Source organism: Peromyscus californicus, unplaced genomic scaffold (assembly GCF_007827085.1).
Source record: "Peromyscus californicus insignis strain IS unplaced genomic scaffold, ASM782708v3 Scaffold_12__1_contigs__length_115047231, whole genome shotgun sequence".
Taxonomy (NCBI): Eukaryota; Metazoa; Chordata; class Mammalia; order Rodentia; family Cricetidae; genus Peromyscus; species Peromyscus californicus.
The window spans coordinates 69104036-69210133 of NW_026294413.1; the positions used below are offsets into that span (position 1 = coordinate 69104036).

Genomic DNA, 106098 nt, shown 5'->3' on the forward strand with positions numbered 1-106098 from the left:
AGTCAGGATCTCTGAGTCCATCTCTCTCTTCTTCTCTCATCTCATCATCTTCCTGCCTGTCCGGCTGCACCTCTGTGGTGCCTCGTTCCAGCTGTGGTTCAAATTCTTCAGGATTCTCTGTGAAAAGCTTAGCCAGGTAAGAATGCCCGCGGTTTCCCCTGCAGACAGCAGGTCATGATTCTTCCGGAAGCCAGGCTGCCAGACCCTCTCTTTCTTCCCCCAGCGGCTCAGTACCTTCCCTTAGCAAACTCTAGCAACCCCAGCTTTGGGAAAGGGGTCAGGGTGGAGCCACCTGTAGTGGCAACTAAGGAGCCTGAGAAGAGGGTTCTGTTGCAGAGAACCTCCTTCAGATGACTTCAGAGTCAAGGAAAGCGGAACTCTTCAGGGTCGGGGAGGCAGGCACTTTACATGGAGCTATGGTGGGAGAGCCGTAGGAGCTGGTATAGAAGAGGCAGGGCAGGGGTCGGGGAGAAAAGAGGAGGCTGAACACAGAAGCCTGGGCCCACACCAGGAATGACAGGTCCCTCCTATCCCCCTCGTCAGAGTTTAAGAGTGACAAGATGACGGATGCCCAGATGGCTGACTTCGGGGCAGCGGCCCAATACCTCCGCAAGTCCGAGAAGGAGCGCCTGGAGGCCCAGACTCGGCCCTTTGACATCCGCACAGAGTGCTTTGTGCCTGACGACAAGGAGGAGTATGTCAAGGCCAAGATCGTGTCCCGGGAGGGGGGCAAGGTCACGGCCGAGACTGAAAATGGCAAGGTGTGTGCAAGATGGCGGCGGGGTGGGGGTGGGGGTGGGGGACGGGGGGGGCAGCTTTGGGAAAGGGGCCGGGTGGAACCACCTGTAGTGGGAACTAAGAGCCTGAGAAGAGGGTGAGAACACCAAGGTATGCTCCCTTGGGAACCTCAGCATCAGAACCCTCTCAGGGGACCTAAGCAGGTGCACCAAAGTGTCACCCAAGAGATGCTGTCTTGCCAGAAAGGAGACCTGCACGGATGCTGTCTTCCTCCTCAGGGAGGGCTGTAGATGAAGGACACAAGCTCAGCATTAAAGGCAGCTCCCCTTTCTGGCAGCTACACCCCTCTTGTCCGTGCCTCAGTTTCCCCCAAGAGTTCACTTTCTCAAATTCCCTTCCCCTAAACCAAGAGCAAATTCAGACCCAGATGAATATAAAGGGCAGAACTTTAGAGCTGAGAGCTGTGTCCTGAGGCCAGCATGCACCCAAACGCCTCTTTTCCCTTGGTCTACCCATGAGACTCACCCCCTGTCACCAGTAGGGTTCAGAGCTGTGTGTCTCACAGGTTTGCTGCCCGGATGTTGCTTCCCAAGGATGTGTGGATCGACAGCTACAACCCACAAAGGTTTCTAAGCAGTCCTGGTTCAGCCAGCTCTGGTCACTATGAAGGCACATCATTGAGCTGTTAAGAGCCACCACCGATCACTGTAAAAACACTTGAATCCCGGTGGCCAGATGGTATTGGCATCAAGGCATAGCAAACCTATGCCAACTGAACCCCAACTATGACTGATGAAGAGCACAGAGTTGGGGTGTTCAGGAGACAACTAGAGTAGCTAGAGTTTTCCTGCCTGGCCCACAGTCAGGACAAATCTCTCTCACCTGCCAGTCCCACAGCCGCTCAGACTCAACCAAGCAAACACAGAGACTTATATTGGTTACAAACTGTATGGCCATGGCAGGCTTCTTGCTAACTGTTCTTACAGCTTAAATTAATCCATTTCTATAAATCTTTACCTTGCCACGTGGCTTGTGGCTTACCGGCATCTTCACATGCTGTTTGTCATCGTGGCGGCTGGCAGTGTCCCTGACTCAGCCTTCTACTTCCCAGCTTTATTCTCCTCCTTGTCCTGCCTACACTTCCTGCCTGGCCACTGGCCAATCAGTGATTTATTTATTGACCAATCAGCAACAAACTTGACATACAGACCATCCCACCAGTACCCAAGAGTCACACACCACACAGTGTACACAGATTCTGGAGCTGCTAGTCCTCAGCTTTGCCTTTATATATTTAAAACATGGGCGCAGAAAAGAAACGATCACTGGGCAGGGTCGGAAGCTGGCAAGAGGAAGGAACCCTAGAATATCTTTAGAGCACGGGCAGGAAAATCACCTGGGACTGGGATCCTTGTCACTTAATAACTCTGCGAAAGATGCCAACTCAGGACTGTGTCCTGGGAAGAGAAAGAGCACAAGGCTGGCAGACGGGATCTGACAAGAGCCCACGGGACAGTGGTCACCCATCCTATCACCCGCTCCCCTTCTCTAGACAGTGACCGTAAAAGAGGACCAGGTGATGCAGCAGAACCCGCCCAAGTTCGACAAGATCGAGGACATGGCCATGCTCACCTTCCTGCATGAACCAGCTGTTCTGTACAACCTCAAGGAGCGCTACGCAGCCTGGATGATCTACGTGAGTGGCTGCTGCACGCTGCAGAGGCCTCCACAGGCCAGGGGACTCACAAAAACAGGGGGTAGAAAAGCTCCCAAAAGGCCCATTCTCCTCTCACCCTGACCGCCCCCTTAAGCTGCAGAGTGAAGGGAGCCAGCTGACGCGGCGGCGGGGATGCCTCTGACGGCCCCGACTGCCAGTCCTAGGCTCCCCTTATCAACCACACACCGGCTTTGTCTTCTGCCCAGACCTACTCAGGCCTCTTCTGCGTCACCGTCAACCCCTACAAGTGGCTGCCAGTGTACAATGCTGAAGTGGTGGCTGCCTACCGGGGCAAGAAGAGGAGCGAGGCCCCGCCCCACATCTTCTCCATCTCTGATAACGCCTATCAGTACATGCTGACGGGTGAGCCGGTGCCCAGGCCTGGGTCCCCTCTTCCCTAGCCTCTGCCTAGTCCCAACCCATTGCCTCTCCTCTGCTCTCTTCCAGATCGGGAGAACCAGTCCATCCTCATCACGTGAGCAAGCACTATGCCTCCACAGGGGTTGTGGGTGGGGATGCCCAGGCTGACCCCTGGGGTACAGGTGGAAAGGAGAGCTTTCCAGGGTATAACTGCAAGAGTATGGGGAACCGGGCTTTTTTTAGAAGGCAAATCTCAGGGGGTGCTGGGCTCTGGTGGCCTGAACTAGGAAAGGAAGAGTGTGGAGAAGTTTGTGTGAACAATAGTGTGGGATTCCCGGGTTCTGATTGTCCCTTGTTGCCTCAAGTGGAGAATCCGGAGCGGGGAAGACGGTGAACACGAAGCGCGTCATCCAGTACTTCGCCAGCATTGCAGCCATTGGGGACCGTAAGAAGGACAATCCCAATGCGAACAAGGTGAGTGTGGGTCACAGGCTCGGCAGAGGAGACGCAGGGGGCAGAGCAGGGCTTGTGAGTGTCAGATCCTCCTGGCAGGACACACGTGCTCTGAGATCTGTGTGTAGAACAGGGCTTGTGTGTCTCTACAGATCCTCCCGGCAGGACACGCGTGCCTGTGTGTCCTGAGATCTGTGTGTGGTCTGAAGACTCACCACCCATCCAGCCCCATCCACTCCTGGGGATCAGAGTAGGCATCCAGCCAATCAAAACCTTCTAGAAGTGAATAGTAGATGAACCCCTCGAACTTCTGCTCCTTCTACAGGGTACCCTGGAGGACCAGATTATCCAGGCTAACCCCGCTCTGGAGGCCTTTGGCAACGCCAAGACTGTCAGGAATGACAACTCCTCCAGATTTGTGAGTGATCCTGGACCACTACCAGATGGTCTCATCCAAACTTGTCAGGAAAATGGGAGTTTTGTCCTGCCAACAATCAACATATTTGGTTGATTGTGTCACCCCTGAATTTGGATATCATTAAGCACATGTGTATGCACAGACACATACATACACACACACACACACACACACACACACACACACAGAGAGAGCAAACCCTTCTGATCCAACCTGGCTCCTTGAGTTCTGGGAACCTAGGAAAGAGATCCAAACTGTCCACAGATGTGGCAGAGTTGATTTGGGCCATATTTGAAATCTCTGATGAGCATTTCCCAAATGTTTTCACTTTGGTCTTGAGAGGAAAGACACACTCTGGGGCCAAAAGCCTGAATTTCTACAGGCTGAGCAAGTCACCAACCTCCCTGAGCCCAAGCCCTTCCCTTGTGAAACAGGGGTAACGGCTCCTACCCCACAGAACACTGCCAGGTGAAGTGGGACGAGGTGACAGAGGTGACAGGCACAAACCAGGCTTTGACACGGACTCAGCCTGGCTGCTGCTCTTCCTTCAGCCTCTCACTGGTATCTGGGAGTGAGCTGTCTCTTCTTAGTTTTACTGATGCTAAACTACAACGCCAAATAAGACCATTTACTTCTAGAATCATCCATTTACATCCCAATCATCCATTCTGGGTTGGGCTAAAGTCCCAGATGTGATTCCATGTTTCTGCGCAGTTCCTTCACTCTGTCTGGTCTACCCACAGGGGAAGTTCATCAGGATCCACTTCGGAGCCACTGGGAAGCTGGCTTCTGCAGACATAGAGACCTGTGAGTACCCTCCACGGCTGCTCCCTTCCCGCTGCACGGCCCCTTCTCCTCTCTCCCCGGTCTTCTGCCTCGATCTCTGCCTGCTCGTGGTGGCTTCAGTCTTCTTTACTGAAACCAGCCTCTCCTGGGTTTCCTCACCACGACGTGGGGGCCTCTTGCTCTGATCCCTACCCTTTTGCTGACTCACCTCTTTCCTCTCACCTGCCTACCCTCCTCTTTTCCTCAGACCTTCTGGAGAAGTCTCGGGTGATCTTCCAGCTCAAGGCTGAGAGGAACTACCACATCTTCTACCAGATCCTGTCCAACAAGAAGCCGGAGCTGCTGGGTAAGGCCAGCCTGACCACTGCCCATATCCTCCCCCAAGCCTGCCCATGGGGCTCCTCCCCGGCTCTCTCCAACCTTTCTTTCCCCTCTTTCCTCTGCCCCTCTCTTTCCCTCCCTCCTCCCTGCTGGTCTGCCCTCTCTTTCCCTCCCTCCTCCCTGCTGGTCTGCCCTCTCTTTCCCTCCCTCCTCCCTGCTGGTCTGCCCTCTCTTTCCCTCCCTCCTCCCTGCTGGTCTGCCCCTCTCTTTCCCTCCCTCCTCCCTGCTGGTCTGCCCTCTCTTCCTCCTCCCTCCTCCCTGCTGGTCTGCCCTCTCTTCCTCCTCCCTCCTCCCTGCTGGTCTGCCCTCTTTTCCTCCTCCCTCCTCCCTGCTGGTCTGCCCTCTCTTTCCCTCCCTCCTCCCTGTTGGTCTGCCCTCTCTTTCCCTCCCTCCTCCCTGCTGGTCTGCCCCTCTCTTCCTCCTCCCTCCTCCCTGCTGGTCTGCCCCTCTCTTTCCCTCCCTCCTCCCTGCTGGTCTGCCCCTCTCTTTCCCTCCCTCCTCCCTGCTGGTCTGCCCTCTCTTTCCTTCCCTCCTCCCTGCTGGTCTGCCCTCTCTTTCCCTCCCTCCTCCCTGCTGGTCTGTCCTCTCTTCCTCCTCCCTCTTCCCTGCTGGTCTGCCCTCTCTTTCCCTCCCTCCTCCCTGCTGGTCTGCCCTCTCTTCCTCCTCCCTCCTCCCTGCTGGTCTGCCCTCTCTTCCTCCTCCCTCCTCCCTGCTGGTCTGCCCTCTCTTTCCCTCCCTCCTCCCTGCTGGTCTGCCCTCTCTTTCCCTCCCTCCTCCCTGCTGGTCTGCCCCTCTCTTTCCCTCCCTCCTCCCTGCTGGTCTGCCCCTCTCTTTCCCTCCCTCCTCCCTGCTGGTCTGCCCTCTCTTCCTCCTCCCTCTTCCCTGCTGGTCTGCCCCTCTCTTTCCCTCCCTCCTCCCTGCTGGTCTGCCCCTCTCTTTCCCTCCCTCCTCCCTGCTGGTCTGCCCTCTCTTCCTCCTCCCTCCTCCCTGCTGGTCTGCCCTCTCTTCCTCCTCCCTCCTCCCTGCTGGTCTGTCCCTCTCTTCCTCCTTCCCTCCTCCCTGCTGGTCTGCCCTCTCTTTCCCTCCCTCCTCCCTGCTGGTCTGTCCTCTCTTCCTCCTCCCTCTTCCCTGCTGGTCTGCCCTCTCTTTCCCTCCCTCCTCCCTGCTGGTCTGCCCTCTCTTCCTCCTCCCTCCTCCCTGCTGGTCTGCCCTCTCTTCCTCCTCCCTCCTCCCTGCTGGTCTGCCCTCTCTTTCCCTCCCTCCTCCCTGCTGGTCTGCCCCTCTCTTTCCCTCCCTCCTCCCTGCTGGTCTGCCCTCTCTTCCTCCTCCCTCTTCCCTGCTGGTCTGCCCCTCTCTTTCCCTCCCTCCTCCCTGCTGGTCTGCCCCTCTCTTTCCCTCCCTCCTCCCTGCTGGTCTGCCCCTCTCTTTCCCTCCCTCCTCCCTGCTGGTCTGCCCTCTCTTCCTCCTCCCTCTTCCCTGCTGGTCTGCCCCTCTCTTTCCCTCCCTCCTCCCTGCTGGTCTGCCCCTCTCTTTCCCTCCCTCCTCCCTGCTGGTCTGCCCTCTCTTCCTCCTCCCTCCTCCCTGCTGGTCTGCCCTCTCTTTCCCTCCCTCCTCCCTGCTGGTCTGCCCCTCTCTTTCCCTCCCTCCTCCCTGCTGGTCTGCCCTCTCTTCCTCCTCCCTCTTCCCTGCTGGTCTGCCCCTCTCTTTCCCTCCCTCCTCCCTGCTGGTCTGCCCTCTCTTCCTCCTCCCTCCTCCCTGCTGGTCTGCCCTCTCTTCCTCCTCCCTCCTCCCTGCTGGTCTGCCCTCTCTTTCCCTCCCTCCTCCCTGCTGGTCTGCCCCTCTCTTTCCCTCCCTCCTCCCTGCTGGTCTGCCCTCTCTTTCCCTCCCTCCTCCCTGCTGGTCTGCCCTCTCTTTCCCTCCCTCCTCCCTGCTGGTCTGCCCCTCTCTTTCCCTCCCTCCTCCCTGCTGGTCTGCCCTCTCTTCCTCCTCCCTCTTCCCTGCTGGTCTGCCCCTCTCTTTCCCTCCCTCCTCCCTGCTGGTCTGCCCTCTCTTCCTCCTCCCTCCTCCCTGCTGGTCTGCCCTCTCTTCCTCCTCCCTCCTCCCTGCTGGTCTGTCCCTCTCTTCCTCTTCCCTCCTCCCTGCTGGTCTGTTCCTCTCTTGATGACTGTCAAGTACCTTGCTCCTTACTTGGGTCTTCGCTCTCTTCAGCCTTTTCTCTCCTCCCGCTTTTCTCCCTTCTTCTCTTCACACACTTCTTGTCCCACATTCTCCTTCTTCCTTTTTACTGGGGCCTGGGGGGCTTCTTCCCTGGTGCCTCCCGCCCCGTGTTTTCAATTCTTTTGTATTGGCTCACTGGCGCTCACTGACGGTCCTCTTCCCCACCTCCTCCCTGTCCTGTGTTTCTCCACTCTTCCTCCATTCTCCCCTCCTTCCCCTTCTCTACCTCCTTCTCCCCCATCCCCACCTTGCCCTCCCTGCTTGGCACAGACATGCTGCTGGTCACCAACAACCCCTACGACTACGCCTTCGTGTCTCAGGGAGAGGTGTCTGTGGCCTCCATCGATGACTCCGAGGAGCTTTTGGCCACTGATGTGAGTGAGGAGGCTGGAGATGCCTTTGGGGGTTCTGGAGAGCTCCTGGATTACCCTCCACCCACCCTCCACGTCTCTCCCTCTGTCCCAGAGCGCCTTTGACGTGCTGAGCTTCACGGCGGAGGAGAAGGCGGGTGTCTACAAGCTGACAGGCGCCATCATGCACTATGGAAACATGAAGTTCAAGCAGAAGCAGCGTGAGGAGCAGGCGGAGCCGGACGGCACCGAAGGTGTGGAGGAGGTGCAGGGCTGAGGGGACCCTGGGTGCTGCATGGGCTGAAGAGGCCTGTTGACCTCACATGCTGAAGACAGTCGCTAGGGACAAGACTCCCAGGCTGTGCCCAGCAGTTCTTTCAACAAGCCTTAAGGAATTGGGTTGGCAACAAAATTGTTTGGACCATCATACAGAAAGTGGGAGGAAACTGGGAAGAATATGAGAAGCAGTTGGTCAATGTCTTCACCCAGGCAGGCTGGAGAAACTGAGGCTCGTGGGATAGAGAGAGGGAGTGGGGGATAGGGTGGGACAAGGCCTTGGCAAGTGGACCCACATACCAATCAGAAGTTGGTTGGGACTAGGAAGGGAGGTATTGAAAGCACTTCCACTCTCCCTGTCACTCAGATGCTGACAAGTCCGCCTACCTCATGGGGCTGAACTCAGCCGACCTGCTCAAGGGGCTGTGCCACCCTCGGGTGAAAGTGGGTAATGAGTATGTCACCAAGGGGCAGAGCGTACAGCAGGTGTACTACTCCATCGGGGCACTGGCCAAGTCAGTGTACGAGAAGATGTTCAACTGGATGGTGACACGCATCAACGCAACCCTGGAGACCAAGCAGCCACGCCAGTACTTCATAGGTGTCCTGGACATCGCCGGCTTTGAGATCTTCGATGTGAGTCTGGCAGCCCTGGCCTGGGACCCCACTGGTCCCTCACCCACTCACTCACACCTTCAGTCCCACGTGGAGGGCCAGCCGTGGGCCAGGCATGGGGCGGCAGTGGGGATCGTGGAGTGACAGCCAATTCCTGTCCCTGCCCTCAGGAGAGGCTCTCCTTTCCCTGTCATGACCTGGGAGGGGACCAGCCACGGCTGTGCTGGGCTTGGGCAGGTGTGTGGCACAGCCCTACGCTGAGCCTGAGGACCACTCGGACCCTCAGTCAGCCTGCCTGACCGGCTGCCACACCCTCCAGTTCAACAGCTTCGAGCAGCTGTGCATCAACTTCACCAATGAGAAGCTGCAACAGTTTTTCAACCACCACATGTTCGTGCTGGAGCAGGAGGAGTACAAGAAAGAAGGCATCGAGTGGGAATTCATCGACTTCGGCATGGACCTGCAGGCCTGCATCGACCTCATTGAGAAGGTGTGTCCGGTCTCCACTAACCAAGCTCCCTTCTCTGCCAACCCAGACAAAGTAGTGGGTCCAACCTTTCTACCTTCAGGAAACTACAGTCCCCAGAATCCCAAGCTGCTCCCCAGCCGAGCTTCACCCACTGTGGCAAGGTCACGGGTACCCAAGGTCACGGGCACCCACAAGTGCTGTCCTCTTTCCTCAGACTTTGAGGAAAGCTTGTTTTCTTGTTCCACTATATGACAGTCACCTCCCAGGGACTCCTGACCCTTCTCTATCACATAAGGAACATCATTCATGGAAAGATCCTAGACAGAAACTGGAAATGTCTGCTCTTCTTGCTTGCTGAGAAATAACCAATTTCCAACCGGTCTCCTCCGGAGACGAGTGTCCCCTGTGCCATGATGATTTCCTGCAGTGTGCCTTGCCCTTTGCTACAGGCCAGAGCCCAGTATCTGACCTGCATTCAGTTGGCCACTAGCCACTGAAAATGGGAACGTCCCACAAGCTGAGTCATTACTTGAATTCTAGACCAAGGCTCTCATCTTCCAGAGACCACAGAATCCCCTAAACTGTGGGAGAGGCATATGCATCTTTCTAGAGAAGGGGTCTCCAACTTCACCAAATTCTTAAAAGAATTCTAGTCTCAGAACCTAGACACCACCACCCCCCCCCCCAAGCCAACCCTTGAATTGACAGGGGTCTGGCTGCCTCTGTAGCCTACCTAGTTCTGTGGACACACATCTGTCCCTAAGGGGAGTGATTAGGAATGCATAGCTATTTTGCTATTGGGGGAAAGAATTATGTGGGGTAGCACCAGATGCAATGGGATATAGGTTAATTAAGAATATTATCAGCTGGGCAGTGGTGGCGCACGCCTGTAATCCCAGCACTCGGGAGGCAGAGGCAGAAGGAGCTCTGTGAGTTCGAGGCCAGCCTGGTCTAGAGAGTAAGTTCTAGGACAGCCAGGTCTGTTAACACAGAGAAACCCTGTCTCAAGAAACCAAAAAAAGAAAGAAAAGAAAAGAATACATCTTCCTATCCTGCTGAGTCTTCTTGGCAGAGTGTGGGAGTGTAAACAGGGATTCTTTCTCTCCTTGGCCTACGCTGTCAGCCCATGGGCATCATGTCCATCCTGGAGGAGGAGTGCATGTTCCCCAAGGCCTCAGACATGACCTTCAAGGCCAAGCTGTATGACAACCACCTGGGCAAGTCCAACAACTTCCAGAAGCCTCGCAACGTCAAGGGGAAGCAGGAAGCCCACTTCTCGTTGGTGCACTATGCTGGCACCGTGGACTACAACATCATGGGCTGGCTGGAAAAGAACAAGGACCCCCTCAATGAGACCGTGGTGGGCTTGTACCAGAAGTCCTCCCTCAAGCTCATGGCCACACTCTTCTCCACCTATGCTTCTGCTGATACTGGTAAGGGGGCAACCCCTACGGTGGCCTGGGGTCCACAGGTGTGGGGCCCAGAGGCAGCAGCCGAGCCCAGCCCGTCCATCTCCACTCCCCTGTACCATTCCCTACCTTGTGCCATGGATACTGGCACACATGTCTGTCTCCCGAAGGCTGAGAGAGCCTGGCGGTCAGCAAGGGTGGCACACACATTTCTGTAGATGCCCAGCACAGAGCAATACACAAAGGAGTTTTTAACGCACACGGAGAAGGTCATTGAACAAAGGGTAGGGCAGATGAGCCCCCGGTTCAGAGAACAGAGAAAACAGGTGTGGTTTGAAATGACTAGGGTGAAGTTGAAAAAGAGAAAATGGAAAGAGCGTGAAGGTGGGGTTAGGAGAGGTTAGGAGAGGGGAAGAACAGGGCCGTGATAGTGTTTTCTGAACTCCAGGTGAGCTGTCTTATAGGCTTATCTTAGCCAGTACTCTCCCTAGCTTTTAGAGGTGGTTACTGCCACCCTCATGGAAAACAGTTGGCCCAAAGTCACACAGCCCTTGAGGACCTTGCCCCTGGCCTGCCTGTGCCCTGCCCCTGCCCCTGCCCCTGCCCCTGCCCTGCCCCTGCCCCTGCCCAGGAGTGCCTGTGTTTTTAAGTTCTTATTCATTGGTCCTTCTCGTGTTCTTAGGCGACAGTGGTAAAGGCAAAGGAGGCAAGAAGAAAGGTTCGTCCTTCCAGACAGTGTCTGCTCTCCACCGGGTAAGAAGGGCCCAGAGATTCCAGAACACCTGTAGCAGGGAGGCTCGGGGCCTTTAGGCTGTAACTCTCTCCTGATGCTCTGTGTGTGGGAAGGAAAGAAGCTAGTTACATGATCATTTTCTTGGTATTTAAACACTGTATGAGACTGAACTCACCCTGCTTCCTTGGGTGGTTCTGTTGATGGGGCATCTGGAGCCCAGTGCTCAGGGGCCCAAGGTCCTCCTGGCCCCTGACTCCCCGGACTCTACTCCCATCCAGGAAAATCTGAACAAGCTGATGACAAACCTGAGGACCACCCACCCTCACTTTGTGCGCTGCATCATCCCCAATGAGCGGAAGGCTCCAGGTGAGCCACGGGAAGGGAAGGTTTTAGTCAAGGGAGGCTGCCTGCCGTCCACGGACCTGGAGGCTGATTCCCTTCTCCCCTGCTGCCCCAGGGGTGATGGACAACCCCCTGGTCATGCACCAGCTGCGATGCAACGGTGTGCTGGAGGGCATCCGCATCTGCAGGAAGGGCTTCCCCAACCGAATTCTTTATGGGGACTTCCGACAGAGGTGGGTAAGGGGTGCCCCAAGGCTCAAGGAGCCAGGGGTGGGCTGACTTGGTGGGTGTAGGGGGTCTATGGTGGCCCTGGAATTCTGTAGGCAGAGCAGACCCACACAGAATGCAAATGACTCTGAGAACTTCCCTCCCCAGGTACCGCATCCTGAACCCAGCAGCCATCCCTGAGGGCCAATTCATTGACAGCAGGAAAGGGGCTGAGAAGCTGCTGGGCTCCCTGGACATTGACCACAACCAGTACAAGTTTGGTCACACCAAGGTGAGTCTGGAGCTCCACATAATGGTTGCAGAGCAGGTAGCCATGCTGAGTGGCACAGCTGAGACTTTTGCATCCCCACAGTCAGACCCCGAATGCACAGGTGACAGGTCCCCGGGAGCTCACTGGGGACAGTCTTTCCCTCAGCTCTACTCTGGTCACCCTCCTCTGAGGCTGCGCCCCCAGGCTGGTTCTACCCACTTGCCCACAGGTGTTCTTCAAGGCGGGGCTGCTGGGGCTGCTGGAGGAGATGCGTGATGAGAGGCTGAGCCGCATCATCACCAGAATCCAGGCTCAGGCCCGAGGCCAGCTCATGCGCATTGAGTTCAAGAAGATAGTGGAACGCAGGTGAGGCAGGAGGGAAGGGAAAGGTGTCAGGGGAGAGGCAGGCAGGCAGTGCCGAGTAGAAGACCTGGGTTCAGACCCTGGCTCCGCCGCTTGCTAGTGATGTGGCCGAGCAACGCTACTGTAATAGGTTTCATTTGGAACCGTTGTTTTAAAGGCTCCAAAGACACTTCAAAACACTGGCTTAACTAAGAAGTCTGTAGATGTATAAACTAGCACAGGATGTTGAAAAACGTTTTATTATTCTCTCTTTAACATACTTAGTTTTTTTTTTTGGTTGTTGTTGTTTTTTGTTGTTGTTGTTGTTTTTTCGAGACAGGGTTTCTCTGTGTAGCTTTGCGCCTTTCCTGGAACTCACTTGGTAGCCCAGGCTGGCCTCGAACTCACAGAGATCCGCCAGCCTCTGCCTCCCGAGTGCTGGGATTAAAGGCGTGCGCCACCACCGCCCGGCCTAGTTTTTTTTTTTTAATTAGATTCATTTATTTATTGGGGAGATGCCATATCACATATATAAAAGTCGGAGGACAGCCCAGAGTTGGGTGTCTCGTTCTACTGTTTGGGTCCAAGGACTCAAACGACTCAGGTCTTCAAGTTTGCAGCTTTCCTTTTTTTTTTTCTCTCTCTCTCTTTCTTTCTGGGTTTTTTTTTTTGGAGACGGGGTCTCTCCGTGTAACAGCCCTGGCTGTCATGGAACTCGCTTTGTAGACCAGGCTGGCCTCGAACTCACAGAGATCCTCTTGCCTCTGCCTCTCGAGTGCTAGGATTAAAAGCATGCACCACCATGCCCTGCTCAGAAATGCATTGTTTAAAGTTACTTTTGCATTGTTAAAATATTTTCTCTGAAGAAATAAGGAGATGAGGAGCTGGAGAAATGACTCAGGAAGCGTTTACTGTGCAAACATGAGTACATCTCCAGCAGCCACACGAAAAGCCAGGTGTGGTTGCATAAACCTGGGACCCCAGAGATGTGGGGTGCAGAGACAGGAGTCTCACCAGGACTTGCTGGAGACCAGCCTAACTGAACCGGCAAATCCCAGGTTCAGTGTCCCGAGGGAATAAGGCAGAGAGTGACAGAGACACCTAATGTCCTCCTCTGGCCTCGAGGCACACCTGGACATGCACACTCACACACATGTGTCTGTATACAACACGTGCACAAATTTTAAAAAATGGAGACCATGTCTTACTATGTATCCAGGGCTGGCTTGGTACTCACTATGTAGACCAGGCTGACCTCCACAGCAATCCACCCGCTTCTGCCTCCTAAGCACTAGGATAAAAGGTATGCACTACCACACTCAGAAAAAAAAATTTAAGAAAATGAAAACCAAGATGGACAGCAGCAATGGCTGCTTCTAGTAGAGGCCCAGGCAAGGCAGAGGGTGGAGCACACTGCTAGCTCAGTATCTGGAGGCTCCATCTCCTACTCAGGGGGTGGGTTCACAAGCAGTCATCTTGTTTTTATACTTCATGCCATGCATGTCACAGGCATGCTGAGATGTGAAGTGCTGCATAGTCTGTAGCTTATCTGAAGGTCTCCTGAAAATGAAGCGGTGAGCACAGGAGACACTCTCTGCTCCTGCCCCAGTAGGGGAGTGCACACCACCCTTTCATTGACGTCACTAAGTCATGAATCCCCATTCAGTGTAGAGATCCTGCCTTGGAAGGACACATGGGCTACAATGCCCTTGTCCTTGCTGCCTACAAACCTGCTTAGGTGGAGGAGGAGGCCAGTGCAACTGACAGAATGACTGAGGAGACTTCTTTCCAGCGTTCTTCCTGATTCCACACTTTGTTGTCAGGGATGCCCTGCTGGTAATCCAGTGGAACATCCGGGCCTTCATGGGGGTCAAGAATTGGCCATGGATGAAGCTCTACTTCAAGATCAAGCCACTGCTGAAGAGCGCAGAAACGGAGAAGGAGATGGCCAATATGAAGGAAGAGTTTGGACGAGTCAAAGAATCGCTGGAGAAGTCTGAGGCTCGGCGCAAGGAGCTGGAGGAGAAGATGGTGTCCCTGCTGCAGGAAAAGAATGACCTGCAGCTCCAAGTGCAGGCGGTGAGGCCACACGGCTTTCTCTTCCCTCTTTCTCTCTGTCTCCTGGATTATTGCCCATCTCATCTCCAGAGTCTAGGAATCCAGAAGCTCCAGGCCTCTGAAAGACCCTGCATCTTTCCTCTCTTTAATCATTACTTCTCCTCCTCCTCTTCCCCCAGGAACAAGACAACCTCAATGATGCAGAGGAGCGCTGCGACCAGCTGATCAAGAACAAGATCCAGCTGGAGGCCAAGGTGAAGGAGATGACCGAGAGGCTGGAGGACGAGGAGGAGATGAATGCAGAGCTCACTGCCAAGAAACGCAAGCTGGAAGATGAGTGCTCGGAGCTCAAGAAGGACATTGACGACCTGGAGCTGACACTGGCCAAGGTGGAGAAGGAGAAGCATGCCACAGAGAACAAGGTGAGTCCAGCTTCCTCGGGTTCAGCCCAGGTCTCCTGAAGGTTTCCAGACCAGAGCGTGGGCCTAGCTGGTAGCATCTTTATAGGTGTCTCTGGGATGATATCCTTTGACCCTAAAAGCAATGTGATGGGTTTTTTATTAATTTATTTTTTTGGGCAGGTTAAAAATCTAACAGAGGAGATGGCTGGGCTGGACGAGATTATCGCCAAGCTGACCAAAGAGAAGAAAGCTCTGCAAGAGGCCCACCAGCAGGCCCTGGATGACCTTCAGGCCGAGGAAGACAAGGTCAACACTCTGACCAAGTCTAAAGTCAAGCTGGAGCAGCAGGTGGATGATGTAAGTAGTAAGAGCCATGCTCCACCTCTCTCAGATCGAGACTTTGTAGTCAGTGCCTAGAGGTGAGTAATTCTCCCCTCCCCATCCAAGGACCCCAGGGGCTCTTCTGTTCTCTGTGCCTCCTCATCAGGCATATCGCTGAGTCCTTTGTGTTTCCAGAAAGTTCTGTGCAGGCTTGAGTACCCACCCCCACTGGATCCCAAATTTAAGACATACACTGTGGATTTCGGCCTTTCCAGTATTTATTTGTTTTATTTTCTCCACCAGCTGGAGGGATCCCTGGAGCAGGAGAAGAAGGTGCGCATGGACCTGGAGCGAGCAAAGCGGAAGCTGGAGGGTGACCTGAAGCTGACCCAGGAGAGCATCATGGACCTGGAGAATGACAAGCTTCAGCTGGAAGAAAAACTCAAGAAGTATGACCCGTGGTGGGCAGGAGGGGCTGAGGAGGGGAGCTGGCCTGGTAACCATGGTGACCCGTGGTGGGCAGAAGGGGCTGAGGAGGGAAGCTGGCCTGGTAACCACGGCACAGAGTGCTGGATTTCCACTGGCTTGGCTGCCCTGAGCACAGGGGAAGTGAGAGCCATCAGGCCTCCCCCCCCCCCCTCCCCGTCACTGTCAGGGCCAGGATTTCAGGGGGCTGGTTTTGGCATAAAGCAATAAAAGAAAACAGGCCCGGAGGAAAAAAGATCATCAGTCACATGTCCCTTCCACTCCAGGAAAGAGTTCGACATTAATCAGCAGAACAGTAAAATTGAGGATGAGCAGGCCTTGGCTCTTCAGCTGCAGAAGAAACTGAAGGAAAACCAGGTGACCTTATCCCTGTGTGACCAAAGGGGGTCAGAGCCTGGAGGCTGTGGGGGCTGTTTAAGGTTCTAGACAACATTTGGGACTCCAGGCGGTCTAAGACCCAAGCATTCCTCAATACAGGAACACTAGCCCTCCCATCATTGAGCAAGAATGTGTCGTCTTCTTGGCAAAACTGTTTTGAGGGAGAGTCATACCTAGAAATAGGGCTTCTTTTTCCCAAGATGCACTCTGCCTGATGGACTTTCTGCTCTGGAATAACTGAGAGGACTCAATTCTCCCCTGATCCTCTCTGCTCCCCTCTGCACGGGGTGAGACAAACCCTCACGAAGCCCCTTCCCATAGGCAGCTCTGCTCACAATCCTCGGGTACTAACCCCAAGCTCTGACACAGGCTGAGAACCCATAGGCATCCCTGAAGTGAAGTTCACTCCTACCTCCTGGAGTAAGTCACCTACCCTCCCTTCTACTCAGTGTTCGTCTCACTGTACAAAGGCAGTAAGGCTGTAAACGAAGGCTTACCCACATCCGTGTGTGGTTTGTCCCCCAATCTTCTTGGATACACCTTCCTGGTTTTAGCCAGAAGATTGAGCCATCCTCGGGGTCTTCTGCCACAAGTCTGGGCAAGTGGTTTGGCCTCTTGGAGACAATAATGCTGTTACCCTCTCCAGGTCTTGGCACTGGGGTACAGCGTCTCCTTCTCTGCTCAAGTTCAACCTTCTCCATCTTGAGAGTAGGGGTGTAGATCTCCTCTCTCCTACCCAGGGTCCACTCCTGTTCATTTAAGTTGTCCATCACACCAAATACTGGGGTCCCACAAATCTTCCCTACAGAGACAAAGGGCCAAAATGCGAGGTGGGGCACTCTCCAAATCTAGTCAAGACCAAGACGAAGGCTACAGCAGTGAGGTGGGGTATGGAGAAGAGGGCACCTTGTGGGCACATACCTGGCTTGGAAAGGGCCAGTCGGGCTAAGCTCAGGCCTGAGCATAACTAAGGAATCCACGAAGAGCAAGGAGTTCATTTGATTAGACATCATGGTTGACTCAGACAATTACAACAGTATTTGATTGTTCTTGAGGGAGCTTGCTGCAAACGTTTGTAAAAACATGAGCACTTACTTCCCTGCCTTACGGTTAGTGGAGCAGAGTCAGACGAAGCTGGATTCTTTGAGGTTCATAATCTCATGAGATCCCCCCCACCCCAAACACCGGTCCTCAGTGCTTAGGATGCAGGTGCTCAAACTGAGTCTCGGGTGCTTTTAGGAAATCCTCAAAAGTTGGGCATCAGCCGAATTCCTAATGGCGGCCAGTTCATTCTAGGGTGTTTAGCAGCACCCCTTGATTCTACCTGCAACTGCCATAGTATCCTCTACCAAGTCTACACAATTAAAAATGGCTCTAGGCTCCAGGCAGTGGTGGCACACGCCTTTAATCCCAGCACTCGAGAGGCAGAGACAGGAGGATCTCTGAGTTTGAGGGCAGCCTGGGCTACAGAGCGAGATCCAGGACTGCCAGCTATATCCAATGGCTGAAAACCAGTGCTAGAGATTTAGTACCTGGGCCTTTTAGAGCCCTGGGGTGGGGGACCTCCATGGAGGGGTCCAGGAAGCAGGTCTGAACCTCCGTGTCCCCGGCCAGGCCCGCATCGAGGAGCTGGAGGAGGAACTGGAGGCCGAGCGCACAGCCAGGGCCAAGGTGGAGAAGCTGCGCTCAGACCTGTCCCGAGAGCTGGAGGAGATCAGCGAGAGGCTGGAGGAGGCCGGCGGGGCCACGTCTGTGCAGATCGAGATGAACAAGAAGCGCGAGGCCGAGTTCCAGAAGATGAGGCGGGACCTGGAGGAGGCCACCCTGCAGCACGAGGCCACAGCCGCGGCCCTGCGCAAGAAGCACGCTGACAGTGTGGCCGAGCTGGGGGAGCAGATCGACAACCTGCAGCGAGTGAAGCAGAAGCTGGAGAAGGAGAAGAGCGAGTTCAAGCTGGAGCTGGATGACGTCACCTCCAACATGGAGCAGATCATCAAGGCCAAGGTGGGCCTTCTCGGCTGCCTCCCCCTCCCCCTCACAGCGGGGCCTTCCTGTCCTCTCTGCCCTCTCTTGTCATTCCATTCCCCTTTATTCCCCGTTGGCCTTCACCTCCTGTCTGCCCTGCCTCTCCATAGCCTTCACCTACGTTTTTCTACTCATCTTCCCTCGATCCAGGTCCCCTCCTCAGACTGAGTCCCTTCTGCTCTGACTGTGTCACCCTCCTGCTTGTCCTCTGTGCTCTCTCCATTTCTTTTCTTCCTCTGCTCTGGGTCCACACAACCCCTCCTCCCTGCCAGTCCTGGCCCTTCCCACATTCACCTTTCCTCTGCTCCTTACTGCCCGCAGGCAAACCTGGAGAAAGTGTCTCGGACCCTGGAGGACCAGGCCAATGAATACCGCGTAAAGCTGGAGGAATCCCAGCGCTCGCTCAACGACTTCACCACTCAGCGAGCCAAGCTGCAGACGGAGAATGGTGGGTCCCCCTGACGATGCCCTAGCCTCGCCCTAGCCTGCCCTCGGCAGGGCTTTGCTTGCCCCATTCCATGACCCAAGAGCCCCTCATTCTACCTCCAGGAGAATTGGCGAGGCAGCTGGAAGAGAAGGAGGCGCTGATTTCCCAGCTGACCCGAGGCAAGCTCTCCTACACCCAGCAGATGGAGGACCTCAAGAGGCAACTGGAGGAGGAAGGCAAGGTGAGGCCCCGTTGACGACAGTGTCACAGGCTTGATGGCATCCCTGGATGTGATGTTAACTCCAGAAATGCACCTGGAAGCCAGAGATAGCCTATTAACCTATCTCCCTGCTAACTGACCCTCAAGGTCACTTAAGGACATCTTATTTGTAAGGGAGAAAGGTAGGCAAATGAAAATCACTCAAAGACGTCGAGAATCCACTTCCTTTGGGCGAGTCTGGGCCTCGACTGACGTCAGTAGACATAAGATCTAGAGAGTGGGGGCGCTGGGTTTGCCCCACTTCCTTGGTGCCCACCTCTTCCCAGGCCAAGAATGCCCTGGCCCACGCACTGCAGTCAGCCCGGCATGATTGTGACCTGCTGCGGGAACAGTATGAAGAGGAAATGGAGGCCAAGGCCGAGCTACAGCGTGTCCTGTCCAAGGCCAACTCAGAGGTGGCCCAGTGGAGGACCAAGTACGAGACGGACGCCATCCAGAGGACCGAGGAGCTGGAGGAAGCCAAGTGAGTCCACTGTGACTCCCACCTGGATTTGCAAAGAGGAAGGAGCAGAGCGTCTGATATGATGGCAGGCAGAGTCGATGCAGGAAAGAGCTTTGGGGTGGGAGAACAGACAAATGGGGAGGCCTGGTGAGCAATGGAGGCACTTGGTGGAAAAGCCTCACTCCTGCAACCCGTAACGGACGTACATCCGGCTGGCCCTGATTTGTTTCCTTTGACGGGTGAGCTTTTGGCCCGGGTTATACCTGATACTCACGTATAAGACGAGCAAAAAGCTTGTTAGTCAGAGGAGCTACCATCATTCAGCCTGGGGGTATTCAGCTTTGGGGGTGGGGGTAGGCACTGCCACCCAGATTGCTGTGTGTATAGGGGAGCCTGGGCAGCCTATGCTAGAAGATTCTAGGCACCAGCAGCCTCACCTCCTCTAGGCTGGGGTTCCAACATCTCAGGGAGCTGTGGGGAGAAACTGGGTCTTTTTTTCATCAAAACTGGGAAGAAGGGGATCATCTCAAGGCCTTGTTGCTCCAAGTACAGTCACATACATTCCCCTGGACAGGAAGAAGCTGGCCCAGCGGCTTCAGGATGCCGAGGAGGCCGTGGAGGCCGTCAATGCCAAGTGCTCCTCACTGGAGAAGACCAAGCACAGGCTGCAGAATGAGATCGAGGACCTGATGGTGGACGTGGAGCGCTCCAATGCCGCCGCCGCTGCCCTGGACAAGAAGCAGAGGAACTTCGACAAGGTAGCCTCAGGGTGGGGCTGTGGGCAGTGTGCATGGTGATGGTGGGGTCTGTGCCAGCTCAAGGCCAGAGCATTCTCCTTGGAGGCAGGGGAGGGAGGGCCTGGGGCTGCTCTGGCCAGTGTGCCCCTCCCCTACAGATCCTGGCAGAGTGGAAGCAGAAGTATGAGGAGTCCCAGTCAGAGCTGGAGTCTTCCCAGAAGGAGGCGCGCTCCCTGAGCACAGAGCTCTTCAAGCTCAAGAATGCCTATGAGGAGTCATTGGAGCACCTGGAGACCTTTAAGAGAGAGAACAAGAACCTTCAGGGTGTGTGAGCTGAGGGGCAGGGAAGGGCCACAGGGAAAGGTGGACCAAGTGGGATCAGGCAGCACTGGAATACTGATCTTTCTGGTCCTCTGATCCTCAGAGGAGATCTCAGACCTGACTGAACAGCTGGGAGAAGGGGGAAAAAATGTGCACGAGCTGGAGAAGATCCGCAAGCAGCTGGAGGTGGAGAAACTAGAGCTGCAGTCGGCCCTGGAGGAGGCTGAGGTGAGGGTTTAACTCTCTCTGCACTCTCCAGTCTGTCCTACTGTGCCCTACCTTACAGGAGTCACCCTGACGCACAGACAAAAATCTATTGGCTCCCGTTCTTAGTAGAAGATCATGTACCCAGTAACCATGACTGCCTCCAAAGCTAAGGCTTTCACATCGGACAATGCCACGGTCCGATTTCAGGGCAGAAGGCTTGCTTCCCAGTTGGAATCTGGCCATCATAATGACAGCTCACACAGCCTGGGAGGAACATAGGCTCCAGGGTCAGAGGACCTGGATTTGAACCCTGGCATGAGACCGTCCGTGTGCTTTGCTGTCCTTCTGTGAGGTGGAATTAATAACACACCTCATAAGATTGTTTGGATGATTGTTGTTATGAAGGTGAAGCGAGATAACACAGTCAAGAAGTTGTTAAATATTAGCCTCTGTTACTGTGCATTGCTAAGAAGCTGGGACAGTCCCAGACTGGGGCTACAGAAACTTAAACCTTTTCTTTTTTTTTTTTTTAATTTATGTGCATTGGTATTCTGCCTGCATGTGTGTCTGTGTGAGGATGCCGAATTCCCTGGAACAGGAGTTAACAGTTTTGAGCTGCCATGTGGGTGCTGGGAACTGAACCTGGATCCTCTGGAAGAGCAGCCAGTACTCTTAACCACTGAGCTATCTCTCCAGCCCCAACTTAAACCTTTTCTATGATTGTTTTTTCTTGGTGGGTCAGGAACTCCTGCTGTGTTAGTCCCAAAGGTCTGGTGACTGAGAAGTCAAATTCTTTCCTTTTCAGAGTTAGGTCCTGTAGCTGGAGTTTTCCTGCCTTGCCCACAGTCAGGACAAATCTCTGACACCCGCCAGTCCCACAGCCGTCAGACCCAACCAAGAAAACACAGAGACTTATATTGGTTTCAAACTGTATGGCCGTGGCAGGCTTCTTGCTAACTGTTCTTACAGCTTAAATTAATCCATTTCTATTAATCTATACCTTGCCACGTGGCTTGTGGCTTACCGGTACTTTACATCTTCCTTATCCTGATGGCGGCTGGCAGTGTCTCCTGACTCAGCCTTCCACTTCCCAGCTCTATTCTCCTCCTTGTCCCGCCTATACTTCCTGCCTGGCCACGGACCAATCAGTGATTTATTTACTGACCAATCAGCAACACATTTGACATACAGACCATCCCACAGCACCTCCCCTTTTCTTTTCTTAAAAAGGAAGGTTTTAACCTTTACACATCTCCAAAGTCAGCTTGGTATATTTGGGAATTTGGGCGTAGCTTCTCTTACTACTTCCTGCTGGAGGGGGGCGCTGTATCTTTTGGGGAAACAAAGAAAATTTTAGGGTTATGGAGTAGTCCATGAGGGTGTATCGTCTGAGCTAGTTGCCTTGAAATGGTTCTGGATGTTGGATCATCTGGGCCATGGTGTCATCAGAGACCTTTCAGGGGGTCTTGGCTGGTCAAACCTGATGTATCTTAATCTGGAACAAATCCATAGCCTCTGGCTTTCTGTGGAAACAAAAGCAGAGTCTCCTTTCCAAAGTAACAAGGTCCAGAAGTCAGGAGGCCCTAGGCGTCCAGTACTTCCTCTCCCACAGCAGTCTGGGTACAGGGCCTGTTACCACAGCTCCTTTCTTGGCCACCGCCTGGTGAAAGTCTGTCATCCTCTCATCCCCGACATCCCACCTAATTCAGCCCTGATTACCCACTTTTGACTCCTCCCCACTTTCCAGGCCTCCCTGGAGCACGAGGAGGGCAAGATCCTCCGCGCCCAGCTGGAGTTCAACCAGATCAAGGCAGAGATCGAAAGGAAGCTGGCAGAGAAGGATGAGGAGATGGAGCAGGCCAAGCGCAACCACCTGCGGGTGGTGGACTCCCTGCAGACCTCCCTGGATGCAGAGACACGCAGCCGCAATGAGGCCCTGCGGGTGAAGAAGAAGATGGAGGGCGACCTCAATGAGATGGAGATCCAGCTCAGCCAGGCCAATAGAATAGCCTCAGAGGCCCAGAAGCACCTGAAGAATTCCCAAGCCCACTTGAAGGTAACAGGAGCCAGGGGTCTCAGAGGTAGTGAGTACGAGTGTCCAGAATGATGCTAAAGGTCTAGGACCATATCATTCTGACCCAATCTTGTCCGATCTTGGAAGCTAAGCAGGGCTGGGCTTGGTTCACACTTGAATGAGAGAGAGTAAAGGACAGGGAATCACAAATACAAGAAAGTAGGAGCCGCATACCTCCTGGATTCGTAGGTGTGAGGAACAGTGCGCTCTGGACCAGTCTAGCCTAGGACTAGAGAATAATGAGATAGGTACTTATCTTTCTGTTAACAAGAGGCTGTTGGATGGGGTGAGATGGGAATGTGCCAGACCCAAAATGGGAGATTCTGATGGCATGAAGTCTAGGTCCTTTCCCTTCACACTTTCTCCATAGGACACACAGCTCCAGCTGGATGATGCCCTCCACGCCAATGACGACCTGAAGGAGAACATCGCCATCGTAGAGCGGCGCAACACCCTGCTGCAGGCGGAACTGGAGGAGCTTCGGGCTGTGGTGGAGCAGACAGAGCGATCCAGGAAGCTGGCAGAGCAGGAGCTGATTGAGACCAGTGAGCGGGTGCAGCTGCTGCACTCTCAGGTGACAGAGCTCGGGACCCTGTGCAGAAACCCACTGGGTGTCGGAGCCCAGGATAATTTTAGAGCAAGCCAAGCAGGACTGCAAAGTATCTCACTTCTTGGGTCAACTCTCATCTGTTAGTAGCAGCTAAGAGAACTAGAATCTTGAAGAGGAATAGACTCAGAAACGAAGTACGTCGTGACTGAGCGGTGATGCCTGAGAGTCACAAATCTGGGGGCCATGGACTGCATTTTGTCACCTGATGTTCTTGATCAAGAAGGCAGCCTCCAGCTTGATTTGTAAAGACAGGAGCTCAGGATTTTTTGTTTTGTATTGTTTTGTTTTGTTTTTTTGAGACAGGGTTTCTCTGTGTAGCTTTGCGCCTTTCCTGGATCTCACTCTGTAGACCAGGCTGGCCTCGAACTCACAGAGATCCGCCTGCCTCTGCCTCCCGAGTGCTGGGATTAAAGGCTTGTGCCACCACCGCCCGGCGAGCTAGGGAATTTAAAGATGTGTAGCTGGGGCTGAAGAGATGGCTTAGCAGTCAAGTGTGTTTACTGCTCTTTTGCAAGACCCAAATTTGGTCCCCAGCACCCAAGTCAGGTAGCTCACAATGTCCTATAACTCTGACTCCAGAAGACCTGATGTTTTTGGCCTCTGTAGGCACCTGTACTCACATGTGTATATTCACACATGCACACACATATATCCAGATTTAAAAAAAAAAAAAAAACATTTTGAAGAGCCATAACTCATCTTCCTGCCAGGCAAACTGTGGAGGGGACACCACTTTATACACTCCCATTGTATCTGGTTCTACTCGAAATGAGTGTGCCGAACTATTGCAGTGTCTTGTGAGTGTGATTTTTGTTCCATAATTCAGCATATGTGTAAATGACACCATCCACTGACTGTGTCCTGTTCTTTAGTCAAGTACACTTTTCTCTAATTATAATCATTTCTAGTTATTTTTCCTTAAAATCTTTCCATTTCCCCTGGAACACTGCCCTGTCCCGATACACAAACATATTACTAAAGCACTCAAGGGTGAAACTCCAGACCTTGGGCTGTTTGGAGCCTTTCTTCAGAGCTGAGTAATTTCCTGGACCATATCCATCCCCATAAGGAAAGGGAAAGTACGGAATATCCTGAAAGCTAGGCTTGTTTAATTTTTACTTGTGCGGTATACGCATGTTCTTGTGTGCACGTGTGTAGAGGCCGGGGGTCAAGAATGGGCGTCTTCCTCTATGGTTCTCCACCTTATCTTTTGAGATAAGGGAGAGCTGGCCCGACTGGCTGATGAACTTCATCTGTCTCTAAGCTCCCCGCACTGGACTTACAGATGTGTGCCACTGCCACGCCAGCTTCCACATGGCTTCTGGGATCTAAACTTAGGTCCTTATGTTTGTGTGGCAGGTGCTGCACTGAGACACCTCCCCAGCCTTAGGCGGTGGCGGCGGCTGCTCCCCCTTCTTTAACTTCTTCTCTTTTCAATGACCCCTTCTAATTTTCTCTGAACAAAAATATGGAACCAAGCAATAAAGTATGTAGAGACCCACAGAGGTTTCCTAGTGAGAACTTACTCAGGATTTGCTTTACCCAGCAGGGCTGCATAAAGGCTTGAGTTGACCATGGGCGTGGTTACCAGGTGTTTGGAAGGGTCTGCACTTGACTGTGCAGTGTGCTTTGATCTAGCAAAGGGGAGGTCTTTTGCCCTGCCCCTTGGCATTGTTATAAAAAGCCCTTTTGATGAGGCAGAAGGGACCATTGGATTTTGATCTAGGTCCTCCTGAAGCTATCCTGTGTTTCTGTCTTTCTTCTCTCCACCATCTACAAGTTTCTTATTCCTCTCTCCTCTTAGGAACCCTTTAAAAGGTGGGAGCTGGCCTCCCGCAAAAGTGTGTATTTGATACTTTTCTCTATTCATATCTAGAACACCAGCCTCATCAACCAGAAGAAGAAGATGGACGCAGACCTGTCCCAGCTCCAGACTGAGGTGGAAGAGACGGTGCAGGAGTGTAGGAACGCAGAGGAGAAGGCCAAGAAGGCCGTCACAGATGTGAGTCCCCTACCCTGCCTACCCACTCCAGGCCAGCATCTCCCCAGCCTGCACAGTGAGCCCACGAGGACCTGAGCAGACCACGTGCCCTCCTCTCCCATGCACAGGCCGCCATGATGGCAGAGGAGCTGAAGAAGGAGCAGGACACCAGCACCCACCTGGAGCGCATGAAGAAGAACATGGAGCAGACCATCAAGGACCTGCAGCACCGGCTGGACGAAGCAGAGCAGATCGCCCTCAAGGGCGGCAAGAAGCAGCTGCAGAAGCTGGAGGCCCGGGTTCGGGAGCTGGAGAACGAGCTGGAGGCTGAGCAGAAGCGCAATGCAGAGTCTGTGAAGGGCATGAGGAAGAGTGAGCGCCGCATCAAGGAGCTCACCTACCAGGTTGGCAGGACGGATCAGGACTGAGCAATGGTTTTACCGGCCCACCTCTGGGCTCAAACAGGGCCCTGCTGCGCTGGGCCCTCACTCATTAATGCCAGGCACCACTTCTCACCAGTACCTTTAGATGCTCTCTGCAGTTTATCTGACAGGTTCTAGAGGCAGTTCAGCTTGAGCCCAGGAATTTTTGCAGTAAATGGAGACCCCCCTACTTCCCCAAAACTATTTCACTCCACGTTTCCTCAGTTTTTTCAGTATTTCAAAGTGCTACAATGAAAACTTCCAACTAGTCCAAAGAGTCCCTCTACCCTCTGCCAGCCAGACACCAAGAAACGCCATATGGCACTTTAGGAACAAGAGTCAGTTCACGGGAGAAAACAGAGATCTTCTGTGGAACTATGGGGAGAACCAAGGGAAGCCAAGGCCTTAGAGCAGCATCTCGGAGTGTCTGAACTCCATCTGCACAGTTGAGGTTGACCATTGACCTGCTAGTCTCAATTTCTGGGAAGAGAATGCTAAGGAGATGGGTAGATTGGTCCATTTAAGAAGGGGATACAAGAGGCACAGGGTAAAGACTGATTACCTATTGTGGACAAAAGTGTGGTGGCATCCTAGAACATCAAATGACATGGAGACAGGAATGACCAAGGGTCACTGGAGCCGCTGATCTTGCTGCCCAAATTCTGGCTCTGGAGAATGTGCTGGAATAACGGGCTGTGTTAATTAGGATAATCTAGACAATGATAACCCTAGCTTTTCCTTTGCTTTCTTTACTGTTCCTCTAACCACTGGCCAAAAGTGCCCATGTTGCTGCAAGGGGAACTCTGTTCACCAGATGGAGGCCAGATAGACCCTAACCCTCCATACGACCACACAAGGAAGTTCCCTGTGGCTCTGAGAACCTTCCCTCACAGCACCCCAACACTCATTAATTTGTGGGTCCCCGACTAAAATTCCCTTTGAGCTACAAAGAGAGACCGCACCCCCTTGACAGCTACTGGAGGGAGAAGCAGCTGAGGCCTGAGGAGAAGACTAGGCTGAGGGAGGAGGGGATGATGATCGCATTTGCTCCTCTCCCCCAAAGCTGGCTTTTCCTTCCCACCCACCTCCAGACAGAGGAGGACAAGAAGAACCTGCTGAGGCTGCAGGACCTGGTGGACAAGCTGCAGCTGAAGGTGAAGGCCTACAAGCGCCAGGCTGAGGAGGCGGTGAGTGGATAGTTTGCTCTCCCTCTTTTATCAACACACCTACTAGTGAGAGCCAGCGAGCAGCTGCCGCCGCCGTGGGGCCCAAACAAGGGTCTGCTCTAACCGACAGCTCAGACGTGTCTTCTGCATGTCTGGTACAATCAGAGCTGTATTTAGTACCCCAGGTTCAAAACACCAGTGCTGTGTGTGTCCTGCCTACGTCTGCCCGCTAGCTGCTTACAGTCCACATATGTAAGACCAAGTGAGGGAGCGGGGACAGCGCAGAGGACAGGAAAGGGCCAAGCGTTGGAACCGGGGCTGAAAGGGAACCTAACTAGACACAAAGCAAAAGAGAAGAGGTCTGGGCAGACAGAAACCTGTGGGTGCGGTGTGGATGAGCCCAGCTGTGCAGAAAACTCCCAGCTCTACAGGCATCTGTCTGAGGCACAACCGGAATAGATGCCGTGAATCTGGATTCTGAGCGGGGATGCCAGGCGAGGGTACCAAGCAGGACATCCCTGGGAGGGCTGCCACAGGAAGTGAGGAGTGGCTCAGGGACAGGGACCGTGAGATTCTGGGGGTCCATGGCTCTTCTCACCCCATCCTCGCATCCCTTTTATCCTCTCATAGGAGGAGCAGGCCAACACCAACCTCTCCAAGTTCCGCAAGGTGCAGCATGAACTGGATGAGGCAGAGGAGAGAGCGGACATCGCCGAGTCCCAGGTCAACAAGCTGCGGGCCAAGAGCCGCGACATTGGTGCCAAGGTGGGCCCCTCCCCTGAATTTGCTAGTCACGCTCTCACCAGGATGTCCCTGCATGCATGATGTTCTGAACAGCTATGTGTATATCCCATATACATCTAGACATGGAGAACAGGCAATATGCACAACCTGAGGGTCTCACAGACACCTAAGCCTGAGAATCCACTCTCCCTCTCACACACTCACAGCAGCCCTAGATCTGTTTTCCAAACAACCAGCATCCCTATCATGAGACTTCAAGATCCTCGAGGTTTAAACGCCCCCCTTTCCAAGGGCGTCTTCCTAAAGCCACTGAAAGCTCTAGGGATTCTTCCTCAGACCACTTTGCCCATTGCCCTCATGCCTCTTATTCCTGTCTCAGCAGAAAATGCACGATGAGGAATGATGTGGCCTGAAGAACCTTGCTGTTGCTAGCCCACAATAAACACAAATACCTGATCCTCCCTGTCCCCTTCGTCCTTTCTACCAGCTGTCCATCTGAGGTGGGAATTTGGGTGGCCCCAGAGGAGGGTGGCCACGGCCTTAGTGTCAGAGCTGTGGGATCAAAAGCACCCCGGATCTGTGGCGGAAGAGACCACGAGAGGAGTGAGGTGCCCCGTCTCAGTAGTACCAGCTCTGTGTTGTCAGCTGCACAAGTCAAGAAACGGAAAAATTTTCAAAAGTGGGAGAAACGAAAGCCGGGTGCCATGACCCAAGCCTATAGTCTCAGCAGGCCATAGGAGGTGGAAGCAAGAGGCAGCCTCCGCTAGAAAGCAAGTTCAAAGCCAGCCTGGGCAATGTGAGACCCTACCTCAAAAGCAACAAAACAACAACCCCCTCAAAGAGTAGGGAGAACAAAGGTACTGACAGGGAAGCCGAATCATCACAGGGGCATGGAAGTTTGGTGCGCAGGTGGAAACCGTCCTCAGCCACTCCACCCCTGAGCTGGCAGAAATTAGAGTTGTTCTGGGCCATGTGTTATTCCTAAAATGAACTGCCCACTGACGCCAAGAGGGTCTCTGCCCTGCTGTGGATGGAAGCGCAGGAAACTGCTGTGGGATACTCGGGAAACAGCTGAGGCCCCGCTCTACTCGGCTCCTTAGACAGAGCCCACGGGGGCGTATCTTCCCACCCCCAATATCAGTCCTAGCCTCTCTGAATCAGGCCTCACCATGAAGACATTCCAGGATTCAAGTACCAGATAACGCTGAGCCCAAATCAGTGTGGGGAATGGACCAAACAGGGACAGTCCCCGCTTTGTATTCCCTGACACAGACATACATAGGTGCATGTACAGACCCACAGCTGGGTACGAGTCCAACGGCCCCATCCCCAGCTTCTTGGCAGACTAGACACACAGCTGCTTGGGGGAGGGAGCTGAGATCTGCTGGAATGCAAACCCATGCCCTCTTCTGGGAATTTGGGCAAGGTTCTCCAGACCCCTGTCCCATCTTTTCACCCCTGCTCTTCTCGCTGCTTCCCTAGACCAGCCTTTCCATCTCCTCTGAGACTATGGCCACCCTACCTCCATTTTCCTCACCACGGCAGTCAGCTAGCCTTGAGTGCGGACTGTGCAGAAAGCCTGAGAACCAGGAGCTGAACCCAGGGAAACCCAAAGTCCAGTTGGCTCCTTCTCTGGAGCAGCTGCCCGGCCTAACGAGGTACCAGAACACAAAGATAGGAAGACAGGAAACAGGAAGCAGGGGAAATTACTCAAGAGATAGTCATCAGAGGGAAACATGGTACTACACTACCCAGGACACAGGCAGGGCTTGAGGCCACAGCCCACGCTAAAGGCCCATCCTAGAGGGGAAAAGGCATTTCAGGAGAACAATGCATCGAAGAGAGTGGACGAGAAGGCAGCTGGAATGGAACCACTTATATGGAACATGACGGGTTCCTCCAGCCGGGCAGAGAAGTCCTGTCTATACTGTCTATACTCAAACTCCTTTCCAAGCCAATTTGCCCTTTCAGGCCCAACTGTTAGCTCTAAATCTCTGGTGTCAAGCATAGGCTCTGCAGACAGGAAACACTCAGGAAATGTGTTCCTAGAAAGTGGCAGGCTGGGAAAGTGGGTCTGCCGGCAAAGGGATGGGCCCCTGTTTTCAGAGCTTCCAAAGAACTCAAAACAGTATCTGAGACAGTTCTGTGTCAATGTTAAGATGTTCTAGACCCAGCTCTGCTACAGATAAGGAGGTCACTTCCCCTAACTAAGGCCCAGTTTTCTTTTGTACAGAACGAGGGCATGTGACCAGCTCACAGCTAAGAGCTTTTCTTTCAGGTGCTGGTATTTTAGGAATTTCTCCGAGGACCTTTGGCTGTCCTCTTCCATACGGTCTGCCCGCCCAGCCCTCACCATACCACAAGGGGGAGCTCTACACAAGCCCCAGAGAAGGACCTTAGCCCATGCCTAACAGGTGTGCTGGGCTGTAAGCATCAGGAAAACCTAGACATCCCACTCCCCAGCAGCCTGGCACATGGCATTTTGGCACGTTCCTCTGATGTATCAGGCTGAGGTAGAAAGTTTTGCCTTTGACATATGTCTTCAGCCTCTTCAATCTAACCCTCACCCCACAGAGGGATCTTGGCTCTCTGGATCACTCTTTCCTATATACCATGAGTAACTCTTCAGCTTCCTTACTCTGTGTAATTTTCAAGGAAGAAAAAGACCCACCACTAGGATTTGAATATTTTAATTTGAGAATGACTTGGAGGCACAGAAACCTACCCCGACCCCCAGAATGTCACCACTTTTCACAGATCCCCTGGGACTTCTCAAGCACATATCTCTGTGGACGTGGAGAAGATGGTGGGCACTTGGGAGGTTCAGTGACTCCAAAGGGGACACATCCGGGCTCTGCACTTCCTGTGTCTGGTCGTGGGAGCCAGGTAACCCTGGAATCACTGCTGGTCCCCTGTGGAGATGCAGCCAGGCAGGGAAACCATGCATGAGGACAGTATCTGGGACAGAGGTAGGGGCATCTCCTCTCTCAGGGCATAGACACTCACCCTCAGTGGTCCTGGGCATCAACTCAGTCCGGTAGATCTTGAATGCATCGTAGGCAAAGACAGAGACCAGGATGATGCCAAAAACCTGCGGGGAAGAAAGGAATGGAGGTGTCACAGCAGAGGCTGTCAACTAGGGGAGTGGGGCCAGGAAGAAGTGGGGGGATAAGGTATGAGCAGATGCAGGCTTTGGTTTGGACACAGGAAGTGTGCCAATACCCCGGCCACAAGTCCTGGGGGCTGGCGATCAGGGCGGGGACGGACTCACAAAAGCAGCAATGGCGGCTCCCTCCCTCGAGGTCACAGCAGCAAAGGAGACCACCAGGAAGATGATGATGGCGCTGATGCAGCGTAGGAAGTCCTGGGGAGCCAGAGGCAATGGGGTGTGGGGATCATTACCTGGAGGCTTTCCAAGCTACTCAGCTCTCCCAGTCTGCTCCTCCTAGACTGAATTCCTGCCCAGGGATGGCCCCTAGACACGTGTGAAGTACTTTCAAGGGAGTGAGCTCATAACACTACCCAGAGGATGGAAGCAGATCAATCTAGATCAGCCAGGAGGCAGAGCCAAATGGAGCAGGCCTGAGCCAAGCCTCTGATGCGTGGGAGAGCAGGGCTAGTCTGTATGTCCTTCCTGACAGGGGCACTCTGATGGGCCAAGGTTCACTTTCGAGCGCAGGACACAACGTGAGTCAATGCACAGCTTGGTTGTGGAAATGAAGGGGAGCCATGAGACCACAGGAAAACTGGGCAATCAGAAGAAGGAAGAGACCAGGGTGGGGTGGGAGAGGCATGCTCCTCACCAGACAAGGCCAGTTAAGCCTATCGAAGCGCTGGTAGTACTGGGTGGCATAGAGGAAGAGGAAGGCTAGCGTGATGAAGAACTCCAGCAGCGCGGCAGCCATGTAGGCGGAGATGGAGGCCGTGAAGCAAATGAAGATGATGAAGGTCAGGGCCTGCGGGACCAAGCATGGGGCGCTGTCTGAGGAGACCCACTCGTAGATCAGGCCACGGTAGTCGGGGCCCCCTTTTCTCTTGTTAGCCAGCCTCACTGAGAAGGAGGAGTTCTCAATGAAGACAAGGAAGTCTCCCATCCCTGGTGTCAGGGACCATCAAGGACATCTCCATCCTCCCACGCCTGCTATCCCAGGAATCCCAGCAACTCCAGATGTTTGGTCAATCTGCACATCCCCCGGGGGAGTCCCCCGGAGCACAGAACACAGTGCACACACCACAGAGGCCAGCCACAGCACCTCTGCCCCACAAAGCTTTCCCTACTCCAATGACAAGAGCCAGAGCCTTTGATTCCATGCTGAGAGAGGCTGAGAGGACAGGACGGCAGATAGGAAAGAGGCCCCATGTTAGCGTTGTGATCTTGCTCAAGAACCAGGGAAAGCCTGAGGGTAGATGTTCATGGGCCGCAGCTGACAGATAAAGCATGGCTACAGGAACTCTACCCTTTTGGATACCTAAACTTAGACATGCCAAGAAGCAGCCCCAGGAGCTGGAGGGAGACAGAGGAGCCTCCTTCTTGCCCATCCTCTCCCCACCCCCTACCAACATCTCACTCCCTCAGTATCCTGGAAAGCTATCTTTCCATCTAACTTGGAGCAAATGGTGCGTGCTGTAACTGTCTCCAGAGAGAAGCAGCCAGAAAGCTAAGAGTTGCAGAAGGAATGAATGCCTGGGAGTGGAAGGACAGAGACCTAGGAAGGGGCCTGTGAAACGGTAAGCATAGGAGGCCAGCCTAGGAGGCCAGCACAGGCCTGCGCCAGGGAGCAGGGACGGGAGAGATGGAGGCACCAGGTTGGGGAGGCGGCTGTTACCAGCTCAGTTTCCAGCAAGATGCCTTTGAGGGAAGACAGGAAGGTCTTGTCCACACCGAAGCCCTGGAGCCCTGCGGCTGCTCCTTCCTCTGGGGGCCGCTCCCGGCGATCCCAAGCACTGAACATGTCTGTGAGGCTCACAGGGCACAGGCTCTCCCTCACCAGACAGCCCAGGAAAGGAAACAGAAATCTAGTTGGGGAAGCCGACAGCGGGGAGAGGGCACTTCAAGAGCCCGAAAGTGAAGCTGGGGCCTGCTGTGGGACTCTGGGAGAAGCAGTACCTCAGGGAGGCTTGCCCAGATGGGCTCACCCAGCTGCCCAGAGTGCCTCTGCTCTTGCCTGCAGGGCCCTTAGGAGGCATGGGGAGGGGTGAGGGAGAGGTGGTTAACCCTCCTCTTCCTCCAGTCTAACCCAAGCTGGAGAAGGAGAGAGGGAACAGGGAGAGGAAGAGATGGCGAAGAGACCAGAGGAGTCGGGGGATGAGAGAGACAGAGGCAGAGCAAGGAGTTCCCCAGTAACAAAGCCTGAAGACACGTATGCCCCCTCCCATAGCCTTAGCCCCCTTCCTTAGCTGGGCCTTTCTCTCTTTTCCTTTAAGGGAGGTGGGAACTGGAGTCCAGCCCAGGCAGTACCCTGCTGGACCAAGCTGCAACAGCCAGGACCAGAGGACAAAGGAGGATTGTTGGGGAGACAAGGGGGCGCTGTGTGTCTACTGCAGTGCCTCAATGGGCTTCTGTCTCTCCCCCATGTTGAGCTGTCTGCCCCCCACCCTTATGTTCAGGGATGGACCGGAGGAGGGGCCGGGTGTTTGCAATGGACACCCGGAAGAGTGGCAGAGTAGAGAAAGTGCTAGAAACGGAAGGGAGACCCAGTTGAGGACCACAGGGTGCTCAGGTACCACGGAGCCAAAGGCAGATGAGACCGGTTTTAAATACAGATATTTATTTTGGATAAATCTCTTCGCGTTCAATAACAGCTCTCTCCTCAGAATTATCCATGTCAAAGTAATTACACCTGGCTGCCTACAGCGCTGGTATCCACCAGCCAACAAAATGAAGGGCAAAGGGGGAAATACAGAGAAAGTGCCTGTGCTGGTCAGGGGAATCCAGAGGGAAGGGAGAGTCAGTAGTACAGCTTCCAGGGACCGGCAGGCCCTCTGGAGACCTTTTCTGGGAGGAAATGCCACGACAGCATCTTCCAAGCAGCCCCGGGCTGCAACTGCTCCTTCCCAAAAGTTCTTTCAAAAAAGTGCAAAAGTCAGGGTTTCTCCCCAAGTTCTCCGTCTGGTCCCAGGATCCTGGTGCTTCAGGTAGGGCTCTGGAGGGCTTGAGCATTCAGGTACCCTGGCCCACTGCGGCAAGATATCAGCCTCAGGTAGGTGGCAAGCGTGATTAAGCCGCCATTGCGCGGGGCCGCACACAGACACAAGCCAAGGAGACGCGGTAGAGCCTGCGCTCCAGGCAGTAGCCATGATGGCAACCTTGCTGTCCGTAGCACGGCCGCCGGTAGAAGACCGTCTGGTTGTGGTAGAGGGGTACCGAGTTGCCCATCAGGTCCATGCGGGAGCCTGTCCGTAGGCTGACACAGTGTGGGCACAGGCATTTTGCATGGTACAGATCCTGGGGGACCCGGTTCAAGTCCCTGTCCAACCTGTAGAAACAGAGCTGATCAGTTCTGGAGGGACAGGCCAGAAGCAAGGGGCAGGTGGGGTGGAGCAGCTGCAGGAGAGAATGGCGAGGCTGTGGACTCGACTTCTTAAATCTGTACTGGCACCCCAGACTGTTTAACTCTGAATGCCACCCCACGCCTCTCTCAGATTTACTTCCTCCAACTCGAGTATAAGTAGGGGACGAAAGAGTAGCTTTCCTAGTGGCCCTGAATGCCAGGCCATAGCCATAGCAGCTTCTTCCCAAAGCACAGGGAGGTGAGTAGCATCCTGCCAGCCTGCAGCACACCAGCCCGGCATCTCTCTGACATGCTGAGGCTTCTTAGTAAGGTATTATATGTTTTGTGAGGTTTTTAAAATTACAATTATTCCAAAACTGGTGTGAGGCCTGTATGGTGGTACATGCCTGTAATCCTGGCACTTGAGGCACAGAGTGCCATGAGTTTGAGGCTAGCCTGTGCCACATAGAGAACTCCAGTCTAGCAGGGCTACTGAAAGAGACCCTGTGTCAAAAAAAAAAAAAAAAAAAACCCTCCAACTGCCTGAAAGCCAAGTACAAAAAGACATATAACAAACATTGACTGTCTCCTTTCATGAGTCTTACTTCCCAGGGAGAGTTGCTCCATATCCACCCTTCCAGATACTGTCCAAGCATATATTACAAGCACATCTAGGACATAGACAAGGATTTTTAACCTATTCAGATAAGATTTGTGGCAGCGGCCAGGCAGTAGTGGCGCACGCCTTTAATCCCAGCACTTGGGAGGCAGAGGCAGGCAGATCTTTGTGAGTTCGAGGCCAGCCTGGTCTACAGAGCGAGATCCAGGAAAGGCGCAAAGCTACACAGAGAAACCCTGTCTCGAAAAAACAAAAACAAACAAAAAAAAAAATTTGTGGCACCAAGAAAAAAAACAAAAACAAAACAAAACCAAAAAAAAAAAAAAACCCAACTACTGAAGATACTAAAAAAAAGTATTGTGTCTAATAACCTAGCAGGAAGCTCCAATATACTAGAACCATTTCCTATTCAAACTCTGGGAAATTGGGGTCCAGCTACTGCAAGCGTTTCCCAGAGCAGATTCCATAATAAATACCCTGGATTTTTTGTTGTTTGTTTGTTTTTAAAGCTTCTGCAATCAAATAAGTTCGGGGGAAACTAATGGTTATTTCTTGTTGATTTCTTGCCAACTTCAATGCACGGAGATCACTGTGAAGGGGTGGGGCTGTGTAGTGTTTCCCAAACTCACTTGACACCATAGTTTTTTGTCTGAGAAACAGCTTGTGGGACACGTGTTGTACAGAGCATATGTTGGAGAAAGTTTGCTAAGTGCTTATCAGGGTTTACTGCCTCTCAGAGAAGAGGATGGGTACAGGTGAGCCCACGCCAAACAGGTTTTCCAGGCAGCCTCTGAGGCTACTCCAAAGTATTATGAACTGATATCTTAGACATAACACCAGCTAGAGCTGACCGGCTCCCTGCACCAGGGAACATCTCCACCACACCCCTCAAAGGCAAAGCTAGGCAACTGAGACACGTGAGGAGTGGAAACAGAGAACCCTGGGAAAATGCAGAACTGCAGAAACATGTTCAGGATCCCTAAGACCCTAATTTGTAATACTTTGTTTCTCTATCCCAATTTCATATCATGGCACAAATAGAGAATTATAGTACTTATGTGACAAATTGTATAAAAGGCCAAGAGAACCATGGTTTTTGATTAAAAATAACAGGCCGAGGGATCTAGCCACCCACCTGCCCCACAAGAGTTGAGTGCCAGCGTTTGGCATAGTGGTCCTTGGTGTCTGCATCGCATATTATTGCATGATACTTTAGTTAGAAAAATGTGAGTTATGGTACAGACCAAACAAGAAACAAAATCAACATGAATACAAGATGCAGATACATTGTTTCGTTTGATCTATATATTAGCCTCTAGAATGTAATCTAGAGAAGGAAGGAAGGAAGCCAGCCTGAACTCGGAAAACATCACCCAACATAATGCAAAGAGGGCAGAGCTGAGGCTCAACTTCAGGCCTGTGTAACTCCCAAACTTGTCTGGTCTGTACAATTAAAAGAGGCTTGTAGGTCAAATTGAATGGAACTTTTTGGGTCCCTCATACATCCCCTGGAGGACACATTCAGGAGGGAAATAGTAGACTCACTCATAGCTCCAAGGAGAGATGGCCCTCCTGTTGAGGGGTCCATCCCTGCTGGCCTTGCAGGATTCTGGGTGGTAGGTGAGACTCAGAGGCTCTGGAGGAGACGTAGATGCAGGGTTCCACGTCAGCAACTCCTGAGTGGAGTCTTGTTCTTTGCTGGGGCAGCAGCTGGGCCAATGACTACAGTCATTCCGGATCTCTGAACTGATGATGTGGGTTCCCATGATCATAGCCAAGAATGCAGCAACCTATAAGCAAAGGCCAGTGAGAAAGGTACTATGAGGTCTCCATCCAATATCAGTCTCCCCTGGCAGCTCCCTGAGACCAGAAACCTGGAAGCTTAGCTTCCCTACACACTCAGTACCATCCCTGCTCCTTTCCCTCTCCGCCAGGCCTCTGCCAGACATCAGGGCCACTCACCTGGTACATGCTGGACACTGCTCACTCAGCCACAGGTGCTACCCTGTCTGACAGGCCTTCTGGAAGCAGGCTGACTGGAGCAGTGGAGGTGTCCTGGTTTTATTTCAGCAAACCTGTTTTGTTTATTCAAATTTATTTCCACTATCTTTTGGAGGGAGTGACCTGAGATTAAAAAAAAAAAAAAAAACCAAAGGGAAAAAAAACCCAAAAAAACAAAAAAACCCCAACAACATAAAGCCCGGGAGTGTTGCCAAAAGCTGTTTAAGTGCTACCCTCATGGAAGCTGTAATGGCTGTCATTATCAGCCTGGCAGCTGATTGGGTAAATTTTGTTCCTTGCACTTTCCGGGCGGGGGTCGTAGTAATAGCTTTCTGTAATTCTGTCTCTGTCTCTGTGAATTGGCATGATGGGAATTTCCCTGGTTGGTATACTACTTCAAATTAAAGAATGTCATCTGGTCTCCCTTCCAGAGGCACCATTTTCACTCCTGCCGAGGCCCTGACCTCCAACTGTCCCTCTTCTTACTTGATGTCCCTGGTCACCTGTCTTAAGGAACATTTCCCTCCTCTGGATCTTTTTTACCTCCCTCCCCTTGTGCTTGGACCCCTCCTCATTTTGATGACCCCAACTCTTTGGAGCACCATCATCTTGTGAGCATGAGTTCTCCTTCACTGTCCATTACTGCCCTCAAAGTCCCTTTGCCTCTCAATTTGCTACCCCATCCCCATCCCTGTCCCTAGACCTTCCCTGACCTCTTCCTGGGATGAGGATGCCGCCCTCATCAGGCAGTGCTACCAGAAGCATACACAGGGGTTTTCTGGTTGGGTGGGCAAGACTTCCTCTGTTTGCCCAGAGACCTCTGCCCCACCCCAATACACTCATACACACTGTCTCTAGAATAATGTCTAGTGATTTGCATGTGCTTTCCCTCAGAAAATACTCCTGAAGTAACCAAGGGATCAGAGAGTAAACAAAGGGAACCAAATAGTGTGTAGCATAAAGGACCATAAAATAGTCTCAAAGAAGAGGTGTCATAACAACGGAGGGCATTCTCAAGAGTTGGAAGAAACTGCTTTGGTGACTCCTGGGGCATGGAACAGTGGGAGGCACATTGGTGGCCAGGGTTAGAACACTGAGGAAGAGCAATAAAGCCAGGAATATCTTCAGTCGATGCCCACGCCCACCCTTGGCCCAGTGCTCCTGGATACCATCTCCCTATATACGCTGCTGGTCTTGCTCCTACGCACTTGAGTGTGCCAGATGTGGTGCTAAACTCTAATCACATCATCTTATTCTGTCCTGACAATAAAACTATGGCATAAAACTATAATCCTCATATTACAGATGAAGAAAGTGAGACCCAACAAAATTTAATAATCTACCCAAGGTTTACACAGTTAGAAAGACTCTTGAGCTGGTTTTCCATTCCAGCCCTCAATAACTCCAATCCTAAGCTCCTAGCATGAGCCAATCCTCCATTGGCTGTGGATGGAAGGGGCGCCCCCCCACAGTGAATGTGTCCCTGTTCACCTGGACTTGTGCTGGACGGTTTCATTTGCACCTGCCCAAGACCACAGGGCATTCCTGCCCACTTTGGCGTTCAGCCCTGCTGGCTGGGATCCATTGTTCCAGCTTCCTGTTCCTCAGGCTTTTGTCTGGCACATGGCCTCAGGTGGCTTGTGGTGTTCCTTAGCAACCCCAAGCCCAGAAGAGGGTCCTTTAGCTAGCCTGTGCTGTTTCCAAGAGCAGGATTCCTACAGGTGCCCCCAGTCACAGCCCTAGGGAGCAGACCCTGGACAGTGCACAAGGGGGTGCTCTTAGGCACTGAAAATGATCCCAGCTTCTTGTCTCAACTGCTGACACTGCAGAATGGAACTGGCCTGGGTGACTGGGACACTGTTTTTCACGATAGGCATTTGGGGTCTCTCTCTACCTCTGTACCTCAGGCCAGAGGAAACCTCTGAAAGGAAGATGGAAGATCCCTCTAAGTACACGGTCTTCCCCAGGGTTGGCTTTCCCTCTACCATGATGACCAGACTGACCCATGAACCTATTCTCTGAGCCACAGGCCCCCACCCCACCCTGCTTGCTCAGCCTCTGGCCTTATCTCATTAGCAGCTTTGTGGGACTCTTTAGGGTGACTCCCTGCCATGAGAAACATTTTCCAGAGGGTTTCCTGCTGGGGTGACTAGTTTTGGAATCCCTGAGTCATTTCAGCTTCCAGGGAATCCTTGGGGGTGTGGGGGGTGGTAACGGGGAGACTCCTGGGGGCGGGAGCAAGGAAGGGTTGGCCCAACATCTGACGTTAGGAGTACCCTCCCAACACGTCCCTACTTGCCTGAGACTGATCTGGCAGCCAAACAGGGCTGGCATTCCTACCCCTGTGTCCCTGAGAAAAGAGGTCAGCACCTGCCAGGAAAGGGCAGGGGAAAATGGGATGAGCTACTTCTGTCCTTTGCTTGGAAAAGCTCTTGGTGCTTGCAGTGAGTTCAAATACAACTACCCCACAACGTATCAAAAGGGTACTCGTGCCCTTACCTGCTGCCTTGACATTTTAGTCTGTTCATGACCTTGGATGATCCTTCCGCACAGCCCTCCTCATTGGTAAGAGTGTACGTGGTATAGTATATGTGTACCTGGGAGGGTGGGGGGTGACATTGATGTGAGTGACCTTAGAGGTACCTAAGATTAGCTGCCCTGGACCTAAGGTCCTAAGACAGTGCAGCATCCACGGGATTCAGTTCATTTCTACTCATAAGAAGCTAGGACATGGATTATTAGGATACTGAGGTACTGCTCTTAGCAATGGGGCATCCCCACCACACTTCTCTAAGGACAAAGATGGATACTCTGGAACAGTATCCCCACATTCTTATTTGTAGGTGATAATGGCCCTGGCTGCTAATCATTTTAAAAGATTTATTTTTATTATTTTAATTAGGTGTATGGGGGGCGGGGGGAGTATGTGCACACGAATGCAAGTGCTCACAGAGGTCAGAGGTGTGAGATCCCCCTGGAGCTGGGGTTACAGACAGTTGTAAGCCACCTGATGTGGGTGCTGGGAATTGAACTCAGGTCCTCAAGAAGAGCAGTCAGTGCTCTTAACCACTGAGCCATCTCTCCAGCCTGCTAATTATTTTTAGTACAATTGATAACTACAGAATAATTAAGCTCAGAATTTCTGGGAAACACTTGGAGCTGGCAGATGAAGAGGGCAAGGACCCAGGAAAGGCACCTCTCCGAGGATAACTCAGTTTTGCCCTATATTCACAGCTCCTATGTCCATTCATCCACTCACCAAACATTTACTGAGCGTCTACTTACTACACACCAGTCGCTGACATTCTAAGTGTTAGAAATGAAGAGGAGCCGGGCGGCGGTGGCGCACGCCTTTAATCCCAGCCAGGTGGATCTCTGTGAGTTCGAGGCCAGCCTGGTCTACAGAGCAAGATCCAGGACAGGCACCAAAACTACACAGAGAAACCCTGTCTCGAAAATCCAAAAAGAAAAGAAGAAAAAAAAAAGAAATGAAGAGGAAGACAAGACAGACAATGCTGCTTTCAGATTATAATAGAAAACACTAGAACAGGGAGGCTGGAGAGGTGGCTCAGCGGTTAAGAGCACTGACTGCTCTTCTGAAGGACCTGGGTTCAATTCCCAGCACCCACATGGCAGCTCACAACTGTCTGTAACTCCAGTTCCAGGGGATCTGGCACCCTCACATAGACAATAAATACATTCAGGGAAAACACCAATGTACATAAAATAAAAATAAATAAAATTAAAAAAAAAGAGACGAAACAGTGCTATGACATAGGAAGGGCGCAGAGCTGCCGTGGAGGTGAGAGCCTGGAGACGGTGGGAAGAGACTCTGGGAAAGCCTCCCTCTTTGGCATGACGACAGGAAGGGTCTGGAGGAAGGAATGCCTAAGCAAAGTCCTAGAGGTGGGTAAGCATTTGACACATTTCAGACGCACACAGGACAACGTGAATGGAAAACTAGGGGTGAAGAGGAGAGTGGGGTGGGATGAGGTGGAACATCAGGGTGGGACAAGGAAGGAAGAAGATGGCTGGACCCTGCTGGGAAGAAGAAAGAGTAGAAAAGAAGGCTGGGCCTGGGAAGACAGAAAAGAGTTCCTTCTTTGCTGCTCCTTGAATGTGGCCAGGGCAGACCTTGGCACGAGGCTGCTCTCTGCAAGGTTTCAGCCCCGGAGGAGTTTTCTCCTCTGTCTGTACCCTGGGGCCAGAACTCTTCCTATTTGAACTCCCGAGTACCTTCAGAGGGCAGAAGAAAGGCTCCCACTCCCTTGACTAAGAACATCTTGTTTTCATGAAAGAGCTGTTATTCGAAGAAAATTCGCTATTTTTGAAGAAAAGCAAAGTGCTAGGCACTTTCCATCCGAGTTCTCCTCACCAAAGCAAGGAGGAATTCAAACTCCAAGATGGTCTATGACTTGACCAAGGTAACATGGCTAATAAGCCATGACTCCTTCCCAGTACAGAAGCTGCCCCTTACCTGTGTTCATTCCTGAGGCCCTGAGAGCCCCGCCCATCGCTCAAACTACTACCTTCCCTGGACCGTTCACATCCTTTCTCCTTAGCTTCTGGCCTGTGTCTATTTCTCTATGCCCGTCCGAGCACTTAGGTCTGGGGACCAAAGTGTCCCATCCACCTGTGTTTTTGTACTGGTGACCCTGGGTAAGGGGTCATACCCCGTCACTCCCCATCATGCCACGGCAGCCAAGCTAGATCATCTCCCCCCAGAGACTGGAGTCTGGAGGACAGAAGGTCTTCCCTAGTGACCACTGCCAGTCACACTAGAAATGGGACAGGAGAACTCTCACTCCGGATGTATTTAGACACTTTAAAGTTCCTTTTCGTTCTCATGGAATCTGAGTATGTTCAAGGCCTCCGAGTCGTGCATGAGGTCTGCACACCAGCACTACTGCTGAGCCTGGCCAGAGCCATCACCGTCCATCCTGGGTTCATCCGGGAACTCTCACTGAGCCATCCCCTAAATGCTACCTCTCCCCTCTGCAGGGGGTTCCACGGAGTAAGGTGGCAAAGGGTCTGGGGCAAACACTCTCCCCACAGGCGGTCCTGGGAAGTGCCTGTGGGTAAGCCTGTGGAACACTGAGACGCCTTGGAGGAAGGAGTGGCCTCCAAGCCTCCCGTTCACAAAAGTCCTTAAATACGATTTCAGAAGCTCTCTCCTAAAGAGGTTACGACTAAGCTCGCTATTTCGTGCTTTAAGCGTTCATTTGTTAAACGTAAACACTGGGCATACACTGCAGCTTTCCACCTCTGTTTAGCAGCTTGCTTTCCAAATACCAGGGACATCCCCACCCCAGCTCCAGTGGAAGAAGACAGGGCTCTCTCAACCCTCCAAGAAGCTCTGATGTGTATCTCTTCAAAGTAAGGGCCAGCAAAGAGGGGTGACTGGAGGGAGGCCGGCAGGAAGAGTTTAGAAGGCAAAGAGATCGAGTTCAGCTGAAAGTCCCGATTCCAGGCCCTCTGAAAGAGTTCTGCCCACGGTCTCCACCCCAACGGCTCCAGTAGCAGCGAGAGCCAACCAGAAGAAGAGAAACAGGCCCAGACCGGCAAAGGAGGCTAAAAGGCGGCGCAACCGGCCAGCCTGCGTTCTAGGGCCAGACGCTCAGGCTTCACGTTTTCTTCTCGAGGGCCAGAATCTTTGTTCGACACCAGACTCCAAGCCTGTGCCCGGCTGGACCTCCCCGGCTCGCCCTCCCGCCGCCCGCTGCAAAGTCAGCCACGGTGAAAAAACCGCCAGGAGCCCAGCGCGGCGGAAGCAGCGCGTTCCCTCCCGGGGGGGAAAAGACAGATGTGGGGCTAATGAAAGGGAGGCAGGGAGAGGCGTGGGGCTGGCGGGGGAGAGCGGGGGCGTGGCGGGCAGAGCCGAGCTCCCCCGAGCGCGCAGACCAGACCACCCGCCGGTCGGCCGCGCTGGTCCGGAGGACGAAGGTGCAGGGACCAGGGGCCCGGCTAGGGCGTGCCGTTTGGCCCGAGGGTCGGGAGCTGAAACTCTACACCGCCGCGGAAAGGATCGTCCCCTTTCTCCGCAGCTTCCCCTTCCCCCTCCCTCCCCTTCTCTTAATCCCCTGGACTGAGACCCCGAGGGAGGAGTGGGCCCGGTGGGGGGGGAGGAGACAGAGCTTGCTGAGTCCCCGGGAGCCGGAGCACCCCGGGCAGGGGAGGGAAGGGGCGCGGTGTGAGAGGGGTGAGCGGGGCCACGCGCGACCCGGGACCTCTTCTAGCCCTCAGTGCCCGCACCCCGACCCCAAGCGAGCCTGCAAGGACCGCTCCTCCCCTTCTCTGCTCCCTTGGCTCTGTGGCCTTTTTCTTCGTTCCCCAAGATAACCAGGAGCTTCCCTAAGCTTCGGGGCGCGCCGAGGGGCCGGGTCCAGGGAGTGTGAACGGGGACTGGGTGCCCGGGGCAAAGGGTGGCGCGCACCCACGGGCGCTGAGACCGAGAGGTGCCTGGCGGGGCAGTGCTGAGAACGAAGGGTGGCCCGGAGAGCCCGCCTCGGTGCGGGCCTGGGCAGAGCGGCCAGCTCCACCGCCACGCGCTCGTGGGCCTTCGGCGGCGGCCTGCCTGGGCGCTGACTTGGGCGAGTTTGGAGCCACGCAGTGGAGTTCTCGCTCCTCCACCTCCTCCTCCTCCTCCTCCTTCCCCGCGGGTCCCGCCGCAGTGCCCCGGCAGCCGCGACCACAGTCCTGGGAGCACCGCTCTGCGCCGCGGGGGGGAGGGTTGGCCCCAGGAGTCGCTCGTCCAGCCCAACCACCCGGGCAGCTTCTCCCAGCCCTCGGGGCTAGCCTGAGCTGCCTGGAGAGAGGCGTCGAAAGCAGCCGCAGCTCCTGCCTCCTGCCTCCTCGCCGGCCTGGGACGGGAGCTTTGGGCCCATGTGTGGCCAAGAGGCCTCTGCAGCCTAAGGCCACAGCCGTGGGGGGCCTTGTGCCCCCCCGGGAGACCCTGGAGACAGTTTAGATCGCGCCCCTTGGATGAGGTCCCGCAGCGACGCCCAGGCCCGCCCCATTCCTTCTCCTGCCTGGCCAAGCTGCCTCCCTTTTGGAAAGTTTTGTGGGTTTTCTTTCTCTTCCTCCAACTTTGGGGGAGGCATCTCGTCAAGCGCCACAGCTTGGGGTGACCTTCTGGCTTGGAGGCCGGGAACCATGGCGAGGGGCAGCCATCGCTGAAGTCAGCGAAACTGAGCCTGGTCTGACGACGGCGACGCTGGAGGCCAGAGCCATGGCCATTGCCACGTCGGTGAGTCCACCAGGGAGAGGAGGCTTGCCAAGCAGAGACCCCCCCAACCCGCTCTTTGGCACTGTCGCGTTTATTTGTACCCAATCTTTGTGACCTCTTCTCCCAGAAGCTGTGTCCTCTCTCTTTGTTTTCTTTCTCCCTCTCCCGGTGCCTTCTGGTTCTGGGTTGGCCCCTCCTCCCCTCTCCCTACTCTCTTTCTTTATAGTGGCTGTGGTTAGACGGAGGAGTGGGGGAGTGTAACCCCAGCCCTATCTGCTCTTTTCTGGGTGGGAACAGGTGGCCACTGGTGGTTGGCAGGGGCTCGGGACTGGGAGGTAAGTAAAAGGAGTTTTCTGGCAGAGACCAGGCAGCCCAAGGGAAATGGAAGGCCAAGGAAGCCCAACTCTAGAAGGTTGGAAAAAATGGGGCCCGTGAACAAGCAGGGGAACATAATATAGAAGAGGGGAGATGGTATCAGCCTGCCTCGGGCCACTGTCTGGTAACTGGGGACAAAGGGAAGCTTGCTGGGATTGCAGGAGGAGGCCTACCAGAAAATTCAGTGGCACACCACCACCCCAGTAAGTCAGCCATTCCCTCACCAGTCAGCTAGGCCCCTAGGAGGAGATAGAGTAGGGTGATCACACCCATTATCCATCATTCTCTCAGCAGCTCTGGCCTGGGTTTAGGCAAACGGCAAAGCACGGGGCCCCATTGGGTAGAATTCAAACCTAATACAGGGAGGAGCCACACAGCCCCACCTCTGCTCTGTCCTGGAGTCTGTAGAACAAGCCCATTCCTCCTCACACTTCTCCAGCCCTTGCTGGGCATTCCCAGGGAAGGCCACCTGCCTCCCCACACTCTGGCTGTGGGAAGGAAAACTATGAACGTAAAAAGCATGGACCGCAGGGCACCCACCCTCCTGTTCCCCGTGAGCATGGTTCCAATTTTCATTCCTTAGACAAAACCCTTTAGTCCCTTGGTGGCAGGGTGCCTTTGGGAGTGCCAGAGCTGCTGTCAGCACCCTGGAGTTACTGTCACCTTTGAAGTCCAGAAGGTGTGTGGGGGAAGGGTATTCATACTAAGGAAACTCGCAGGACCGATCATAACAATAGTGACATTTATAATTTACGCACCTGGCCCTGTGCTAAATTTTGCCGTGATCTTTTGGTGCGTTGTTTCGTGGAGCTCTCAACTTTATGAGGACATGTTACCATCCCAAAATAGGTATTTGGCTATCGATAGAATTCTTCAAGGGAGGAAACTACAGTACAGTGATGTTTAAAACCAGTTTAAGGTATCCAGGCAAGAAAGGGACTCAACCCCAAGACCACCTGCACTTAGAACTTTGTCTTAATCTCTGGCTAGATCCAAAGTACTAATTTCTGGTTTTCAGTTAGAACGAAAGGTGTAGGGGCTGGGGACATGGCTCAGTTGGTAAAGTGATTTCTGCCTGAACTAAGGACCTGGGTTTGGTCCCTGGCACCCATATAAAAAGCCATGTGCAGGGGTGTGTACCTGCAATCCCATCACCGGAGAGGCAGAGATAAGAGGATCCCAGACATTTGTTGACTACCTGGTCTAGCTGAATCAGTGAGCTCCAGATTCAGACTCTCTCAAAAACATTAATAAAGTGGAGCGTGAGTAAGGAAGATGCCCACCATCAGCCTCTGGCCTCCTCCTCATGCGTGTGCATACACATGGAAGGGAGGGAGAGTACAGAGCCAACCAGCAATCAGTGTTACGTGTTTAGTGTGCTTTCTCTTTGTAGACTGTATCCTTTAGAAGCTGCAGTATAATCAGAAACAGTGTGGTGCGGGCCAGGCCTGTAGCTTAGTGGTAGAGCATTTGCCTGGCATGCAGAAGGACCTGCGTTTGGCCCCAGCACCCTGAGGAGGGAAGGAAAGGTGGGTGGTTGTTTGGAAGGAGTGAAAGGGCTGGACAACTTGCCTTCTGGTACAAAGCGGATCCCAGAGGACCAGCCTGCTTGTGAGTGAACAGACCTTCCTTCTCCCGCCGTCTAGCAGCATCCCGCTGCTGATGGAGATTTGTCTGTCTGTTTGATGATGATGTTTGTTTGTTTGTTTTTTATAGTATTACAGATTGAACCTAAAACCTCAAACATTCTAGGGAAGTGTGCTTGCTATCCCTGAGTTACATACTCAGATACTCGGTGGTTTTGTTTGTTTGTTTTGAGGCAGAGTATGATGTAGCTCAGACTGGCCTTAAACCCCTGATCCTCATGCCTCCACTTCCCACGTGCAGGGGTAACTGGCGTGTGCCACCACAACCCCAGTAGCAAAAGATAGACTCCAGGGCTTTGCGCATGCTAAGGTGACCACTCCACCAACTGAGTTACACCCCAAGTCCCCCAGCCTTCTTCTCATTTTGAGATAGGGTGTTACTCGGTTGCCCAGGCTGGCCTCAAACTTTCAACCAGAGGATGGCTTCAGTCTCCCAAGTAGCTGAGATTGTAGGCCTCTGTTGCCAGACTCGGTTTAACAAAATACTTTTACTTATCTATTGTAGTTATGTGTACGTGTGTATCTGCGTGTGGCTATGTACACATGAGTGCAGGTGCCCTCAGAGGCTAGAGGCATTGGATCCCCTGGAACTAGACTAACATGTAGTTGTAAGTTAGGTAGTGTGGCTGCTGAGAACCAAACGTGGGTCCTCTGGAAGATGAGTGTCCACTTTTAACCACGGAGCCATCCCTTCAGGCCCTGACTGGAGACTTTTAACTGAATTAGAGAGTCCACCTGGCTACCTGGCCAGCAGTGTCTGCCTGACTGTTCTCCGGTGTCTCTGGGTGAGCCACAGCTGCCTGGGATCCTCCTGGCAGTCGGTCATTGAGAAATCACAACTGAAGCCGATAATGTGCTGTGATATTCTGAGTGGATAAAATAAACTCAGGTCTACTAAAGGACATCATGGAATAAGAGCACTGAGGAGCTAGAACTGAGGGCGGTCGAGTACAGGAGCCATACACACACCTTACTCACCGGGGAGTCACTGTTCCTCTACTCTACTGATGTGCTAATACAATAAAAAACTTTAAAAGAAAGAAGGGTTGGTGAGATGGCCTAGTAGGCCGAGGCACTTGAGGCCAAGTCTAATGGCACAAGTTCAGTCCCCAGAACCCACCCGGTGGAAGGAGAGAACCGGCTCCTGCAGGTTGTCCTCTGTCCTCCACGTGTGCACTGTGACATGCATACACACAAACAGAATACATACATGTGGAAAGGACATCACACTTGTGGTTGTAGATGGGCCACAGAGAGCGCTCTTGAGGGAGTCTAGGCTCTGACGTCAGTCCACGCTCTGACGAGTGCATCAGCCACATGCCACGGGACCACGCCTAAACCTGTGTCCTGTTTTCCTCTAACATGGAGATTATGAGAATTAGATCTAGTGTAAAGACTGAAACAGTCCCTGGCGCTTTGAGTTTGTGACTTGGTACCTGAGCTCATGGCCCTCAATGGGAAAAGCTTCGGTTCCCTGCTAGACAGGCCTGGAAAGAGACGTCCTCCCGTCCTGCCTCTGCCTCTTCTGGTGGAACTGTGGTTGTCCAGGCTAGGAAGAGCAGTGGCTTCTGTTTGCTTGCTTTCTCAAGCATGCCTTAACACTCCGTCTACACGAGGCTTCTTCCAGGCTCCCTCAGAAAGGTGGGTCTCCATAGTTGCTCAGTCTAACCTTTTACTTGGAGGAGTAATCACTGGGGGACAGAGGGAACACAAAAGAAATTCTGTGCGAGATCTCTTCATGTGCTCAACAAACGTGTATGGAGGACCAGTTCTGAGTGGGACCCTACTGTAGGGGTGTAGCAGCCCCTGTTCTTACAGGGCTTTTAGTGTCGTAGCAGAACTCAATAATAATGCAACCTAAGTAATAGAGTTCTGAAGGAAACAGTAAGTGGATACAGACACGGAATGTGATGGGAAGGGAGTAAAAAGGCCTCCCTTGAGGAGACATTTTCTCAGAGCTGAAGGATGACAAAGGATCAGTCAGATGGAGTCAGGAAAGAGTACTTGGAGTAGGGAAAATATAAGTGCAAAGGCACCAAGATAGAAAAGAGCTAGGTCAGAGACCGAGAAGGAAGAGGAGTGTGCCCTCCATGACGGTGGCCAGGCAGAGCCTAATCGGGAACAGCGATATGGTATATTTTTTTTTAAGCTTGAATGGAATGGGAGGCTGGTCTAGTCTCTACGTGCCCTCGTGTCTGTGTGTGAGAACTCTCCTCTCCTAACCTCCCCTACCAGGCCCAGCTTGCCAGGGCCCTCTACGACAACACTGCTGAGTCCCCTCAGGAGCTGTCCTTCCGCCGAGGGGATGTTCTACGGGTACTCCAGAGGGAGGGTGCTGGTGGACTGGACGGCTGGTGCCTTTGCTCCCTGCGTGGCCAGCAGGGTATTGTGCCTGCAAACAGAGTCAAGCTCCTGCCTGCTGGCCCGGCACCCAAGCCTAGCCTCTCCCCAGCGCCTCTCACCCAGCCTGGCTCATCATGTCCCACCCCAGAGCGTGGCAGTGAGGAACAGGAGGTAAGAACTGGGGCCTCTCCTCGTCCCAGGCCTGCCTGGCATTCTTGGCCCACTCCAGGGCCTGGGGATAGGTGTCGGGGAGATCCTGACTGAGTCGTTTTGCTGGCTGACGTCTCACTGCCGCCTGCTTCCAAGCTCAGCACAGGGAGTGTGGAGGGAGGAGGAGGATACAGTGTCTGTAAGTTCCTGAAGTCACGCACCTGTGTCAACCAACGACTTCCACTCCTGACATACTCTTCATCCCTTAGGTGTATGTGGTACCACCACCAGCTCGACCCTGCCCTGCCTCGGGACCTCCAGCTCGATCCTGCTCACCCTCTCCCGAGTCCATCTACAAGGTCCCCAGAGTCAATGGGACACAGCTGACTGCCCCCAGAGATGTGTTAGAGGTGTGAGCTCTGTGTATGTTGGATGAGGGCCAGAATTCTCAGGGGTGGTCTACTGCTGAGCTGAAGGCTAACACTGATCCCTCCCTCCAGGTCTATGATGTGCCTCCCAACATCCTCCGGGCTCCCTCCAACTGTCCGTATGACTCCCCAGCTTCCTTTTCCTGTCCTCTGGCTCCAGTTGTCCCAAAGACCCCTGGAGAGGATGAAGCTCCCTACGACGTGCCTCTAGCCTTGAAGCCATCTGCCGAGCTGGAGCCAGATCTGGAGCCAGATCTGGAGTGGGAAGGGGGCCGGGAACCAGGGCCTCCCCTCTACGCTGCCCCTTCAAACCTGAAACGGGCCTCAGCTCTCCTCAACCTGTATGAAGCCCCCGAGGAACTACTGGCAAATGGGGAGAGCAGGGACACAGATGAAGGCATCTATGATGTGCCGCTGCTGGGGCCCGAGTCACCGTCTCCAGAGTCACCCTCTCCAGGAGCGTCTTCCTCCACTGACCTGGACACTGTGGCCCAGCTTCTGACCAAAAGTCCTCCGCCCCAGCACAGGCCCAGGCTGCCCTCCACCGAGAGCCTGTCCCGCCGCCCTCTGCCTGCCCTGCCTGTCTCTGAGGCTCCCGCCCCTTCCCCAGCTCCCTCTCCTGCCCCAGGCCGAAAGGGCAGTATCCAGGACAGGCCTCTACCCCCTCCCCCACCCTGCCTGCCTGGTTATGGGGGCCTCAAACCTGAGGGAGATCCAGAGTGCAGGGAGGCAGACGATGATCCAGCAGGCCCTCACAACGAGTATGAAGGCATCCCGATGGCTGAGGAATATGACTACGTGCACCTCAAGGTGAGACCCTGGGCAGCCCCGCCAGGAGGGTCTCCCGAGCTCTTTCCTCCCCTCTGGCCTTCTGCCCTCCAGCCTGGGACTCCAGCACTCGTCCACACCACTTGAGCGAGTGCCACATCCAACCCTAATCCCAGCACAAAGCTAAACAGCTGTCCTGGGCAGTGCTAGGACTTCAAACTTTGATGCCAGGAATACTTTCCTGAAGGAGGGGAGGAGGGAGGGGCCCAGAGGCCATGGAGGCCTGCAGTCTGCCCCCTTTCCCTACCACTGACACGGGATCCCTCTGCAGGGTGTGGATAAAGCTCAGAGTTCTAGACCCCTGGATAAAGCTTTCCCAGCGGATCCCGAATTGCTGGAGAGGGGGCTGCCGGAACAGCAGGTAAACCTGGAGGGGTGTGCTAGACAAGACGGACTGGAGCCGAAGGGAGTAGATAAATAAATATTCCTGACCAAACGGTCCCTGAGATAGGGTGGGGCGGGCCTGAGATGGGAAGCGAGGACAGAGCAAAGAGGAGTTAGTCAATAGAAGGTGCTGGAACATGGCAGAGTTCAGTGGGAATTTAGGAAAAGAGGGAGAATGTGCTGGAAAGAAGTCAGGTAGCTAGGAGAGCAGAAAGAATTTCTGGGCGATGGATCAGAGCTGGCCAGGTGCCTTCTCTCCAGCAGTGAATTCCTGGGTTCCTAAGAAACTAAGCTGCGCTCCACCACTGAGTAACCTGGGGTTCTGTAGCAATTGCTTTATCCTTCTGGGCCTTGAAAGGGAGGCAGTTTCCTCAGCCCCATTTATACCTGAGTTTAGCCAAGGCCAGGAGGCCGAACAGTAGCCCCCGTTCATCAGGTATTTCCCGAGTCCCAGATCCTGTGCTAGGAAGGCTGCATGTGCCATCACGGTCACAGGTAATGCTCATGCGGTACTTACACCGCATGCAGTACACTGTGATAAGCCAGTTCAACATTTTGTCTCAGTTGGTGTTCACTGTATCCTGAGATCCAGGCTAGACCATCTAATAGTTAACCTCGTGTGGCTTCTGAGCGCTTGGAATGTGGCTAGTTTGAACTCAAGTGGGGTGTATATCAGAGGCTGGTGCGGTGGTTTGGTGGATAAAGGCGTTTGCTCCAAGCCTAACGCCCTGACCTGGACCCTTAGGACCCACATGGTGGAAGAACTGGCTCCCATAAGTTGTCTTTTGACCTCCACATACATGCTATGGCATGTTTGCAGCACACATGCACAGTCACTCACACTAAATAAATGTTTAAAAACTAAAATACAGCCCAGCGGTGGTACCGCACGCCTTTAATCCCAGCACTCGGGAGGCAGAGTCAGGCTGATCTCTGTGAGTTCGAGGCCAGCCTGGGCTACAGAGGGGAGATCCTGGACAGGCACCAAAACTACACAGAGAAACCCTGTCTCAAAAAAAACCAAAACAAAAACAAAAAACAAAAAACAAAAAAAAAAAACATATCCGGGTTCTTTTTTTAATATAGCCGTGACTGACTTTGAACTCACAGTGAGCCTCCTGTCCCAGGGCCCCAAGTACTGGAGGTACAGGTGTGAGCGACTATGCTCAGCTCAGACTTGATTTTGCAGAGCTGGTATGAACATAAGTCAGTTGATCACATTTGGATGCTCTGACTTTTTAAACATTTGGACGTAGATAACATTTTTACTTTTTTTAATGTGGCTGCTAAAAACATGGCTTGTGTCGTTTACGTTGGACAGTATAGAGCTCCACTCTCTGGCTGGCTTTGCTTGCATCTGTTTGTTCTGGAGATACTGGGAGTCAAGTCCAGGCCTTACCCAGACTGGGCAAGTCTAGGACAAAGAGCCCCATCCCCAGCTCTAGGCTCCTGAGACAGAGAACCAAGGAAGTTCAGCGACTTCTCTGAAGTTGCCTGTTTGAATCCAGACCTCTCTGTCAACTCTGGTCCCTGAGAATCTCAGTTCTCTGAGGGTGAGAAAGAGCTGAAGGGATCGCACTCAACAGGGAGCAGAGGGGATGAGGGAGACAAGCAAGAGTGGACGCGGCCTTGCCGACCCTGTCCTCACTGACCCTCCTCTTGCTCCACAGGAAGTCCCGTCCCCCGAGGAGCCGCTGGTCCTGTCCACTGGAGACCTACAGCTTCTGCATTTCTACGCAGGGCAATGCCAGAGCCACTACTCGGCCCTGCAGGCCGCCGTGGCAGCCCTCATGTCCAGTACCCAGGCTAACCAGCCGCCGTGCCTCTTCGTGCCCCACGGCAAGCGAGTGGTGGTGGCCGCTCACCGCCTGGTGTTCGTTGGGGACACCCTCGGCCGGCTGGCAGCCTCCGCATCTCTCCGAGCACAGGTTGGGGCTGCAGGCTCAAGGCTCGGCCAGACTTTGCGGGCCACTGTGCTTGCTGTCAAGGGGGCCGCCTTGGGCTACCCGTCCGGTACTGCAGTCCAAGAGATGGCGCGATGCGTAGCGGAGCTCGCGGGGCAGGCCCTGCGCTTCACCACCCTGCTCGCTGGCCTGCTCCCCTGAGCGCCCCTTGGTGCAGCCTTAGCTTCCCCTGCCTGCCAGAGCCCTGCTCCATGTTGACGGTGGCTAGAGGACTCTGCTTGAGGGAAGGAGAGGGTCCTTCCCCTTTTCATCTCTGGGTCATCTCAGCCACTCGCCAAGGCATCTCTTCCCGCCCCCCCTCCCCATACCTACTGCTTTTTGTATGAGCCATTTTGTATAAATTATTTATATTTAATATTTCTCGCTTTGTCCTCGTCAGCCTGGGGTAGAGGTTGCTGTACTGCCTTCTGCCTTTTGGGGGGTTTGGAACACGGAAAGTCAGGTCGCTGAGACTTGGAGCCACACAGAGCCCCTCTCCCGTTTCTTGGCTGAAGATGACCAGCACCTCACTCTCTTCTGAGAGTGGGCCAGGGCAGTAGTTGCCCAGAATGTAATAGTCTGGGGAACATTGGAGGGCTCGTCCCCTCACAGGTCAGGCAAGCTGGCTATGGGCATGGCATGTACCTCAATAAACCCTCCATCTGGTTCCCCGACTCTGCTTCTTGAGAGCCGGAGGGGGAAGACCTGCACCCCTCACCATTCCTGTGGGACACACAGGATGAGGGATAATTTTGCTCCTTCAAAATCTATTCGGTAGACTAGTCCTCAGCTCCTGCAATGGGCCAGACAAAGTTCTACAGGTACACAGTGAATGTACTCTTCCAGCAAAACTGGGGTAGACATCAAGTCAATTACTGTGAGTGCGTTAAGGAAAAACAAACAAAAAGCCAGATGTCAGGATGCATACCTTAAATCCCAGCACTTGGGAGGCAGAAGCCGGTGGATCTGAGTTAGAGGCCAGCCTGGTCTACATTATGAGACCCTGTCTCAAATGAGTTGTTGGTGATGGAAATAAATGGGTGATAAAGAGAGACTAGGTGAATGGGGCGATTGGGGAGGGAGATCCTGACCAGGAAGGCTGGGAGGTGATTGCTGAGCTGACACAGAATGGAAGAACCAAATAGGGTCTGTGGCTAGTGCCTCCAGACTTCGTTGTCACGTGATGTCATTGAAGAGGTGCAGATGCGGAGAATTTGGCCACAACAGCCTCAAAAGGTCCCTCTTTCAAGAGCACCCCAACTAGAAAGGTAGCCTCAGTTTCCCACCACAGGCCAACGCTAATCAACCGGAAGGCTGCTGGTGGCTGATTGGCGTCCTTAGGTGACTTCCGGAGAGTCCATCCCTTCCGCTTTACTCGGGTCCATCGCTTAGAGTAGCTGAGACCGCAGATGAATGCAGGAGGTTAGAAAGCAGGAGGTTAGAAGGACTGTGATGCGATTAGAGCCCATGGCTTAAATGACATTCACTCCAGCCATTAACCACAAGAGAAGGCAGCCATCGTCGCCTCGGCTGTGGTTTCCCAGGAACCTGGCTCGGTGACTGTGTCAGGGCACCTCACGTTTCAGTCAGACTCTTTGGATCTGAGCACCCCTGTGCATCTGCTGCTTCGGTTTTGAGCACCTTTCTCATCCCGCCTGAAGGGAAACATTGTCAGATACGGGAGCCGACAAAGTCACCCCATACACTGAAGGCCATCCCCATCTCCCAGTTACGCTTTCCAGAAAGGACCCTGAACTTGGAAAAGGGGTCGTCTTCAGTTCAAATCTTAGATGTGTCATGAGTTCAAGTCTTAGCTGTGTCATGTACTTGTGTGTCTGTGGGTAAATCACCCCTCTCTCGAGTCCTGCCTTTAGCTTTAGTATGAGGGTCTTACAGGATTTTGGAAAACAAAAAAAAATGCATAAAATTAAAGAATTATTAAGCTGGGCTACCAAACATCTTTACTCCTAGCACTTAGGAAGCAGAAGTAGGTGGATTTCTGTACCTGGTCTACATAGTGAGACCATGTCTTTAAAAAAATATTAAGGAATTATTGTTTCAAGATAGAGGATTGGAGCCCAAATAGCCCCGGTGAATTTGGGCCATAAGAAGCACAGTAAGTAATTCTGAGAGACACTAAGGGGAGATGGTCTGAGGGTACTTACGTCGGAGAAGAGTTGCCTGTATTTGGAAACTTTCTGAGCAGAGGAAGTAATGAAGGAATGATTCGGTGGCCTAGACTTCTTCCAGTGTGGCTCGGGAGAAAAACAATAGCATAAGATTTCTTTACTGAGACTTGGTACTCCTTTCTGGACTTCTGTGGTTGAGGGTGACATCTGTTTGAGGAATACATGCCTAATTTTAATATCTGCATGCCTGGTTATCCAGTTGAAAATTACAGTTCAAGGGTCTAGATAATGCCAAGATTGTGCATTTTTAGCAGTCTCCCAAGCGGTACAGATGCTGTGAATCCTTCAGCCACACTTTGCATACCAAGTGTGTGGCTCAGGAGAGGTTTCTTGGAGGCAAAGATGCTTCACCTGACAGCCAAAGGATGAGGGGATGTTGAAGAAGCCCTTGAGCATAGGAACCAGCTTGTGCAAAAGCCCTGTGATGCTGGAAAAAACGGAAAGAGAGCCAGCCGGGTGGTTGAAATGCGGAGTTGGGGAGGGGGGGCGGGGAGAGAAGTGGAATGTGGCTACTGAGGGCACATGACAAGGCATGTAGGCCCAGGTGTGCATTGTCTGGAAATGTTTTCCTTGGTGAGAGAAGTCATTGAAGGCAGTTGAGCTGGAGACACAGTCAGACCTCCATTTGGGGGCCTGGCAAGGTGGTTCGGAATGCAAACTTGGCAGTCACCCTTCTCCAGAATCCATGAAAAGATGGAAGACCTCTAAAGTTATCCTCTGACCTATAACATACACAGCGTGGCGTGCACACCTACCCAGACACAGCACCACTTATACACTAATAAAAAAAAAAAAATTTAGCCGGGCGGCGGTGGCGCACGCCTTTAATCCCAGCACTCGGGAGGCGGGCGGATCTCTGTGAGTTCGAGGCCAGCCTGGGCTTCAGAGTGAGTTCCAGGAAAGGCGCAAAGCTACACAGAGAAACCCTGTCTTGAAAAACCAAAAAAAAATTAAAATCTCAAGTAACAGATGGGGAGAAACGAAGTGGGCTCATAACACCGGTTGGTAACTAAGTACAACAGTCCACCTGCGCGAGAGAACTATAGAGGAAGTAACATAGGTAGAATCTTGTGAGGGACGTCATGAGGTGAAGAAGGCATTCCAAGGGCAAACAGCGAACATCTGACCATAGGTGCATGTTGAGGGTGCCATTTCCTCAAAGAGGGAAGCATCTCAAGATACCCAGATTATGGGGGAGGGCGTCTCATGATTCCTCTCTTGAGGACCCGAAGAGAGAGACATTCAAGGTTATGTGGGTTACCAAGAGGTTGCTTCACTGACCCAGGACTCTGAGAAGAGGTGGAAATCGGAAACAGGTGTGTATTGTCTGGGTCGATGGGGTCTATGCACATAGCACCGAGGCAACGGTGTGAGATGAGAAGGTGGCAGAAGCTCTAAGTGATGCTGAAGAAGAGGAGGAGGAGGAGGAGCATGTGACTGCTGTGGAGAAAACAAGCCAGGAGAAGGTGAGACTTGGCAATCAAAGGAGGAAGTTTAGAAGATGAGGTGGTCAACAGTGCCAAATGTTGCTGGAAAATGGTGAGTCAATCAAGTTGGATGTGTGGAAACCCAGAGACCTGTCCCCCAGCAGAGCACTGAAGCTAGAGAGCGACGCACGCACGGTGCCAACCAATTCCTCCATCTGCATAAACCATCCTGCAATTACGGAATTACATATCTGCCTCCCCTAGAAACCATCTCTAAGGGTATCTTGTCCATCCTTTAACCCTTCAGACCTCACGGACGGCCTGAGATACAGTAGGCACTTAATAAATTGTATCGATAAAATGAATGTGGAGGGGTGGAGGGTGGATGACTGAGTGAAGGAGAATGAGGAGGAACCGCGGCGTTCGCCCCAGCTATCTCCCGTCCTTCACCTCCCTTTTTCTTTTTTTTTTTTTCTTTTTTAACCGCAATGGCCTGCAGCCCCAAGGAACAAACAACGGAGACCCCGACCCCTACTTCCACGCGGGCCCTGGCCCCCCTTCATCTCTGACGAACAGTCTGGACCCAGGTTCTGCTGACGTGGGAAGGGGAGGAGAGTCTGGAGGAAGGGGAGGGGAAAGCAGCGCAGAGACAGTAGAGACGGAGGAGGCGCCCGCGGCTGCAGAGCTGCAGAGCGGGGTCTCCTGGCCCTCTGCGTCCCAGCCAGCCCTCCGCTCGCAGCCGGGCCAGACAACAGTTCATCCTTTCGGCGCGGCCCCCCTGGGCCCCTGCGGTCGCCAAGCTGGCTCCCCGAGTGGCCACCGGGACCCCCGAGCCCAATGGCGGGGGCGGCAGCAAAATCGACAGCACCGTGGAGATCTCCCCCAACGCCAATGGAGTAAGTGTCTGCGCCCGGGGCGCGGGGGGGGGGGGGGGGGGGGCTCTGCCGACCTCTCCCCGCCCGCGCCGTGCGCCCCGCCTCCCCGCCCGCTTCCCCCCCTCATCCCCCCCGCGTGCCCACGGCCTCCCCCGCCTCACCTTCTCTCCCCCACCCCTCGCCGCAGCAGGTCGGGAGCCTCGGAGATGCGGTGCCCCCCGAGCAGCTGCAGGGTGAGCGGGAGCGCCGGAGGGAGGGGGAGGGCGACGCGCTGGGCAGCAGCCTGTCGCTGGCCGCGCCCCCGGGCCCCCTCAGCTTCGAGGCTCTGCTCGCCCAGGTGGGGGCGCTGGGTGGCGGCCAGCAGCTGCAGCTCGGCCTCTGCTGCCTGCCCGTGCTCTTCGTGGCGCTGGGCATGGCCTCAGACCCCATCTTCACGCTGGCGCCCCCGCTGCACTGCCACTACGGCGCCTTGCCCCCCAACGCTACGGGCTGGGAGCAGCCCCCCAACGCCAGCGGCGTCAGCGTCGCCGCCGGAGCGGCCCTAGCAGCCAGCGCCGCCAGCCGAGTCCTCACCAGTACCGACCCGTCGTGTAGTGGCTTTGCCCCGCCGGACTTCAACCACTGCCTCAAGGACTGGGACTATAACGGGCTCCCAGTGCTCACCACCAATGCCATCGGTCAGGTGAGGCAGCCGGGCGGGATCTGGAGTGGGAGCGGACCAGGGCAGCGAGGGCCCGGCCTGATGCGGCTGCACCTCTCTTCTCGTGTCCCCAGTGGGATCTGGTGTGTGACCTGGGCTGGCAGGTGATCCTGGAGCAGATCCTCTTCATCTTGGGCTTTGCCTCCGGCTACCTGTTCCTCGGTTACCCCACGGACAGGTGAGGACTTTTGTGGGGGCAGGGCTGATAGAAAGGAGGGGGTGCTGGCAGCTGGGATTGCAAGAGGACAAGGATGGTTCCATTGACTGTATTCTACAGTCTCCTCTGGACTCCTGTGTTTAACAGCCTATCTCAGCTTCAGTTTCATTCCCCCATCAAGAAATACACCTTCCATACCCACTTCCACACAAGGAAATGACCTCATGTTTGTGACCTCTTACCCTATCCCCACTGACCAGGAGATCCATATCCATAAGTCAATGGCCTCATCTCCAAAGTTAAACATCACTTCCTCAACCAAAACCTCGTCTCCACATTTCATGTTCCATCTCTCCTTTGCCCTTATCATCCCAGCCACCTTTCTTTCCATCTTCATGGATTGACAGATTCATCACCACTGGCTAATAGCCTACCCAGACTGTTCGCTCATCTCAGTGGCCAAGTTCCTAAAGCTTAATGTTAATTCCTAACTATCAACAGCCCCATTCCCATCGATCAATAATTCAGCTTTACAAAGGGATGACCCCATCTCTGACCAGTGGCCCATCCCCTACGGTTACTAGCTATCTCCATAAGGAACTCTCGGAGGTAACTCATACTTCATGCCTGCCGCCCAGTGCCTCTGCTCTGTGGATCACTGACTCTCAAGAGAGCCTCACAGACCAACAGTCCTATCTTCATGGCTGGCCAGAGCTTTCAGATCATCTTGGACCAAAACCCACATTTCCATGAATCAGTGGTGTCATCTCCAAAGAGCAACAGTTCATCTGGCTAACTAGGAACTCTGGGTAGATCCAAATCCCTCTCTTCTCTGCTTCTGAAAACAAGGACCACTGACCACCAACCTGTGATCTACACCCCTGCCTAAGTGACTAATGGTCCAAAGGCATTAATGATCAGTTTCCTTAAACCAATAGCCATCCTCCCTGCTTAATTATCACATGTACCAGTGAGCCAATGATCCTACACCCACAGAGTAGTAGCATATCTTCCAAGCATCAATAGCTGGATTTCCACATGCCAGTAGCCATATTCCTATGGAATAATGGCCTCATTCCTAATGATGGATAATTTAGTCTGAAGTCAGAGGCCTGAGCCACATTAATGAAGTCAGCTCATCCTTATGAAAAATAGCCCTTACCTATCATGTTAATTGCCTTATTCTAAGGTATCAATGCTTCCCTCCTACCGAGGACCACTGACCCTGTCTTCATCTCCCATGGACCATCCCTCATCTCTGAACAGTCAGTAACTCAGCTCCTAAAGATCAGTAGCCCTATCCTTGCTTGGGGTCAGTGACCAGTACCAGTTACCAGTAGCTCATCTCCTTATCCTTAGTATCTGTTTTCATGGATTAATCTATTTGGACTGTTGGCACCCCACCCAACACACACACTACACTAAGACCCTCAATTGTCCTATCGCTAGAGATCAATTCTCCAGTCTCCAAAAATAATTATTCTGATCCCATGGATTAGTAGACCCGTTCCCTGAATCAGTAGCTCCATGTCCTGACCAATGGCCCATACCACTGCCTACTGTAATGAAGCCCAAGCCCCAGCTTTATGAAGCAGTGGTCTCATCCCCAGAGGACAACAGCTGTAGCATCACTAATGAATAAACAACTCTTTGCATGTACAGTTGGTCAGTGGTTACCACACAGATCAGGAGCTCCTCTTAGATGGATGACCTCCTTCACCTCTGACTGAACAAGACAAAATCTATTTATTACCTCTGACCAATACCTCTGCCAACAAGGATGAAGGTTCCAGCCTTCAGGGTTGATCTCACATCCATGGTTAAAGCCCTCATCTCTGACTGATATATCGCCCTGTCCCCAAGAGTCATTTGTCCCCTTCCCATAAAACTGTAGCTGCACCCCATTGCCCAGTAGTCAGACATCATGTTACATAGCCCCCATCCTGATCCTCTGCCATCTTTTCTTTCTTTCTTTTTTTTTCTTTCAATTTAAGACAGGGTCTGTCTGTGTAGTAGTCTTGACTGTCCTGGAACTCCTGGGGCTGGCCTCAAAATCACAGAGATCCGCTTGCCTCTGCCTCCCAAGGGCTGGGATTAAAGGCGTACGCCACCACACACACACCCTGCCATCTTTCTGGCTCCAGTATGACTCTGGGTCCCTGAACCTCACCCTCACACCAGTATTGAAGTAGGCAGCTAGGACCCACCCCGTACCTCCTCTATCCGGGAGTCTGGGTGGCCAGAAGTCCTCCCTACTTTCCAGGTTTGGCCGTCGTGGAATCGTGCTGCTGACCTTGGGGCTTGTGGGCCCCTGTGGAGTGGGAGGAGCTGCTGCAGGCTCCTCCACAGGCATTATGGCTCTTCGATTCCTCCTGGGCTTCCTGCTAGCTGGTGTCGACCTTGGTGTCTACCTGATGCGTAAGTGGCACCCTGCCAGAGACCTCTGCCTTGGGTCTCACGGCACCTTTCTGTTTTTCCAGGCCATTTTCACTGCCCCTAGGTCCCAAATTTCAGCTGTCCAGAATCCCAGCTGTCTTTCTGCCCAGGCTTTTTAAAGAGCCCAGGCAAGGGTCCCGCTTCTCCCCACACCTTCTTTCCACATGCCGTGATCTCTAAAGACCTCACCTGACCCTCCTTCTGTCAGAGAATAGAGCCCCATTTTAAAAGTGAAATATTGGCCGCGTATGGTGGCATACATGTAATTCCAGTACCCGAGAGGCTGCAGCAGAAAGGTTGTGAGTTCGAGTGTGGCCTGGGCTACATTGTGAGACCTTGTCTCAAACCCTACCCTAAATGAAATCCTGAGAAACTTATTTGACCTTGGACAAAGGTCGATCTGAAGGTCAAATAGAACAATGTGAAAGGACCTGTAAACTAGGGATGCTGAGCACCCACACGGCTCCGATCCTGGAGCCCAGCTGGGTTTGAAGAGATAGATGGGTAAAGGTTCCTCCTCCCTGAACCCAGAGGTCTGCGGGAGGTGATGGCTGCAGCCTCTGCTGAGGGCCTGACCTAGCTTTCTGTCCTTTCCTCCATCCCTCCCTCTCTCCTCTTGTCTTCTCACACCTCCTGATTCCCTGGCCTCTCCTCCCTTCATCCCTGCTCTGTCTCCAGGCCTGGAGCTGTGCGACCCAACCCAGAGGCTTCGGGTGGCCCTGGCAGGGGAGTTGGTAGGGGTGGGAGGGCACTTCCTGTTCCTGGGCCTGGCCCTTGTCTCTAAGGACTGGCGATTCCTGCAGCGAATGATCACCGCCCCTTGCATCCTCTTCCTGTTCTATGGGTCAGTATTACCCTTCATCTGTAGCCTGCCTCTTCCCCTCTTTACCTCCAGCCTAGTCCTTAGCCCCCGCCAACTGCCCAGTTCCTCAGAGGGGGTAGTGTCCCATCCCTGGGTCCAGAGAAAGAAAGAAGGCTTTACCGTGTACTCTACCACCTGCCCGTAGCTGGCCCGGTCTGTTTCTGGAGTCCGCACGGTGGCTGATCGTGAAGCGGCAGATTGAGGAGGCTCAGTCTGTGCTGAGGATCCTGGCTGAGCGAAACCGGCCCCATGGGCAGATGCTGGGAGAAGAGGCCCAGGAAGCCTTACAGGGTAAGAAGCAAGGGGTCCCTACACCTGATGACCTTTGCATGGCTGTAGCTGCACCCCCCTCCCACTCCAGCGCGGGGGATCCTGGGGTCTCAGCCGTTTCTAATTGCTCCTCTCTTTCTTTCCTAAAGAACTGGAGAATACCTGCCCTCTCCCTGCCACGTCCACCTTTTCCATCGCGTCTCTCCTCAACTACCGGAACATCTGGAAGAATCTGCTTATCCTGGGCTTCACCAAGTGAGCCTGGCTGTCTGAGCTGAGGGCCAGGCCAGTAGCTGGGATAGGGGCTGGTTGGGTGGGGAAAGCCTCTGGAACCCCTGCCCAGGATGAGGCTGTGGGAAGCTGTGGCTAGGGCTTCAGACGCTGTTCTCTGTTTGGACCTGTTGCGTAGCTTCATCGCCCATGCCATTCGCCACTGCTACCAGCCTGTGGGAGGAGGAGGGAGCCCGTCAGACTTCTACTTGTGTTCTCTGCTGGCCAGTGGCACAGCGGCCCTGGCCTGCGTCTTCCTGGGGGTCACCGTGGACCGCTTTGGCCGCCGGGGTATCCTGCTTCTCTCAATGACTCTCACGGGCATTGCCTCCCTGGTCCTGCTGGGCCTGTGGGATTGTGAGTATCTTCTCCTTCTCCACGTTGTGGGAATCCTACAGCTAGGAAACCCCAACAGAGGTGTCTCAGGAAGGCTTGGCCTCTACATCTAACATAGACTCAGACCTTCCCCAGACCACTGTCCAGCTGTGCAGATTTATCTATTCCTCCATTCCATAACTGAATGCCCAGGACGCAGACAGCGTGGGCCAGGGGGTTTGAGAGCCAGGAGGAGGATGTCAGAGACTAGGCTGGGTGTGTGATCCCCACCTCCGTTCATATCATCCCTTTTCATCCCCCAGATCTGAATGATGCTGCCATCACCACTTTCTCTGTCCTTGGACTCTTCTCCTCCCAAGCTTCTGCCATCCTCAGTACCCTCCTTGCTTCAGAAGTCATCCCAACCACTGTCCGGTGAGAGGGGGGGTGCTGCCAGGGGAAGGGGGTGCTGCCAGGGAAAGGGGGTGCTGCCAGGGGAAGTGGGTGCTGCCAGGGGAAGGGAGGGGTGCTGCCAGAGGAAGGGGATCCTGCCAGGGGGAGGGGGATGCTGCCAGGGGAAGGGGCAGGGCCAGCCAGACCTTGAGGCCTTTGGCTGAGATAGAGGGATGAAGGGTGACAAAGAGAAGCTGTTGGACAGGAGCTGGGATGGGCCCCATAGCTCTAGGCTCAGCGCCTTCTCCATGTTCCTCAGGGGCCGTGGCCTGGGCCTCATCATGGCCCTTGGGGCTCTTGGGGGTCTGAGTTGTCCAGCTCAGCGCCTCCACATGGGCCATGGAGCCTTCCTGCAGCATGTGGTCCTGGCGGCCTGTGCCCTCCTCTGCATCCTCAGCATTATGCTGCTGCCAGAGACCAAGCGCAAGCTTCTGCCAGAGGTACTCCGGGATGGGGAACTGTGTCGCCGGCCTTCCCTACTGAGACAGCCACCACCTAACCGCTGTGACCATGTCCCGCTGCTAGCCACTCCCAACCCTGCCCTCTAAACAGCCTCTGAGCACCCTGGTGGGAGGCTGGCCGGACAGGAAGGTGACCAAGGGCCATAGCAAGGTAGACAGGAAGGCAAGGCCACCCCACACTGAAGGCTCAAAGGCACCTCACTCCAGCCGTCTGAGCAGAGGGCCGGTCCCCAACCCCATCTCCTCCCCACTGCTTTACGTTCATGTTGTCAGCAACAATCAGTACGGGGTGGGCGGAGCATCATACTCTAACCACTAGGTCTGGGCTCCATCCTGTGCCCAAAGACATCTTCCCAGACCTCAGCTCTTCCTCGCTCTCTCATTCTGTTTCAATAAAAGACATTTGGAATAAATGAGCATATCATAGCCTGGACTTCCCTCCCACGTGTTATCCTTTTGTCTCTTGGGGAAAGACTTCTCAGTGGGACACAAACCGGTACTGCCCTGCCCCTAGGTGTCAGCGCATAGGCAGGGACCACCCCTCACTGCCAGCCCTGCTGGGACTCTGCTAGGTGATTGACACACTTGGTCTCACTTCATCCTTACAACAGCTGCAAGGTTGTTTGGAGCAGTTAAGGCTTTGTTTTGCGGAGCTGTAAAAATTATCTTTAGGGGGTAGAGAGATGGCCCAGTGGTTGTGAGTGCTTGCTGACCTTCCAGAGGGCCAGAGTTGGGTTCCTAGCATCCACAACTGTCTGCTCACAGCTGCCTTTGACTCCAGCTCCAGGAATCTAACACAGTCTTCTGACCCCCAAAAGCACCCACATGTATATACTTACACCCACATGCATGTGCATGAAGATAAGATAGTCTCTTGAAATTGACTTCCAACGGGAATTTATCCGATGGGGAGCAGGCTAAAATGAGAGCTCACAGGATGGAGAGGCAAGCATGAACTCCACTAGAATTCCTTCCGGGAAGCCTCGTGCAAGTCCCTCTCTAGCAAGCATGTGATTGGCCAGCTCGAGTAGCATTCTGCCCCACCCCTAATACTGGGGGTCATGAAGAAGAAAACCGAGCAGTTAGGGCAGGACTGGATATTGTTTAGAAATGAACAGTGGCTGTCTACCATGGCATTACTCTTAACCAGTGCTCAAGGACTCGGTAACTTCCTAAAGTTACACAGACAGTAGGACCCTGTTAGAGCTCAGACAGCTAGAGTTCTGTTGGGCACAGTGGCACACGCCTTTAATCCCAGCTGTTGGGAGGCAGAAGCAGGAGGACCTCTGAGTTGGAGGCCACCCTGGTCTACATAGTTCCAGGCCAGCCAGCGCTACTGAGTGGGACCCTGTCCAAAAAAATCAAAACAAAACAAAAACAAAACAAAAAAATCACACACAGACACATTAAAAAAAAAAAAAAAAACCAAACACCGGGAAAGAAAGGAAGAACGAACTAGGGTCCATCACTACGCTGGCCGCTTCCCCACTAAACTTTGGACACTCCCCATGGCAGTGAGGAGCAGAGTCTCTCACTGTCCCGGCTCCCCGGGAAGTAGCAGTGGGATCCTGCAGCTCAGTTGGGAGAGTGTTTTACCCTGAACCTGAGGCTTGGTCATCTGTGCATGTAGTGTATGCCTATAATCTCAGCACTCAGGTGGAGGCAAGAGATCAAAAGCTCAAGGGACTGTCAGTGACATCCAGAGGTCAAGGCTGGCCTGGGGTACGTGAAGCACTGTCTCTAAAATCACGACAACAAAGACCCCACACTAGGAATATATAAGAAGGAAGGGAAGTTTGTGGTTAGGAGCATCAAGGGGCTTCTTTGCTTTAGACATGGAATGTTTATTTATTATGTATACAGTGTTCTGTCTGCATGTATGCCTGCAGGCCAGAAGAGGGCACCAGATCTCATTACGGATGGTTGTGAGCCACCATGTGGGTGCTGGGAATTGAACTCAGGACCTCTGGAGGAGCAGCCGGTGCTCTTAACCTCTGAGCCATCTCTCCAGCCCCTGACATGGAATCCTTTTATATAGCCCAGGCTAGCCTTGAACTTGCTATGTAGCCCAGGCTAGAAGACTGCTTCTAGAAGGAGGTGAGGCCTTACCTTCACAGGCAAGAAGCCCTCAGAGGTAGATTCCTTACTTGGTACACCTAACTCCAGCCAATTGCACAGGCAAAGCAGGCAAAGCAGATGCCTAGAGGTTGGAGAGGGGGCGCTTTATCTTGGGCGTAGTTCTGAGAGTAGACTTCCTAGGAAAGTGGAAATTCTTCTTCCAGAAAAAAGAGGTCGATCATCTAGCTCTTGGCAACACTGGGATTCCCTTCTCCTTCCCCCTTGCCAATTCATGTCTAAGACCACTCACACGCTATCAGTGCTACCAAGCCCCAAACAGTGTTCCTGGAGACCTCATTGGAGTACCCTTGGTTGTCTTCACGGTCCCTCAATAAGGGGCCATTTTTATTCCTGCTCCATCACATAACAGGACGATGAGAACTGAAGAGAGATTGCGGAGCTTGCCATTCAGTGGCAGGGCCAGGGTTCTAAGCTAGGCAGCTGCTTCTACTCAACTCTTGTTCATGGAGTCAAGTGACTGTGTTGCTTTTCAGTTTGTGTGAAATGGGATTGAATTACGGCTTGAACTGGAGTAGAGCGTCTTCCTTTTTTTTTTTTTTTTAAGTTTATTATGTATACCGTGTTCTGCCTACATGCCAGAAGAGGGCGCCAGATCTCATTACAGATGGTTGGGAGCCACCATGTAGTTGCTGGGAATTGAACTCAGGACCTCTGGAAGAACAGCCAGTGCTGCTTAACTGCTTAACTGCTAAACTGCTTAACTGCTGAGCCATCTCTCCAGCCCTAATTTTTATTTTTCAAGATAGGGTCTCTTTTTGTATCCCAGGTTAACCTCAAAGTCACAATCCTCCAGCCTCAGCTTTCTGAGTGCTGGGATTCACAGGCCTTTACCCCAAGTCCTGGCTAAGAGATATTTCAATGAAAAGCCTCATTCTTTAGAACCAAAGAAAGACTGAGGATGAAAACCAACCCGAAAGCTGCCACAGCTCCTGTATGGGAGGCACATAAAAGTGAACAAGAGAGCCGGGCGGTGGTGGCGCACGCCTTTAATCCCAGCACTCGGGAGGCAGAGCTAGGCGGATCTCTGAGAGTTCGAGGCCAGCCTTATCTACAGAGCGAGATCCAGGATAGGCACCAAAGCTACACAGAGAAACCCTGTCTCAAAAAAAACAAAGGAAAAAAAGTGAACAAGAGAAAGGTACACGTCATCTGGGAGGTGTGGTCACCCATCTCTAGTCTAGGGAGATGGTCAGCGTGTGTAGCCCAAAAAACCGACGCCAATGTCTCCAACCATCAACCTGGATTCTCACCCTAAGGAAAAAGTGACTGTCTCTGAGGCTGTTTCAAGACTATAGCTTGGAGAGGCAACTTATTGAAGGTTACATGAACTGGCCAGTGAAGCAGGCAGATCTTGAGAAGGAAGAGCCTAAAATCTTCTTCCTGCACAACGGTCAGAAATGGTGTGGTTTTGAGTTAGGGTTCAACACTTTGCCCTAACTGGCCCGGAATTATGTAATTCAGGATGGCTTTGAACTCACAGTAATCTTCCTGCCTCAGCCTCCCAAGTGCTGGGAGCCACCATATCCAGCGCAAGACAGGAAATATTTTAAGTGCCATGTGAAAAAGTATTTCTCTATTTAAATTAATTAATTTACTTATTTTGGTTTTGGTTTTTTGAGACAGGGTTTCTCTGTGTAGCTAGCCCTGGCTGTCCTGGATGGAACTCACTCTGTAGACCAGGCTGGCCTCAAACTCACAGAAATCTACCTGCCTCTGCCTCTTGAGTACTGGGATTAAAGGTGTGCGTCACCACCAGGCTATTTCTCTAATACTAAGTTCATTAGGAACCCCCAAGAATTTCAAGGAAATAGTTTTCAGGCAAATAAGAGAAATGACTATTCTTTTTGTACTGGTTGAAATCTGGGCTTTGTAAATGTTTTAGTAGGGTTTACAATTGAGAGTCATAATGGACTATTGAGAGGAAAACCAAGAGAATATGGAGGTACATCTCTAATGTTAAGTAGTAGGAAATGGGCCAGTGAAAGTGCTTGCGACTAGGTTTCTTCACCAGGCCCCACAAGGTGGGACAGAAGGACGGACTCTAACGGTAATCCTCTGATCTCCACATAGCACTGTGCTCCACCCCTGCCGCCCAGCACACAGTAAGTAATACGTCACTTTTTAAAAAACGTTATTTGAAGTGACATGAAATACACGTCCTGCCTTCTCAAGACAACCTCATCCGGTCGCCATGCAACCAATGTTCACAGCAATTAGCTAGCTACCAATGTCTGGTTCGGCCTCAGGTTTGAAAGGGAGTACATACATGTTCTTCATCTTGTTCACTTTAACTGACGAAAAACTCTTAAGACAAATAATTCCAATCTGTATAGAAAATGCAGACAGGTATAAAAGAAGGAAAACAGACTATCATACGACAAAGTGCATGGAGTGGCTTCGCTTAGTTTGGCATATAGATCAGAGACATTTTACCGCATCTTACATGGTGGAGAGCATAAGAAAAGTCAGTGGTATTTTTGGAGAACGGCACTAATCATTTGTATAAAAGCAGAGCCCATGTGACTTACCCAGCTCCCAAAGATCCTCACACTGGGGAATAGATTTCAATATATAAATCTAGGGCTACAAATATTCAGACCATAGTAGGGCTATACTCTATTAAAGAAAGACGGGAAAAGCTCCTTGACAAAAACACCCTTTTAGGGAGCTGGAGAGATGGCTCATTGGTTAAGAGCACTGACTACTCTTCCAGAGGACCCAGGTTCAATTCCCAGCACCCACATGGCAGCTCACAACTGTCTGTAACTCCAAGATTTGATGTGACACCCTCACATAGACATACATGCAGGCAAAGCACCAATGCAAATAAACAAATGAATAAATAAAATAACAACAACGAAAAAGAAACCCACCCTTTCAATCCGGCACTCAGGAGGCTGAGGTGGGCAGATCTCTGAGTTTGAGGCCAGCCTGGTCTACAGGCTCCAAAGCTACAGAGAAAAAAAAAAAAACATTACACTTCTAGAGCCAGCAGGATGGCTGAGAGGATGAAGGTGCTTGCTACGCAGGCCTGGCGACCTGAATTTCATCCTTGCATCCTATGTAACGCTACCACAGGACTGTCTCCAAGAGTTGTCCATCAGAGCCATAACATGTATTAATTAAAAACTTTTAAGTTTTAAAGTCAGATGCGGTGGTTCACACCCATCTACCCAGCAGCTAGAACCAAATTCCATAGACGGAGCATATTACATAAGCAACAACAGTTGATTCCTCAGTTTTGTCTAGGAAGTGCTTGCTCTGGAGTGTGGTACCTGAGCTCAAGCCCTACAGTCTACATGGTGCAAGGAGAGAAGCTGCTCCAGCAGGTCGTCCTGACCACCACATGAACGACCCCCTGCCCCCACACAATGAATAAATGTAACAACAAATTTTAATGAAAACTTAGGGACCTTTTAGAAGTTTTTGGTGGCATACAAAACAGAGGTATGACAGACACTACTCTTTAGTAAGGTCCCTTTACAGAATGACTATTTTTCTTTAACAAGCTGTAACATCCTTAACGGAAGAACCCATGCTTGAGAAATGCCCAATAAATACTTGAATAAGTGATTATCAATAAGCCTAGAGAGGAAAAATAGTGGGGTTTTTGTTGTTTTTTTTCCACGTAGCTCTGGTTGGTTGTCCTGGAACTCACTATGTACACCAGGTTGGCCTTGAACTCACAGAGATCCACCTGCCTTTGCCTCCTGAATGCTGGGATCAAAGCCATAGAGCACTATGCCCAGCAAACTTGGTGAATTTAAAGTCTACACTGAGGGTCTGTGAGCGACAGAAGACAAGCCAAGACAACCCAGTGCATTTCAAGAACTCTAACTGGATTGGTATTAGAAAGAAGTATACCCAGACGCCAGTGGTGCAGACCTTTAATCCAAGCACTTGGGAAGCAGAGCCAGGCGTATCTCTGTGAATTCGAGGCCAGCCTGGTCTACAGAGCAAGCTCCAGGACAGGCACCAAAACTACACAGAGAAACCCTATCTCAAAAAAAAAAAAAAAAAAAAAAAAAGGGGGCTGGAGAGATGGCCCAGAGGTTAAGAGCACTGACTGCTCTTCCAGAGGTCCTGAGTTCAATTCCCAGCAACCACATGGTGGCTCACAACCATCTGTAATGAGATCTGGTGCCCTCTTCTGGCCTGCAGACATATATGCAGGCAGAACACTGTATACATAATAAATAAATAAATCTTTAAAAAAAAAAAAAAAAAAAAAAAAAAAAAAAGGAAAAAGAAAGAAAGAAAGTATACCCAGGCATGGCGGCACATGCCTTTAGTCCCAGCACTCAGGAGGCAGAGGCAGGTTGATCTCTGGGTTTGAGGCCAGCCTGGTCTACAGAGTGAGTTCCAAGACAGTCAGAGCTACATGGTGAGACCCTGTCTCAAAAAAACAAAAACAAAAATTCCCCCAATCTTTAAATACTCTGCTTCCACAACAGAACTCCAATAATATGCTTACTCCTTCAGTTAGCCAGAATTGGACAGAAATAATCTACCAAAAACTAGGTTTGTCCAAGAATGTCAACTTTCTTTCCATTCTTCTGCCTCTAAAGCATGGGAAAGGAACTAGTAGCCAAGGGGTTCAAGGGAACAACACGGTCTTAACTGCCTGGTCCAGATAAGCGGTACAAATACAGCAAGACAGCCTGATTAGGACCAAACTTGGAAAGGCCTAATTCTGAGTTTCTGCTTGTTGGCGGCATCACAAGTCTTTTTAGCAATAAGAGAGTTGCTCCAGCAGTGAAAGCAGAATGGAGAAAATAACCAACGTGAGAAGTGTAGAATGGACTTTTAAAGATGAAGACCAGAGAGGGCTAAAAAGCCACTCACCTGCCAGGTGTGTGGGTGCACATCTGAAATCCCAGCACTTGGAAGACAGGCAGATCTGTGAGTTCCAGGCCAGCTGGGGCTGCATAGTCAAACTATCTCAAAACAGTTCACAAAAACTAATTTGTTCTGGCAGCATGCCTCAAAACACATGGGGTGTAGAAGTAGGCAGATCTCCGGGTTTCAGGCCACTCTGGTCTCTATATTGTGTACTGGCCTTCCATAGCTACATAGTGAGATCTTATCTCAAAACCATTTATAGGGATCTTTCAGAACTAACCATTTAGTGCCCCCTAGTGGATACGTGAGACCAAGCCAGTATTTATTTGGACAAGTTCAGTGTTTCACATCCTGTTTTTTTTGAGACAGGGTCTCACTATGTAGCTCTGGCTGTCCTGGAACCATGTAGACCAGACTGGCCTTGAACTCAGAGATATACCTGCTTCTGCCTCTCAAATGCCAGGACTAAAGGCATGAGCCACTATACCTGGCATGATGTTCTTGTTTTTGATGACCAAACCAAATAGCCCATGAGTAAAAAAGCCCTGGTCATGGAACCTGACAAGGGTTTGATCCCCAGAACTTCAGTTACCCTCTTGACTTCCACGTGTGCTCTGAGACACATGCCTTCCTCCTAATAATTTCAACAGAAACAAGAATATAAAACAGGATCACAGCCAGGCAGCAGTGGCGCACGCCTTTAATCCCAGCACTCGGGAGGCAGAGCCAGGCGGATCTCTGTGAGTTTGAGGCCAGCCTCGTCTACAGAGCGAGCTCCAGGACAGGTACCAAAACTACAGAGAAACTCTGTCTCTAAAAACCAAGGCCTGGTGGACCATGGCGGCGGCGGCGCACGCCTTTAATCCCAGCACTTGGGAGCAGAGGCAGACTGATCTCTGTTTAAGGTCAGCCTGGTCTACAGAGTGAGTCCAAGGATAGCCAGGACTGTTTCACAGAGAAACCGTTTCAAAAAACAAAACAAAAAAAAGTACTATTTGTAAAAAAAATTAATAATAATAGATAAGATCACACTTTGTATCCCAGGCTAGCCTAGATCTCTAATCCTTTTGTCTCGGTATTCTAAATGCTGAGTTGTTCCCAAAGTTGCCATTTTTCTAACATATACTGAACTTTAGACTGCTTTCTGTTAATTAACCTCTGCAGAAAGCTCCAGAGATCACACATTTATCTCAAGAAAGACATCTTTACAAGAGGTAGAATGGGCCAATGCTAAAAAACAATGGTTGTTAACAGTTTCTGAAAGAAACACGAGGTATTAGGGCTTCATGGATGTAGAACACAACTGTTTTTGAGTTTTGAAGAGCATGTAGGTCATAGGCAGTATCAACACATTATCAGAACTAGTGAATGGTAAAATGGACATGCAGAGGCTAAAATACATCTTGGGTTGGAGTGATTAAGAGCTCAATGGTTAAGAGCCCTGACTGCTCTTCAAGAATACCCAGGGATTTAGTTGTTGAGACAGGGCTGGTCTATTTAACAGCCTTGGCTGTCCTGGAACTTGCTCTGTAGACCAGGGTGGCCTTGAACTCAGTGACAGCTTTTCCTCTCCTCCCCAAGTGCTGGGATTAAAGGCGTGCACCACGTTTGATTCCCAGCACTCAGTCCCTAGGAATCTAACGCCCTCTTCTGGCCTCCACAGGTAGTACAAGTATGGTACAGAGGCAAGTCAAACAAAACCCTAAAATCTTTTCTTGGTAACATGCCCTATACTAGGTAATGTACCCAGGATTTCAGTCTGACAGTATGATATAACTCTAGCCCTCTCTGGCCTGCACCTCTGTAGATTGAGATGACCTCACGGAGGTCTGGGCCTCCTGAGTTCCGATTAAACGGGCAGGGCAGTAAGCCTGCTCAGGAAGAGATCTTTACACTTGTCCACACAGACTTTGCATTTCTTAAATTCATACTGAAGCACAAACTTACAAAGAGGAAGGTGGTCATGGAGTCACTTGCACTCAAGTTTTGTCAGGAACACTTTTGGGACAAGATCTCACGTCGCAGCTCTGGCTGGCCTGGGGAGACGAGCCTGCCTCTGCCTCCCAAGCGCTGAGATTAAAGGTGTGAGCACTGCCATGTTTGGCTCAGAGATGTTACTCAATCTGTCTGGGCACAGTGCATGCCTAAAATCCAGGAATTGGCGAAGGTAAGCTCTTGGGTCACTGGAACTTCGAGGAGAGACGAGCAATTCCATATCAGCCAGGGCTACATGATTTTGTATCAAAAAGCAAAAACCCACCACTCTTAATAATTCTTTTACAGGCAAGACGACCCACCATCCTCAACTGACTGCATTATAACTAGTCGTAATTTAATTTCTACCTTAATTTACAAGTGGCAACCCCTCTCTAAAACACCAGTACTTCCCCCTAAACTAACAACCATCTGTGACTTAAGAGAACTGGTATGTAAATGATATTTACACCCAAAGTGCCAAACAATTTTTTCATAAACAACTTTATTCATGACACATTATTTAAAAAAAAATTCCCATCCCCTGGAAATGAGTTAAAAAAAAAATAAAACAAAATCCACCTCCCACCTCCCTGTTCCCACTTCCTCCCATTCCCTCCAAATAAAAGGGAAAAAAGGTAAAGAAAAAAATAAAACAAAACAAAAACACCTGAAAAACAAAAACACCCCCAAACTCCCCAAAACAAAGTAGTGCATTTCCCCAGGGGTAGGGGAATTTACACTGGAGCCACTGGGAGCGAGGTCTTCCGGCTACAGAAACCTGCAAAGAAAGACACTCAAAACAGAAAAAGAAACACGAAAGGAAACAAAATAGATCACCAGGCCAACTGGAGGGGCAGGGAGCCCGAGGAAGGAAGGGGAGGGTGGGTGGAGACCTGGCAGGACAGGAGCAGGCAGGCAGGGACTACTGCAAAAGGCAGGGAGAAGACGAGGGAAGGAGACAAGCAACAGTTGGGTGTCCTTCCAGAGCCCTGGGTGAAAAAAAGCCCTCCTACCACCCGTGCCCACCTACCCTTGAGCAGGCCCAAAGAGCTCGTGTGAGGGAGCAGGGATACGGGGAGCAGCTTGCACAGTTGAGATGTGTCCATGGCGAATCCCCGAGGGGAGATGTAGCCCCTGCCCCACTCCCTGGGCCTCCCCTACTCCCCAAAGCAGGTCCCTCCTCACAGTTAGTTATGGGATTCTCCCCCCTTCCACAGTATATCTTTTTTTTTTTTAAATATTTTTTTTCCATCAAGGTCATCTTCTGTTTTTCTTTTTTTTTTTTTAATTCTTTTTTTTTCCTTCTTTCCTCTTTTTTTCCTCTCTCTCCTCCTAATACACACTTTTTTTAGTAAGGGGAATACCATGATGTCGCTCTAGCCCGGCCCCTGGAAGAAAGAAGGAGAGTTAGGTGTTAACATGGTCACTAGAGAGTTAGTGCAAGACCCTCCCCGTGGGCCCGCACTGCCCCGGTGACCGAAGGGAGCATCTCCAAAGGGAGTGCTCACTCCCAGGAGTAACAACTGGCAAACGGGGCCTTGAGGGGAAATGGGGTGAGGAGTACACCTAAGACACTGAGGGACAGAAAGGGATCCAGTGCTTATCCAGTGCTCCACAGCTCTTAAACCCTACCTGGTGAAAAGGCAGGGTTTATCTTAACATCATAACAATTGCAATGCAAGGACAGAGTTGGTAAAGCACAGTCACAGTATGGTGCCACCAGGCCATCAGACTGCTAACCTTGGAACACACTGGCATCAGTCCTCCCACAGTGGGGGTCAGCCTGCCACTGGATGCTTCCCAGGAATCCACTTAAACACCCCCACCTCCCACTCTGGGAAAAGCAGCCATCAATAAATATCCAAGCAGTGCTCTCCCTGCCCCGAGGCCTTACAATTCTCAGTGTAAACACGGTTCACTGCCACCAATTCCCAAAGGAAGAAAGCGGAGGGAGGAAACATCTCTATCCTCACCAATTTCTGCTCAAGGAAACAGAACTGGCCTCCTGAACTGGCCTACAACTACTTCCTCCCTCTGCACGCACAGAAGGAGACCAAGTCCCCGGACACCAAAAGGAGGACAAGGGATCGAGGGTCCTCAGATCAGTAGAGAATGAAGCCTAAGGGCTCTTGGGAGGCGGGGAAGAGGAGCAGCCCATCTATCCTGACCTGTAGACTCGACCCCGGGGCCTGCTGTTAAAACCACTGTAGAATCGAGATCGGGAGCTGTTGTAATTGGTAGTCCGGGCACGGTATCGGGCACGCGGGAAACCCCGGTCTGTTGTACTGATGCCTGGTCTGTTGGTTCGTTTGGGAATCACCTGAGAAGGAGAGGACAGAAAACCTTGGAGTCAAGGTGGAGAATCTGTGCAGAACCCATAGCCAAGGCACTATGCTTACCTTGATCTGTCTTCCTCTAAACAGGGACTCATCTAAGGCCAGGGAAGTCCTCACTGACTCCTTGTCTGAGAACTCTATATACGCAAACCTGGAAAGAATAACTTGTCATTTTATTGGATTTTACAAATAGCTCAGAGGTTAAACCCAACTTGTAAATACAGTTCATTGGAATACAACACTGTAACATTTTTAAGTAATTAAATAATTTAAATAACAATATAAAAATTTCCAACTACTTTGGGCATAGTGAACACAGCTTGTAATCTCAGCTACTCTGGAGGCTGAGCAGTAGAACCTAAGTTCAAGGCCTGTTCAAGCTACAGAGTTGAAGTCTAGCCTAGGCAACTTAGGACCCTGTTTCACAATTAAAAAGTCTGAAAAATGGGTCTGGAGAGATGGCTCAGAGGTTAAGAGCACTGGCTGCTCTTCCAGAGGTCCTGAGTTCAATTCCCAGCAACCACATGGTGGCTCACAACCACCTGTAATGAGATCTGGTGCTCTTTTCTGGCCTGCAGTCATACATGCTGTATACATAATAAATAAATAAATCTTTAAAAAAAAAAAGTCTGAAAAAGGGTGTGAGTGTATGTGTGACTCAGTAAGAGCACCTGCCTAGCACACATCCTGAGTCCCTTGGGTCCAGTATCACAAAAATTCAAAACATAACCAAGCCAGATTTCATAGAGCCATACATAACACCTGGTGCCAACTAGATACTGCCATCCCTCCTCCTGGTTTACAGTCACACCCCTGCCCAGTCTGTATTATCTGGTTTCAGAAGATATTAACATACCACTACTGATAACAGAGAACAGGCAAAATCCACTTGTTTTTAACAATTGATTACTGGTCTACAGAAAACATAAAATGTAAGTCTGGCTAGTAGTAGTGCATGACTTTAATCCCAGCACTTAGGAACGGAGGCAGAGGCAGAGGCAGAATCAGGTGGTTCTGAGTTTGAAGCCATCCTGGGCTACAGAGCTAATTCCAGGATAGCCAGGGCTGCACAGAAAAACTATCTCAAAAAGCAAAAAAATTAAAAACTAGAACAACATGAGTTCACACTGCCAGCTCAACAGCACACATATTCAGCATGGTCAAGATCCTGGGTTCAATCCCCAGCTTAGAGAGTGGTGGTAGTATCAAAAGTATTATGTATTTCTAAACTGTGGCTAAAATAATCAACTTATTCCCCTACTCACCCTTTGGGATGGCCACTAAATTTGTCACAGAGTATAGTAACACGATTGACTGAACCACAGCCATGAAAGTGAGCCTCCAGCTCTTCTGCTGTTGCACCATAGTCCACCTACGGAAAGGAACATTTTACAAGTACTGGGAAAACTCCTATTTGAACAGGTACCCTGCATAGACATCTTTAGTCTGGGTACAAGGCAAATCAAATATTGTTCCTCTTTTCTTCCAACGCTAGAATCTTTTCATTACCTTTATCTCCTCACAACCTTCCCCTAACCCCCAAACCAATTCTAGATTCCTTCCAAAATTATTCAAGAACTCCCTCAAATAAGAATGTACTCCAGGGGGCTGGAGAGATGGCTCAGAGGTTAAGAGCACTGACTGCTCTTCCAGAGGTCCTGAGTTCAATTCCCAGCACCCACATGGTGGCTCACAACCATCTGCAATGAGATCTGGCGCCCTCTTCTGGCCTGCAGTCACATATGCTGTATACATAATAAATAAATAAAAATCTTTAAAAAAAAAAAAAAAAAAAGAATGTACTCCTGCCAGGCGGTGGTGGCACATGCCTTTCATCTCAGCACGCAGAAGGCAGAGGCATGTGGATCTCTGAGATCTGAAGCCAGCCTGGTCTACAGAAAGAGTTCCAGGACAGGCAGGGCTACACAGAGAAACCCTGTCTCCAAAAAAACAAAAAATAAATAAAAATGTAGTTTTGTAATGTCAGTACTCAGGAGGCTGTGTCTACAGAATCACTTTGAATCAGTGGCCAGTGTGGGCTATATAACAAGCCCTACCTAAAATAAAGAAAAAAGAAAAAAAAAAGAGTGTCCCCTAAACCCAAATCAAACCCTTTCTCAATACATACATTGCCAACATAGATAGAACGGGCGTCGGCCTCCATCTTCTCCTCAAGAGACATGATCACTGGGCCAGCTTGGGGGAGGGCAGGGGAAAAAAACATTTTTAAACAAGCATATTTTCTGCTGGATCTATCTATCTATCTATCTATATATATATATATATATATACCCCCACCACCATTAGGCTAAAATTTTGGTCTGTTCTACTATACCCATTTCCTAGAACAGTGCCCAAAATAGTAGGTTTCAATATATATTTGAGAAATTACCCCCTTAAAAAGAATTATAGAAGAATTTACATTTCCCAAATCAAGTTTCTATTGACTTGCTTTGGCTGAAATGCCTCAGAGTGAACAAAATTCAAGATTCAATGGATTGAGTCCTGACACTTCTAGATTAAATAAGTCCCCCACAGTCTTCAGTATCTTGTAAGTCCAACTAGGGTCTCTAACTGAAAAGTATTAGTTTTGAAGGTCAAACGCCAGCGGGCGATCTCCACAAGAAGGGTACAGACAGACTAAGAACAAAGAGAAACACATTTATAAACGAGACAAAGGAAGGCACAAGACTATCACCATCCAAACAGCTTGTATCTAACAAAGGTCAGTAGAACACTCAACGGACTATGACCACAGCACCTGCCCAGAAAAATTGCTCAGACAAGCAGCTTCAAGGTCCCGAGCCTCTAAGGCCACACTGCCGATCACCGCTTCCCCGTACCCCCACAAATAAACCCGAAGACCCGGACTCTACAAGCAACAGCCGATTTTACTCACCATTGCCTGGGGGTGGACTCATATTCATCTGCTTCTCTACCTCGTTTTGTAGCTCCTTTAGCTTCTCAGCCTCTTCCTCCATCTCCCTGACTCGAGCTTTGATCGCTTCTAGCTCCTACAATGAGTGAGCAGGGCATGCAGAAGGTTAACCACAGACGCAGGGGCTGTGCCCGTACATTTTTGTCTGGGCCCGGCCACAGCCATCCATGCTTGGCCATTTCCCTCGCCTCGTTCGAGGATCGTAATTAGGGGGGAAAAAAAAGAGGGGGGGGGAACAGCACAAAAATAAAAGCCACATTACCTTCTCCAGAGCCACCCTAGAGGCATCCACGAAGCCCCATCAGCCCGTTCACGAACGGCCCCGGCCCGCCATCAGCCACGTTATTTCCCCGCCCAACCCCACCCCCCGCCTGCCTGCCTCCCGCCCGAGCTCTGGGCCTCGCATGACCCGGCCCGCTCGCTCGGCCTCCTTCCCTCACCGGGTCCTCAATGGCGCCGTCCCCGGGGTCGGCCTCGACCAGTCCCGGCTCTTCCTCCTCCTCCTGGCTGCCGGGGGCTCCCGAGCCGGGGCCAGGACCCGGAGCTCCGGGGGGGGCACGGGGCCGGGGCGGCTCCTCTTCGGGCTCGGGTTCCGGCAGCAGCTCTCCAGGCTCCAGTTCCTCAGACTCCAGGCCGTTCCCGTAGTCCCCTGCGCCCCCCGGATCCCCCTCCCCGGCCTCCCCACCGGCCCCGGGCACAAGATGGCGCCGCCGCCCCGGCCCGGAGCCCCGACCGCCCGCAGCCCCCGCTGCTGCTGCCGCCGCCGCTGCCGCCGCCATCGCCGCTCAGACTGGGGCCCGCCGCTCGGCGATTGGAGAATTGTGCCGGCCACGCCAAGGACTCATTAGTCAGTCAGCCTGCCCGTCACCTCGAGCTCGAAAACTATTGGGGAATTCTACTTGGCCATCAAACAAGACCCCACCTCTAAGGCGGGCCACTGCGCCAAATTCTGTGATCCCGGTAGGTGAACTACGCTTGTCAATCAACACACCCCACCTCCTGTCGAGTCCTTAGGTAACAATACGCCCGCACTGTGACGACTTTCCGCTCATCCTCCGCCCATGGGCGGGGCCACAACATGGAGGATGCTCCCGATTGGCCCCTGACTAGCGAGTGGAAAGGCCTAATCTTCCAAACGCCTCACCGAAGGGTCCCATTCTCAGATGCCGATTGGCTTGTGAGATTCGACCAGCTGACACCCGTTATGCGACAGGTGAACCTTGCTCCCGAAAGGGTTGCCAGGCTTAAAGCTAGGGAATTCTCAGCCGTGCGTGGTGGCGTACCCCTTTAATCCCAGCACTCAGAATGCAGAGGCAAGCGAATCTGTGAGTTCAAGGCCAGCCTGGTTTACATAGCGAGTTCCAGGACAGTCAGCCCTACATAGAGACCCAGTGTCAAAAATTAAATCGAAAACAAACAAAAAACAACGGCTGGGGGTTAATTGTTGGAAGACAGAGGACCGAAAAGGGTCGGAGGTTTCTGGAAATTTGTCTAACAGGAAAAGCCCCGGTAGGTGGGATGTCCTCACACGTGGAGGTTCTGAAGATCTTTTCAGAAGGGAGTGTACTTTTCTCAACTTAGTTACTGGCATCATCCAATAAGGCGACATAAACTGCAAACCTCACTAATCCTAACCCTGACCTTCTAGTCCGGAGTTGTGTCCCGTTCTGCATAGATCTTCTTTTAAGACCTTCAGCCTGCTTAGTTTCAGTTTTTGTTTTCTTGCCTAGACAGTTAAAACACCCTGGTCTTCCTGGCCAGCTGAAAGGTTAAAAATTCCTTAAGTGGCCTCAGACCTTGCAGAACTCGGCTAGCTTGCACCTGAGGTCCAGATTTTGCCTCTATACGTGCGGTTTCTCCTAAACCAGACCACCTCAGGGAGCAGGCCTTCCAGCTTTCCCCTCCTGTCTTGAGACAAGTGGACCTAGCCACGGCGCACTTAACAATGCTGTGCTTTTTCCTAACTAGGTGATGAGTGCCTGCAGACAAGGAACCAAGTGCTGTTTATATTTGTATCTATAAGTGGCGATATACACTCAGCAGAGTACACGCTGTGATTACTGACTGATTGCTCCTTCTAGGTGGCACCTTTCATCTGTAGTTTCCTAGCTTTCAAACCCTTCTTGAAGATCCCAGAGGAATTTCTCCATGCAAGTTCTCAAGACAGCTCTGCACCTTTAGATAGCCATGAGAGCTGGCCCTGGAGGCAGGAGGTTCCCACAATCTATTAGCAATTCCCACACATTTACAGGGGTAATGAATAGTAGTGCTAAATCCACGAGAGGACTTTCTGTATCGAGACCAAACTACAAGTTTGAGAGGTGTATGTATATAAACACAACCCCAAAGTTAACATGGTTGGAGGGGGAGGGCTGGGCAAAAACACCTCTAAGCAAACCAGAGTCAGAAGCACCACTCCTTACACCCCACTGTTGCCCACACTTCTTGGAATTCCTTACCTCAAGATGTTGGGAGCTGGCAGCAGAGTCAACCTCTTGCTGTGAATCCATCAGAACTAAAGTTGGTCACTGAAGATGGGCACTCCAGAAGCAAGTTCTCTTATACTGATTGTAGCCAATTCAAAACTTGAAGGTTTGACAGCACCCAACTGAATCAAGGCGACGACTCACGACTGAGCTCTGGCTGGCCTGAAGCTCAATATATAGGCCAGGCTGGCCTTGAACTCACAGAGATCAGCCTATCTCTACCTCCCAAGCACTGGGATTAAAGGTGTGTGCCACCACGCCCAACTATTAAATACCTTTTAATTCTACCTTTGGCAAGCCCAGGATTGTGTAACTAGCACTGGTCCTTATCTCACAGGATTCTCACCATTTTAAGGAAAGTACTTTCAAAATCTTATGCCCCTAAATCCTTTGGAGTTTTTCCAGACAAGATTTCTCTGTGCAGCATTGGCTGTCTAGAAACTCACTCTGTAGACCAGGCTGGCCTCAAACTGAGATCCACCTGCCTCTGCCTCCCAAGTGCTGGGATTAAAGGCCTGTGCCACCACCGCCCAACTTTTTTTTTTTTTTTTTTTTTTTTTACTGTGTAGCTCAATATGGCCTCACACTTAAGATCCTCTTCTCTCAGCCTTCTGAGGTTATGGTTTTCTCAGCATTGTGGTATACATCTGAAATCTTAGCACTTGAGAAGTTGAAGCAGGAGGATGCCATGAGTTCCAGGCCAGTCTGAACTACATAGAGAGTATCAGAATGAGTAGCTAGAGCTATACTGCAATAACCTGTCTCAAAAACAAAATAAAGCACAAGAGTGCTTGGTCCTCTTACAAAGGACCTGAATTCAGTTCCCAGCACCCACACGCTCACAACCACCTGCAACTTCAGCTCTATTGGATTCAACACCTTCTGGGCTCCACAGGCACCAACACACACATGCACATTCACTCTCTCTCACACACATATACATCAAACGTTTTTAAGTCTTTAAAAACAAAATACCTACAGAGCCAGGCGTGGTGACATACTCCTGAATTCCTAGCACCTGGGAGGTACAGCAGAAGGATTAGGAGTTTAAGGCCAGCCGCAATTATAGGAAAGTTGAGGCCAGCCTGTGCTACATGAGACCCTGTCTCAAAAAACAAATCTACATTGTCTGCTTTAAAACATCAACTATATTAAGTATGACACTGAAAACTATAAATTCTAGAAACAGACAAAATGTAAGCAAACCATAATATCCAACAAAAGATTATTTTGTACCTTTTGCAAGGTACAAAACATTCTTTTTTGGGGGTGGGGGGTGGGGTCTTGAGACAGGGTTTCTCTGTGTAACAGCTCTGGGCTGGCCTCGAACTCTCAAGAGATCCACCTGCCTCTGCCTCCCAAGTGCTGAAATTAAAGGTGTGAGCCACCACACCCAGCTCAAAATATTCTTAAACTCGAAAAAAATAATGCCAAGTCAAAGCAGTAGAATATAAGATTATATATCAAATATGTCTGCATTCTTCTCTCTCTCTCTCTCTCTCTCTCTGTTTGGAGACAGGATTTCTCTGTGTACCCTTGGCTGTCCTGGAATGAACTCAGTGATCCGCCTGGCTCTGCCTCCCAAGTGCTGGGATTAAAGGTATGTGCTACCACCACCCAGCTGCTCTTACATTTTTAATGAGTTTTTTTTACACTTTTTGTGGCTTGCATTATATTTCACTGGACTGGTATTTTTTAAAAGATTTATTGTTTTTATGTGTATGTATACGTGTGCCTGTGTGGATTTATGTTTAAGTCTTGTATATAGGAGCCCCCCGAAGCCAGGAGAGGGTATCAGATTCCCTGGAACTGGAAGTATAGGTAGTTGTGAGCTGCTCTGTGGGTGCTGAGACGTGAACCCAGGTCCTCTGCAAGAGCAGTAGGCACTTTTTTTTTTTTTCTTTTTTGGTTTTTCGAGACAGTGTTTCTCTGTGTAGTTTTGGTGCCTGTCCTGGATCTCGCTCTGTAGACCAGGCTGGCCGTGAACTCACAGAGATTCGCCTGGCTCTGCCTCTCGAGTGCTGAAATTAAAGGCGTGCGCCACCACTGCCCAGCTTGACTGGATAACTTTTAAAACATTTTATTTATGTGTGCATCTGTGTGTTCTGGTGCCCACAGAAACTAGAGGGTGAGTAATGTCCTGGAGCTGGAGTTACAGGCGGGTCTGAACTACCTGACACAGATCCTGGGATCCGAACTCTGTTCCTCACAATCCACAGCAAATGCTCTTAGCCAATAAGCCACCTCTCTACCTTCAATGATTGGTTAACTTTTTTTTTCTTCTTACATTTATTTATTTATTTGAGGTGGGGAACACACCCATCTTGGCACTTGTGTAGAGGTAAGAGGACAACTTTTGGGACTTGGTACAACCTTTCTTCCATGTGGGATGGGACTTAGGTTACCAGGCATGGTGGCCAGCCTTGTTATCTACTGAGCCCTCTCACCAACCCACTGAGTGGCTAAGTTTTTGATAAGAGGTCTGCCTATGTAGCCCTACTGGCTTAGAACTCATATGTAGACAGACTGGCCCCCAATTTTTAGTTCTCTTCTCGCTCCTGGGAATACTGAGATTGGAAATAGAAATTTGTATTTTTATTTATATGCCCCCACAGGGCTTGACTGGTTAACTTTTCAAAAACTTTCTATCTGAAAAACTTTAAGGTGCTGTATCAGATATTTATGTTCACTACCCCCCCCATCAGAAAATACTGATAGCAGAAAGAACAAAATCTACCCACTAGACAAAACCATAAATGGTATCTTTTTTTTTTTTTTTTTTTTTTTTTTGGTTTTTCGAGACAGGGTTTCTCTGTGTAGCTTTGCGCCTTTCCTGGAACTCACTTGGTAGCCCAGGCTGGCCTCGAACTCACAGAGATCCTCCTGGCTCTGCCTCCCTAGTGCTGGGATTAAAGGCGTGCGCCACCACCGCCCGGCCATAAATGGTATCTTGATCTACCCTTATTGAAGTCTTCATTTAAATAGGGAAGTCAGACAGACAGACAGAAAGACAGACACACACACAGTGTGATACTTCACACTCACACACACAATTTTCATGACTTTTACAGGAAAATACAGAAAGTTTCTTACATGCTAATAAATGTATATTTTCAATTACACCATTCACGGTTTTATTTGTTACCTTGGACATGAGGGTTTCCCTTGACCATTTGATTTAAAATTAGAATATCTACTTATTTCCAACCTTGCTTTTCTTTACTTAAAATATTTTTAGACAGGGTCTCACATGTAGGCCAGGCTGGCCTTGAACTACCAGAGACCTGCCTGCCACTGCCTCCCTAGTGCCAGGATGAAGGTGTGTGTCGTCTTTCTTCATAGTATTTGCTATCTTCTAACACGTTAGGAAGATTTTGATTCCCTTACTATACAGTGTAAGCAACATGTGAGCTGAGATGTGTCTTTCCATTCTCTTTGCCTGCATGCCTAGAGCTGTACTAAATACACAGAAAATACCTGAACATTTTCTCTGAGTGAATGATGAATGAAAGCCACCATATAGTTCATTATATTATGTTTCCTGCTCAAATTTTCTGTTGTCTCTATGTATGTGTTGAACACGACACTGAACTACCGATCCTCCTGCCTTTATTTCCCAAATGCTAGGATTATAAACTGGAAGCATCACATCTAGATTCTGGTTGTGTTTTTATTACTTACATAGCTCCCCATAACCACATTTAAAGAATTCAGTCAGACATGGTGGTACACACCTGGAATCCAGAAACTGTGAGTCTGTGGCTAGCCTAGACTACAAGCAAGATCCTGTTTCAAAAGAGAAAAGAAGCCAGGCAGTGATGGCTTTAACCCCAGCACTTGTGAGGCAGAGGCAGGCGGATCTCTTGGAGTTCAAGGCCAGCCTGGTCTACAGAGTGAGTTCCAAGACAGCCAGAAGAGTTACACAGAGAAATCCTGTTCAAAAAATAAATAAAATAAAGAAATAAAAAAAAAATTATAAAGAATATAATCTAACCATTTGTCAGAAATTGTAGGTTTTTGGTTTTGTTCTTTCCCCTGGTGATGAGTCTTATCTTGCAGCCTGGGCTGGCTTGGAACTGATGTGTAGTCCCAGCCAGACCTACACTCAAGGTCCTTCACCTAAAGTGCTCTGGAACTACAGCATGAGGCCGATCTACCCCAACCCAACCTCCCTACCCTCACAGTGGTCAGAAACTGTAACAAGTGTTGCCCAGCTTTGTTAACACGTCATCTGAATGATCTGGATGATCGGCATTTACAGAGAGCTAGAGAAACAGTCGTGTGTCCCTGCGGAAAGCCTAAAGTTTCCCGATCAGACCATAATAATGTTACTACATTTGGACTAAACTGTAATGTGGCTAACAGAGCAAACCTAAGACTGTCTGGAATCCCACTTGGTATTTCTAAAAGAACGGGGATATAAAATACTCTATTTGCCATCAATTATGTTACTAAGTATCTTTTCAGAAAACTTTGCCTTCTGAGTAACTATAAAGCTTTGAATCTCACTGTTTTCCAGATTGCTTTGGCTGCCAAGAAACTCATAGCTGAGTTCACAGCCTAGCTTTGTTGTTGTTGTTGTTGTTTTGAGAGGGTTTCTCTGTGTAGCCTTGGCTGTCCTGTAACTCGTTTTGTTGACGAGGCTGGCCTCAGCCTAGCTTTTGTATTTGAGAATATTACTTATTCATCATGACCTCCATTCATTAATTACCCTTTTGCTTTCTGATGATTTGTTTAGAGTCAAAGTCTCGTGAAGCCTTGGCTGGCCTTGAACTCACTATGTACCTGGGTGGGCAACCTTCCTGTCTCCACCTGTCCTGCTGGATTGCAGTTGATTGCCACCACCCCAAGCCAGAATATTGGGGAGGGAGTTGATGTGTGTAGGGCACTCCCAATGTACCATATGGCTACACCTTCTTGAGACTCTAGTTGATACAGAATTCTTAGGCTTGGGTGTTTGGCCACGGTAGGGTGTTGTGGTTGTTTTTTTGTTTTTGTTTTTTTCTTTCTTCTTTTTTTTAACTTAATATTTCCCCAAATCTCTGAAACTCTAATTATTTCCCTTAGCAAGGTCATGGTCATAAGAAATGACTGGTTTAGGGAATGTTCTAAAACCCAGGCTGTACAGTATAGAAGTCACAAAACCCTGTTCAGTACTTCTCATTAAATTTCTGGGCTTTATTTATTTATTTTTAATACGACCATTACATATTACACAAAAATAAAAGTCAAATGAACTTGGCATTTATAAATTATTAAATAAAAATACAGGAATATATATTTATATTTATAGAGCTTTTTCTCTTCTTCTAAACTAACCAAATCTGTTCTCCTGCCGTTTATGATTTAAAAAAGTAAAATAGTATATGTATGCCCTAGTGTAAGTGGGGAGTGGGATTAATAGTTGCAGGACTGCGTTGCCCCACTTCCGCTCTTTCCTTGGCCTATAAAGCAAAGTCCCTATTTGTCCCTTTGGGCTTTGGAGAGCAAGAACATCCTCTCCACCTATTTAGTCTTTGAAAAATTATATCCATTTCCCTCATTTAAAAAAAAAATGAAATGGATTTAGAAATTGGGAGCCATACTCAGCCCTCTTGGCCAAGAGTTAATCCAAAGGAACTATATGGCTCTAAAGACAGTCCCTGGTTTTCCCTGACAGGAGAGTCTCTGGGTTTCCACTGGCCCTTAAAGAAAGGGCAGAACAGGTCACAACTCCCCACTGCGGTCCCTCAGCTAAGCTCCGGGGGGTCCAGACCAAGCCCTTTACCCTTCCACCCTGTGTGAAGGCGTGAGAGCAGAGCATGGTGGTAACCTGACCATGGTTCCCGCTGCTCCTGTGGGCTAAAGGCCTCCAGGAATGCTAACTCGGGCAGGTGTCCTGTGGGCAGGGCGGAGCGGAGTCTTCCCTGAACTTGAAGGAGCACGGGCTCCAGTTGGAGCTGATGGTCTAGTCAGTGGTTCTCCAACTTTTTTCAGCAGCAAAGCCCTTACCACAAATAAAATCTTACCCTGAACCCCGATACATAAGACAGCTACAAGGGGAGCTGTTCTGTCTGAGGGCAAATCGCCCAGCCTGTGCAGCCCTCCACTCCCTCATCTCCTTAAGGACTCCTGAAGCAACCCCTAGAACATTTCGGGGGCCCTGCCAAGCAGTTTGAAAACCACTGGCCTAGTTTGTCCTGAGCAAGGCAGAGCCTCCCACTCCAACTGCTTGCTACAGATAGCTCTGAGTTTCTTAGATCAGCACACTCGAAACAGACCAACTGGCACATGCAGTCTATCACATCCCCCATAGACACTATGAAAAAGTGCAACCCTCTCCAAAGCAAAAGTCTGGACTAAACACCTGAGGCCAATTTGGTCCCACATTCTAGCAAGCACAATATGATGCCACATTCTAGGACCAAGTGAGAAGTAGTCGAGTCAGTTGTGGTCTAGCTAAGCTGGTCAGTGCTCAGGATCACAGGTAGGGTTCTAGAGCACTGTGAATGAAGTCAGCATTGAGCAGCAGCAACGTTAGCATCTCAGAAAGTGCAGCAGTGAGGTCTGGCTCAGGGCATGCATTTGGAGTAATCTGTCCCTCAAAAGAAAAAGCTCTCATCTGGGTTTGTTCGAGAGGACTGGACTGACTGTGAGTTCTCCTGTGATCATCTTCGGAGACTCAGTATTGACAACACCTATGCAAAGAGCATGGCTTCCAAAGAAACATCATAAATGTGTTGAGGTCATGGCATATACCTGGCCCTTGATATAGCAGCACCAAAACCCACCACACAGAACAGGCTGGTCAAGGAGTATCTGTCACCATCACACCCAAGGGGCTCAGAGCTGGAATGGTCCTCTCAAGGCATTGGCAGTCTCACTGAGACAGTTCAGGACCCAAACAATCTGAATTCTAGTTCAGCATATATGTCCACATCCTCTAAAGGAAAATTAGAGCCCCAATTTAGAGTTTCAGCTGGATAGAGAGGTCCTAGAAATAGGCAACACTTTAGGCACCATTGTGCCCCCACTGGAGGGGAAGGTGGCAGGCAGGTCCAATTACCAAAGCTTCTACCCAGGCAGGCTCCACAGCCTAACCCTCTGTCAGGCCCTGTCAAAGATGCACACAAAGAGGGCGATGAAGGCGGCCAGTGGCAGAACCCTTCTCTCCAAAGCCTTGCCGACAACTCTGAGCAGTGCCAGAGCCCTCATCTAGATACAGTAGTCCCCCCTCAGCCTGGAGGCGTAAGGTCAAGGGTAGGGACAGAGGGGAGGAGGGCAGTGAACTGGCCCTTGTTCTTGCCACTGCAAGAAGGAATGTTTTCTCTAAATGTCCCATCACCAGATTCGACAAACAGCCCAGCATGCACATGAGCATGCGTGCATGTCCAACATGCACGTGTGTGCCCATGCAGCCCACTGCCACAGCCATTCCATCCAGTCACCTAACCAAGCTTCCATTCCAAAGGGAGGTGAATTCTAGGTTCCTTAAACCCCATTCATCTAACGGGGACACAATTCTTTAAATAAGTTCACCTTCCTTGGAGCCTGTGTGCCCCCGCTATGGGCATGATCCCTCCCACCTCCCCCCAAGCCCTGGGATAACTCCATCTCCTGGGCTCCTGGCCTTGAAACATTCTTTAATGTTTCTTCTTGCCATCTGCCTGGCATGCTCGGCTCCCTCACACACTACCTTCCCCTGCCCTTCTCTGAACCATGACCATCCAATTTCTTCCAAGGGCATTCTCTGTTCTGTTCCAGCTCTCCTGGCCCCTAGCTACACCTAGCCCCACCTGGCCCTAGACTTTCTCACTTGCTAGCAAAAAAGGCCCCTACAGTAACCAGGGCCCCCAGGGCCACAGCCCCGGTCAGCACTGTCCTCACTGATGCCCAGTTCCCCTCCCGCAGACGCCGTGCCTCCTCCAGGGCCCCGTCCCCGTATAGAGCTGTGAACTCCGCCTGTGGGAGAGAAGGGAAGTAGAGAAAGAAGGAGAGAGGGGTATCAGGAAAGGAGAGTGGAGAGAAGAGGGAAGGAAGAGTTCCAGTTCCATCCACTGTGAGCACCGCCCACACCCAGCCCCTCTAGCCAAAGCTCTACAGCCTACAAGCCCCTCGGAACCCCCTAGCCCCCTGCCCAGGGCACTTGGCTCCTCTGAACTGTCTGCATCAAGTGAGCCCCATCCTTTCCTTGGCAAACACTTCTGCCCAGAACTGGTATCCTTTGCTAAGGCTTGCCTAACCGCAACCCATCCCTGGTCCTCCCACTGTCCAGGCTGTGCACTCAGGGGCCACACCTTTTCCTTGGAGGCTCTCTTTGGGTTCTGTTTATAAAACTCTAGATTCGGTCTTCTGCTGGGGACCATGAAACCCATCCAGTGATTACTGCGTGGCAGCCCTGGGGTACAGTTAGCTTGATGCTTTCAGTCTGATTCCACTTAAACCGGGGAACTCAGCCCCATGGCTCCTTCCCAGCACAAATGCCCCAGCCTCCAAACGGAGGCCCCCTTTTTCCCACGAAGACCAGCTCTGCAGAGGGATGCGTAGGGCAGCAATTGAGAAGCTCCTTACCCAGCCCCCACTGCTGTGGATCCAGTCGGCCAGGCGTGTCTCCAGGTAGGCCACCATCCAATCCTGTACTTGTCCCACCAGAGGCTCCATTTCTTTGTTGACACTTTCAGCACACAGGGCAGCCCCAAAGACAAAGAATGCCACAAGACGGCCCCAGTTGGGGCCCCCTTGGAAAAGTTCGTCGGAAACCTGGGTGAAGCGTTGCTGGGCTGAGCCTGGGGTCACGTGTAGCTGAGCGGCCAGGTCAGAGAAGGTGCGCCGGAAGCGTGTCTCAAACTCGTCTCCAGCAGCCCGCATGGCCTGGTGCAGCGGGTCAGCTGCTGGGCCCTCCCCTGGGCCAGCTCCACAGACATAACCCTTCTGCCTCAGCTTATAGCCTACAAAGTCAGCCACTAGAGCCCGTGTGTCTGGGGCTGAGGCTGGGGTCGCCATCCGGGCGGCTAGAAGGAGCAAGGGTAACAACAGACTGACATAAATATATAGAAAATATTGAGAGAGACCCAGAAGGGACATTTCCTGTTTGGCCAAGCTCCTGGAATAGGTGAAATGCTCAGAGACCACACTAGGCAGGGGCAAGCAAGAGCAAAGAATTTAAGTCATGGGATAGGTCCAGGGCACAAGCAGCTGGCCACGTATAACATGTCAAATTAAGTGGGCAACGGGAAATTTTAATTTTAGACTACTTCAGATGCCTTTCATATGACAGCACTAGCTGTGTGACACCCCAGCACCCCAAAACCCCACAGTACACACCTTTGGGGCGACAGGAGGAGGCTTAGGACCTCCCCAGGAGCATAATGTGAAGATGCTGGTGGAGGCACAGGATACGGAGGAGACGGGGGCTGGGAAGCAAAGGTTGGGGGGGCAGAAAGGAAGAGGACACTTACCCAGCCTGGATGGCAGCTCTTAGGACCCAGTGCTGGTGGCAGGCAGCTCCCAGCTGAGGCCTTTCATCCTCCCGGCCAGAGTGTAGCCCTGGAGAAGGGAGGGAGAGAGCAGAACTAGGTGAAAAGGGCCGGGGGATCTGGGTCTGGCCCGGAAGGGGCTGGAATTGCAGCTCCTGGGACTGGGCCCCTGCCTCCAACGCTCTGCCAGCTGTGTGGCCGATTCCATGTTTAATGACTGCCCTCTCGGGAAACCCGGGTCCACGGGCTTCCTGCCGACACCATCTCTACTCCCGGCTCCCCTAAGTGCAGCCCAAAAGCCCAGCTCCTCCCTTTCGCCCACCCTTAGCTGGCCTCCAACCCCGCCCGCCAGCCAGGTTAGGGAATCTCACGGGTCAGGCCGCAGCCAGGATCCGGATCCGGTTGTTTCCTGGTGGAGGAGCTAAGAGGGAGGGAGAGAGGGAGGAAGGGAAGGAAGGAAGGAGGGAGGAGGGGGGGCCTGGAGGGAGGGCCCGGCGCCGGGTGATGATGGGACCCAGAGATGCGTCCAGAGAGAGGGGCGGGGCTGGGAGGCAGGGCTGGGAAGGGCCCCAACTCCTAGAAGAGAGGGCTGCTGAAAAGCTATTCACAGGCAGAGGTGACCTGTGCCTGTGCCGGCTGCTTGCTAAGCCCCACAGCGTATCCAGAGCAACACACCGGGCCTCAGCATCTCGGTGCAAATTCAGCATTTCCGGAAGGTCTCTCCTGTTCAGGCACTTGTTGAACTTCCAAGCTTTGGAGTGTGTGCCTGGGAAAAGAAGAATAGTTCTCATTAACCTGGGAACAGCGCCTTGCCCCTGTGGAACACTAAGCACAGAAACACTTTCTCTCAGGACCTTTAATCCAGTGGGCTCTTCCTGGGCTGGAGCTTCAGCTAGACATCAGGGTGCGAGGCCTTCGATTGCAACGTCCATAAGCACTCTTCATCTTTTGTAATCAGATTGATTTTCATTAATTTTTTTACCCACCACATGAATTAATTCTCATTATCTAAAAGGCACAGATGCCGGGCGGTGGTGGCGCACGCCTTTAATCCCAGCACTCGGGAGGCAGAGCCAGGCGGATCTCTGTGAAGTTGGAGGCCAGCCTGGGCTACCAAGTGAGTTCCAGGAAAGGCGCAAAGCTACACAGAGAAACCCTGTCTCGAAAAACCAAAAAATAAATAAATAAATAAATAAATAAATAAATAAATAAATAAATAAATAAATAAATAAATAAATAAATGAAAATAAAAGGCACAGATGGGCACAAGCTTACTAATCTTACACACCCTCCCTAAAGGCAGGTTGCCAATGTTAAGGTTAATGTCTGTTTTACAGATTATGTGTATCTATAAGTTATATGTGAATATGTATGTATATTTATATATATTTTTTTGAGACAGGGTTTCTTCTCCTGTGTAGCCCTGGCTGTCCTGGAACTCACTTTATAGACCAGGCTGGCCTCAAACTCGCAGAGATCTGCCTGCCTCTGCCTGGGCTCTGCTAGGATTAAAGGTATGAGCCACCCCCAGCACGTGGGGGTCAGAAGCAGGTGTGTCTCTGTGAGTTCGAGGCCAGCCTGGTCTACAGAACTAGTTCTAGGACAGCCAACACTACACAAAGAAACCCTATCTTGAAAAACCAAAAAGAAAAAAGAAAAAAAAGGTGTAAGCCACCACTACCCAGCACATGATAATATATCTATGTAGAGCAAGTTCCCAGGGCAAGAAACATTCTGACCACAAACAGATACGCAAGAAGGTACCCACCAGCATGCTGATTCTCCTACCTCTTCCCCTACCCTGGACTCTTGAAGCTGGCCATTTCTTCAGTTGTTTAAATACTCTAGCCAAGACCAGAAAGAAGCAACCCAATTATGCTTCTTTGCTTCGGTTCTTTTTTTTTTTTTTCTTCAAGATTTATTTGTTATGTATACAGTGTTCTACCTGCATGTATCTGTGGTGATATTTTGAACAAATAAAATCTCCCTGAAGATCAGAGGACAGAACAAGCCACTAGATTAAACATAGAGGTCAGGCAGTGGTGTCACACACCTTAATCCTAGCACTCAGGCACAGGGAGGAATTTGTCTGGATCTCTGTGGGTTCAAGGCCACACTGGGCTACAAGAGATAAATCCAGCCTAAAAGAGAAAGAGCCAGGCAGTGGTGGCACACACCTTTAATTCCAGCACTTGGGATCACATACCTTTAATCTCAACACTAGGAAGGCTGAGACAGGAAGTGATATGGCTGGGGCAGAGAAAGGAATATAAGGCAGGAGACAGAAACTCATGCTCTTTCAGAGCTGAGGAGCTGGTAGGTTAAGAGGTGATGGCTATGGCTTCCTCTGCTTCTCTGACCTTTCAGCTTTTACCCTGATATTGGGCTCTGGGTTTTTATTAAGACCAATTAGGATTCATGCAACATGTATCCCTGCAGGCCAGAAGAGGCACCAGATCTCATTACAGATGGTTGTGAGTCACAATGTGGTTGCTGGGAATTGAACTCAGGACCTCTAGAAGAACAGCCAGTGCTCTTAACCTCTGAGCCACCCCTCCAGCCCCGCTTCAGTTCTTTCTTTGCTTCCCCTTGCTTCTCCCATTAAGCCTTGGTGCTCCCAAGTAAACGGATGTTTCTTGTCCCAGTCCTAAATAACCAACTCAGAGGCTGAATATGAATTACAAATGCTGCGAGCCACAGAATAGATGCCAGCTCCTTGTAGCATCTTCTCCCAGACTCTGGGAAGAAATCTCCACCAGGCAGGTACTGGTGGGGACTTCAATATATAAATGATTGGCCAATAGCTCAGGCTTGTTACTAGCTAACTCATACACTTAAATTAACCTATAATTCTTATCTATGCTTAGCCATGTGGCTTGGTACCTTTTCTCAGTATGGCATTCTCATCTTGCTCCCTCTGCATCTGCTGGCGACTCCTGGCTCCACTCTTCCCATCATTCTTAGTTTGGTCACCCCTCCTATAATTTCTGCCTGGATACTGGCCAATCAGCATTTTATTAAACCAGTTCGAATGACAAATCTTTACGGTGTACAAGAGGATTATTCCACAGCATTCCCCCTTTTTTGTCTAATTAAAAAGGAAGGTTTTAACTTTAAAATAGTAAGATTATATACAACAAAAACAGTTATCAAATAAAAATTACAGTTACAACATCCAGTCTATTTGTATTTGGCAAAATTAGAGAAAATGTTCTATTACATATCTTATCTTTGTGAGTTCAAAGTTTTGTACCTAACTTATCTTTTATCATAACTAAAGAAAACTATAACTATCTAGTCTTCAAGCCGGGCAGTGGTGCACACCTTTAATCCCAACACTCAAAAGGCAGAGGCAGGCAGATCTCTGTGAGTTCAAGGCCAGCCTGGTTTACAGAGTGAGTTCCTGGACAGGCTCCAAAGCTACACAGAGAAACCCTGTCTCAAAACAAAACACCAAAAAACCAAAAACTATTTACTCCATCAAAGACTCCAGAAGGATGAAATGTCACCTAATGACAGGGACATCAAGCTGCCTAGACAGTCACCCAAAGTTTCTCTGCAACATTGGGACATCCATCTTTGACCTACAGGCCTAGCATATCTGACAGACTTTCCTGTGAAGCAGGGAATTGTGAAGGACTGTTCTACCTTGTCTTGGCAAAGTTCAGCAATCACCTGTTTTTTGCATCCTGCTGGTCCAGTTTGGACAGTAACTGCCAGCAGTTGAGGCAAGGGCAGTTTCTTTGTCCACATGGCTAGCTTTTGTCATAAAGAAAACAAACTCCATATGGAGTTTCTTCAATGTCCATCATCCTCTTTGAAGTAATTGTTGCTGCCAGGAGCAGATGTGTCTCACTGTCTAGAAAAGTCTAAGTTATTAAACCTTTTTAAATGCCATAATTCTGTAGGTCTTTGGAGGGTTCAAAGATTGCCTATCTATCTGAAATACATCTCTATATGACCTTGAAAACCTAACTAACATGACTGTAAGTTTGCTATTATGAATGACTATTAATCTATATTTCTTTTTTTTTCTGAGACAGGGTTTCTCTGGTAGTTTTGGTGCCTGTCCTAGATCTCACTGTCCAGGCTGGCCTTGGACTCACAGGGATCCTCCTGGCTCTGCCTCCTGAGTGCTGGGATTAAAGGCATGTGCCACCATTTATCCTTATCATTTCTATATCTCCCTTTTTCTTTTCAGAACAACGTCCCTGAATCTAATCTCCTTCCTTTAGCTTTTTTCCTGACCATTACCAATAACAACTTGTAACCAACCCCCCTTAAACAATAATAATGCATCTTTTGGGAATGTGGGTGTAGTTCTCTAGACTACTTCCTATTGATTGGGGGTGCTGGTAACCTTTGGGGGACCCTGAGAAAATTTAAGATAATGGTTAAGTCTTGGTTGGAGTAGTCTATGAGGCTGGACCATCTCAGCCAGCAGCCTTAAGGCTGTTCTGGATGCAGAACTCAGAGGAAACTGCAACAGAGGTGCTCTGAAACATTGGATCATTTGGGCTGTCCATTCCCATCACAGATTTTTCAGACAGTCTTTGTGTGCTCACCAGAGAAGCCACGGTGATGATAGTAACAACACATTGTGGAAATTCATGTGTGTGTGTGTGTGTGTGTGTGTGTGTGTGTGCTTAGTAGGTGAGTCTGACCTTGAACCCACAATCTCTATCTATGCCAGCTTTCTGGATTAGTGACATTGCAGGTGAGCCACCGTACTTTCTTTACATGTATAATTTTTGTTCTCACATCATTCCTTAGGTTACTTCATCTTTATTCCATGAAAAAGGAAACCGAGGCCTGGAAAGGTTGTCATTTGCCCAAATCTAGACACTAAGGAGAGAAGCTAAGACTTAAATTTAAATCAGTCTGAGCCGTAAGTTTGGACTTTGACAGTGTATTGTCTCAAGATGACCTCTTCTCCCCTTTGGCAGTCAGTGTTGTTCTTATAGTTAGAATCCATGGCAATTCTGAGTTCTTTTTCAGTTCTCTGACCCTGAACATACATAGTCCACTCTTTCATAGTTAAATCCTTCTTTGTTCTTGGACTGATCAATCATTCTAGATGCCACCAGCAAGACACACACACCCCCATTGATTTTTAGAGACAGATCTAATTTAAGGCTTTCATTTGCAATATGGTTTATTCTAAGACATTTACCTGAAAAAAATATACTTTGGGGTTGTGATCTGCAATGGGGTCTCGTGTAGTTCAGGCTGGCCTTGAACTCACTGTGTAGATGAAGATGACCCTGATGAACCCTCTACCTGAACCTCTTGATTAATGCAGGGATTACAGGAGTACACCCCACACTGAATATGTTTTTATTACTGACCTTAAGAGACCCTAATATATTTCTGTCTGACCTTTTATTTTTAAGCTCTTTGACAGCCAGGGCTGTGGTTTATTCAGATTTGTGTCTTCATGTTTAAATACATCAACAGTCAATATTGACTAAATGAATCAATTTTGACACCTCTGGCCAGTCTCTGAGCAGTTCCAGACAGACGTTTAAAGATTATTGCAGTTGTTGTTCAAGAACTAAAGACTGACTTGGAACAAAGGTTCAGTGTCAGTGTGAGCACTCAGAACGGAGTTGTCAAACAGCAGTTTACATCTAGTCCAATGTCGTGTCCCTCAGGAACCTTCCCAGCCCCACACTGCAAAGCCAAAGCATGACAGTGCGAGCTGTAAACGAGACAGCAGAGCCTTTGCCAAAAACTCCAGACCGTAACTATCCAGGAACCTCCTTGGTTTTACGTCAGTGACATGCTGTCCCACCAGACTGCGGAGGATCCCTTTAAACTGCCTGACTGTAACATTAATGAGCGGACAATTACTCTACACCTTAAGTCACAGAGTCTGTCCATGCATTTTATGTGTGAAATAAGAAACAAAAACTCAGTATGGTTTTTAAAATGAGTCCTAGCTGGTATTGCTATGGTTGCTGCTGCTGTGAGAACCCACCCAGAGATGTACTGTGTAAGATGGCATATGTCTGTTTATTTCCAATGGAGTCACTTGTGTTTTGTTTTGTTGAACCATCCTGCTGTCAATCTAGAGACTTCATGAGCTCAGTGGTAGAGTATATACCCAGCATACACGAGGCCCTGGGTTCAAACCCCAGCACCACAAGTAAGGAAATGAATTTAGAGATTTCATTTTTTTACCCTAATATTTTCTTCTTTTTTTTTTTTCTGGAGACAGGGTCTCTCTACATAGTCATGGCTGTCTTGAACTCACTATGTGGACTACACTGGCTTTGAATTCACCTGCCTCTGCCTTCTGAGTGCTGAGATTAAAAGCACGCACCACCAGCCATGGCCCAATATTTATTTACTTATTTAATTTATCTGTTTTTGAGGCAGGTCTTATTATATAGCTCTGGCTGCCCTAGAACTCACTCTGTAGACCAGGCTGGCCTTGAACTCACAGAGATCTACTTGCCTCTGCTTCCTGAGTGCTGGGATCAAAGGTGTGCATATGCATCACCATTCCTTGTCTCATTTTATTATTTATTATTTACTTATGGTTCTTTCTTTCTTCTTTTTTTGTTTTTGTTTTTTGAGACATGGTTTCTCTGTGTAACAGCCCTGCCTGTCCTGGAACTCATTTTGTAGACCAGGCTGGCCTCTAACTCACAGAGATTCTCCTGTCTCCACCTCCCCAGCGCTGGGATTAAAGGTGTGCATCACCATGCCCAGCCCATTTTATTTAAATTTTTTTTGTTTGTTTGTTTTTCAAGACAGGGTTTCTCTGTGTAGCTTTGGAGCCTGTCCTGGATCTCACTCTGTAGACCAGGCTGGCCTCGAACTCACAGAGATCCACCTGCCTCTGCCTCCCGAGTGCTGGGATTAAAGGCGTGCACCACCACTGCCCACCTTATTTAAAAAATTTTAATTATGTGCTTATACATAATTATATATTATGTTTATGTAGGGGCTGTGCTTCTGTGAGTGCAGGTGCCCTTGGAGGCCAGAAGAGGGCATCAGATCCCCGGAGCAGGGCATGCTCTTTGCGCTGAGCCATTTTTCTAGCCCCATAACTTCCACTTTTTTATTAGATATTAACATTATTATTTAATGAAAATACTAGTATTATCATTAGCTGTTTTTTTTTTTTTTGGTTTTTCGAGACAGGGTTTCTCTGTGTAGCTTTGCGCCTTTCCTGGATCTCACTCTGTAGACCAGGCTGGCCTCGAACTCACAGAGATCCGCCTGGCTCTGCCTCCCGAGTGCTGGGATTAAAGGCGTGCGCCACCACCGCCCGGCTCATTAGCTGTTTTAATGCTGTATAACAACTAAATGATTAAGAGAGTGCACACTAGAGTTTAGCTGCCGAGGTCTTATCCTAACCCTACAATTAGTAACTATGTGACACTGGGCAAAGATCCTTTCCCTTCCTCTCTCAATTTTCTCATCTGTAGTATTTGTAACCATTACTGTAAATACTGTAACAATGCCTATGGTTTGTACTAGAAACCTCTGTAGAGAGCCGGAGAGATGGCTCAGCAGTTAAGAACACATGCCACTCTTCCAGAGGACCCTAGTGGATTCTCAGCACCCAGTTCTAGCGGCTCCCATCTACCTGTAACTCCAGCTCCACCGTATCTGATGTCCCCTTCCGGCCCCTGTGCGCACCTGCCCTCCTGTACACATAAACCCTGATACCATACACATAATTTTAAAAATGAAACAAATCTTTGAAAAAACACATCAGTAGAGAAGTTAGAAACATGTTACATACCATTGTAAAATTGTCACTAGTATATTTTTCAAAAATGAAACTGGAAAATAGCCAATCCTGTGTCTATCGCTCATCCTTTGGCGTTTTCTACCTGAAAGACTCTACCTAGGATTCGTGACCTTCCTTTCTCTGCACCCATCATCACCCCTATTCCAAACCTGTAGCCTGGGTTTAAGAAAACACGGAGCTCTGGGGAGAGTTAATCCCTCGGCATTTTGAACTTTGCCGTGCAAGAAAACGAAAGACTACTCTTTCCTCCCCGCTTTAACCCTTCTCATACTGGAGTAACTCATTTGGGACCCAAGGGTGGAGTCGGTCCCGCTCCCTGGTGCAGCAGTGAAGACAGATACCGAGGCACCTGTCAGAGGGCTGTGGGCGGGGGCCGGGTCAGCGAGGCCCGCAGAACCGAAGAGTGAGCGCCGTTGAGCGCACGCTCAGAGCAGACAGCTGGAAGCAGGCAGGCCGGATGGTCTAAGACACTGGGGCTGACCGCCAAAGGGAGGGAAAGGTGGTCAAGGAAACCGGCCAGGCCAAGTACGCGGGGTGACAGCAAGGAAAGTCCACGGCCAGCAGCTGCCGAAGCAGCCCTACACCTTATGCGCGGACGCAGAGCAGGCGGGAGAGCGAGGACGCGCCGGGCACTGCGCGCTGACCCCGCTGGGGCGCACGGGTGCCATGTCCTGCGAGCGGCCTCCGCGCACCGACATCCCTCGCAACCTGAGCTTTATAGCAGCACTGACCGAGCGCGCCTACTACCGCAGCCAGCGGCCCAGCCTCGAGGAGGAGCCGGAGGAGGAGCCGGGGGAGGGCGGGACCCGGCCCGGTGCCCGCTCCCGGGCTCACGTTCCGGGTCGGGGGCGTAGGGCCCGCTCCGCGCCCGCAGGTGGCGGCGGGGCACGGCCAGCCCGCAGCCGCAGCCCTGACACCCGCAAGAGAGTGCGTTTCGCCGATGCGCTGGGGCTGGAGCTGGCCGTGGTCCGCCGCTTCCGCCCGGGGGAACCGCCCCGGGTGCCCCGCCACGTGCAGGTGCAACTGCAGAGGGACGCCCTGCGCCACTTCGCGCCGTGCCCGCCGCGCACCCGCGGCCTCCAGGTAGGCGCCCCGCTGTGCCCCGTCTCCGGTCCCCCGGGACCTCGGCCTGAGCTCTCCAAGTCCTACCCTGCCTGACCTGCCTCCCTGCCCTCTCTCCCTAGGAGGCGCGCGCCGCCCTGGAGCCCGCCCGCGAGCCCGGCTTCGCCGCCCGGCTGCAGGCGCAGCGCATCTGCCTGGAGCGCGCCGACGCCGGCCCTCTGGGCGTGGCCGGGAGCGCGCGCGTGCTGGACCTGGCCTACGAGAAGCGCGTGAGCGTGCGCTGGAGTGCGGACGGCTGGCGCAGCCTGCGGGAGTCGCCCGCCGCCTACGCCGGCCCGGCCCCGGCCCCACCGCGGGCTGACCGCTTCTCCTTCCGCCTGCCGGCGCCTCCGGTCGGCGGCGCGCTGCTTTTCGCCCTCCGCTACCGTGTGACCGGCCGCGAGTTCTGGGACAACAACGGCGGCCGTGACTACGCGCTGCTTGGGCCCGAGCACCCGGGTGGTGCCGGAGTCGCCGAGCCCCAGGGCTGGATCCATTTTATTTGAGACTGGGCTCCTGCCGGCCACAGCAGGGAAAAAACAAAAACAAAACAAAACCAAAACAAAAAAAAAACAAACAGAGGCACCCAGGCGTGGGGGGAGGCTGTGGCATCAGGAACCCGGGAACCACGATTGGCAGATGGGTGGAGAGCCGTCCCCGAGAGTCAAGCAGAGGTGGCTGGAAACCATCTGCGAGGCTCAGAGACTTTAGGGTGGAGAACATCAGCTGGGTGTAAGTGGAAGGAACTCAAGGAATTCGAGAAAGGAGTCCCAGGCTCTGGAAAGTTAGGCCTCCTTGGGCTAGGAAGCATTATTTATGGATTGAGCAACCTTGATGTCTGAAGTCCAGCCCAGTGAAGTCATTCGGATTGCTTCCCTCTTACTGGCCTTACCACCTCAGGTCCCCATGTCCTTCCCATCCTAGCTTTATCTGAGCCGAAATTGCCTTGCTTAACCCCAGGAATTTGACCATTGGCCCCTGGGCCCTGGCAGTATGACAGGATTCCCTTGACTCTCAGCCGTTTGTGGCTTCAGTCTTCAAGGCACAGTGGGAGAGAGTCTGTCAGCCACCGGACAAGCCTCGTTAGGAATATAGATGGTGGCAAAACTAGCTCCGGGCCTGCCCTTATAATAGCCAAATAATGGGGCATCGAAGGGGTTTGCATAGTCAGGCTTCCAGAAAGATGAATGCCAGCCTTACTTTTCTGGGTGCCTTCTTAAAACCTTGAAGCACTTTATGGACTGTTTGTCAAGGGACAGTGAACCATGAAAATCACTCCTGATTGATTCTTTGCGCCTCTGAAAAAGAGGAAACCACCGAGTGTCTGTATGATTGAGCAGGGTTTTTTTTTTGGGGGGGGGGGCTCCTGTTTCCTCTGTGAGAAACTGGATTTGAGTTAGGTGGCTCCCTAAGGCTACCTTTTTTTTTTTGGAAAAGGTCTGTAGCCTAGGCTGGCTCTGGCTCTCAGCCCTCCTGTAGCCTCTGCTGTGCTGGGGTTATTGGTATGAGCCACTGTGCCCTTAGGGCTACCTTTTGGTGTTTTATGATCTGTTCGTGGCACAGTATAGGTTAGAAACTTTTCTCCAACCTAGTGCCACGGTGAAAGCCCACACAGCAAGCCAGGGGTAGTGGCTGTTTGTGTTTGAGGCCAGCCAGGTAATAGGATTGACTACCAGGCTATCTCGGGCTACCTGAGACTGTCTCAGAAAATTAAAAGAGGAAACAAGGCTTACCTAGCCCAGTGAGCCTGTGGTTGGGGGTGAGGTAGTTCCTCTCGTTTTGTTTGTTTGTTTGTTTGTTTTGGGAGGGGCGCACAGATGATCCAGGACACAGGAAGCATAACCAGCCCGTAGCCACAGTGCATTCCACAGCTTCCAAGCCATAGCTCATCCTGTGCCATCTGGTACTTGTTTTTACCTCCACAGACTTCCAGTCTGGGTCCCCTGAGAAAACGGAGAAGAGTATTGTTGTTAGGGAAAGTGATGCATGGGAACCCCAGAATGAAACAGTGTTAGAACCCTGGAGGTTATGGGTATAAGAAATGGAAAACAAGCCGGGCGGTGGTGGCGCACGCCTTTAATCCCAGCACTCGGGAGGCAGAGCCAGGCGGATCTCTGTGAGTTCGAGGCCAGCCTGGTCTCCAAAGCGAGTTCCAGGAAAAGGCGCAAAGCTACACAGAGAAACCCTGTCTCGAAAAACCAAAAAAAAAAAAAAAAAAAAAAAGAAATGGAAAACAAGAATGGCACCAGAAGGTGATAGTTTGATCCCTATCCTGGGCCGTTGAAATGGAAAACCTGGAGTCTAATGTAATACCCATCCACATTCGCACCTCATGTCCTTCCTAGGGAGGCGCTACGTTTTTGCTGGTTGTTTCTCCTTTCCTTGTCTTTCTCCCTTCCCTCACTTGTTTCTTTTTAAAGATTTATTTATTATGTATACAGTGTTCTGCCGGCATGCATGTTTGCAAGCCATAAGAGGGCACCAGATCTCATTGCAGATGGTTGTGAGCCACCACGTGGTTGCTGGGAATTGAACTCAGGACCCCTGGCTAGAGCTCTGGACCTCTGAGTCATCTCTCCAGCCCCCTCACCTGTTTTTTTGAACAGGTAGGGCATTGATTTGCCTTTATTTCCTCCCTGCATCCTTGCTGGTCTCTGTGGGACATCCCCTTTCCCTTGAGAGGGGATGGGGATTATAGCTCCTTTTCTTGAAGGCCATAGTTGATCCACCATCTACAGATGCCTCCTTGACAGTTCTTTTTTTTTTTTTAATTTATTTATTATGTATACAGTGTTCTGCCTACATGCATGCTTGCATGCCAGAAGAGGGCACCAGATCTCATTACGGATGGTTGTGGATGCTAGGAATTGAACTCAGGACCTCTGGAAGAACAACCAGTGCTCTTAACCGCTGAGCCATCTCTCCAGCACCCCTTTGACAGTTCTTTATAGGGGAAAGGATGTTCCTAATGTTACAGTTGAACAAGGACCTCCCCCATCCCTTCCCATAGCCAGTTTCTCAAAAGAACACCTTCTCACTCCACCTCTTCTCTGACAGGTACCCACACATACATTCAGAATTCAGTTTGGGGCTTGCTCCTTTGCCCCTCCAGGCATTCCCCAAACAAATGAACATCCGAGCATCATCTTACCTGGTGCAGAAGACAGTTTGATGCATCCTGTGGATCACCTTCAGATTCAGCAAAGTAAAGGGAGGCGCTGTCTGGACACCAGTGAACCGTGCACTCTCTAGTCTAGGTTCAGTTGTTATGACATCATTCCTAATGTGTGTGTGTGTGTGTGTGTGTGTTACTGTTACGTCATATTAACAATAGTAACAGCTCCCATTTAACTTTTGTGTGCTAAATGTGTTTTACATGCATGTTTAAAATAGCACTGTGACTTGAGCATTATTATCCCTGTTTTAGAAATAAGCCTAGGCTCAGTAATTTGTTCAGGAGTGCAGGATTGTGAACCCAGGAAGTTCCCACAGTCTGTGTGTGTAACCATGGTGGTATGTATTTTTTCTTCCTTGGAGAACAAAATTAAAAACTTTGCTATATATCATCTGTTATAGGGAAGGACCATTGTTCTTCATTATGCTGGGCCTTCCTGTCCTCCAAGGGCCCCAGACCTTTATCTCGCTGTCACCTGTGCCAGCATTCCAGCTCTGCAGGGTCATCAGGGCACTAGCCCATCTGTCTGCTAGAGAACCTGGGAACCTGCTTTAATGCCTGCTTTGCCTACAGTGCGGTTCTCTCCTGGCTCTGGCCAACCCTCCATACCATCTGGTGGCCCCCTCCCCCTCCCCCTCCCCTCCCCCTCCATTATCCTTGACCATGTAAATTCTTTGATGTTCCTTGAGAAAGGTTCCCCACTTAGGACAACTGCTAGGTAGTCTTTGCTAGGCTTCCTCTCTAGGATTCCTGGTATTACCAATTAGGTAAATGAGAGCTTGGAACAGGACATCCTGTTTCCTGAGCTTTCTCTGTAAGAGGTACCATGGCTCGTTCTATATAGAATGATATGGAGCCCATTGTATATGGAAGAACAGGATCTTCTAGGTTTTTTTTTTTTTTTTTGTTTGTTTTTTGTTTTGTTTTTTTGAGGCAGGCTTTTTCTGTGTAGCCCTGGCTGTCCTGGAACTCGCTCTGTAGACTAGGCTGGCCTTGAACTCAAAAGGATCTAACCTGCCTCTGTCTCCTGAGTGCTGGGATTGAAGTCAAGTGCTGCTGCCCCCGCCGCCCCCACCCAGCATCTTCTGGTTCTTTACTGAGCTGCTACAGCACTTGAGGATAAGCTGGTACTTTTCTCTAGTCCCCAAGGCTGGATAGACCTGGACTGAGCTACACCTCCTTTTACACCCAAATAGGAGGTGCCTCGTTCTTGGAACCCTGGACTAACAAAGCTGACGGTGTACCACAAACCTTGTAAAGCAGGAAATGGACCTATTATGTACTGTCTTGAGTGTTACTTGTGTGCCTAGTCCTTTTGAGATTCCCAGAAGATATTTGTCGTCCTGATGGCTGCTTTCCTGGTACATGAGTTCAAGATTCTCCCTGTCTCTGGCCTTTCCTTACCTTCTACTGGGCTAGTGTAGCAGAATCATAAATCCTACCACCTATCAAAAAAAAAGTGAGACTCCCTTTCTTTCCTCACACTGTTCTTTCCGAGATTCACCCCACATTTCTTACAGTGCATAAGCAAAGAAGAGTACGCCCGGGGAGAGCTGCAGCCGTCAGCTCCCACCCCCTTGCTGCCTTAGTCCAGCCAGACATGGGAAATGGCAGTTGTTCATTGCTTACTCAGATTTTAGGAGTCCCGCATCAGGCCTGTGGTGGAGACTTTCTCTGTGGTTCCCATACACTGGAAAGTGCCACGGGAGAACACGACTGTCCTTGAGGAGTTGCAGCACAAACACCCTTGGCCTTCCACTAGATGTCAGAAAGCACCTACACCTACCTGTCTTGCAGCTCTCCTCCCGGCCCTTCATTCTCCCATCTCCCTCTTTTTAATGTTTTGACTTGAAATGTGGTCCTACCGCTTAGCCCAGCCTGGTCTCAAACTTGTAATTGCTGTGCTACGATGCCAAACTGTGTGTGGGTTCACACGGATCCACACGGACTCAGAGGCACCTTAAGGATGAATTTAGCCTTTCTGGGCTGCAGGGGGATCCAGCCTCTAAGGACTGAAGCACTTTCCCTTCGCCCAGGGCATTTTTATTTTTCTCAATATTTACACTTTAGCAAGTTGATTTTCATAAGCTCAAAACAACCTGAAAGGAGCTCCCCAAAATATAATGCCAAGTGCCAATTCCTCGATTCATCAGGTACCACTGTTTTCCGGGTTTCCTGAACCAAGTTTTGCATAGGCCTTTGTACCCCTGGGAGACTCTGAGACAAGATTCACATAGGGTGACAAAGGATGGGTTAGGGCTAGGTGCTGCTCTCTGGAGCCAGGCCAGGAGTAGCTCAGCAGAAATGCAGCCACACCAAACTTCTTTTTAAGAAAATTACCTGGGGCTGGAGAGATGGCTCAGAGGTTAAGAGCACTGACTGTTCTTCCAGAGGTCCTGAGTTCGGTTCCCAGCAACCACATGGTGGCTCACAACCATCTATAATGAGATCTGGTGCCCTCTTCTGACTTGCAGGCATACATGCAGGCAGAATACTGTAAACATAATAAATAAATAAATCTTTAAAAAAAAAAGAAAAAGAAAAAAAAGAAAATTTCTTTCATGATTAGCCCTACCTCTTCAACCTCCAACTTAACGCCTACATTTTTGCTTCTTGCTTGTATTTGTTGAGAGCTCCTCTGGACGCTTGGCAGTAACACACCGTCAGAAATGTGAAAGGCCTGTCTCCAGAGCTCCTTGGGCTCAGGTTCCTTCACAGAAAACACAGATCCCGAAGTGAGAAGTGAGCAGCGGTTGTCATAATTTGTCAGTGTGCTTCAGAGACAGGACTTAACCCTTGGTCAGATCTCCTGACCACCGTATCTCACTACTCACCCTTGACTGTTAGGGCAAAAGGTTGCTTAGCTGGGCTTGGTGGCACACACAACTTTAATCCCAGAGGCAGGTGGTTCTCTGTGAGTTCGAGGCTAGCCTGGTGTACAGAGTGAGTTCCAGACAACCAAGGCTGTTAAATAGAGAAACCCTATCTTGGGGTTGGGGGAGCAGCGGGAGAGGACGCTGGGGGGGGGGGGGTAGGTGCTTTTAATCCAACACTGGGGAGGTAGAAGCAGGTGGATCTCTATGAGTTTTTTTTTTTTTTTTTTTTTGGTTTTTCGAGACAGGGTTTCTCTGTGTAGCTTTGCGCCTTTCCTGGAACTCACTTTGGAGACCAGGCTGGCCTCGAACTCACAGAGATCCGCCTGGCTCTGCCTCCCGAGTGCTGGGATTAAAGGCGTGCGCCACCACCGCCCGGCTCTCTATGAGTTTTGAGGCCAGCCTTGTCCACATAATTTCAGGACAGCTAGGGCGACATAGACTCTGTCTCAAAAACAAGAGATTACTTCTTGACATCCCCTCCTTCCCTCTCCAGGAACTGGTAAGGTCTCTATCGCCAGCCTTGAGCTTCCTTGGGTGACAATGGTAATGGCATTAATCTTTGTAAATAGATAGCCTGGGTACTACAGCACTGGGCAGCTAATGTGGAGAAAAAGCAAGTTTGTTCTGTGAACCTCCCCAGACTGTTCTCCAGCCCCCCAGTGCAGCGCCGTGCACTGTGCCAGCCGGAAGCTTCACTTCAGATCCCTCATGCAGCTGCCCTCTCTTCTGGTATAAAACCATATCTGAAATAAAGTTAAAATATCAGGGAGAAAGCTATTTGGAAGTATTCTTTTTGGTGCCTGGTGGCAAGAGCTGAGAGCAAGGTTCCCTTCCCCACCTCATTTCCTGTTTCCCTTTACTTTTTCTGAGAGTCTTGCTATGGAGCGCTGGCTGGCCAGGTCCTATGTAACCCAAGGCTGACCTTGAACTCATAATCCTGCCTCATCTGGGATGACAGGTTTGAACCACCATACCTAGCTATTCCTTAATAATTTTTATTTATTTATTGGGAGGGCACTCGAGGAGGTCAGAGGGTAATCTTGGAGACAGTTTTTTTTTTTTTTTTTTTTCCCTTTCACTGTGTGGGTCCCGGGGATAGAACTCAGATCCTTAGGCTTTGCCACAGGTACCAGTCCTAGTCAGGGTTTCTACGCTGCAAGTTGGGGAGGAGAGGCCTTACATTTCCACAGCACTGTTCATCACTGAAGGAAGTCAGGACAGGAACTCAAACAGGGCAGGAACCTGGAGGCAGGAGCTGATACAGAGGCCATGGAGGGGAGCTGCTTACTGGCTTGCTTTCATGGCTTGATCAACCTGCTTTCTTATAGAACCCGGGACCACCAGCCCGGGGATGACACCACCCACCATGAGCTGGGCCCTCCCCCATCAATCACTAATTAAGAGAATGCCTTACAGGCTTGCTTACAACCCTGTCTTTTGGAGGCATTTTCTGAGGTTCCCTCCTCTCAGCTGATATCAGCATGTGTGAAGTTGACATGAAAACTATCCAACACAGCACCTTTACCCAAGCTATCATGCCAACACTTTCTACTGGAGTTCTTTGTGTAAAAGTTGGGTGAGAAGGAGGTACAGAAGGGTAGGCAACCCTGACACCCCAATAAGATCTTTTTATCATTTTAGATAGTGGGAGAGTTCGGAGGGCCAAACTCTCTCTGGGATCCAGCACTAGCTGTTGGTTCAGTTAAAGGGAATAGCTTGGGAAAAGCTATTTCCTTTTAGGTCAGGATTCTTCGTTGTTTCTAAGTTATGCTCTGATCCTTCCACAGGCGGAAAATTGAAGTCCTGTGCTTATCAAAGGCAACCCTAAAGCAAACAATATAATGATGAAAAGCAAGGACTTCTAATCCAAAGTGGATGGACAGAAATAAATTATAAAGGGAAGAAGTCCTTGGAAAGGATCAGGTTTTAACAGAATTGGTTCCCACACATCCGAATGATAAAATAACGGAATTAACCATAGTGTAATGAGACAACAGACCTATTAGGGAAGCCTGAGTTGGAGCATGCCTCCTTATTACATCATAATAGTCAAGTTGTGATGTCACTGCCCAGCACCCACTCTTAGTGTGTATGAAAAGGGATACCAGATATGAAGAGTCAACATGAGGGCCAGACCCCCAGGGAGAGGTAGGTACAGGCTGTGCAGGGGTTCTGTGGTCCTAGCCTTTTCCCACACTAAAGACACTGTAGTTGGGTGGTGGGTCGGTCTGAATTCTTTCTTTCACAGACAACTTTAATGTAATTTTTAGTATTTCAAATCCATCCCAAATTCCCACCACTTGCAGTTCTGACTATTCAGCCTTCCAGCTCCCTTCAGCTCTGGCATTTCTTAGGAGACACAAAAAGCTGGACAGAAATTGAGCTTGGTCATTTGGTCACATGGTAGAGTCAGGTTTCTGTGTGCCCAAAGTACACAACTTTTAAGAAGAAAAATACAAAATTGGGCACAAAGTGAACATTAGTAGAATGGGAAAAAATGGAAATAAGTTACAGTTTTTTTAGAAGCTGATGAAAATTACATGGCAAACTTTTTTTTTTCTGTGACGTATTTGGATACATGATCTTTGATAGCTTTTTGTTGTTGTTGTTTTGACACAGGGTCTCACTATATAACCCTGGCTGTCCTCAGATTTACAGAAGTCCACCTGCCTCTGCCTCCTGAGTAATAGGATTAAAGACACGCACCACCACACCTGGCTTATTTGTGTGCGTTCAAGACCCAGGTGGAGCAGAGGACAACCTTCTGGGAGTGGCTCTCCCCTTCCACCGTGTGGTTTCCCTGGGATCAAACCTAGGTGATCAGGCTTGGCAGCAGGCGCCTGTATCCACAGAGAGGTACCAGTCCCGCTGCTCTGGTAGCCTTTCCATATGATGAGTAAATAATATTTACTATAAAGAATAAGAAAGGGGCCGGGCGGTGGTGGTGCTCGCCATTAATCCCAGCACTTGGGAGGCAGAGGCAGGCGCAGGCC

At 51.0% G+C, this 106098-nt stretch overlaps 7 protein-coding genes and 1 long non-coding RNA gene across 14 annotated transcripts; 4 read left to right on the forward strand and 4 right to left on the reverse strand.

Moving 5' to 3' along the window:
* Positions 1–2410: 2410 nt before the first annotated feature.
* Positions 2411–27620, forward strand: LOC128107408 (myosin-6). Of its 2 annotated transcripts, none has more exons than XM_052733224.1 (36): positions 2411–2434; positions 2662–2818; positions 2903–2930; positions 3181–3289; positions 3594–3686; positions 4430–4493; positions 4720–4818; positions 7341–7444; positions 7536–7674; positions 8064–8332; positions 8631–8801; positions 9904–10213; positions 10872–10942; positions 11201–11288; positions 11380–11497; positions 11640–11763; positions 11972–12108; positions 13908–14163; positions 14322–14564; positions 14724–14900; positions 15168–15313; positions 15617–15707; positions 17343–17732; positions 18075–18201; positions 18303–18421; positions 18727–18923; positions 19477–19660; positions 19798–19963; positions 20064–20188; positions 21915–22223; positions 22612–22815; positions 24728–24853; positions 24961–25236; positions 26346–26441; positions 27051–27185; positions 27544–27620. In XM_052733224.1, exons 1-36 carry the CDS (start codon positions 2426–2428, stop codon positions 27565–27567), a joined length of 5481 nt encoding a protein of 1826 aa, XP_052589184.1. In that variant the 5' UTR covers positions 2411–2425; the 3' UTR covers positions 27568–27620. The 2 variants fall into 2 exon arrangements, with proteins under 2 accessions (XP_052589184.1, XP_052589185.1); XM_052733225.1 differs by having other exon boundaries at positions 27547–27620.
* On the reverse strand, positions 14564–17333 carry LOC128107412 (uncharacterized). Of its 2 annotated transcripts, XR_008217080.1 has the most exons (4): positions 16650–17333; positions 16226–16530; positions 15117–15272; positions 14564–14676 (listed from the first exon to the last, which is right to left on the reverse strand). It is a non-coding gene; the product is annotated as an uncharacterized LOC128107412 (long non-coding RNA). The 2 variants fall into 2 exon arrangements; XR_008217079.1 differs by having other exon boundaries at positions 16226–17333.
* Positions 27621–29838: 2218 nt separating the features above from the next.
* On the reverse strand, positions 29839–32533 carry Cmtm5 (CKLF like MARVEL transmembrane domain containing 5). The gene is made up of 5 exons (XM_052733223.1): positions 31991–32533; positions 30968–31120; positions 30436–30528; positions 30171–30255; positions 29839–30076 (listed from the first exon to the last, which is right to left on the reverse strand). The coding sequence occupies exons 1-5, from the start codon at positions 32114–32116 to the stop codon at positions 30063–30065; spliced, it is 471 nt and encodes a 156-aa protein (XP_052589183.1). The 5' UTR covers positions 32117–32533; the 3' UTR covers positions 29839–30062.
* A 378-nt stretch (positions 32534–32911) lies between these two features.
* Positions 32912–56356, reverse strand: Il25 (interleukin 25). Of its 3 annotated transcripts, none has more exons than XM_052733220.1 (4): positions 56250–56356; positions 38775–38872; positions 35820–36064; positions 32912–33640 (listed from the first exon to the last, which is right to left on the reverse strand). In XM_052733220.1, exons 2-4 carry the CDS (start codon positions 38787–38789, stop codon positions 33382–33384), a joined length of 519 nt encoding a protein of 172 aa, XP_052589180.1. In that variant the 5' UTR covers positions 38790–38872; positions 56250–56356; the 3' UTR covers positions 32912–33381. The 3 variants fall into 3 exon arrangements, with proteins under 3 accessions (XP_052589180.1, XP_052589182.1, XP_052589181.1); XM_052733222.1 differs by lacking the exon at positions 56250–56356 and adding an exon at positions 36237–36349 and having other exon boundaries at positions 38775–39817; XM_052733221.1 differs by lacking the exon at positions 56250–56356 and adding an exon at positions 36237–36398 and having other exon boundaries at positions 38775–39817.
* On the forward strand, positions 42175–52265 carry Efs (embryonal Fyn-associated substrate). Its single transcript, XM_052733217.1, has 6 exons — positions 42175–43521; positions 47757–48035; positions 48284–48424; positions 48515–49252; positions 49542–49631; positions 51325–52265. The coding sequence occupies exons 1-6, from the start codon at positions 43504–43506 to the stop codon at positions 51757–51759; spliced, it is 1701 nt and encodes a 566-aa protein (XP_052589177.1). The 5' UTR covers positions 42175–43503; the 3' UTR covers positions 51760–52265.
* On the forward strand, positions 55870–62445 carry Slc22a17 (solute carrier family 22 member 17). Of its 2 annotated transcripts, none has more exons than XM_052733218.1 (10): positions 55870–56109; positions 56276–56770; positions 56863–56966; positions 59209–59363; positions 60060–60225; positions 60389–60534; positions 60663–60768; positions 60923–61140; positions 61422–61533; positions 61811–62445. In XM_052733218.1, the coding sequence occupies exons 2-10, from the start codon at positions 56501–56503 to the stop codon at positions 62097–62099; spliced, it is 1566 nt and encodes a 521-aa protein (XP_052589178.1). In that variant the 5' UTR covers positions 55870–56109; positions 56276–56500; the 3' UTR covers positions 62100–62445. The 2 variants fall into 2 exon arrangements, with proteins under 2 accessions (XP_052589178.1, XP_052589179.1); XM_052733219.1 differs by having other exon boundaries at positions 56279–56770.
* A 9787-nt stretch (positions 62446–72232) lies between these two features.
* Bcl2l2 (BCL2 like 2) lies at positions 72233–88688 on the reverse strand. 2 transcript variants are annotated; one of them, XM_052733227.1, is made up of 7 exons: positions 76685–77038; positions 76206–76320; positions 75435–75502; positions 74572–74678; positions 73370–73457; positions 73139–73290; positions 72233–72358 (listed from the first exon to the last, which is right to left on the reverse strand). In XM_052733227.1, the coding sequence occupies exons 1-7, from the start codon at positions 77021–77023 to the stop codon at positions 72319–72321; spliced, it is 909 nt and encodes a 302-aa protein (XP_052589187.1). In that variant the 5' UTR covers positions 77024–77038; the 3' UTR covers positions 72233–72318. The 2 variants fall into 2 exon arrangements, with proteins under 2 accessions (XP_052589187.1, XP_052589188.1); XM_052733228.1 differs by lacking the exons at positions 72233–72358; positions 73139–73290; positions 73370–73457; ... (2 more) ...; positions 76206–76320; positions 76685–77038 and adding exons at positions 83885–86671; positions 87281–87720; positions 88168–88255; positions 88557–88688.
* Positions 88689–95469: 6781 nt separating this feature from the next.
* On the forward strand, positions 95470–100620 carry Ppp1r3e (protein phosphatase 1 regulatory subunit 3E). Its single transcript, XM_052733229.1, has 2 exons — positions 95470–97036; positions 97138–100620. Exons 1-2 carry the CDS (start codon positions 96620–96622, stop codon positions 97558–97560), a joined length of 840 nt encoding a protein of 279 aa, XP_052589189.1. The 5' UTR covers positions 95470–96619; the 3' UTR covers positions 97561–100620.
* Positions 100621–106098: the final 5478 nt, after the last annotated feature.

Bases quoted from the DNA above. Each gene is read 5' to 3' on its own strand.
- LOC128107408 (XM_052733224.1), top strand. The intron at 2,819-2,902 runs GTGAGCCGGTGC...GCTCTCTTCCAG, and splicing joins CTATCAGTACATGCTGACGG to ATCGGGAGAACCAGTCCATC. The intron at 4,494-4,719 runs GTGAGTACCCTC...TCTTTTCCTCAG, and splicing joins TTCTGCAGACATAGAGACCT to ACCTTCTGGAGAAGTCTCGG.
- Cmtm5 (XM_052733223.1), bottom strand. From the start codon at position 32,116: ATGTTCAGTGCTTGGGATCGCCGGGAGCGGCCCCCAGAGGAAGGAGCA. The intron at 31,121-31,990 runs GTAACAGCCGCC...TTGGTCCCGCAG, and splicing joins TCTTGCTGGAAACTGAGCTG to GCCCTGACCTTCATCATCTT. The intron at 30,529-30,967 runs GTGAGGAGCATG...CTGGCTCCCCAG, and splicing joins GGCTTAACTGGCCTTGTCTG to GACTTCCTACGCTGCATCAG.
- Il25 (XM_052733220.1), bottom strand. The intron at 33,641-35,819 runs GTGAGTCTACTA...CTGTTTCTACAG, and splicing joins ATCTCTCCTTGGAGCTATGA to GTTGGACAGGGACTTGAACC.
- Efs (XM_052733217.1), top strand. The intron at 49,253-49,541 runs GTGAGACCCTGG...ATCCCTCTGCAG, and splicing joins ATGACTACGTGCACCTCAAG to GGTGTGGATAAAGCTCAGAG. The intron at 49,632-51,324 runs GTAAACCTGGAG...CTTGCTCCACAG, and splicing joins GGGGGCTGCCGGAACAGCAG to GAAGTCCCGTCCCCCGAGGA.
- Slc22a17 (XM_052733218.1), top strand. From the start codon at position 56,501: ATGGCCTCAGACCCCATCTTCACGCTGGCGCCCCCGCTGCACTGCCAC. The intron at 56,771-56,862 runs GTGAGGCAGCCG...TCGTGTCCCCAG, and splicing joins CCACCAATGCCATCGGTCAG to TGGGATCTGGTGTGTGACCT. The intron at 59,364-60,059 runs GTAAGTGGCACC...CTCTGTCTCCAG, and splicing joins CCTTGGTGTCTACCTGATGC to GCCTGGAGCTGTGCGACCCA.
- Bcl2l2 (XM_052733227.1), bottom strand. From the start codon at position 77,023: ATGGCGGCGGCAGCGGCGGCGGCAGCAGCAGCGGGGGCTGCGGGCGGT. The intron at 73,291-73,369 runs GTAAGCATAGTG...TCTCCTTCTCAG, and splicing joins TTAGAGGAAGACAGATCAAG to GTGATTCCCAAACGAACCAA. The intron at 72,359-73,138 runs GTCAGGATAGAT...TCTTTCTTCCAG, and splicing joins CCCCGGGGTCGAGTCTACAG to GGGCCGGGCTAGAGCGACAT.
- Ppp1r3e (XM_052733229.1), top strand. From the start codon at position 96,620: ATGTCCTGCGAGCGGCCTCCGCGCACCGACATCCCTCGCAACCTGAGC. The intron at 97,037-97,137 runs GTAGGCGCCCCG...CTCTCTCCCTAG, and splicing joins CGCGCACCCGCGGCCTCCAG to GAGGCGCGCGCCGCCCTGGA.